The sequence below is a fragment of the Oncorhynchus kisutch genome, linkage group LG16 (assembly GCF_002021735.2).
Source record: "Oncorhynchus kisutch isolate 150728-3 linkage group LG16, Okis_V2, whole genome shotgun sequence".
Lineage (NCBI taxonomy): Eukaryota > Metazoa > Chordata > Actinopteri > Salmoniformes > Salmonidae > Oncorhynchus > Oncorhynchus kisutch.
The window spans coordinates 20,909,554-21,053,732 of record NC_034189.2 but is presented as its reverse complement, the minus strand read 5'-3'; the positions used below and the strand labels follow the sequence as shown (position 1 = coordinate 21,053,732).

At 41.9% G+C, this 144,179-nt stretch overlaps 6 protein-coding genes, 2 long non-coding RNA genes and 3 pseudogenes across 9 annotated transcripts; all 11 read right to left on the bottom strand.

Annotated features, from left to right (window-relative positions):
- Positions 1–19,259: 19,259 nt before the first annotated feature.
- Positions 19,260–24,682, bottom strand: LOC109906472 (uncharacterized). The gene is made up of 3 exons (XR_002257406.2): positions 24,586–24,682; positions 23,610–23,668; positions 19,260–23,488 (listed from the first exon to the last, which is right to left on the bottom strand). It is a non-coding gene; the product is annotated as an uncharacterized LOC109906472 (long non-coding RNA).
- Positions 24,683–28,456: 3,774 nt separating this feature from the next.
- Positions 28,457–30,879, bottom strand: LOC109906242 (uncharacterized; annotated as a pseudogene).
- A 13,732-nt stretch (positions 30,880–44,611) lies between these two features.
- Positions 44,612–47,107, bottom strand: LOC109906468 (uncharacterized). The gene is made up of 6 exons (XM_031791976.1): positions 46,983–47,107; positions 46,468–46,821; positions 45,936–46,286; positions 45,717–45,848; positions 45,564–45,613; positions 44,612–45,436 (listed from the first exon to the last, which is right to left on the bottom strand). Exons 1-6 carry the CDS (start codon positions 47,023–47,025, stop codon positions 45,311–45,313), a joined length of 1,056 nt encoding a protein of 351 aa, XP_031647836.1. The 5' UTR covers positions 47,026–47,107; the 3' UTR covers positions 44,612–45,310.
- Positions 47,108–48,085: 978 nt separating this feature from the next.
- On the bottom strand, positions 48,086–50,038 carry LOC116353968 (uncharacterized). 2 transcript variants are annotated; one of them, XM_031791977.1, is made up of 6 exons: positions 49,914–50,038; positions 49,399–49,752; positions 48,867–49,217; positions 48,653–48,779; positions 48,500–48,549; positions 48,086–48,372 (listed from the first exon to the last, which is right to left on the bottom strand). In XM_031791977.1, coding segments are annotated over exons 1-5 (876 nt in total). In that variant the 5' UTR covers positions 49,957–50,038; the 3' UTR covers positions 48,086–48,372; positions 48,500–48,548. The 2 variants fall into 2 exon arrangements, with proteins under 2 accessions (XP_031647837.1, XP_031647838.1); XM_031791978.1 differs by having other exon boundaries at positions 48,092–48,372; positions 48,653–48,776.
- A 12,893-nt stretch (positions 50,039–62,931) lies between these two features.
- On the bottom strand, positions 62,932–65,392 carry LOC109906469 (uncharacterized). The gene is made up of 6 exons (XM_031791974.1): positions 65,147–65,392; positions 64,624–64,986; positions 64,162–64,512; positions 63,866–64,006; positions 63,600–63,661; positions 62,932–63,489 (listed from the first exon to the last, which is right to left on the bottom strand). The coding sequence occupies exons 1-6, from the start codon at positions 65,187–65,189 to the stop codon at positions 63,358–63,360; spliced, it is 1,092 nt and encodes a 363-aa protein (XP_031647834.1). The 5' UTR covers positions 65,190–65,392; the 3' UTR covers positions 62,932–63,357.
- Positions 65,393–67,814: 2,422 nt separating this feature from the next.
- On the bottom strand, positions 67,815–102,465 carry LOC116354069 (uncharacterized). The gene is given in 8 exon segments (XM_031793097.1): positions 67,815–67,930; positions 70,743–71,061; positions 82,478–82,523; positions 92,137–92,233; positions 92,236–92,443; positions 100,181–100,282; positions 100,419–100,480; positions 102,372–102,465. Coding segments are annotated over 8 exon segments (1,044 nt in total).
- A 2,309-nt stretch (positions 102,466–104,774) lies between these two features.
- LOC109906471 (uncharacterized) lies at positions 104,775–105,374 on the bottom strand. Its single transcript, XR_004203377.1, has 3 exons — positions 105,256–105,374; positions 105,104–105,153; positions 104,775–104,990 (listed from the first exon to the last, which is right to left on the bottom strand). It is a non-coding gene; the product is annotated as an uncharacterized LOC109906471 (long non-coding RNA).
- Positions 105,375–105,415: 41 nt separating this feature from the next.
- Positions 105,416–106,511, bottom strand: LOC116352947 (uncharacterized). The gene is made up of 3 exons (XM_031793096.1): positions 106,438–106,511; positions 105,929–106,285; positions 105,416–105,819 (listed from the first exon to the last, which is right to left on the bottom strand). Exons 1-3 carry the CDS (start codon positions 106,478–106,480, stop codon positions 105,416–105,418), a joined length of 804 nt encoding a protein of 267 aa, XP_031648956.1. The 5' UTR covers positions 106,481–106,511.
- Positions 106,512–110,479: 3,968 nt separating this feature from the next.
- Positions 110,480–112,796, bottom strand: LOC109906467 (uncharacterized). The gene is made up of 6 exons (XM_020504171.2): positions 112,722–112,796; positions 112,213–112,569; positions 111,744–112,109; positions 111,432–111,572; positions 111,163–111,224; positions 110,480–111,050 (listed from the first exon to the last, which is right to left on the bottom strand). Exons 1-6 carry the CDS (start codon positions 112,762–112,764, stop codon positions 110,919–110,921), a joined length of 1,101 nt encoding a protein of 366 aa, XP_020359760.1. The 5' UTR covers positions 112,765–112,796; the 3' UTR covers positions 110,480–110,918.
- A 1,270-nt stretch (positions 112,797–114,066) lies between these two features.
- On the bottom strand, positions 114,067–127,371 carry LOC109906241 (uncharacterized; annotated as a pseudogene).
- Positions 127,372–139,644: 12,273 nt separating this feature from the next.
- On the bottom strand, positions 139,645–141,506 carry LOC109906466 (uncharacterized; annotated as a pseudogene).
- Between the last annotated feature and the right edge of the window lie 2,673 nt (positions 141,507–144,179).

The window sequence follows — 144,179 nt, the reverse complement described above, 5'->3', positions numbered from 1 at the left end:
TGGTCACATACACATGGTTAGCAGATGTTATTGTGAGTGTAGCAAAATTCTTATGCTTCTAGATCTGACAATGCAACAGTACCTAACAGGTAATATCTAACAATTCCACAACAAAACCTAATACACAAAATCTAGTAAAGGAATGGGATGAGAATATATACATTTGAAGTCTGAAGTTTACAACCACCTTAGCCAAATACATTTAAACTCAGTTTTTCACAATTCCTGACATTTAATCCTAGTAAAAATTCCCTGTCTTAGGTCAGTTAGCATCACCACTTTATTTTAAGAATGTGAAATGTCAGAATAATAGTAGAGAGAATGATTTGTTTCAGCTTGTATTTCTTTCATCACATTCCCAGTGGGTCAGACGTTTACATACACTCAATCCGTATTTGGTAACATTGCATTGAAATTGTTTAACTTGGATCAAACATTTCGGGTAGCCTTCCACAAGGTTCCCACAATAAGTTGGGTGAATTTTGGCCCATTCCTCCTGACAGAGCTGGTGTAACTGAGTCAGGTGTGTAGGCCTCCTTGCTTACACATGCTTTTTCAGTTCTGCCCACACATTTTGTATGGTATTGTGGTCAGGGCTTTGTGATGGCCACTCCAATACCTTGACTATGTTGTCCATTTTGCCACAACTTTGGAAGTATGCTTGGGGTCATTGTCCATTTGGAAGACCCATTTGCGACCAAGCTTTAACTTTCTGACTGATGTCTTGAGATGTTGCTTCAATATATCCACATCATTTTCCCATCCTCATGATGCCACCTATTTTGTGAAGTGCACCAGTCCCTCCTGCAAAAAGCACCCCCACAACATGATGCTGCCACCCCGTGCTTCACGGTTAGGATGGTGTTCTTCGGCTTGCAAGCACCCCCCTTTTTTCCTCCAAACATAACGATGGTCATTATGGCCAAACAGTTTCATCATTCATTTTTGTTTCATCAGACCAGAGGACATTTCTCCAAAAAGTATGATCTTTGTCCCCATGTGCAGTTGCAAAGTGTAGTCTGGCTTTTTTATGGCGGTATTGGAGCAGTGGCTTCTTCCTTGCTGAGTGGTCTTTCAGGTTATGTCGATATAGGACTCGTTTTACTGTGGATATAGATACTTTTGTACCTGTTTCCTCCAGCATCTTCACAAGGTCCTTTTGAGGACCTGAGTTTGAAGGTAGACCTTGAAATACATCCACAGGTACACCTCCAATTGACTCAAATTACTTAAATTAGCCTATCAGAAGCTTCTTGTTACGGTTTTCTTCCATCGAAGGAGAGTCGGACCAAAATGCAGCGTGGTTAATTAGATACATTTTTAATACCAAAAAAACAAACGGAACGTGAAAACCTATACAGCCTATCTGGTGACACAAACACAGAGACAGGAACAATCACCCACGAAACACTCAAAGAATATGGCTGCCTAAATATGGTTCCCAATCAGAGACAACGAGAATCACCTGCCTCTGATTGAGAACCGCCTCAGGCAACCATAGACTTTGCTAGAACACCCCACTAAGCCACAATCCCAAAACCTATGAAAAACCCCCATACATAAACACAACACAAAATAAACCCATGTCACCCCCTGGCCTGACCAAATAAAGAAAGAAAACACAAAATACTAAGACCAGGGCATGACACTTCTAAAGCCATAACATCCTTTCTGGAATTTTCCAAGCAGTTAAAGGCTCAGTCAACTTAGTATATGTAAACTTCGGACCCACTGGAATTGTGATAGAGTGAATTATAAGTGAAATAATCTGTCTTTAAACAATTGTTGGAAAAATTACCACTCCACAAAGTAGATGTCCTAACCGACTTGCCAAAACTATAGTTTGTTAACAAGAAATTTGTGGAGTGGTTGAAAGATAAGTTTTAATGACGTATCACTTACCTTCAAGTATCATAGTAGCATTTTTCATACATCATGTTCAATTATCTATAAGTGACTTTGCTGAGCTTCACAATCAATTTTAGATATTTTCAAATGATTTGCGAAAAATGCGAAAAATGCTAATATCGGTCCCATAACTTGAATGCCACAAATGATAAAATATTAGCATTTGGAAACAATTCCAGGAAAACTGAACCAAAGCATGGATTGCTGTCACACCTTGTCCATATACTGCTTATAGGGAAAGGAAACCAAAATGTGATTTTGTAATTTGGGTGAACTATTCCTTTAAAGTGGGCCAATGCTTACTGTGTGCGATATGTTGTGCAGGGTGTGTGAAGCATAGAGACTGTTTGGTGTCTAGATGATCAGTTAAATGAACCATTGTATAATTTTCTAGCACCGGTTGGATACAGAACGTACAATACTGAGGTTGCAGTGTGAAAACAGATGCATTTTCTTCAGTAAACAAGATATGAAATGAAGAAATTGTTATCTGGCAAGCATACGATACATTTTCAAACAGAGTACAAACAGTAAAGAGCTACAGTTACAGTACAAGGACCTGCACAGGCTCTTGGTCTGACACCCAGTTATCTTCCTTAGACTTGGCCCAATCCCATGTAACAGTTACAGTACAAGGACCTGCACAGGCTCTTGGTCTGACACCCAGTTATCTTCCTTAGACTTGGCCCAACCCCATGTAACAGTTACAGTACAAGGACCTGCACAGGCTCTTGGTCTGACACCCAGTTATCTTCCTTAGACTTGGCCCAACCCCATGTAACAGTTACAGTACAAGGACCTGCACAGGCTCTTGGTCTGACACCCAGTTATCTTCCTTAGACTTGGCCCAACCCCATGTAACAGTTACAGTACAAGGACCTGCACAGGCTCTTGGTCTGACACCCAGTTATCTTCCTTAGACTTGGCCCAACCCCATGTAACAGTTACAGTACAAGGACCTGCACAGGCTCTTGGTCTGACACCCAGTTATCTTCCTTAGACTTGGCCCAACCCCATGTAACAGTTACAGTACAAGGACCTGCACAGGCTCTTGGTCTGACACCCAGTTATCTTCCTTAGACTTGGCCCAACCCCATGTAACAGTTACAGTACAAGGACCTGCACAGGCTCTTGGTCTGACACCCAGTTATCTTCCTTACACTTGGCCCAACCCAATGTAACAGTTACAGTACAAGGACCTGCACAGGCTCTTGGTCTGACACCCAGTTATCTTCCTTAGACTTGGCCCAACCCCATGTAACAGTTACAGTACAAGGACCTGCACAGGCTCTTGGTCTGACACCCAGTTATCTTCCTTAGACTTGGCCCAACCCCATGTAACAGTTACAGTACAAGGACCTGCACAGGCTCTTGGTCTGACACCCAGTTATCTTCCTTAGACTTGGCCCAACCCCATGTAACAGTTACAGTACAAGAACCTGCACAGGATCTTGGTCTGACACCCAGTTATCTTCCTTAGACTTGGCCCAACCCCATGTAACAGTTACAGTACAAGGACCTGCACAGGCTCTTGGTCTGACACCCAGTTATCTTCCTTAGACTTGGCCCAACCCCATGTAACAGTTACAGTACAAGGACCTGCACAGGCTCTTGGTCTGACACCCAGTTATCTTCCTTAGACTTGGCCCAACCCCATGTAACAGTTACAGTACAAGGACCTGCACAGGCTCTTGGTCTGACACCCAGTTATCTTCCTTAGACTTGGCCCAACCCCATGTAACAGTTACAGTACAAGGACCTGCACAGGCTCTTGGTCTGACACCCAGTTATCTTCCTTAGACTTGGCCCAACCCCATGTAACAGTTACAGTTCTCCTGATGACCAATAGGAGGTCTATTTTGTTGACAACAGGTCTTGATATGTACCAGGGGGAACAGTGATGGAGCACCATGAGTGTATATGGGGGAATAACATACACTACAGAATGAAACAAGTCTATTTTTATGTCAGTCTCATTACCTATCATTCACAGAATCATGCTCTAACGAGTTTTGGTGATAATATACTGTGTGGGTCTTACCTGTCAGTGGACTGTGTTTCTAATTGTCATTGTTGTCAACAACAATGAGAGAAAACAGTGACACCACACAGACATCCTGCTGAAAACCACATAGAGAGAGGGTGTGTAGAAGGCTATCACGCCTGTCCAAAGCATAGTAGTGGCCTCGTTTTGTGCTTACAGGAGACCGGCTTTATATACTATATATATATATATATATATATATATATATATATATATATTACCCTCTGTGGATAGGGTTCTACCTGGAACCAAATATTGTTCTTAAGAGGGTTATAATATGGGGACAGCGGAAGAACCCTTTAAGGTTCTAGATAGCACCCTTTTTTCTCAGAGTGTACAGTGTACTTTTTACCAAGGCCCATAGGGCTCTGCTCAACATTGCATCCTGGTCAAATGTAGTGCCCAATATTTGGAAGCACACTTGTCATTTGGTTGATGTTGTAGGTAGATGACGGTTTTAGAAAAAGTTGTCCTCCTAAACAATGAGAAATGGGCTGTAAGTGTCACGTTCTGACCTTAGTTCTTTTATTATGTCTTTGTTTTAGTATGGTCAGGGCGTGAGTTGGGTGGGTTGTCTATGTTCTTTTTTCTATGATTTGGGATTTTCTGTGTTCGGCCTGGTATGGTTCTCAATCAGAGGCAGCTGTCAATCGTTGTCCCTGATTGAGAATCATACTTAGGGAGCCTGGTTTCACTTTTGAGTTGTGGGTGTTTATTTTCCGTGTTAGTGTTTGTGCCACACGGGACTGTTTCGGTTTGATTACTTCACGTTTATTGTTTTGTTCAGTGTTCATTACTTTATTTAAAAAAACATGAACACTTACCTCGCTGCGCTTTGGTCCTCACCTTCTTCCACCACAGACGATCGTTACAATAAGTGTAAGAGGTCAAATTAAAGCTGTGACATTTGGTTTTCAACTTCTTCTGAATCCCTCTGTTCAGAACAAATATAGAAATTGAAAAAGTGCATGATGACCAAAGACATCACAAGGCTTATCACAAGCCTTAGAAACACAATGAGACAAATGATCTGCATTGGTATCAAACCATAACAAACCGTTAATGTCACACTAATAGCTGAGGTGTGAACTCAAAAGTACCTAAGAAAAGTTGATACCAAATGTGTGAAGGCATAATGTTTGTTTGTTTAGTTGTTGAGTGGAAACTTCTGACCACAGAGATCTTTGTATGAGGTGTGTGTTGTTTTCCATCCCTGTTCCTACCAGCGAGGTGACACTGACCACAGGCCGGGGATGTAGCGTCTGCAGCGAATGCATCAGATGAGAGTCTGCAGAGAGGGTTGACACCTGCCTCTGTACACTCAACATTAGAGCAGTAGGTCTATTGTTTGTGGATGCATTCACTCTGCATGCAAATACATAATGGATGCACTATGACTGAAGCAGTCCTACAAGAGCTCCAAAGTGTTGAAGATCTTGCATTAAACACATTTATGGTCTTTTTAAAGATAGCCCACTAAAGCACAGTTATTGTACTCAACAGCAGTTGGCATTGTGCAGGTGTCCCAAACCCCAGGTGTCCAGCATACAGTATCATTGTACATCGTGCATTCAATGAAATTCATCTGTATTATGGTTTAGATCCGGCAAAGAGAGAGAGAGGTGTGATGAGAACAGAAAGTTAGAGAGATACAACCTATGTATTATTATTACTTCATTCCCATTTTGTAATTGAACTATTTGCACATCATTACAACACTGTATATAGTCATAATATGACAATTGTCTTTATTCTTTTGGAAGTTTTTTTAAGTGTATTGTTTACTGTAAATTTGTATTGTTTATTTCACTTTTGTTTATTATACAGTGCCTTGCGAAAGTATTCGGCCCCCTTGAACTTTGCGACCTTTTGCCACATTTCAGGCTTCAAACATAAAGATATAAAACTATATATTTCAAACTTTTTTAACAAATCAAAAACTGAAAAATTGGGCGTGCAAAATTATTCAGCCCCTTTACTTTCAGTGCAGCAAACTCTCTCCAGAAGTTCAGTGAGGATCTCTGAATGATCCAATGTTGACCTAAATGACTAATGATGATAAATACAATCCACCTGTGTGTAATCAAGTCTCCGTATAAATGCACCTGCACTGTGATAGTCTCAGAGGTCTGTTAAAAGCGCTGAGAGCATCATGAAGAACAAGGAACACACCAGGCAGGTCCGTGATACTGTTGTGAAGAAGTTTAAAGCCGGATTTGGATACAAAAAGATTGCCCAAGCTTTAAACATCCCAAGGAGCACTGTGCAAGCGATAATATTGAAATGGAAGGAGTATCAGACCACTGCAAATCTACCAAGACCTGGCCGTCCCTCTAAACTTTCAGCTCATACAAGGAGAAGACTGATCAGAGATGCAGCCAAGAGGCCCATGATCACTCTGGATGAACTGCAGAGATCTACAGCTGAGGTGGGAGACTCTGTCCATAGGACAACAATCAGTCGTATATCTGGCCTTTATGGAAGAGTGGCAAGAAGAAAGCCATTTCTTAAAGATATCCATAAAAAGTGTTGTTTAAAGTTTGCCACAACCCACCTGGGAGACACACCAAACATGTGGAAGAAGGTGCTCTGGTCAGATGAAACCAAAATTGAACTTTTTGGCAACAATGCAAAACGTTATGTTTGGCGTAAAAGCAACACAGCTCATCACCCTGAACACACTATCCCCACTGTCAAACATGGTGGTGGCAGCATCATGTTTTGGGCCTGCTTTTCTTCAGCAGGGACAGGGAAGATGGTTAAAATTGATGGGAAGATGGAGCTGAGCTGAACAGCTCGAGCTGTTTTGCAAGGAGGAATGGGAAAAAATGTCAGTCTCTCGATGTGCAAAACTGATAGAGACATACCCCAAGCGACTTACAGCTGTAATCGCAGCAAAAGGTGGCGCTACAAAGTATTAACTTAAGGGGGCTGAATAATTTTGCACGCCCAATTTTTCAGTTTTTGATTTGTTAAAAAAGTTTGAAATATCCAATAAATGTCGTTCCACTTCCTGATTGTGTCCCACTTGTTGTTGATTCTTCACAAAAAAATACAGTTTTATATCTTTATGTTTGAAGCCTGAAATGTGGCAAAAGGTCGCAAAGTTCAAGGGGCCGAATACTTTCGCAAGGCACTGTATATTTCACTTGCTTCAGCAAGGCAAACATGTGTTTCCATTGCCAAGAAAGCCCCTTAAGTTAAATTGAAATGAGAGAAAGAGTGGTGTGAAGAGAACAGAGAGAGCGCAAGAGATAGAGTGTCAGAGAGGGAGAGAGAGAGCGTGAGAGAGAGAGCGCGAAAGTGTGAGAGAGAGATTTCAGTGTTGTGAGAGCTGATAGCTCCAGGTCAGTCTTCCTGTGGTTCAGGTTGCTCGTCTTCAGCAGAGAGAGAGAATGAAATGAGTTTACCACAGTGGAAAATAACTAGGCCTATCAGTGTCACCATTATACATACACATTCAATTAACTTCAGCAAAACAATTATGATAACAACAGTAAATAAATATAATAGTGTTTGTCTTTGTTTGTACTCCTCTTACGTTGAACACAACTTTCTAGTCTAGAACCTGGTGTAGTTTGGTTATCAAATCAAATCAAATCACATTTTATTGGTCACATACACATGGTTAGCAGATGTTCATGTGAGTGTAGTCGAAATGCTTGTGCTTCTAGTTCTGACTACGCAGTAATATCTAGCAAGTAATCAAACAAATTCATAACAACTACCTGATACACCCAAATACACACAAATGTAAAGGGATGAATAGAATATTTACATGAAAATATATGGATGAGCAATGGCGTGTGGCTTAGGCAAGATGCAATAGATGGTGTAGAATACAGTTTATACATATGAGATGAGTAATGTAGAATATGTAAACATTATTAAAGTGGTGTTATTTAAAGTGACTGGTGTTACCTTTCTTAAGTTCATTTATTTAAGTGGCCAGAGATTTGAGTCTGTATGTTGGCAGCAGCCTCTCTATGTTAGCGATGGCTGTTTAACAGTTTGATGGCCTTGAGATAGAAGCTGTTTTTCAGTCTCTGCAGAGAGAGAGAGAGAGAGAGAGAGAGGTGGAGAGGTGTGAAGAGAACTGAGAGAGGGGGGGGGTTTAAACAGAACAACAGATTAGTGTGGTGAGAGATAAGAGCTCCAGGTCAGTCTTCCTGTGGTTCAGGTTGCTCGTATTCATCAGAGAGAGAGAAAGAATGAGATGAGTTTACCACAGCGGAATATAACTAGGCCTATCAGTGACGCTATTATAAACAGTACCCAAAAATGTATTTGCAGAAAATGTATTTATGCATGTGTTATTTCCACTTTAATATAAAGTACAGTATACAACCACAAGTATTATGAGTTTAGTTAAAAGTTCCTTACCTCTCAAAGTGCTGTACAGAAACCCAGCCTAACACCCCAAACAGCAAGCAATGCAGGTGTAGAAGCACAGTGGCTAGGAAAATCTCCCTAGAAAGGTCAGATCCTAGGAAGAAACCTAGAGAGGAACCAGGCTATGAGGGGTGGCCAGTCCTCTTCTGGCTGTGCCGGGTGGAGATTATAACAGAACATGGCCAAGATGTTCAAATGTTCATAGATGACCAGCAGGGTCAAGTAATAATAATCACAGTGGTTGTTGAGGGTGCCACAGGTCCGCACCTCATGAGTAAATGTCAGTTGGCTTTTCATAGCCGATCATTCAGAGTATCTCTACTGCTCCTGTTGTCTCTAGAGAGTTGAAAACAGCAGGTCTGGTACAGGTAGCATGTCCGGTGAACAGGCCAGGGTTCCATAGCCGCAGGCATAACAGTTGAAACTGGAGCAGCAGCACAGCCAGGTAGACTGGGGGCAGCAAGGAGTCATCAGACCAGGTAGACCTGAGGCATGGTCCTAGGGCTCAGGTCCTCTGAGAGAAAGAAAGAAAGAAGTATTATACTTAAATTCACACAGGACACTGGATGAGACAGGAGAAATACTCCAAATATAGTAGACTGAACCTAGACCCCCGACACATAAACTATTGCAGAATGAATACTGGAGGCTGGGACAGGAGCGGTATCATCCTGCTCCTTACAAGCAAAAACTCAAACAGGAAGTACCAGCTACACCCTCAATGCGGAAGTGTTCCAATGAAGCGGATGTTAAGCTACACGACTGTTTCACTAGCACCGACTGGACCAAGATAGAATCCTACTACACCGGTTCTGATGCTCGTAGAATGTGGCAGGACTTGCAAACTATCACAGATTACAAGGGAAACGCAGCTGTTAGCTGTCCGGTGACGCAAGCCTACCAGACGATCTAAATACCTTCTATGCTCAAGTGTGATGTTAGGCCACTAGAACAATGTACCACCTCAATAACACTATCATGGGAGGGCATTCTATCCATCTTTTCATTTGAGTGTAAATAATGAATGAGAGATCACAAAAAAAAAGACTACGTTGCTGTGTTTGTGTAGCCCCCCGACACCTAAACTACTGCAGCATAAATCCTGGAGGCTGAGACAGGAGGGGTCGGGAGACACTGTGGCCCCATCCGACGATACCCCCGGACAGGGCCAAACAGGCGGGATATAACCCCACCCAATTTGCCAAAGCACAGCCCCCACACCACTAGAGGGATATCTTCAACCACCAACTTACCATCCTGAGACAAAGCCGAGTATAGCTCACAAAGATCTCCGCCACGGCACAACCCGGCACAACCCAAGGGGAATTCCAATACACAATACAATTCCAATACATAACCCAATCCACAGAATTCAATATATTACCCAAGGGCTATGTCATCTTTAATTTCAAAAGATGGTAACATACAGGGAATCGATTCTAAATAGTTGTTATTTAAAAAATATTCCACTGTCTCCCCGACAAATGTTATGTCATGAGGCCAGTCTTGTTCACCTCAGCAGTGGTGAATCTCAATTGCAAACTCCTCACGTCCTCTCGCCTCTCTTCTCGCCTCCTTCTCTAAACTCATTGGATGAGAAAGCCAGAGGTCCCTCTCCTCTAAATTTTTCATGCAATGGGATTTGAGAAGGTGGTGATACGTTGCTCACTGGTCCCTCCTACTCTACCTCAGACCCTGACCATGAAGGCTGCCAGAAGGGTATTTTTGACTACTGCTTGGAATAGGGGGACAGAGCACATCAACAACAGTCAATTATAAAACAACCATTCAATATCCACTGCGTGTACAAATCATTAAGATCAACTTCCTGATATTGAGTTGAAATGATCAACAACCAATTTGACAGAGCTTGATGAATTTGAAAAATAATATTGGCAAATGTTGCACAAACCAGCTGTGGCAAGCGCTTAGCGACTTACTCAGAAATAGTCACAGCTTTAATCGCTGGCAAAGGTGATTCCAACATGTATTGACTCAGGGGGTTGAATACTTAGTGAATCAAGATACGTTAGTTAGGGTTTCATTTTACATTAACTTTTTACAAATGTAAAAAATGTTCTTCCACTTTAACATAGCAGAGTATTTTGTGTTTAAAAAAAAGACAATTAAATCCATTTCTATCCAACACAACAACATTTGGAAAAAGTCTAGGGGTGTGAATGCTTTCTGAAAGAACTGTACAACCCTCAGTGCATCAAAACAACACACATTCTATACACACTTCTCTTCATCTGTTTATCTGGATGATAAACACCAGACAAGACCTTTGCTGCTCAACAAGATGTTCAAACTATATGTATGTAAAAAATACAAACAATGAGCTAAAAACCTTTAAATTCCCAAAAGCATTCAACAAGTGGAAAATATGCAGATACTTTGTAACCTTACAAAAATGTTAACTTTATTAATACATTTGTCAACTCTTTTCCTTCATGAAAACCTCTGACCCGTGCACTCAAAACATATCGACTTCAGTCAGTATCAATTTTCAAAGTGCTATTTACTAATTCTTACATACAACAGGTGCATATACAGTGCTTGGCGAAAGCAAGATTCATACTGCATATACTCTATTGATATTGGCCATAGCTTTATCTATTTCCTGGCGGTGTAGATGATGATGAAGATGGTCAGACAGCAGAGGAGAACTCCAGTTCTTGTGATGGAGAGAAGGACCAGGATTCTCATCTGTGGATCAGCAACTGAAATGATACGAATTTTCAGGCTAAGAAACAAAACAGTTCTGTCACGTGAATACACCAAACAGAATAAAACTACCCACAAATCATAGTGGGAACACAGGCTACCTATGTATGGTTCTCAATCAGAGACAACGATTGACAGCTGCCTCTGATTGGGAACCATACCAGGCCAAAAGCAGAAATACAAAACATAGAACAAAAACATAGAATGCCCACCCCAACTCACGCCCTGACCAACCTAAAACAGAGACATAAAAAAGGAACTAAGGTCAGGACGTGACAGTACCCACCCCCCAAAGGTACGGACTCCGGCCACAAAACCTAACCCCATAGGGGAGGGTGTGGGTGGGCATCTGTCTGCGGTGGCGGCTCCGGCGTGGGACGTGGACCCCACTCCACCATAGTCTTGGCCCACTTAAGTGGTGCCTTTGGAGCGGTGACCCTCGCCGCCGACCTCGGACTGGGGACCCTTGCAGCGGGCTCCGAATAGACGCGAGATTCCGGCAGCGCCGGACAGGCGGGAGCTTCTGGCAGCGCCGGCGTAAAGGGTGACTCCGGCTGCGACGGAGTGAAGGACGGCTCCAGCGGCACCTGACTGATGGGCGGCTCTGGCGGCTCCTGACTGACGGGCGGCTCTGGCGGCTCCTGACTGACGGGCGGCTCTGGCGGCTCCTGAGTGACGGGCGGCTCTGGCGGCGCCAGACAGAAGGGAGACTCTGGAGCACCGGACAGGAGGGAGACTCTGGAGGCCCCGGACAGGAGGGAGACTCTGGAGGCCCCGGACAGGAGCGAGAACCTGGAGGGAGGAGACAGAGAGACAGCCTGGTGCGTGGGGCTGCCACAGGAAGCCTGGTGCGTGGAGGAGGCACCGGATACACAGGGCCGTGGAGGCGCCCTTGGAGGTCTCGAGTACCGAGCCTGCACAACCCGCCCTGGCTGGATACTCCCTGTAGCCGGGCAAGTACGGCGGGGTGGAACAGTCCGCACTGAGCTGTGCTGGCGAACCGGCGACAACGTGTGTAGGGCTGGTGCCATATTACCCGGGCCGAAGAGACGCACTGGAGACCTGATGCGCTGAGCCGGCTTCATTACTCCTGGCTCGATGCACACTCTAGCCCGGCCGATACGAGGAGCTGCAATGTAGCGCACCAGGCTATACGTGCGCACTGGGGACACCGTGCGCCTCACTGCATAACACGTTGCCTGCCCAGTCACTCTCTCTCCACGGTAAGCATGGGGAGTTGGCTCAGGTCTCCTACCTGACTTTGCCAATCTCTCCGTGTGCTCCCCCCAATAATTATTTGGGGCTGCCTCTCGGGCTTCCTTGCCAGCCGTGTTCCCTCAAAGTGCTGGCTCCCTTTACCTGCTGCCTCCGCTCTCCTGGCTGCCTCCACCTGTTCCCATGGGAGGCAATCCCTTCCAGCCAGGATCTCCTCCCAGGAGTAGCAACCCTTGACGTCCAGAATGTCCTCCCATGTCCATTCCTCCTTATAGCGTTGCTCCTCCTTACCATGCTGCTTAGGTCCTTTGGTGGTGGGTAGTTCTGTAACGGTTGTCGTTGGTGGAAGGAGAAGAGGACCAAAGTGCAGCATAGTACATATCCATAATACTTTTAATAAAGAATGAATACACGAACAAAAACAACAAAATGATAAACTAACAGTTTTGTCAGGTGAATACACAAAACAGAAAACAACTACCCACAAATCATAGTGGGAACACAGGCTACCTAAGTATGGTTTTCAATCAGAGACAACGATTGACAGTTGCCTCTGATTGGGAACCATACCAGGCCAAAAGCAGAAATACAAAACATAGAACAAAATCATAGACTGCCCACCCCAACTCACGCCCTGACCAACCTAAAACAGAGACATAAAAAAAGGAACTAAGGTCAGGACGTGATAAACAGAACAGTTGGTCAAACATATTTAGTCCATTTTAAAGTAATAACCTTTGAAAAGGGTGTGGTTGACAGTAAACATTCAAAATGTAAATCTGCTCTCACTGTGAGATTCCCCTCACTGTTGTGTTTATTTATTTTAGTGGGCTTTAGGACCTCCTGGAGTGGGTATCTATTGGCTGGAATTGTTGATGGTTGGTGTAGGAGCAAAACTCATTAAAATGATTACATTTCCAGTATCCGCAGTATCCGGACTGTCCACTTTGAAATACTGAGACAGAATAACATGTATAAGGAATAAAACAAATGTGAGCTGAACTTAGGTAAAGGGACAGAGCTAGATAAACAAAGAGTTCAGCATTTGTCTACAGAAAAGCATAATGTCAGCAGAAAACAGAACTAATACTGGAAACATATGTATGCAATAAATGTATTCTTTTTTTTGTATTATAACCAGGGCCCCGCCAACATTATAATCTAGAACGGAGCAGATGTGGGCGTTAACAGGCAATAACTGAGACGGAAGATAATGATGGCGAAAGGCCAAGGGGAGTTATCATCCATATAGAGGGACGTGACTCTATGTGTTATATAAAGAAGAACAACTATAAAGACAGAGCTCTGTGATAAGAAAGTTGGTCATTCAATGGAATCACTCGGCTCTGTTACTTTGTAATGAAGTCTAACTGAATCTACAAGTTCCGGTATCGGTGCAAATATTTGACTCAACATTGGCCAATAGGGGGAACTCTTACACCTACAGACCAATGAATTTAGGAACTCCTGCGATTGCCAGGAGCAGTGGCTTGTACTTCACCCACAGTATACCTTAAAGCCAGTGGCGTACCCTGGCTTTTGGACCTAGGCCTTCGGGGGGGGGGGGGGGGGGGGGAATCTTCCAAAACATTGTACCAAACTCAAAATCAAGATAAACAGAGACAGAACTGGCACTAACATAATAAGCAACAACAACCATATTGCTTACACAACCTATGGTACCCTAACACCATTACCATCACACGATCACCAAAACAGACAATTGTGACACATCAAAGGATGTGAGTTTGACAGGCTCGTGATGCTGAAAGGACAGCAACCGTAATACCTACCAGCTCACTCCATGTAGGAGAGTGCACTTTCTGTAAAACACTTAGACTGATAGAAAGACAGCAGTCATACACAGGATGATGTTAAAGGTATAAGCAGTCCATTTACTAGGAAATAATGGGCCAATAGCTCCCAATCGTAAGATCACAAAGACACAACCATTAGGCTAAACATTTACCAATAGAAATGTACAATTATTACTTCCCATTGCAAACGTGGTTATGACACACACTAACCATTGATCTAAAGTTTCACACGCATAACACATTATTTTCAAAGGGATAGCTAACAACAGCAAGTGAGCTGCAATTTAAAAAAAACTGTTCCACGCACCAGATGATGATCATTTGAAACAACTTCTTGTTGAAAGTTAATTTCAAAAATCATGAGGCTAACAATATAGCATCAACATCTTCTTAATTTTCACCAACAAGAGCAGCCGCCGCACACTAGCCTACAACAAAAACTAGCTAGCTTAGACAGTGGGAAATCTACTGCTTGCAATTTTGCGGGGACCTATCGGGCCTTAACTTCTTTGGAGTAGGGGGCAGTATTGGGTAGCTTGGATGAAAAATGTGCCCAAATTAAGCTGCCTGCTCCTCAGTCGTAAAAGCTAGAATATGCATATAATTTGTACATTCGGATAGAAAACACTCTGAAGTTTCTAAAACTGTTTGAATGATGTCTGTGAGTATAACAGAACTCATATGGCAGGCAAATCTGAGGTTTGTAATTTTTCAACTCAGCCCCCATTGACGATACAGGGTGATATTAGTTATGCTTCACTTCCCAAAGGCTTCCACTAGATGTCAACAGTATTTAGAACCTGTTGTGAGGATTCTACTCTAAAGGAGGGGCTCATAAGGGCTCTTTAAGTGAGTGGTCTGGCAGAGTGCCACAGCCTCGGTCTGGCAAACTCACGTTCCACTTAATTTGTACAGACAAAGGATTTGTCCTGTTGGAACATTAATTAAGTTTTATGTTAAAAACATCCTAAAGATTGATTCCATACTTAGGTTGGCATGTTTCTACGGGCTGTAACAGAACTTTTTGAACTTTTTGTCCGACGTTTGGCGCGACCTGAAAGCGCTTTTGGATTTGTTTACCAAACGCCCTAAAAAAAGAAGATATATGGACATAACTGATGGACATTATCGATCAAATCAAACATTTATGGTGGAACTGGGATTCCTGGGAGTGCATTCTGATGAAGATCATCAAAGGGAAGTGAATATTTCAAATGCTATTTATGAGTAATATTGACTACTATCTTTTTGGCTGCTTTGTTGTCTAAAGGCTGTACTCAGATTATTGCATGGTGTGCTTTCTCCATAATGTTTTTTTTTAAATCTGACACAGCGGTTGCATTAAGGAGAAGTTTATCTAAAGTTTCATGTATAGTAGTCATATCTTTATCAATGTTTATTATGAGTATTTCTGTAAATTGATGTGGCTCTCTGCAATATCACCGCATGTTTTAGAACTACTGAACCTAACGCGCCAATGTAAACTCAGATTTTTCAATATAAATGTGAACTTTATCAAACAAAACATACATGTATTGTGTAACATGAAGTTCTATGAGTTAGTGATTCATTGTATCTCTATTTCTGCTTTTTGTGACTCCTCTCTTTGGCTGGAAAAATGGCTGTGTTTTTCTGTGGCTTGGTGGTGACCTAACATAATCGTTTGTCGTGCTTTCGCTGTAAATCCTTTATGAAATCAGACACTGTGGCTGGATTAACGAGAATTTTATCTTTAAAATGGTGTAAAATACCTGTATGTTTGAGGAACTTTAATTATGACATTTTTGTTGTTTTGAATTTGGCGCCCTGCACTTTCACTGGTTGTTGTTGTGGCCAGTCCTAGACAGGTTAAAGAATGGTGGAAGTTTCCATAAGTTTCCACTCATTACATGTCAAAATATGATTGGTTGATTCTACTGTCACTTCAAAATTCTGCTCTAATATGGTTGAATAGCAGGTGCCTTCTATCGAGCTTCTGATGGCATAGCCAATGTTGAGCTATCTTGCTACATTTCTCCCCAGAGACAACCAAAGAGAAATCTTGAATGGATATTTTTTCTCCTCAGTTTGAACCTTTTCGTTTTAAACGCAAACTGAAAAAATTATATCAGAATGTCATTGAAAAAATTATATAATCAGAATACTTTATGTGCCTTCTGTGAAGACTTAGAAGGCCTTGAGCAATCCCCACTCCTTAAAGGGGAGTGAGTTGTTAAGGGGAGTGGGTTGTGAAGATGATACAGTGCCTTGCGAAAGTATTCGGCCCACTTGAACTTTGCGACCTTTTGCCACATTTCAGGCTTCAAACATAAAGATATAAAACTGTATTTTTTGTGAAGAATCAACAACAAGTGGGACACAATCATGAAGTGGAACGACATTTATTGGATATTTCAAACTTTTTTAACAAATCAAAAACTGAAAAATTGGGCGTGCAAAATTATTCAGCCCCCTTAAGTTTATACTTTGTAGCGCCACCTTTTGCTGCGATTACAGCTGTAAGTCGCTTGGGGTATGTCCCTATCAGTTTTGCACATCGAGAGACTGACATTTTTTCCCATTCCTCCTTGCGAAACAGCCCGAGCTCGGTGAGGTTGGATGGAGAGCATTTGTGAACAGCAGTTTTCAGTTCTTTCCACAGATTCTCGATTGGATTCAGGTCTGGACTTTGACTTGGCCATTCTAACACCTGGATATGTTTATTTTTGAACCATTCCATTGTAGATTTTGCTTTATGTTGGAAGACAAATCTCCGTCCCAGTCTCAGGTCTTTTGCAGACTCCATCAGGTTTTCTTCCAGAATGGTCCTGTATTTGGCTCCATCCATCTTCCCATCAATTTTAACCATCTTCTCTGTCCCTGCTGAAGAAAAGAAGGCTTAAACCATGATGCTGCCACCACCATGTTTGACAGTGAGGATGGTGTGTTCAGGGTGATGAGCTGTGTTGCTTTTACGCCAAACATAACATTTTGCATTGTTGCCAAAAAGTTCCATTTTGGTTTCATCTGACCAGAGCACCTTCTTCCACATGTTTGGTGTGTCTCCCAGGTGGCTTGTGGCAAACTTTAAACAACACTTTTTATGGATATCTTTACGAAATGGCTTTCTTCTTGCCACTCTTCCATAAAGGCCAGATTTGTGCAAGATATAACTGAGTCTCCCACCTCAGCTGTAGATCTCTGCAGTTCATCCAGAGTGATCATGGGCCTCTTGGCTGCATCTCTGATCAGTCTTCTCCTTGTATGAGCTGAAAGTTTAGAGGGACGGCCAGGTCTTGGTAGATTTGCAGTGGTCTGATACTCCTTCCATTTCAATATTATCGCTTGCACAGTGCTCCTTGGGATGTTTAAAGCTTGGGAAATCTTTTTGTATCCAAATCCGGCTATAAACTTCTTCACAACAGTATCTCGGACCTGCCTGGTGTGTTCCTTGTTCTTCATGATGCTCTCTGCGCTTTTAACGGACCTCTGAGACTATCACAGTGCAGGTGCATTTATACGGAGACTTGATTACACACAGGTGGATTGTATTTATCATCATTAGTCATTTAGGTCAACATTGGATCATTCAGAGATCCTCACTGAACTTCTGGAGAGAGTTTGCTGCAGTGAAAGTAAAGGGGCTGAATAATTTTGCACGCCCAATTTTTCAGTTTTTGATATGTTAAAAAAGTTTGAAATATCCAATAAATTTCGTTCCACTTCATGATTGTGTCCCACTTGTTGATTCTTCACAAAAAAAGACAGTTTTATATCTTTATGTTTGAAGCCTGAAATGTGGCAAAAGGTCGCAAAGTTCAAGGGGGCCGAATACTTTCGCAAGGCACTGTAATTTCTGTCCCATAAAAAGGCCAGGCTTTTGTTAAACTTCATCCAAAAAGTGAAATTCTGACCTTTCATTACATTTGAAAACATAGAACTACATTTGAAAACAGAAAACTAAATAACCTCATTTGAGAACTGTTGTTCTATAGAGGTAAACATTTCCACTCAAGACACAGGTTTTGAAGAAGATGACAGCTATTAGGATGTTTGCACAATTATAAGCATTTTTGCTTCTTGGAGAGATAGGTATGTTTTATTTACTTATATTTTGATGGTATTTTTACTCAGCCATGTTTAAACATAGCCTTCACCAGCGAGTACAATTATACATTTAAAAAATAAATCCATCTTTATTGAAATAACATTTAAAAAAATGTTCAATTCTGGCAAAATTACACATTACATACATTATGGAATGTTAATATATTCAAACAACACTATTTCACAGCTGTTGCTGTATTGGAGCATAAACAAACATCTCCACGCTGCCCTCTCCCTCTTCCACACTTAGATCTGTTTACTGAGAAGCTCAGCAGCATAGTTCTCACTGTCCACATTCAGATTCTAAAATAAAGAGAGAGATACATACTTCATCCACAATTACTAAATTACTCCAGCTACCTACAAGAAGCATGAGAATGTGAAGCAATTTAACATCATGCAAAATATGTAATAGGTGAAATGTCCTTGGTCACCCCTAGATTAAATTACAAAACATATACTTTTTTGTGTATTATTGTTTGCCATTAATACATTATATAATATACATTTATTCATCATATATTTTGTATAAGGCATGACAAAGATACACTTTAACACACTATTTAAATTCTTGCAGAACTCTCCTCCACAAGATTGTCAGGAGAATGTTTGTTACTATCAGGATGATAGAAACAATGTAATGTAGTTCAGCAATTCTGTTTTTTTCTCTTGAGAAGGTGAACAATATATACATATAATAAGGGATTTCTTAATGTTGCTGACCAGAAAAACACAAACACATAATTTATAACACTGTACCTACATTTGGTTCCCCGTGTGAGGATAAGATAACATGTACAGACATTTTTCAGAGATCAGCTCTTCAAATGTCTTATCTTTATTGTCAGACTTGGTTCCTTTCACTTGAGTAGATTCATTGGCTAAAAAGATCCATGCAACATTTAAAAATTCTTAGTGGGATAAAAAATCGGAATATTTATACTCAATGTTTTTACTGTCTTGCAATCTCTTCCCATTTCTATACTGACCTTGAATCATGAGATATGCACCATTTCCAAAATAGCATTCATTATACCAGAATATTCCACAATGATACAATCCAACATCAGTGAGGGCAAAGTTTCAGATGAAAGTTTATTTAATCCTTTGCAACATGAAATTGCACTTTTTAATAGTAGGTTGTTACAATGGGTAAAAGACCATGTCCTTGGGTGTGTTTCAGCCATTACCAGGATAACACTGAGTCTAATGTGGAGAAACATTCAAGGTTCACAGAACCCCCCCAGGGTCACTGGTTCTGTCCTCACAGGCTGAGATACATTCAGATGCATGGACATGTCTGGAACTAACAGGACAGAGAACATAGTTGGAGAGGGAAATATCTGCCCACAGTGTAAACCGTTTAGAGATAAAGGGCTCACTTTTTGCTAAGATTTAGACATAAAATAATCAATTTGCATTCTTATTTGCATAGGCGTTACAGTATGGGAGTTGTGCTAATGTAGAGGACAATTTCAGTTACCTTACAGTCAAGGGTGGGGTCAATTCCATTTCAATTCCAGTCAATTCAGGAAGGATACTTTGCAATAAAATACAAATGAATTACTTAAAAATCATACAATGTGATTTTCTGGATTTTTGATTTTTAGATTCCGTCTCTCACAGTTGAAGTGTACCTATGATAAAAAATTACAGACCTCTACATGCTTTGTAAGTAGGAAAACCTGCAAAATGGGCAGTGTATCAAATACTTGTTCTCCCCACTGTATGTATGTATGTATATATATATATATTATATATTATCTATGAGCTAGCACATTGTGGACCACACCTTCCACGTCATTCATTATTTTCCACTGAACGCATAGCCCCTCGTTCATTATCCCTTAAATAAACGGTACCAGTCAAAGGTTTTGACACACCTACTCATTCAAGGGTTTTTCTTTCTTTTTTATTATTTTCTACATTTTCTACATCAAAACTATGAAATAACATATATGTATTCATGTAGTAACCAAAACAGTGTTAAATAAATCTAAATATATCTTATATTTTAGATTCTTAAAAGTAGCCACCCTTTGATTGATGACAGCTTTGCACACTCTTGGCATTCTCTCAACCAGCTTCATGAGGTAGTCACCTGGAATGCATTTCAATTAACAGGTGTGCCTTGAGAAAAGTTTTCAAACAGTATCACTGTATAACATGAGGCCACAGCACAGTAGTAAGTCCCTGCATCAGAGAGTCTGAAGTTCCTCTTGGGTAGGTTGTAGACACAGCTCTGTGTAGCAAACTTTATTATTCATTTCCCAGAGCTGTTTGCTTTTCTAGTTAGAGACTAAAGTTAGGCCGTGTTTGCACTTTGTTCATTGTTGTTTAACTAGCTAACGTTAGCTGGCTGTCTCGTTAGCTAACGTTACGTGAAGTGTCTACGACACCCGTTGTATATGGCCGGTGTCAGTAAACATCTGCAAAAAAGCGTAATGAAATTGTTGCCAGCAGAGCTGGTTAGGCTGTTTTCATGTCATCCAAAACTAAACAAATCATCGGCCAGAGTGTCAAGTGTGCGCTCCAAGAGCAAAACGAATGGGTGGGACTAAAGCTTAAGAGAGTGTGAACGATGCTGAATGGGTGTAGACAAAAAAGAGCTTCACTAGATATCAAAACATTCAAAGGCGATTTTCTCAAAAGTGAATTTACAAGTTTATCAACTTTCAAAGAATAATTACTTTCCCATTGTTCCTCAAATGCAGTGTATGATATACAATTTTGTAGCTCTGAGTATCTACTCTTATCCAATGTAAAAAACAACATTTCACATTTTGCTACCTAAAACCGAATCCTAAAACCGAATCCAGGTGGTGAGTCACATTTGGAACATGTATGATATGACACTGTCATCCACTAGGGCTTCTATTACCATACAGTCACTTCACCTCACCAAAAACGTACAATATATGGAAAAAACACAGCAAACACAATACAGTAGTCTTTAGTGATCTCTCATTCAGGATTTCCATTCTCCTGGACAGGTCTCAGTGTGTATTGTACAGTTCATATTCACAGAGTCTCCTCACTGGACTGACTCAGACACAGACTGCTGTCAAATAGACTTGCTGGATCCTGACTGCAAAAATAGTAAATGCAGTTGTGAACTAACATAACATCAGAATAAGTAACAACGTACTGTAATGACCCGGGTAGATCATAAATTAACAATTGTCCAGACAGAGCGTTGTGTTCACCAATTCCTGGTGTATTAACCCAACTCACCACAGGCAACTGTTTGGCCGTAGCCCACGCCAACTAAATCAAGGATACCTGTATAAAACAACCATGAACATCTAAGACCAGAGGTAAGAGAGAGAACAATGGTTAAACATGGTCTTAAACTTCCAATGCTAGGAATCCAGCCAGATAACGTTAGCTAGCTAGCTAACAGTACACAACTAAATCAAGGATACCTGTATAAAACAACCGTGACCATCTCTTGTTAAGACAATCTTGGTTTCATCAGACCAGAGAATCTTGTTTCTCATGGTGAGAGTCCTTTCGGTGTCTCTTGGCAAACCAAGCGGGCTGTCGTGCATTTTACTGGGGAGTGGCTTCTGTCTGGCCACTCTATGATAAAGGCCTAATGGGTAGACTGCTGCAGAGATGGTTGTCCTTCTGGAAGCTTCTCCCATCTCCACAGAGGAATTCTGGAGCTCTGTCAAAGTGACCATCGGGTTGAGTGACAACCTCCCTGACCAAGGCCCTTCTCCCCAGATTGCTCAGCTCTAGGAAGAGTCTTGGGGGTTCTAAACATTTTCCATTTAAGACTGATGGAGGCCACTGTGTTCTTGGGGACCTTCAATGCTGCAGAAATATTTTGGTACCATTCCCCAGATCTGTTCCTCGACACAATCCTGTCTCGTAGCTCTACGGACAATTCCTTCGACCTCATGGCTAGATTTTTGCTCTGCACTGTCAACTGTGGGACCTTTTTATAGACAGGTGTGTGCCTTTCCAAATCATGCCCAATCAATTGCATTTACCACAGGTGGACTCCAATCAATTTCTAGAAACATCTCAATGAAACAGGATGGACCTGAGCTCAATTTCAAGTCTCATGGCAAAGGGTCTGAATAATTATGTAAATAATGTATCACAGCTTTTTATTTGTAAGATTTCTTTATTTTCTTCCAAAAACCGGTTTTCACTTTGTCATTATGGGGTATTGTGTTTAGATTGATGAGGAAAAAACATATTAAAATACATTTTTAATAAGAATGTAATGTAACAAAATGTGGAAAAAGTCAAGGGGTCTGAATACTTCCCGAATGCACTGTATGTCTTAAAATACTATAAAGTCAGAGTTAATGGTTTGTATTTTTTCATCATTTGGGTCGGTGGCTGAGACTACTGGTACATATGTCCTGTTTGACCCTGTCCGGGGGTATCGTCGGACGGGGCCACAGTGTCTCCCAACCCCTCCTGTCTCAGCCTCCAGTATTTATGCTGCAATAGTTTATGTATCAGGTGGCTAGGGTCAGTCTGTAATATTTGGAGTATTTCTCCCTGTCTTATCTTGTGTCCTGTGTGAATTTAAGCATGCTCTCTCTAATTCTCTCTCTCTTTTTCTCTCTCTTTCTCTCTTTCTTCCTCTCTTTCTTTCTTTCTTTCTTTCTTTCTTTTCTCTCTGTAGCAGGACTAACTGGCCTGATGATTCCTTGCTGTCCCCAGTCCACCTGGTCTTGCTGCTGCTCCAGTTTCAACTGCTCTGCCCGTGGCTATGGGATCCTGACCTGTTCACTGAACGTGCTACCTGTCCCAGACCTGCTGTTTTCAACTCTCTAGAGACAGCAGCGGTAGATACTGGGTGGCTACTTTGAAGAATCTCAAATATAAAATATATTTTTATTTGTTTAACATTCTTTTGGTTAGAGCTGGTTTTGATGTCTTCACTATTATTCTACAATGTAGAAAAGAGTAAAAATAAAGAAAAACCATTGAATGAGTAGTTGTGTCCAAACGTTTGACTGGTACTGTATATATTCAGCAAAATTAGGCCCCTGCAATGACATCCTACGGTAAATCAGAAGTGTACAAAATAGCGAGGTCACAAGGACAATGTCAAGATCAAATTGGAGTTCAGAGGAGGGATGGGGCTTAACTTAGAATGATGCTGATTGGATGACCCAACTCTGTTACACCCTGTCTTGATGACTCACACCCGAGTAGATGGTTTCTTCCTCTCTCTGTTCTCTCCATTCTCTCCTCTGTCTCCTGGCCTGGTACTATTCTTGTCAGTGAACTTCAGGGCAGCATAGTTTATGGCATCATTCCCATCCTGTAGCTACAGTATGAGGATGAAACACAGACTCACTCAATTCAGACTCTGGGTCAAATGTAATGCTGTAATATTTAGCTTTAATACTCTTATCCAGTCTCACTCTTGATACAGCAATTCTGCTAACCTGTTGGTCTGATGTGTTGGCATGAGGATTCCCATAATTTCTCTGCTGAGGCGTCTCCGCTAAAAGATTAATTATAAAACATTGAAAACACTTGAAACATACTACGTATGTCATTTTATTCTTAAAGTCAAATGTCTGCCCTGCTAAAGCTGCCCTGGTCAACTGCTCAAAGTGCTGTTATTGTGAAGTGGAAACTTCTAGCAGCAACAACGGCTCAGCCGCAAAGTGGTAGGCCACACAAGCTCACAGAACAGGACCGCCGAGTGCTGAAATGCGTTGCACGTAAAAATAGGATGTCTTCTATTGCAAGTACAGAGTTCCAAACAGCCTCTGGAATCAGCATCAGCACAACATCTGTTCGTCTGGAGCCTCCCACTCTGTCTGCCGTATTCTCTCTTTGTTCTTGTTTCCTTATTAGGATGCCGGTGGGCGGAGTTGGGAGGGTCGTCAGCTACATGGGGAACACCTGGGCTCGGTGTGTCCCAGGATAAATACACCACTTCGCCATTCATGGAGGAGACTCTCTCCATGCAGATACCTTTACAGATTTTGTTGTGTATCTTGGTGGCCTTTTGGTTGTTTGCTTTGGCACCTTTCAACACCCTGCATTATCACATTCATGCATGCAAAACACTCACTTACACTACTGATTACTGATTACACACACCATTGTATATTGTACTTAGTGTACTTTTTTCAATAAATATATATTTTGTTACTCCTTATCTCTACGTTGTCTCCCTTTTGTTACGGGCTTTGCGGCTTTGCGGCCGGTTTGCGGCTCAAAGCCCAGGGTTGAATAATGTCCTTAGACAATGCACAAACTGTAAAAACTCAAAAATAATTTCTACCCATTATGGAGACAGTACATCTCATTATACTTTTCATATGCATACTAGTAGTCATTTAAATTGATTCATAAGACTATGGCATGACATTTTTTGAAAAAGCATCCACATTCAAAATTTGTACTTACTGAAGTTGGTGTAAAACAAAAACATTGACCAATGTCTGATCTTCATTGTAATGTCAAACCTTTCTGCATTGTATCGTGTGAAGGTTTGACAACAGGAAACCTCTTTTATGATGACACTTTACATGTAGCCGTCATACAGTAGGAGGGAACACTGAACGGAGAGACTTTATTGGCTGTCTGAACAGGAATAAAAGCTACTGTTTAGCAAGTGTATTTATCATAGTTTGAGAAGCCCAGACAGACTTTTAAAGAAGACAATCAAGTCAGAGTTATTAGATCAAGCCGATAAAATCGTGGCTTGATAATCTGCTTATTTATCTGGGAAATTACATTTATTAAGAGCAGTTTTCTTTTGATGGCTTGGACAAACAGTAAAGGATCCTATTCCCCTCTCTAGTGCCTGGTACTGAGCCCATCCCAACCCAACCTAGCCCAAGCCCAAGTTAAGTTTCTCCCCCCACAGCATATACAATCTCCAATTTTGTCTCATGCTTTTCATCTTAGGCCTCCAACATGACATAATATTACCAGATGTGGAATTATAGCATGGTCTATTAATTTCAGACCTTTGTTGGTTGTCAATGCCCTTTTAAATATGGAATGGCTACATTTTTTGCCCTTTTTTATGTGTTAGCCCATATCCTTTAATTAACCTCAGTAGTGCCACTCAACTGTGTCCCTTATAAGTGTACAGTATTTTGTAACTAAAGATTTTGAAAGAAAATAAATATTTTTTGGTCCAGCTGGTCAATTTATTAAGACAGTTATAGTACTCCAGATGACCCATAGAAGGTCTGTTGTGTCTAGAACATGTCTTGCCATGTACAGTATAAAGGTGAAGGGGGTAGCAGAGTACATATGGGAAAACACCAACAGAATGAAACAAGTCTATTGTATGTCAGTCTCATTCCCTCTATATCCTTCACAGAAACATGCACTGACTGAAGTGTAACACCCGAGAGTGCATGTCTGATTGGACACCACTCAACCAGTCAACCAGTCAACCAGCCAACCCTTACATGACACACTTCATCTAGTCTGTTTCACTCTCTGTTTAGTGTTTTAAAATTTGATTCTCATACATCTATCAGAATGAGGATCCTCCTCTATTGGTCTCCTTCTGACAGAGCATCCTGCAGTAGTCTTATAATGATTGTCTGATTGAGAATATACTGAAAGTTCTCAGATAATGTCATCATAAACTGTCCCCTCCCCTTTGTCCATAGACCTAGAATAGATGGTATCACACATGAGACTGTTAACTCAGAGAGTTCAAATAGGGTTAATCAGCAGTTCTGTGTGGTTTGTAAATGATATAAGATAACTAAATAGTGTAAATATATATCAGGGTCAGTTTATAAAGAGTTAATTTGCTATGGCTGCAAGCGATCTTTGGCAAAGATTGTGTAAAAATTGTGAGAAGTGAAGCGGAGGAGATTATGAGAACAACAGTGACACCACAAAGACATCCTGCTGAAAACCACATAGAGAATCAGAGACACAGAGAGCAGGTAGTAGGGCCCTGTGTGCACAAAGCCAGCAGGCCCACCTGACCAAAGCATAGATACAACCTTTTTTTGTGCTAAAAGAAGACCGCAGAGTGCCTCTGAACTTGTTCACTGTGTTGGGGTGGTTGTAAAGTGACAAGCAATCAACACTACTAAAAGAGGACAACACATTACAGAGGAGAGATGCCGTGATTAAATAGATTGTCTCCAATTCTTATTCAACTACTCCCTGGAACTCAATACAAATGTACACGTCAACACAAGTCATTATCTTTGTCATATACAGATCATTCTGCTACCAATTGTATTTTGAGTATTTGTGACTCCTAGTTACTAAACTTGTAATGAATTAGCTGATGTTAGTAGTAATAATCTAGTGATGATGACACCCTATGCTGTTTGATGCATATGACTTTATGATGCTGAAATGGGTTTATAACATGTTATAGATGTGTAATAAGAATGTAATAACTATATCACCCATGTTATAGAGTCTAACATACATCTTTGTTGGTCATTTGCATTTGTTTGACAGCTATTTCGACTATGTACATGAACCATCACAGGAAAGCAAGTTTTCAAAGATACTTCATCAAATTAGTGAACAATTTGAACCTTTTGACAACTTCTTAAAGTTGATGCGAATCTACTGGTAAAACAGTGACAGGAACTTGTATATACACTGCTGCCCCCTATTGAAAGATATTTGAATTGCAGTCCTGCAAGGTGGACTTATATATTCACATTTTGTCAATAGTTAACATTTTACATTTGAGTAATTTAGCAGACGCTAGTATTCAGAACGACTTACAGGAGCAATATGGGCTTCAAGGGCACATCAACAGATGTTTTCAAATAGTTGGCTTGGTTGCTGGCCCAACGCTCAACACATTTAACCGCAAGGTTACGTGCAAGTTTTGTTAAAACTGCTCAGTCACAATGTGCACATTGTCATATTTGAAACCAGTCTCTCAACAATACAAAATATGTTGAAAATGTACTCAGATAAGAAGTTTGTTTTTATTTCAGTCTTTTCTCAGTAAAAGAGAGTTGTGATCTTAGGGGCCGATTCCGACCCAACCTAAAATCATGTGAATGGAACATCATTTCCTTTTATGCACCTTTCTCTCTAAGCGTATTCTGACATGAGAAAAGCATGCTATTAATGCTATTAACTATCCGTTTTGGGTGGAGTTCAAAGAAATGAAGGTGTGTCTACAGACACGCCATATTCTGACCTCATAATATCACCAACTTTATGCACAATGAAAAGTTTTATAAAGGTCCAGCAACCTCAGTTCCAAGTGGAACAACAACTACTTTCTTTTTTCTGATAGAAATACAGTTTTCCATATACTGTAATTTACGAATTGATAAAGGCTGTTGATAAATTAGTAATATTTTGGGATGAAGGGATTGTAAATATACATTACAATTATAATTTTAACTTATGATCGCTTGAGAAAAATATGAAACCAGTCACATAGCAGGAAACTGAAGCATATCAACATATCACCTTTTCCACAGTGAAATTCTGGCCTTACAACTATAATTCTATAATGTTTTAATTATATGCCCAAATTGTTCACTGTATCTTTTACAATTTGTATCGTGTTACACCCTAATATTATGAACAGTTCCCTCTATATATTCTAGTGAGACTGGCGAGAAATTCAAATTAAAGGTACACCAAATGTAGGGATAGTTTTAAACAAATGTACTTAATGCCTGATTGAATGAAAACTCCATTAGAAAATCAGCTGGTCAGTAAGTGGGAGGGTTTTCAGCGGTTGAAATTAATTTATTCAGCGCACGCAAGGGAACCACGCCTGCAAAGCCCGTTACACACCTGCATAAAGTAAGTCTGAATAGCAACTACTGAGAAGTGTGTAGGAAAGGAGTGCGTAGGAAGGGCGTGTAATTGCCTAAGTCTGAAATGGGCCCTCAGTGGGCCCTAGGTGATATGGGTGTGTTGTGGTTACAATGCACTGAGTTGTGTGTAGAGAGCGTGTGATGAGGCCTGACAGTCATTGCTGGAGGTTAGAGATGAGTTTACATGAGTGGAAAATCTATTTAGGGGCATTCAGAACACCACAGAGAGATGTGATACAGGATACAGCTTACAAAGGAGAGATGACTGAAAGAGTTAGTCAATAGAATGGACTCCATGCATGCATATATGCACATCTTGTCATCAGGATGAGCTAATGTTACATTGAGCATAAACCTCAATCTACTCTGATGTTGTTGCCCAAAATCAGTTGTGGTGTTATTGTTCTTCCCTGCAAACCTACAAGTGAAACTGTTGTAGCAATTTAAGAGCAAGGGAATAATCTGAGAGAAAATCACACAATACCTCTGTATGACAGCAGTTCAGTATTTTATTTAATCTGCACAACATTACCAATGTAAAAAGGAATTTGACAGAATACAAGGCATTGAAAGACACTTCACTAATATATAAAGCTTTATACAGTGAGAAACACATACAAGCAATTCAAGTTAATAAAGAGGCAACGCTGACGTTTCAGTCCATGTTTTCTTTTAAGACAATGAAATGAAAATGACAACTTCCCTGATATATTAAGCTATATAAGGTGGGAAACACATAACATCAATGCAAGTTATTAAAGAGCAAAAGTCTATATTTCAGTCCATGTTTTGGCGTCTCACCCCAGAGTAAACAGTGTCTCTCTCCATGGCGCTCCTCTGTCTCCCGGCCTTCAATTTCTTGTGGACAACGATCAGAGCGGCGTAATGGATTGTGTCAACATCTTGATCCTGAGAGGAATAACAACAATAAAATCAAAATATTTGGTATTCGACTAAAACATTAATGGCGAAGCAAAAATTGAAAGTGTAAATTTTCATATTTTGATTGAATGAAAAAATAAATGTATTCAGCGACAGCTCAACAAATGCAAGGTCTGTGTACCTGGTTATGACTGGGGACCTCCGGAGTACTTGGCTGAGTGGGCGCCCCTTTTAATCAAACATTATCATCATCATCAACAACAACAATAACAACAACATCATCATCATCATCAACAACAACAACATCATCATCATCATCATCATCAACAACAACAATAACAACAACATCATCATCATCAACAACAACATCATTATCATCAACATCAATAACAATATCATCATCATCAACAACAACAATAACAACAACAACATCATCATCAACAACAACAACAACATCATCATCATCAACATCAATAACAATATCATCATCATCAACAACAACAATAACAACAACATCATCATCATCAACAACAACAACAACATCATCATCAACATCATAATTATAATCAAACAATTAATTAGTCAAGTTTTATGATCAAAAACATGTCATGTTCCCTGTACCAACAGTTTCAGCATATTGTTGCACATTGATAAGACTTACCTCTGCACTGTTCACATTCTCCCCTGCTGATCTTATACAAAACACAACCAAGGACAATGATGATGATGAAACACAGACCCAACGCTGCACCCAGACAGTACACCAAGAGAATACGGTCGTCCTTACAACCATCTGTAAAAATTCAGACAGTGATAGAGGAGATTCAGGACATTTTGCTCCACCAGGCATTGAGTTTCTTCACAGCACCATGAAAGAATATCAGAAGTAACACTTACGGACAACATCCAGCTTGGTCCCGTTCCCAAACAGTATCTTCCCACATGAAGCCACAGCACAGTAGTAAGTCCCAGCATCAGAAAGGCTGAGGTTCCTCTTGGGGAGGTTGTAGACACAACTCTGTGTAGGAGACCCAGCCTCAGGGCTCTTCTCACACTGATCACTCCTGTCTCCATGGGTGTAAATGATTCCTGGATGGGATTCTCCTGAGCCATGTCTGAACCAATAGACACTGTGTTCTCCTGCACAGGTCTCCGTGTGTATTGTACAGTTCAGAGTCACAGAATCTCCTGGCTGGACTGACTCAGACACAGACTGATGTATAACAGGCATATTTCTGGACCCGGAACCTGACAAGAAGGTCAATAAACACATTTAATCTCTCTAGCGTATCCCTATGGCAAGTGTTATGAATCAATATTGATTCAATGAAGAGCGCATCTTATTCAGTGAATGCATCATATTTACACTGTATACAAGTAAATTCAGATTTACAAAAAAAATCATCATAATAATAACTTTCTCTTTACCTTTTATGATGAGAATAACTCCTTGTCCAAACTCCACATTATTTCCAAAAGCACTTCCACAATAGTATGTGCCTGTATCAGAGAGTTCCACATCTGCTATCATTAGGTGATTTTTTTCCTTGGCCACCTTCTACTGAGAAGCGAGGGTTATTCTTAAACTCATGGTAAAATGTTGCATTCCTGGCATACTTATAGATGGTCGAGATGAGCTGAGGAATATTTCCAAAACATTGCTTGTACCAGGAGAACATTATTCCCACGTCGCCTTTGTTGAAGCAGAGCAAAACCACTGTGTCTCCAACGTTGGCTGACATGAGACCATTCTTCTGACTGATGGATGAGGACTCAGTCCGAGCTAGTCCATGAACTAGAGAACATTATTATATATTAACTGTTACATATCTCAATTACAACTTTGGATTGTCAAAATGTCTGTAGAACATTAATTGTATACCTTGTGTCTCCAAATCAAGTTTGGACATCACATAAGCAGAGAAATGTAAAATATTGACTTACCCATCTCTACGAGAAGTGGAAATATCAGACACAGTGTGATCATCTTTAAAGTTGTCAGCTCTTCACAACTTGGGTCTTGAGTGGAAAGAGTCCACCCATGTAGACAAAACTTCAACAATGAAGTTACAGGTGATTGGTCGAATTGGACCGCATAATATTTGTTTACGCCTCACTCAGGCATGACTGTGGTCTTTACGTGTATCTTGTACAGTTCAGAGTTTCAGATTGTCCTACAGGTAGAATCTCATCGTTTAGATTTGTACAAATTGAGGACACATTTTTGAAGCACGGTTTCACTTATTATTTATCACTTCAGCTACAGTTGTCTAAGAGACTCAAATGTGTGACCATTTTGGAATTTGCATGCTATAACATTGTCAAATCAAATCAAAATCAAATCAAATGTATTTATATAGCCCTTCGTACATCAGCTGATATCTCAAAGTGCTGTTCAGAAACCCAGCCTAAAACCCCAAACAGCAAGCAATGCAGGTGTCAACCATTCGGGCTTCTGTCACAACACAGTATCTTCACCACTAAAAACATCTATGAAAAACATATAACAAACACATCAACGTAGTCTTTTTTTAGTGATCTCTCATTCATTATTTACACTCAAATGAAAAGATGGATAGAATGCCCTCCCATGATAGTGTTATTGAGGTGGTGCATTGTTCTAGTGGCCTAACATCACACTCGAGCATAGAAGGTATTTAGATCGTCTGGTAGGCTTGCGTCACCGGACAGCTAACAGCTGGGTTTCCCTTTGTAATCTGTGATAGTTTGCAAGTCCTGCCACATTCGACGAGCATCAGAACAGGTGTAGTAGGATACTGTCTTGGTCCAGTCGGTGCTAGTGAAACAGTCGTGTAGCTTAACATCTGTTTCATTGGACCACTTCTGCATTGAGGGTGTAGCTGGTACTTCCTGTTTGAGTTTTTGCTTGTAAGGAGGAATCAGGATGATACCGCTCCTGTCTCAGCCTCCAGTATTTATGCTGCAATAGTTTCGGGGGGCTAGGGTCAGTCTGCTATATCTGGAGTATTTCTCCTGTCTCACCCAGTGTCCTGTGTGAATTTAAGTAAGCTCTCTCTAATTCTTTCTTTCTTTCTTTCTCTCTCTCTCTCTCTCTCTCTCTCTCTCTCTCTCTCTCTCTCTCTCTCTCTCTCTCTCTCTCTCTCTCTCTCTTTCTCTCTCTCTCTCTCTCGGAGGACATGAGCCCTAGGACCATACCTCAAGACTACCTGGCCTGATGCATCTTTGCTGTCCCCATTCCTCCTGGTCATGCTGCTGCTTCAGTTTCTACTGTTCTGCCTGTGGCTATGGAACCCTGACCTGTTCACTGGATGTGCTACCTTGTCCCGGACCTGCTGTTTTGGACTCTCTCGCTTCCGCACCCGCTATCTCTAACTCTGAATGATCAGCTATGAAAAGCCAACTGACATTTACTCCTGAGGTGCTGTCATGTTGCACCCTCTACAACCACTGTGATTATTATTATCTGACCCTGCTTGTCATCTATGAACGTTTGAACATCTTGGCCATATTCTGTTATAATCTTCACCCAGTACAGCCAGAAGAGGACTGGCCACCCCCCAGAGCCTGGTTCCTCTCTAGGTTTCTTCCTAGGGTCTGGCATTTCTAGGAAGTTTTTCCTAGTCACTGTGCTTCTACATCTGCATTGCTTGCTGTTTGGGGTTTTAGGCTGGGTTTCTGTACAGCCCTATGTGACAGCGGCTGATGTAAAAAGGGCTTTATAAATACATTTAATTGATACAGTTATGGTCATATTTAAATGGTGTGCCAGGGAGAGCTATGTATGCGTCTCTGTGTGTGGAGTAAAGGTGATCTAGAGTGTTTTCGCATCTAGTTACGCAGGTGACATGCTAACAGATGTGAGGTAAAACAGATTTTACTTTTCCTGCATTAAAGGCTCTGGCCACTAGGAGCTCCGCCTCTGGGTGAGCATTTGGTTTGTATTGGTAAATAGTATGGTCTACACCTTATCATGGGGTATTCTAACTTAGGCGAGCAGAGCCTTGAGAATTCCTTAATATTAGATATTGTGCACCAGCTGACATTAACACAGAGACACCCCCTCTCCTCAGTTTCCCCAAAATCACTTATTACAAATTCAATGCCGGTGACTGTTATCAGCACCTCGCAACCCTGAGCTGCACACTCCACTCCTGTTCCTGCCTCTCAAACTCGCCCTGATAGGTTTCTAGGGAGGTTACTATGGGGCCGGACACTTGCCCACCCTCTTAACTATACAGGTCACACTGGCAGCGGCAGAGGCCCTGCCGTCCTCTGACTCTCTACCTGTCCCTGCATTAGGAGACCCTTCAGCAGCACTGAACCCACCTGCTGCTAACTCTGATGACTAGTCCAGCCCTAACCTGGGCCCATTGGGGGCCCCAGCCACACCACTGTCACCAGCTGTAGACAGTACAGCCTCAACTGACCCAGCCACAGCCCTGGTCCCATTCGGGGTGTCCAGGATGCCTAGCTCCAGTCCTGGTCCTGCTACCACTGAGCTCAACCTCCCAACCTGATTATGCCTTATTAAAAAACTTGTATGCCAAATTGTTAAATTAGGAGCACCTCTTGGTGCACCTATCCCTTTAGCGGGATAATTGTCATCAACTTCCGCTGAATTGCAGAGCACCAAATTCAAATTCAATTACTAAAACTATTTAATTTGCAATATAGCAAAACACAGCTTAGCTTGTTAATCCACCTGGTGTGTCAGATTTCAATAAAGCTTTTTGGCGAAAGCATAAACAAGCGTTTATGTAAGAACATCTCTCTCAGTAGACAAAATATCACAAACAGCTAGCAGCCAAGTAGATTGGTCACGAAAGTCAGAAAAGCAATAAATTAAATCGCTTACCTTTCATAATCTTCGGATGTTTGCACTCACGAGACTCCCAGTTACATAATAAATGTTCCTTTTGTTCCATAGAGATGATTTTTATATCCAAAATACCTCCATTTGTTTGGCGCGTTATATTCAGAAATTCACAAGCTCGAGCGGTCACGACATCGCAGACGAAAATTCCAAATAGTATCCTTAAAGTGCGTAGAAAGATGTCAAATGTTTTTTTATAATCAAACCTCAGGTTGTATTTACAATATATAATCGATAATATGTCAACCGGAATGTAGCTTCTTCCATAGGCGAGAGAAAGAAAATGGCTGTTGCGCATGAAAAACTCTGCTGGCACCCAGCCATCCACTGACGCGATGGGTTCTTTCTCACTCATTTTTCAAAATAAAAGCCTGAAACTATGTCTAAAGACTGTTCACAGCTTGAGGAAGCCATAGGAAAAGGAATCTGGTTGATATCCCTTTAAATGGAGCAAAGGCAGGCTATGGAACATGGAGTTTTCAAAATAGAAGCCACTTCCTGGTTTGATTTTCCTCAGGGTTTCGCCTGCAATATCAGTTCTGTTATACTCACAGACAATATTTTGACAGTTTTGGAAACTTTAGAGTGTTTTCTATCATAATCTGTCAATTATATACATGTTCTAGCATCTGATCCTGAGAAATAGGCTGTTTACTTTGGGAAAGTTATTTTTCCAAACATAAAAATAGTGCCACCTAGCTTCAAGAGGTTATCTAACCTCCAGACGAGCTTCAATGCCATACAAGTCTCCTTCCGTGGCCTCCAATTGCTCTCACATACAAGTAAAACTAAATGCATGCTATTCAACCGACCGCTGCCCGCACCTGTCCGCAGCATCACTACTCTGGATGGTTCTGACTTCTACAAATACCTAGCTGTCTCGTTAGACTGTAAACTCTCCTTCCAGACTCACATTAAGCATCTCCAATCCAAAATTAAGTCTAGAATCGGCATCCTATATCGCAACAAAGCATCCTTCACTCATGCTCCCAAGCATACCCTCGTAAAACTGACCATCCTACCGATCCTCGACTTTGGCGATGTAATTTACAAAATTGCCTCCAACACTCTACTCAACAAATTGGATGCAGTCTATCACCAGTTTGTCACCAAAGCCCCATATACTACCCACCACTGGGACCAGTACGCTCTCGTTGGCTGGCCCTCGCTTCATACTTGCCGCCAAACCCACTAGCTCCAGGTCATCTACAAGTCTCTGCTAGGTAAAGCCCCGCCTAATTTCAGCTGACTGGTCACCATATCAGCACCCACCCGTAGCACACGCTCCAGCAGGTATATCTCACTGGTCACCCCCAAAGCCAATTCTTCCTTTGGCTGCCTTTCCTTCCATTTCTCTGCTGCCAATGACTGGAACGAACTGAAAAAATCACTGAAGCTGGAGACTCTCATCTCCCTCACTAACTTAAGCACCAGCTGTCAGAGCAGCTCACAGATCACTGCACCTGTACATAGCCCATCTGTAAATAGCCCATCTGTAAATAGCCCATTCAACTACCACATCCCCATACTGTATTTATTTATTTATCTTGCTCCTTTGCAGACCAGTATCTCTACTTGCACATTCAGCTTCTGCACATCTACCATTCCAGTGTTTAATTCCTATATTGTAATTACTTCGCCACCATTGCCTATTTCATGTGTAACTTCCATAGGCGAGAGAATGTTGTTCTATGTGTCAAACTGCTTTGCTCTATCTTGGCCAGGTCGCAGTTGTAAATGAGAACTTGTTCTCAACTAGCCTACCTGGTTAAATAAAGGTTAAAATAAAATATGTGGGGGAAACACTTAAAGAATGAAACACGTACTTTTAGTCAGTCATACATTCCCTGTATATAATTTACAGAAACATGCACTAACTGATGTGTAACACCCGAGAGTACATGGCTGACATGACACCCCAGCTTATTAACTAATGCATGTGACACATTTTATGTAGTCTGTTTCATTCTCTGGTTAGTGCTGTTCTCATAGGAAGCAATCTATCAGAGGGAGGATCCTCCTCTATTGCTCTCCTTCTGACAGAGCATCCTGCAGTAGTCTTCTAAGACTTGTCTGATTGAGAATGTACTGAAAGTTCGCCCATGACATCATCATAAACTGGCCCCTCCCCCTGAGCTGATGAATCTAGAACTAATGTATCACACATGAGTCGGTTCACTCAGAGAGTTCAAATACGGTTCATCAGCAGTTCTCTGTGGCGTGTAACTGATTTCAGGTAACTAAATATATTTTAGAGTCAGTTTAATAAATAACTGTTTTGCTGTGGCTGTAAACTGTCAGGGGCAACATGAATCACAAGTAAAGATAGGGAGAACAACAGTGACACCACAAAGACATCCTGCTGAAAACCACATAGAGACAGAGAAACAGAGAGCAGGTAGGAGGGTCCTGTGTGCACAAAGCCAGCAGGGCCACCTGACCAAAGCATAGATACGACCTTGTCTTGGGCTTACAGTAGACTGCAGAGTACCTGTTAACTTGTTCACTGTGTGGGGGTGGGTGTGAATGACATGCTATCAACACAACTAAAAGAGGACAACACATTACAGAGGAGAGATGACGTGAATAAATAGGTTTTCTCCCATCCTTATTCAAATACTCTGGAACTCGATACAAAATTACACACAAACACATGAGTCATTGTCTTTGTCATATAGAGAGCACTCTACTACCCATTTTTATTTTGAATGATTGTGTGGCTCCTCCTGGTAACTAAGCTACACTTTATAATAACTTATTTGATGTTAGTAGCAATGATCCAGTGATGATGACTACCTAGCCTGATGGATGCAAGTAACTCTATGATGCTGAAATATAGGTGTGTTTTTCCCATGTACTAAAGGTGTATATTACATTTTTATAGATTGTTAACAGCAACACAATGTATTTGTTGGGCCTTTGTTGACAGATATTATGACTATACAGATGATCTATCACAGGAAAGTACATTTTCAATGATTCTTAGTGAACAATTTGAACATTTTGACAATTCTAAAAGTTGCTGACAACTCTACTGTTCAGGCAGTTATGGGGACTTCCTTGTACACTGCTGCACCCTATTGAAATATAATTGAAGTGCAGTACTTCAAGCTGCACATATGCATATTCACATTTTGTATTGTTTGTGAAAACGTCTCAGTTACAATGTTTACATTGCAAAGCAAAGGTAACTGAACTAAATTAATTTCACCCCGTAGCACCCACTTCTGTCATCATTAAGTGCTTTGAGTGTCTAGTTAAGGATCAGATCACCCCTACCTTACCTGACACCCTAGACCCACAGCAAATTGCTTACCGCCCCAATAGATCCACAGGCAATGCAATCACCATCGCACTGCATACTGCCCTATCCCATCTAGACAAGAGGAATGCCTTCGTCAGAATGCTGTTCATTGACTATATCTCAGCCTTCAACACCATAGTACCCTTTAAGCTCATCATTAAGCTTGGGGCCCTGGGTCTGAATCCCGCCCTGTGCAATTGGGTCCTGGACTTCCTGACAGGCTGACCCCAGGTGGTGAAGGTAGGAAAAAAGACCTCCACATCGCTGATCCTCAACACAGGTGCCTCACTAGGGTGCATGTCAGCCCCCTGTACTCCCTATTCACCTATGACTGTGTGGCCACACACACCTCCAACTCAATCATCATGTTTGCAGATGACACAACAGTAGTAGGCTTGATTACCAACAATGACAAGACAGTCTACAAGGAGGATGTGAGGGCTCTGACGGAGTGGTGCCAGGAAAATAACCTCTGCCTCAATGTAAACAAAACGAAGGAGCTGATCATGGACCTCAGGAAAAAGCAGAGGGAGCATGCCCCTATCCACATTGCCGGGATCGCACAACTGAGAGCATCCTGTCGGGCTATATCAGTGACTAGTATGGCAACTGCACTGCACACAACCACAGGGTTCTCCTTAGGGTGGTGCGGTCTTCCCAGCCCATCACCGGGGCCACACTGCCTGCCCTCCAGGACACCTACAGCACCCGATGTCACAGGAAGGGCAAAAAGATCATCAAGGACATCAACCACCCGAGCCACGGCCTTTTCACCCCGCTATCTTCCAGACGGCGAGGTCAGTACAGGTGCATCAAAGCTGTGACCGAGAGACTGAAAAACAGCTTCTATCTCAAGGCCATCAGACTTTTAAATAGCCATCACTAGCCAGCTGCCACCCGGTTAGTCAACGCTGCACCTTAGAGGCTGCTTCCCTATATACATAGACATGGAATCACTAGTCACTTAAATAATGTTTACATACTGCTTTACTCATCTCATATGTATTTACTGTATTCTATCCTTCTGTATTTTATTCAATGCCACTCCGACATTGCTCATCCTAAAATTAATTAATTAATTATTTTACGTTTAGATTTGCGTATTGTTATGAATTGTTAGATACTACTGCACTGTTGGAGCTAGGAACACAAGCATATCGCTACACCCGCAATAACATATGCTAAATATGTGCATGTGACCAATACAATTTGATTTGGTATGATTTGATATTTAGATGATCTTTTCAACAATATCAGCTCTCTTCAAAATATACTCAGGTAAAAAGTCTATTTTTAGTTCAGGCTTTTCTTAAGAAGAGAGGGAGTTGTGCTCTTAGTGACATGGATGTTTGTGGTTTTGATTCACTGAGGTGTGTGAAGACCGTGTGTGGTGAGGACTGATGGTCATTACTGGGGGTTAGAGATAAGTTAAACTGAGTGGAAAATCTAATTAGGGCCGGAGAGATGTGATGCAGGAAACAGCTTAAAAAATAGTTTAAGACAACTAAAGTGTTAGTCAATAGAATGTACTCTATGCATGATACTATGTGCATTATGTAATCAGGATGCAATGTCCCTGCAAACTTCAAAATCACATGCACCGAATACAACCTTACGGTAAAGTGCTTCCTTACAAGCCCTCAGTTTAAAGAAAATTATAAAAAGGAAGAAATAAAAGTAACAAATAATTAAAGAGCAACAGTAAAATAACAGTAGTGAGGTTGTATACAGAGGGTACCGGTACAGAGTCAATGTGCAGGGGCACCGGTTAGTCGAGGTAATATGTACATGTAGGTAGAGTTATTAAAGTGAATATGCATAGATTTACTAGGCAAAGCAGTTAAGAACAAATTCTTATTCACAATTAAGGTCTAGGAACAGTGGGTTAACTGCCTTGTTCAGGGGAGAACAACAGATTTTTACCTTGTCAGCTCGAGGATTTGATCTAGGAACTCTTCGGCAACAAGCCCAACACTAACCACTAGGCTACCTGCCGCCCCATAGATAACAACAGAGTAGCAGCAGCGTAAAAAAGGGGGAGGCAATGCAAACAGTCTGGGTAGCCATTTGATTAGATGTTCAGGAGTCTTTTGACTTGGGGGTATAAGCTGTTTAGAAGCATTTTGGACATAGACTTGGTGCTCCAGTAATGCTTGCCACACGCTAGCGAAGAGAACAGTCTATGTCTAGGGAGGCTGGAGACTTTGACCATTTTAGGGCCTTCCTCTGACACCGCCTGGTATAGAGGTCCTGGATGGCAGGAAGTTGGCCCCAGTGATGTACTGGGCTGTATGCACTAGCCCATGTAGGGCCTTGCCATACCAGGCAGTGATGCAACCCATCAGGATGCTCTCGATGGTGCAGCTGTAGAACCTTTTGATGATCTGAGGACCCATGCCAAATCTTTTCAGTCTCTTGAGGGGAAATAGGTTTGTCGTGCCCTCATCATGACGGTCTTGGTGTGCTTGGACCATGTTAGTTTGTTGGTGATGTGGATGCCAAGGAACATGAAGCGCTCATCTTGCTCCATCAATGAGAATGGGGGCGTTTTCCTGTAGTCCACAATCATCTCTTTTGTCTTGATCACGTTGAGGGAGAGGTTTGTGTCCTTGCACCACACGGTCTGTTCTCTGACCTCCTCCTTGTAGACTGTCTCATCATTGTTGGTCGATCAGGCCTAGCACTGTTGTGTCATCAGCATACTTAATGATGCTGTTGGTGTCGTGCCTGGTCATGCAGTCATGATTGAACAGGGAGTACAGGATGGGACTGAGCACACACCCCTGAGGGGCCCCTGTGTTGAGGATCAGCGTGGTGGATGTGTTGTTACCTACCTTTACCACCTGGGGGCGGCCCATCAGGAAGTCCAGGATCCAGTTGCAGAGGGAGGTTTTCAGTCCCATGGTTCTTAGCTTAGTGATGAGCTTTGAGGGCACTATGGTGTTGAACACTGAGATGTCATCAATGAATAGCATTCTCACATAGATGTTCCTTTTTGTCCAGATGTGAAAGGGCAGTGTGGAGTGCAATAGAGATAGCATAATCTGTGGATCTGTTGGGGCAGTATGCAAATTGGAGTGGGTCTAAGGTTTCTGGGATAATACTGTTGATGTGAGCCATGGCCATCCTTTCAAAGCACTTCATGACTAAAGACGTGAGTGCTATGGGACGGTAGTCATTTAGGCAGGTTACCTTAGTGTTCTTGGGCAGAGGGGCACCCGAATGTCGGAAGACCTGCTTTCCCTTCCCTGTGGTTCCACGTCACTTGAGAGTCCTAGGGTTGCCCTTCAGCCAACATCCCGGGGGTATACCAGGATCTTTAGGAGGTTTTTTTCCAAGACCCGCGCCACCTGTCTCCTTCCTTATTGCCCCTGGGACAGTGCTATGGACATGCTTGCAGGCTCTGCGTCTCCGCATCTACCCTCTGTTGGTGGCTGAAACTAAGACTGTGTAGGAGTACATCGAGGAGGCTCTCGAGCAGGGTTTAATTCACACATCCACCTCCCCTGCCTTGGCACTCTCCTTCTTCGTGACCAAGAAAGACGGAGGGTTGCGGGGCCCGTATTTTTTTGGCCAAGTTGGACCTGCGGAGTGTCTACAATTTGATCTGCTTTCAGTACGATGTCTGGTCACTACGAGTACTTAGTGATGCCTTTTGGATTAGCCAATGCTCCGTCAGTGTTCCAGGCATTCGTCAATGAGGTTTTCTGGGACATGCTTGGACTCCAGGTGATCGTGTATATTGATGACATCCTTGCCTACACATCTACCTTGGAGAATCACAACACTCATGAACAAGTAGTCCTGGAATGCCTCCTGGCCAACCACCTGTACGTCAGAGCGGAGAAGTGCCAATTCCATCAGGAGGATGTCTTCTTTTTGGGTTACCAGATCGGCCCACAAGGAGTCATGATGGATTAAAAGAAGATGGGATGCTGTTACAATAGTTACAATATTTTGGGGGATTTGCAACTTCTACAGCTGATTTCAATTGTTTTATTTAACCTTTATTTAACTGGGCAAGTCAGTTAAGAACAAATTCTTATTTATAATGACAGCCTACCAAAAAGCAAAAGGCCTCCTGCGATTAAAAAGGGTCTGGGATTAAAAAGGAAAAATAAATCAAATATAAAAATAGGACAAAACGCACATCACGACAAGAGAGACAGCACTACATAAAGAGAGACCTAAGACAACAATATAGCAATGCATCAACACATGACAACACAGCATGGTAGCAACACAACATGACAACATGGTAGGATCACAACATGGTAGCAGCACAAACATGGTACAAACATTATTGGGCACAGACAACAACACAAAGGGCAAGAAGGTGGAGACAACAATACATCACACGAATCAGCCACAACTGTCAGTAAGAGTGTCCCTGATTGAGTCTTTGAATGAAGAGATTGAGATAAAACAGTCCAGTTTGAGTGTTTGTTGCAGCTCGTTCCAGTCGCTAGCTGCAGCGAACTGAAAAGATGAGCGACCCAGGTATGTGTGTGCTTTGGGTCCTTTAACAGAATGAGACTGGCAGAAAAGGGTGTTGTATGTGGAGGGTGAGGGCTGCAGTAGATATCTCAGATAGGGGGGAGTGAGCCCGAAGAGGGTTTTATAAATTAGCATCAACCAGTGGGTCTTTCGACGGATATACAGAGATGACCAGTTTACAGAGGAGTATAGAGTGCAGTGATGTGTCCTATAAGGAGCATTGGTGGCAAATCTGATGGCTGAATGGTAAAGAACATCTAGCGGTTCTGTCACGCCTTGGTCTTAGTATTTTGTGTTTTCTTTAATTATTTGTTCAGGCCAGGGTGTGACATGGGTTTATTGTGTTGTCGTATTGGGGTTTTTGTAGGCATTGGGATTGTGGCTGATTAGGGGTGTGTCTAGCATAGGCTTGGCTGCCTGAGGTGGTTCTCAATCAGAGTCAGGTGATTCCCGTTGTCTCTGATTGGGAACCATATTTAGGTAGCCTGGGTTTCACTGTGTGTTTGTGGGTGATTGTTCCTGTCTCTGTGTAGTTTCACGAGATAGGCTGTAATAGGTTTTCGCGTTCCGTTTGTTGTTTTGTTTATATATAGTTATTTCATGTATCGCTATTCTTCATTAAAAGACATGAGTAACCACCATGCTGCATTTCGGTCCGACTCTCCTTCAACAGACGAACGCCGTTACAGGTTCGAGTGCACCCTTACCTGCCGATCTATAAATTATGTCTCCGTAATCTAGCATGGGTAAAATGGTCATCTGAATCAGCGTTAGTTTGGCAGCAGGGGTGAAAAAGGAATGATTACTATAGAGGAAACCAAGTCTAGATTTAACTTTAGCCTGCCTGAGAGAAGAATAGTGTACCGTCTAGCCATACTCCCAAGTACTTGTATGAGGTGACTACCTCAAGCTTTAAACCCTGAGAGGTAGTAATCACACCTTACCAAACCACATGACCTTTGTTTTGGAGGTGTTCAGACAAGGTTAAGGACAGAGAAAGCTTGTTGAACACGAAGAAATCTTTTTGTTGAGCATTTAGCACAATATCCGGAGAGGGTCCAGCTGAGTATAATACTGTATCATCTGCATATACATGGATGAGAGAGCTTCCTACTGCATGAGCTATGTTGTTGATGTAAATTGAGAAGAGTGTGGGGCCTAGGATCGAGCCTTGGAGTACGCCCTTGGTGACAGGCAGTGGCATGTTCGTTATCATTAAACTCACTAACTGCACCTGCTTCCTGACTCCTTGTGTCTATGTTACAGTAGGTCCCAATGTCCTCTTGCTTTGTGGCCGAAATATTGAGGTGAAATGTATTTTTGCCAGCCATCACAGTGAATCACCCATCATCAAATTTATTGTAGAATAGCACATCCCTCAGGTACTTAGAAGATTTAGCAATGTACTGAAGCACTGATGTTGTACCATACCATGTAGTTTATGTTCTCACTTGTCATGTGTCGTTCAATAGTCACATTGTCGCCCAGCTTTGCTTTCTGAGAAGACGTGGGATAAACAATAACTGGTGTTTGAGATGCTACTGAAAAACAACTATTTACTGCATTTAAAACATTTACCAAATGCCTATGGTAAACACTTTAATTGTATAGTAAGCATGTATAACATTAGTCAATTGAGCTAATGTTACTTCCATGCTTTCCAGAAAGGTGAGGAGCTTATTAATCTTTTATGCTCCTTCAAGGGATGAGACTGACCTGTGTAAAATGCAGTCTCTCTTCAGAAAATAATGGAAACTTGCATTTGCGATCATTGGTTCATCTCAGGTACCGTCTGTTTTTGATGGTCAAATTTGATTGGCTGAACACTCGATAGAACGCTCAGTAGGCCACGAATGGAACAAACACTGTCCTCTTATTTTGTTGTACAGCTTGATTCTGTGTTGCACAACTTTATCACATAGCAAATGTGAATATGTCGATGTTCAGGTTTATTTTTTCAACAATGTCACTACTGTTGATATGTCCTTTATTAGGTCTAACTACAGTTCATACTGTCTGCAATACTATGTACTGCAGCTGGCCAACAGAAGGCTTGTCCACTCAAAGTAAGAGACACAACACAAGAAGAGTCAGTGGATCCCTTTACTTAATGTTTTTCTTGCCATTGTGGTCCATGGGAGTCATACAGTAGTTGAGACCTGGTTGGCCACATGTTATGACACTGTCATCCTCTAGGGACACTATGACTTCCACACAGTCACTTAGTAACACAGAGAAACAATTTATTTTCTATTGTATTGACGGATAAAATCCCTTGGGTTATATAATTAGGAGGCTCTTTCTTCTTGGCCCGATGATGATGATACTTTACATCACACTTCAAACCACGGTTTGTGTTTAACTACGGACTTCAGATCTCCATGTCTAATTCCCTAATAAATAGTTAATTTAGTTTTTTCACAGATTTCAGTTGACTATATATAGAGAACTAGCTACCTCATAAAAATAGTATTATATTGTTGATCAAAAGGACAACATGAAGAGCAAAAGAGTATGTGATACAACTGACTGACTCCACTGAGACATCCTGCTGAAACCACACAGAGAGACAGAGAGAGAAAGACACAGAGAGAGAGAGACATAGAGGGTCCTGTGTAGAAGGCCAACAGGCCTTAAAGTGTAGATGGCCTCAGCCGTGGGTATTTTTCACAGCAGACTGCAGAAAACCTGTAAATATTTTGCTGTGTATGTGAAGGTTTGTGTGGCATGCAATCTGTAGGCCTATGTCTTAAAGAGAAAACAAAGAAGAAAACCTCCTACACTTTCACTATGAGTAATTATGTTGAAAGAGGCCTATGTTATTTAATGTAACATGATGCAAGGGACTACCTGACTTCACATAAATGAGAAGACATTGACCTTTACATTGTGAGCACTGTGTGAAGAGACCATTGGTGCACTAAGGGGCATGAACAGTACTCTGGCCCTGAGAGGAAAAGTAGTGTGTTGCTGCAGGTCAGTCTTCCTGTGTTAAAGGTCTATGAAAGGTTAGTTTCCAATATTGGAAAGTCACTGTAACACCCTCCACTATGACCACAGAGGTGTGTGAACAGAATGCATGAGTTCAAATTATTAAAATATATTTGGTTTAACAGTTGAAAATGATTTATTTATTTTTCTTGACAAATGCAAATCAAATGTAAAATAAGTTTGACAGAGAAGCAATGCATGAAATTATGCATACTTTGTATTACATTAACAAAAGCGTTAACAACTGATTTCATAACCTTTTTCTGCATATCCATTCATAGAATTAGCTAATGAAGCTAGAGCTAGTTAAAGAGCTAACTAGTATGAAGGGGAAAGTATTTAATTAATCCAGTACTACTTGTCAATCCCTGATCTGTTTTACCTGTATTTGTGCTTGTCGCCACCCCCCTCCAGATGTCGCCCATCTTCCCCATTATCCCCTGTGTATTTATACCTGTGTTCTCTGTTTTTCTGTTGCCAGTTCATTTTGTTTATGAAACCTACCAGCATTTGTTCCCCTGCTCCTGTCTATTTATTGCTCCTTATACCTAGTCCTTCCCGGTTTTGACCTTTCTGCCTGCCCTGACCCTGAGCCTGCCTGCCATTCTATACCTTGCCCTACCTCACTGGATTATTGACCCCTGCCTGCCCTGACCCTGAGACGGCATTGACCCCTGCCATTCTGAACCTGTTCCACCTTCTCTGGATTACTGACCCCTGTCTGCCTTTGACCTGTCGTTTGCCTGCCACTCTATTAGAAATAAACTTTTGTTTCTTCGACACTGTCTGCATCTGGGTCATACCTGAAAAGTGATACTACTGTCTAATTCCAGAGTACATGACCACTGTCTCTTCCTCCATGTTTCCTCTCTGTCTTCTAGACCTGTTCTTCTTGTTGCTCAGAGGCAGAGCTACGTAATGGAGACTGTCTGCATCTTGGCTCTGTGAAGAACACAATTGTTTTGTTGATATTAAGTGTATTACATTTTGCACAATTTGGTAAAGCAAGCCAAGTCTAATAATGTGTATTTGTATAAGACATGCAACGTAAAAAAATATTTCCTCTTACCCCTGCATCTGACCGGGAAATTGTAGGACCTCTTGTCTGAGAGACCAGTTCTGAGAAAAAAAGACACAAAACACTATAGATACGGCCACATCTTCCAGTTTTTCTACATATAGAGATGGTGACATCAACGAAAAGCAACTTTTAATCACTTACCACTGCACTGCAGACATGTTGTCTTCTTCATCTTGTAAATCATACAGGCAAGGAGAATGATCAAGATAAACGCAAAGGCCAATGCTATGGCCAGGCAGTATACAAAGAGAAGAGGGTCTACACTCCCGCCTGCTGAAATTTTTGAAAAAATAGAAGACACTCAGAATAGCAACCATATGTATAGGAGATATGAACAACAATGAAAGCTGTTTAACCTACCCTCAATATCCAGCTTGGTCCCATTCCCAAACAGTATCTCCCCACATGAGGCCACAGCACAATAGTAAGTCCCAGAATCAGAGAGGCTGAGGTTCCTCTTGGGGAGGTTGTAGACACAGCTCTGTGTCGGAGACCCAGCTTCAAGGCTCTTTTCACACTGATCACTCCTTTCTCCATGGGTGTAAATGATTCCTGGATGGGATTCTCCTGAGCCATGTCTGAACCAATAGACACTGTGTTCTCCTGCACAGATCTCAGTGTGGATTGTACAGTTCAGAGTCACAGAGTCTCCTGGCTGGACTGACTCAGACACAGGCTGATGTATAACAGGCATATTTCTGGAACCTGAATCTGACAAGAAGGCCAATAAACCAATTTCATCTCTCTGGAACATCTCTGTAGCAAGTGTTGTAAATTTAAATCTAGATTTAGTTTAATTAAGAGAATACATAATATTTACACTATTTACACTATATATCTGTAAATTCAGATTTATCGTAATATCGTATCGTAATAATAACTTTCTCTTTACCTTTTATGATGAGAATGAATCCTTGTCCAAACTCCACCATGTATCCATAAGCACTTCCACAGTAGTATGTGCCTGAATCAGAGAGTTCCACGTCTGTGATCATTAGATTATTTTTTCCTTGGCCACCTTCCACTGAGAAGCGAGGGTTACCCTTAAACTCATGGTAAAATGTTGCATTCCTGGCATACTTATAGATGGTTGAGATGAGCTGAGGAACATTTCCAAAAGGTTGCTTGTAAAAGGAGAACATTATTCCCATGTCGCCTGCATTGAAGCAACGCAAAACCACTGTGTCTCCAACGTTGCCTGAAATGAGACCAATCTCCTGACTGATGGATGAGGATTCAGTCCCAGCTACCCCATGAATTAGAGAACATGAAAATATATTAGCTGTTACATACCTTAAATACAACTTTGGATTCTCAAAGTGTCTGTAGAACAATAATGGGATACATTGTGTCTTCAAATCAAGTTTGGACATCACATTAGCAGAGAAATATAAAATATTGACTTACCCATCTCTACAAGAAGTGGAAATATCAGACACAGTGCGATCATCTTTAAAGTTGTCAGCTCTTCACAACTTGGGTCTTGAGTGGAAAGAGTCCACCCATGTAGACAACACTTCAACAATGGAGTTACAGGTGATTGGTCGAACTGGACCGCATCATATTTGTTGACGCCTCATTCAGGCAACATTGTTGTCTTTACATGTATCTTGTACAGTTCAGAGTCACAGAATTGTCCAAAAGGTAGAATCTCAAAGTTTTGTACAAATTGAGCACACATTTTTTAAGTATGGTTTCCCTTATTCTTTATCACTGCATCTGCTGCTGTCTATGAGACTCAAATGTGACCTTTTTGGATCATGCATGCTATGACACTGTCATCCACTAGGGCTTCTATCACCACACAGTCAATTCACTTCACCTCACAAAAACATCTACGAAAAACATATAACAAACATAGCAAATACGATACAGTATTCTTTTAGTGATCTCTCATCAAGATGTACACTTAGTAGAATAGATGGATAGTATGCCCTCCCATGATATTGTTATTGAGTAAGTCCATGGTTCTAGTGGCCTAACATCACACTTAAAATCAGGGATTGTGTTTGAATGAGAATACTGTACTGATCACTACATCAAATAATCCAACATAATACATAGCTCACAGTTGACTTGGTATAGATAAACTGCCTCGTCAAAATAGTTGGTTTATTGTTGCAAAAATGGTCCATTTGAATTTGAAGTAGTAAGACCTACAGTATGAGAGAACTAAGAGTTCTGAGAAATCTGGCTGAAAACCACAGAAATAGAGAAACAGAGGGAGATAGAGAGTGAGAGAGAGACATAGAGAGACACGTAGTGAGAAAGAGCGAGGGAGAGAGAGTGAAAAGAGCATAGAGACAAAGGAATTGTTTGCCTGAGGCCAGCAGGCCCTAACATATAGCATAGAGACATCCTCATCTTGTGTTCATCACAGACCACAGAGTAACTGTAAATCAGTTGCTTGGTGTGTGAGGGTGTATAAGTGGCATGAGAGGGGAAAACAATTTTCAACACGACAACATCAAGATGCCTGAGTATGGCCCAAAGAAATACATTCAACTTCCTTTGTCTTGATTATTGTTGAAAGCTTTATTCATCTTATCACAAGCAAGTCGATATGAAATGGCAGAGAAGCAACACATTTCTTGTATTAGTTGCTACAGTTAAAATAACAAAGCTAATACAGTTAATTAAGAGCTCATGAATTTTAATTGACATCTGTTTTATTGTTCTACTGTCTGATCCCAGAGTACACCGTCTCTTCCTCCATGTTGCTTCTCTGTCTTCTAGACCTGTTCTTCTTGTTGCTCAGAGGCAGAGCTACGTAATGGAGACTGTCTGCATCTTGGCTCTGTGAAGAACACAATTGTTTTGTTGATATTAAGTGTATTACATTTTGCACAATTTGGTAAAGCAAGCCAAGTCTAATAATGTGTATTTGTATAAGACACGCAACGTAAAAAAATATTTCCTCTTACCCCTGCATCTGACCGGGAAATTGTAGGACCTCTTGTCTGAGAGACCAGTTCTGAGAAAAAAAGACACAAAACACTATAGATACGGCCACATCTTCCAGTTTTTCTACATATAGAGATGGTGACATCAACGAAAAGCAACTTTTAATCACTTACCACTGCACTGCAGACATGTTCTTCATCTTGTAAATCATACAGGCAAGGAGAATGATCAAGATAAACGCAAAGGCCAATGCTATGGCCAGGCAGTATACAAAGAGAAGAAGGTCTACACTCCCGCCTGCTGAAAAAAATAAATAAATAGAAGACACTCAGAATAGCAACCACATGTATAGGAGATATGAACAACAATGAAAGCTGTTTAACCTACCCTCAATATCCAGCTTGGTCCCATTCCCAAACAGTATCTCCCCACATGAGGCCACAGCACAATAGTAAGTCCCAGAATCAGAGAGGCTGAGGTTCCTCTTGGGGAGGTTGTAGACACAGCTCTGTGTCGGAGACCCAGCTTCAAGGCTCTTTTCACACTGATCACTCCTTTCTCCATGGGTGTAAATGATTCCTGGATGGGATTCTCCTGAGCCATGTCTGAACCAATAGACACTGTGTTCTCCTGCACAGGTCTCAGTGTGGATTGTACAGTTCAGAGTCACAGAGTCTCCTGGCTGGACTGACTCAGACACAGGCTGATGTATAACAGGCATATTTCTGGAACCTGAATCTGACAAGAAGGCCAATAAACCAATTTCATCTCTCTGGAACATCTCTGTAGCAAGTGTTGTAAATTTAAATCTAGATTTAGTTTAATTAAGAGAATACATAATATTTACACTATTTACACTATATATCTGTAAATTCAGATTTATCGTAATATCGTATCGTAATAATAACTTTCTCTTTACCTTTTATGATGAGAATGAATCCTTGTCCAAACTCCACCATGTATCCATAAGCACTTCCACAGTAGTATGTGCCTGAATCAGAGAGTTCCACGTCTGTGATCATTAGATTATTTTTTCCTTGGCCACCTTCCACTGAGAAGCGAGGGTTACCCTTAAACTCATGGTAAAATGTTGCATTCCTGGCATACTTATAGATGGTTGAGATGAGCTGAGGAACATTTCCAAAAGGTTGCTTGTAAAAGGAGAACATTATTCCCATGTCGCCTGCATTGAAGCAACGCAAAACCACTGTGTCTCCAACGTTGCCTGAAATGAGACCAATCTCCTGACTGATGGATGAGGATTCAGTCCCAGCTACCCCATGAATTAGAGAACATGAAAATATATTAGCTGTTACATACCTTAAATACAACTTTGGATTCTCAAAGTGTCTGTAGAACAATAATGGGATACATTGTGTCTTCAAATCAAGTTTGGACATCACATTAGCAGAGAAATATAAAATATTGACTTACCCATCTCTACAAGAAGTGGAAATATCAGACACAGTGCGATCATCTTTAAAGTTGTCAGCTCTTCACAACTTGGGTCTTGAGTGGAAAGAGTCCACCCATGTAGACAACACTTCAACAATGGAGTTACAGGTGATTGGTCGAACTGGACCGCATCATATTTGTTGACGCCTCATTCAGGCAACATTGTTGTCTTTACATGTATCTTGTACAGTTCAGAGTCACAGAATTGTCCAAAAGGTAGAATCTCAAAGTTTTGTACAAATTGAGCACACATTTTTTAAGTATGGTTTCCCTTATTCTTTATCACTGCATCTGCTGCTGTCTATGAGACTCAAATGTGACCTTTTTGGATCATGCATGCTATGACACTGTCATCCACTAGGGCTTCTATCACCACACAGTCAATTCACTTCACCTCACAAAAACATCTACGAAAAACATATAACAAACATAGCAAATACGATACAGTATTCTTTTAGTGATCTCTCATCAAGATGTACACTTAGTAGAATAGATGGATAGTATGCCCTCCCATGATATTGTTATTGAGTAAGTCCATGGTTCTAGTGGCCTAACATCACACTTAAAATCAGGGATTGTGTTTGAATGAGAATACTGTACTGATCACTACATCAAATAATCCAACATAATACATAGCTCACAGTTGACTTGGTATAGATAAACTGCCTCGTCAAAATAGTTGGTTTATTGTTGCAAAAATGGTCCATTTGAATTTGAAGTAGTAAGACCTACAGTATGAGAGAACTAAGAGTTCTGAGAAATCTGGCTGAAAACCACAGAAATAGAGAAACAGAGGGAGATAGAGAGTGAGAGAGAGACATAGAGAGACACGTAGTGAGAAAGAGCGAGGGAGAGAGAGTGAAAAGAGCATAGAGACAAAGGAATTGTTTGCCTGAGGCCAGCAGGCCCTAACATATAGCATAGAGACATCCTCATCTTGTGTTCATCACAGACCACAGAGTAACTGTAAATCAGTTGCTTGGTGTGTGAGGGTGTATAAGTGGCATGAGAGGGGAAAACAATTTTCAACACGACAACATCAAGATGCCTGAGTATGGCCCAAAGAAATACATTCAACTTCCTTTGTCTTGATTATTGTTGAAAGCTTTATTCATCTTATCACAAGCAAGTCGATATGAAATGGCAGAGAAGCAACACATTTCTTGTATTAGTTGCTACAGTTAAAATAACAAAGCTAATACAGTTAATTAAGAGCTCATGAATTTTAATTGACATCTGTTTTATTGTTCTACTGTCTGATCCCAGAGTACACCGTCTCTTCCTCCATGTTGCTTCTCTGTCTTCTAGACCTGTTCTTCTTGTTGCTCAGATTCAGAGCTACATAATGGAGACTGTCTGCATCGTGGGCCTGTGAATAACAATGATAAAATGGAGGAGAATATTACTAACTATATGTTATTATTAATTTTAACTGAAACAATTTTTAAGCAATTCTACTTACCCGAGCATCCAAAGACGAGACTGGCTGGACCTCTTGTTTGAGAGATACAACCCCTCACTAATGATACAACCTTAAATGGTGATATCAAAGAAGAGCAACTTCAAATAATAAGTCACTTACCTCTGCACTGCAGACATGCTCTCTTGTTCATATTGTAAATTAAGCAAGTCAGGAAAATGATCAGGATTAGAGAGAGAGCCAATGCTACTCCTATGCAGTACACCAACAGTGGAGAGTCTGCTCCATTGTCTGTGAAAATAAATATGGGGATATAAGTATAGTAACTATATAGATGACTGCATGTTTTCTTATGTGATTTAAAGAAGTAGTACTGTGTACAGTTTTACACAGTTGATTATTCAATAGATATAAACAAAACTGTAAGATGTATTACCTACCCTTGATCTCCAGCGTGTTCCAGTTTCCAGACAGCATCTCCCCATGAGGCCACAGCATAGTAGTAAGTCCCAGCATCAGAGAGGCTGAGGTTCCTCTTGGGGAGGTTGTAGACACAGCTCTGTGTAGGAGACCCAGCCTCAGGGCTCCTCTCACATTGATCACACTGATGGGTGTAGTTGATTACTGGTTGGGATTCTCTTGAGCCATGTCTGACCCAATAATCTCTGACAAGAGAATGAGTAAGATCATTTCCCTATTTTCCTGCTAGATTAATTAATTTAGCATTTTATGAACACTCGCATGTGCCAAAATGAAAGAAGCAATTTAAGTTTCCTTTGACAGCTAAAAGAGTTCCTTCTCCAAATGCTTTGTCAGTCACGAATAAAGCACACTACAATAGTATGTAGCTGTGTCCCCTGACTCTGTCTTGGAGATGGTCAGGTCACAGCTGTCAACTCCTCTCTTCACACTCAGATGTTTAGTTTCCAGGGAAGATAAAGTTGTTGTATAAAAACTATCTTGATTGGTTTGAAGTGATGATGCCATGAGTAAAGGCATTTCTCCAACAGCCTGATTGAACCAATCAACATAGGTCATCAACCTAGATGGACAAAAGCAAGGGAGAGTCACACTACCTCCCAGATGAGTTACTATCAGTTACTATCAGATGAGTTACTATCATCATATATGGTTGTCCATAGTAAATGCACAAACTGTAAAATACAAAAAAAGAAAATGGATCAGAGATATAGATTCAAAAACATATATACCCATCACAGGCAGTTGAAGTTGACACAATGCAAAGTTGTTGTGCTTCCAACTTTGACAGATACTATAGACAAAGGGCTGACTGGGACTGTGTCACAGATATAAACTTGATCTAGTCACAAAAAAAACATTACTTATTCAAATATATTAGCCATTATACAAAATACAACCATTCCAGTGTTGGATATAGATACCTCAAAGTGTCTGTGAATAATACAAAAATACCTCTTGTATTTTTTAGGAAGCACATAAACAGAAATATTAAGGTTTAACTCACCCATTTGTTTGAGAAATATGGAGTAATTGAGTAAATGGAGTAAAAGGTGATTTGATCTACTGGTAGGCATAGGGTGTTTCTCAATATGCATACTCCGTGCTCCACACTCATGCTCCAAGTGGATTCTCCTAGGACGTTCTCTTGAGTATGTTCTTGTGAGGACGAGAGTGGGGAGAATGCATAAAACATTACATTTGAGAAGCAATCGCACTCCACCTACTGTATTACCACACGCTGCACCTCTCCATTCACTGGACCTTCTTCCAGCCATGATAACGGCAACAATAGATGAAACAAGACCTGCACAAAGCAAACGTTTTCCTTAATGATTATAAGCTACATGTGTGAATCGTAATAATCTATCTTGCCAGATAGTTAAACAGGCAAAAATCACCTAAAACTAATATTATACAAGGTAGATGTACATTTTTCATGGGTAGCTACCAATTCTTTGTGGCTAGCTAGCTATCCAGTTAGCCCTATTGATTACTATGGACTTGGGACTTACCCATTCACTAAACCATCTTCCAGCCAGGACAATGGCAGTAGAGAGGAAACAAGATGTACACAAAGCAAACATTTTACTTTATAACTATCAGTTACTGTACCTATTTGTAAATCGTAATAATGTAGCTAACCAGATATTTTAACAGGCAAAAATGACCTTAAACTAGTATTATGCAAGATAGATGTCAATTACAGTTGAAGTCGGGAGTTTACATACACTTAGGTAGTAGTCATTAAAACTCTTTCTTCAACCACTCCACAAATTTCTTGTTAACAAACTGTAGTTTTGGCAAGTCGGTTAGGACATTACTTTGTGCATGACACAAGTAATTTTGACAACAATTGTTTACAGACAGATTATTTCACTTATAATTAACTGTATCACAATTCCAGTGGGTCAGACGTTTACATACACTAAGTTGATTGTGCCTTTAAACAGCTTGGAAAATTCCAGAAAATGATGTCATGGCTTTAGAAGCTTCTGATAGGCTAATTGAAGTCATTTTAGTCAATTGGAGGTGTACCTGTGGACATATTTCAAGGTCACCTTCAAACTCAGTGCCTCTTTGCTTGACATCATGGGAAAATCTAAAATATATCAGCCAAGACCTCCACAAGTCTGGTTCATCCTTGGGAGCAATTTCCAAATGCCGAAGGTACCAGGCTCATCTATACAAACAATAGTACGCAAGTATAAACACCATGGGATCACGCAGCCGTCATACCGCTCAGGAAGGAGACGCATTCTGTCTCCTAGAGATGAACATACTTTGGTGTGTTGAAGCAACATCTCAAGACATCAGTCAGGAAGTTAAAGCTTGGTTGCAAATGAGTCTTCCAAATGGACAATGCCCCTAACCATGCTTCCAAAAGTGTGGCAAAATGGCTTAAGGACAACAAAGTTAAGGTATTGGAGGGGCCATCACAAAGCCCTGACCTCAATCCCATAGAAAATGTGTGGGCAGACCTGAAAAAGCATGTGCGAGCAAGGAGGCCTACAAACCTGATTCAGTTACACAAGCTCTGTCATGAGGAGTTCCACAAGCCTCCCACTTATTGCGGGAAGCTTGTGGAAGGCTACCCGAAATGTTTGACCCAAGTTAAACAATAGGCAATACTACCAAATTCTAATTGAGTGTAAATAAACTTCTGACCCACTGGGAATGCGATGAAAGAAATAAAAGCTGAAACAAATCACTCTCTCTACTAATATTCTGACATTTCACATTCTTAAAATAAAGTGGTGATCCTAACTGACTTAAAACAGTGAATTTTTACAAGGATTATACGTCAGGAATTGTGAAAAACTGAGTTTAAATGTGTTTGGCTAAGCTGTATGTAAACCTCAGACTTCAACTCTATATCTGTGTAGCTAGCTAACAGCTCCTCTTGGCTATCTGGCCAGCTAACAGTAGTAGCTAGTCAGTTCACCATATTGATGTATTATTGACTTGAAATCTACGATACGTAGGCAGGTAAACGTGCCAAAACTAACACAGCAGGTATTTATTTACATAAAATATTGTACTGAGAAAAGATATGAGATGTGAATAGGCTAAATTTCTTTCCAAAGTCGTAAAATTCTTCAGAATATGTACAAGCAGAGTACGCAAGTGCCCTCCTTGCTCCATTTCACATACTTTTATTTTGATACTCCAACCCTATGAGCTCCAATTTGCATGCTCGGAACACGGTAGTGCGCATTTTGAGAAACAACCATAGGTTTTGTTGATGCTTCAATCAGCTGAAACAGTTTGGAATAGTTTGTGCATATATTATGTCAACATTTTGTGATGTTTTTGTTAATTTTGTTCTTCGACAAGGGTTTTTCGGTTGTTCGTGCACACAATACATTTCTTGAAGCAAACCGAAGTCGGTAGCCAAGTTGGTAGCTAAAATGTAAAATTGCACGACTAAGATCTCCTTGGCTAAAACTTTCAAATGAATGAGTTATCATGAGGGAGTGTATACTAGCTTCAGCGTCTCAAAATGGAGAAACAGTACTATTGCTGTTTTTTCTAGTTTTTCAAGCTAATGTCTTTTATATCTTAACTCACACCCTGACCATACTAAAACAAAGACAAAACAAAAGAACTAAGGTCAGAACGTGACAGGTGGTCTATTCCTTTGCCATTTTGCACTGAGAAGCGAGGGTTATCCTTAAACTCATGGTAAAACGTTGCATCACTGTTATACTTATAAAAGGTTGCTAAGAATTGTGTAAATTCTCACAATGTTTGCTTGCACCCCAATAATTGAATTCCCATGTTTTCATCTTTGAACCAATGCAAAGTTAATGTAACTCCAACGTTGGCTGACACAAGGTGTATCGGTGAGGATTGTGCCGCAGTTAGAACATAATCTAGAATACACATTTAAATATTGCTTATACAAATGTATTAGAGGTTGCAGTGCATTCGGAAAGTTTCAGACCGCTTGACTTTTGATGTTTGTGCATTGTATTTGGGCAGAGGTAATGAACAAAGGCTGAGTGCAAGAATTATTACATTAGGAACAAAGATGCATGTGTCGGGGGTGGGTGCTGATAGATCGTAATTTATTTTCTATTACATTGTCTTATACATTTGCTGTTTCATATCATTATATTCTCTTTTTGTGAATATACAGAGATTGAAAGTAGTGTTAGGTTTAAGCTCTTTGTGTATGAAAAGTGTAATTATCAATTAGACTGCAGTAAACTTGGGGCGGCAGGGGGCATAGTGGTTAGAGTGTTGGACTCGTAACTGAAAGGTTGCAAGGACAGATCCCCGAGCTGACAAGGTAAAAATATGTAATTCTGCCCCTGAACAAGGCCCCAGCCTGTTCCTAGGCTGTCATTGAAAATAAGAATTTGTTCTTAACTGAGTTGTCCAGTTAATGATAGGTTAAATAAATGAAAAGACTCTAGGAACGTGCACTCCCAATAACTCAAGGCCTCTCCTGAATCACAGCCCTTCAACCTGCACATATGCATATTTAGCATAGTTTGTGAAATATTGTTAATGACAATGTGTATGTTGTCATATTTGGATTATATTTTCAACAATATCAACAATAACAATATCATCTCTTTTCAGAATTTACTCAGCTATGACGTTTATTTTTAGTTCAGGCTTTTCTCACGAAGAGAGTGAGTTGTGCTCTTAGTGACATGAACGTTTGTGGTTTTGATTCACTGAGGTGTGTGAAGACAGTGTGTGGTGAGGACTGATGGTCATTACTGGGGGTTAGAGATGAGTTAAGCTGATTGGAAAATCTATTTAGGGCTGTCAGAATACCACAGAGATGTGATTTAGAATACAGTTTTAAAAGAGAGTTTGAGACAACTGAAAGTGTTAGTCAGTAGAATGTACTCCATGCATGCTATTATGCACATTTTGTAATCAGGATGTAATGTCCCTGCAAACCTACCTGTCACACTCTGACCTTAGTATTCGTTGTTTTCCTTGTTATTTTGGTTAGATTAGTGTGTGACATGGGTGATGTATGGTTTTTGTCTCATCTAGGGTGTTTGTACTGTCTAGGGTTTTTTGTAGATTTATGGGGTTGTGTTCATTCTAGGTGTTTATGTAAGTCTATGGTTGCCTAGATTGGTTCTCAATCAGAGGCAGGTGTTTATCGCTGTCTCTGATTGGGAACCATATTTAGGCAGCCATGTTCTTTGGGTATTTTGTGGGTGATTGTTTCCTGTGTCAGTGTTTGTGCCACACGGGACTGTTTCGTTGCCAATTCACTTTATTATTTTTTATTTGTGTTCATGTTTAGTTTTTCTTATTAACCTGTAGTGACGCCCATCCCGTGAACAGGACCGTTATCATCATCTGGCACTAATTAGCATAACGCAACGGACATAAATCTTCCTAGAAAAAACTCCTATTCATGAAAATCACAAGTGAAATATATTGGAACACAGCTTAGCCTTTTGTTAATCACCCTGTCATCTCAGATTTTCAAAACGCTAGACAAGCATTTGGGTAAGTTTATCATGGCATAAAGCTATGCTAGGCTCTGCTGGCAGCAGGCAACATTTTCACGAAAATAAGAAAAGCAATCAAATTAAATAATTTACCTTTGAAGAACTTCAGATGTTTTCACTCAGGAGACTCCCAGTTAGATAGCAAATGTTCCTTTTTTCCCAAAATATTATTTTTCTAGGCGAAATAGCTCCCGTTCGTCACGTTTGGCTTAGAAATCGACCGGAAAATGCGGTCACTACAACTACAATTCTTTTCTCCAAAATTAGCTCCATAATATTGACAGAAACATGGCAAACGTTGTTTAGAATCAATCCTCAAGGTGTTTTTCACATAACAATTCGATAATATATCCGTCGGGGCTATTATTTTTTCATAAGAAGCGATTGGAAAAATGGCTACTTGTGTACTTTACGCAAGATTTTATGCGGGAGCCATCATGTGACCACTTGCTAAATGTGGTCCCTTACGGCTATTCTTCAACATAAATGCGTAAAATGACGTCACAATGCTGTAGACACCTTGGGGAATACGTAGAAAATGTAAGCTCATTCATAGCTCATTCACAGCCACATAAGGAGTCATTGGCATGAGGCGGATAAAAAAAATGCGGCACTTCCTGATTGGATTTGTAAAAATACAACATTTGCACGGGAGAACGACAAACAACGTCTGCACTGCTACGCCACCTTGGTGAAGTGTAATATCGGTCCTATGACTTGAATATGATTTGAAACAGTGCCAAGTAAGTTAAATCAAAGCATGGATTGCTGTCATACCTTCTCCATAGACTGCTTATGGGGTAAGGAAACACATTTGTAATTTCAGGGGCGCAACTTTCACAGAGGAAAGATTCTCCTGGCTGGACTGACTCAGACACAGAATGTTGTACAACAGTTTTGCTTGATCCTGAAATAAAAAGTTAGATCAGAACTTTAAATGATGGATTAGCACATTTAAACAATTAACATAATTAGCCATATTTTACAATATTACTGTTAATAAAACAATAGCCCATCTTTCAGAATGAGAAATATCCCATTTTTGAATTTCATCACATTAACATTCATCGCCCCATAGAAATATGTAGTGGAGACAGATGGCTGAGTGTTGGAGATATGTAGATGATAAAATCCATTTCCACTTTGCACTGTGAACTGAGGGTTATCCATAAATTCATTGTGAAATGTTGATCTACCATCATATCTGTTAATTGTTATTAATACAAATTGAGGATTCTTTCCTACAGTTATCCTGTTCCATCAGATAAGACTTTCTGTCCGGATAGATGCGTTGCAGAGTCACATAGTCTCCAAGATGAATGTGCAGAAGAGGATAACTCAGACAACATGAACATTTACTTACTTTAATTACATTAATCCTAAATCCTGGTTGGGTGTTGTGTACAGTGTTTGATTTCCTTGAGTGTGTGAATCAAACAAAGTTAAACATTGATTCAGGAGTATGAAATATTAGAATCATTGGTTTACCAATAGTACTTTAAATTGTTAAACTGGAATGATAACAAGGACTAGACACAACATGAACATCCTTCAACTTCTTCTCTCTGGTCTGGTGTAACAGAGATGAGGGTCAAGAGACAAAGTGAAGTGACAGCATCAGCAGAAATGTGTTTCTACATGCACCACAGGAGGTACAACATTTAGGTTGGTTGTTTGAAGAGGAAGTGAGGTTGAAAAAATGTCCCACCTTACATACAGATACAGTATGTGGCTGATTATGCAACTAAGGGCACTTCCATGTCCTCGGGTCAATTTTGGGGATTTTATACAAATAAATCAAATACAAATATTTGTATGTTAAGTTCACACTGGACACCCGATACTTTTTTAAACACCTCTCTATCAACTATTTTAGTTATTTTAAATGCATTTTATACCTCAATTTCACTATTCTGCCCTTGTCCCTGACCCAGACTTTTAAGCTTCTTCTATGTTTTTCTATGAGAAAACATTAATAATTATGCATTATATAATGTTATGTACTACAGAAAGAATAAATTAAATATATATCAATATTTATTGTGCGTATGCCCTTTATATTGTTTTTTACACAAAATATACCTGTCCTGGTGTCATTTCCACCACTGAGGACAAATTCCTCATTAATAAAGTTTTTTCAAGAGAATGTTAATCTAGTTACCATGGCCACATATTGTGACACTGAAGCACATGGCTGCAGTGGACAGTTGTTCCAGATGTGATGTCCTGAAGTTTAAGAAGAGTCAAGGTAAATATTGCTTGTGTAGAGAACTTTCTAATTTATTTTTACTTTAGGCTTATTTAATCATATTTAAAATGAATTGAATCTAGAAAATGCTCCAAGGTGTGCACACAAATTAAAAAACTAAGTAGTATTTGTCTTTATTTTTAGAAGATGTGTCACGACTTCCGCCGAAGTTGGCTCCCCTGCCTGTTCGGGCGGTGCTCGGCGGTCGTCGTCACCGTCCTACTAGCCACTACAGATCCCTTTTTCGTTTGTCTGTTGGTTTTGTCTTATTAGTTTCACATGTGTGTATTTTAGTTTAATTAGCGTCCTTATATATAGTAGGTTGTCCCGCCCTTGTTTTGTGCGGGATTGTTTTTGTTATCCTGTTATATGGTGGTTTTTCGTGTGTTTTATTCTCTGGACTATTTTGGTCCTGTGTTAGGGCTGGGTATTTTATTCGCCCTGTGTGTTGGCGTGACCGTCGTTTGTGCACCGGAGAATAAACTGACAAGTAACTGAAACCTGCTCTCTGCGCCTGATTCCACCCACCTTAGTAATTCGTGACAAGATGCCACATAAAACAACACAGAGGTCACAGACACATAGAAACAACATTTAAAAAAAAATCATATATGATACCAGGAACATCTGCAAAAAGACAGGGAGAGATACTGGAATAAAAAAATAGAAGGAAGAAGTGAAAGAACAAAGAAACAAGAGATGGTAATATAACCAACGGAATAGAAGACAGACTTTAAAGAGAACAGTTGCTACGGAGACCTATCAGCCAACACACCACCTCAGTCACCAGATGACTTGCAGCCAGAACATGAGGCTAACATACCTGCCCCTAACATACCTACTACCCCTGATGCACACCCTGGTACCCCTTCCTCATCATCTGCAACATGAATGAGATGTTGAATACTTACTGGAAGGAAAAAGGTTGGAAGAGGTCGCTCAAAAACATACAGAGATCTTAGTATGACAAATGTCAAACTTGATAATGCTTTAAGGAAAGTGAAAAATACAACAGGCAACACCCTGAGAAAGTATGGCCTGTTCAAAGCGCAAACAGAGAATTCGGATTTTCAGCAAAAGCAATGAGGGCAAATGAAAACAGGCCATCAAGTCTTCAATACTCCAGGAAGAATTAGTGTAACAGAATTAGCACAGCCACAGAAGAGAACATCACCAGATTCTATGAACAAGAAGAAAACGCAGAAGCACTTCTTGAACGGCACAATTCAGAACCTTTATCAGAAGTTTAAGAGGGAATATTCAGAAATTCAAATGTTCTACTGTGAATTCTGCAAAATACGTCCTTTTTGGGTTGTCAAGCCAACAGTCCAGGATAGGGACACATGTCTCTGCAAAACGCCAACCTCCAGTTCATGGCAGACAAACTTCAGCATCACAAAGTGATCAACTGCAGCAACGTTGAGAACCTTAATGAGTCTTTGTGCTGTGAGAACCTTTCTTATGTCTTTGTGCTGTGAGAACCTGAAGAAAGAGTGCATGTATAGAGAGTGCTCCCTTTGCCAAGCAAAATAGCTTAAAACATCTGACTTTGATGCTGGTGAGCAGACATCGTGGTTTGAGTGGAAAAACAAAGCTGAAGAGAGAGAAGATAAACAAAGAGGGAAACATGGAGAAGTTCCCTGTACATTTGACAGTAAAAGAAAATGTATGTGGCACACTGCAAATTCTGTTGGAGGACTTCTCCAAAAGTTTGAAAAAGAAGTTGGGGGAACACGTGTACAACATTCGACACCAATACTCAACTGGGAGAATTAAGAGAATCTGGGGAAAAAGGAGATCATTGTGCATATTGACTTTGCATAGAACTACCTGTGTAATCTGTTTCACACCAGTGAAATTCAGGCAGTATACTTTGGTGATTCTCACAAGCAGGTGACCCTCCACACCTGTGTTTGATATACCACAAATTAAACAGTTTCTCTTTGCTCACTGAGCTCTTCTATGCGGCTTGACCCCTCTGTTATCTGGGCCCATTTCTCAAAAACACTGGCCTACTTCCTTGAGCTCTGCTCATCAGCTACTGCTGTACACTTTGTGAGTGATGGGCCTACAACCCAGTATAGGTCTGAAATTTTTAATTAACAATGGTTGTTGTTCAAAATGTTTGCAATAAAATATTATTTTCATACAATTTTTCTTATGCATAGATGTCATTTCCACCACAACTTGTCATTTCCATCACAACCCATATTTTGAGGTAAATGAGTATATTATGTATAATTTACAAACATTTATATGTTTTAGATATAGAAATCATATGGTTGTTAATCTCATAAAAAGTTTGTATGGAAATATATTATTTTTCATGATAAATAAATGTTTTCAGCTTTTATACATTCAGGCGTCGTGTGGAATTATTCATATTATGAAAACCTTAAATCACTTTAAATAATATTCAATACAAGTTCACGTAAAAATGTATAAGAAATCCGTTATAAATCAATTGTATGATATTTCATTTTCAACTAAAATGTATGTTTAATGACTTGATGGAAATTACATTTGTGTATGTGTCACGTTCGCCGTAATGAGCGGCAATCGTGGCGCAGCGTGATTGAAGTTCCACATCTTTATTTCGGTGGAACTTTAAACATAAACAATAAACCAACAACGAAACGTGAAGAAGTGGTGCACATCCTCAAACACAAAACAATATCCCACAAACACAGGTGGGAAAAATGGCTACCTATATATGATCCCCAATTAGAGGCAACGATTACCAGCTGCCTCTAATTGGGTACCATAAGAAAAACACCAACATAGAAAATTTGAACTAGAACACCCCTTTGTCACGCCCTGACCTACTACATCATAGAGAAACAAGGGCTCTATATGGTCAGGGCGGGACAGTATGGCTGTCTGGGAAAATTGACAAAAATATATAAATTCCTAAATAGTACAATCACAGCTATTATCAGATATAGTTTCTAGACAAAAACAAGTACAATACTGGTAAAATGGTGTTTGAATAAGTTTTAATTTCTGAAACTTTGCACGGCCAAAGTGCCCGAAGTTGCATAATCACCCGTGTATTCATCGATGAATCACTGATGCGTCTCTCTAAAAATGCATACTCTATCAAGAAGGTGTATCTTCAAATGGTATGAAGTCAGAGTTACTGGTATGTATTTTTTCATCATTTGAGTTGTTTTCTGAGACTAGTAGCACATACAGTGCCTATAGAAAGTCCACACTAACATTGGGTTTCTTCACATTTCACTGTGACACAAAGTGGGATTCAAATGCCATTTTGTCAACGATGTACACAAAACACTCATGTCAAATTGGAAGAAATTCAAACATAAGAATAATGGTAAGAATTGGGCAAGTCATTAAACATATGAAATAAAATCATGTTTATTGAACCATCACACACATATAGGCAGGTTACAGAGTTCCGTGTTACAACTATTATCATCAAAGTGAGGAGTTCAGACATTTGCAAAATCATTATATACATTTTGTTGTACACTTCTACGAAAACAAATGTGTCCAGTCAGTCAACCTCAGCCACTGTTGTAGAGTTTTTGAAACTTCTGAAACCATCCTAGTATCAGCTTTCACACTTGCTGGACACTTATGCTCTGCATCTGAGCGATTCTATGTCATTATTATGAGAATATGCCAATGCAGTGACTGTCTCTACAGCTATTACATTTTATAGCAAATGAGGAATGTACAAAACAGCAAAGTCACACAGACACAGTCAAGCTCAAAGTGGAGGTCAGTAGGGCTCAACTTAAAATTATGCTGATTGGAGGACTGTCACATCCTGACTTGATGACTCACACCAGAATAGATGGTTTCTTCCTCTCTCTGTTCTCTCCTCTGTCTCCTGGGCTTCTTGTCAGTGAACTTTAGACCAGCATAGTTCAGGCCATCATCATCACCGTGGAGCTGTGGGGATGAAACAGACTCACTCAGTTCAGACTCTGTTTCAAATCTAATGATGTACTCTTATGCTTATCCAGACGCACTTTTGATACAGTGGAACTGATCCAGCTAACCTGTTGGTCTGTGGTGTTGGAATGAGGATTCCCATAGTGGCTTTGCTGAAAAGGGGTCCCCGCTAAAAGACAAATGTCAAAATATTCAACATATTCTAAACCTTTTCTTGTTTACTAATAAAAATACATACTGCTGTGAATGTCATATTTTCTGCTTCAAAATGAAGTAGGCCAGAGAGGGATGTGGTAAAAGAAGGGCGAGCCTTCACCCTAATGATCTATAACTATTATTACTATTGCTATTAGAATGAAAACATTTACTGTACCTGCACAGTGTTCACATTGTGACCTCTTCATTCTCACACAGAGGATAATGTTGACAATCACACTCAGAATCACAGTAGTTGTCAGGCAAGATATAATGATGAGGAAAAGAAGATTACTCTGATCGCCCAACAGGTCTGAAACTTAAAAAACAAGGCTTGATTATTTTCTATATTCATTTATTCCTCAATGCATTTGACATAAAAGTTAGCTATTAAAGTTATATCATTTGAAATCTACTATATTTCAAACCATTTGAGAGAAAAGTAGTGCTGTATTTTGGTTATGCACAACTTACCTTCAACATCCAGCTTGGTACCGTTCCCAAACAGTATCTCCCCACATGAGGCCACAGCACAGTAGTAAGTCCCAGCATCAGAGAGGCTGAGGTTCCTCTTGGGGAGGTTGTAGACACAGCTCTGTGTAGGAGACCCAGCCTCAGGGCTCCTCTCACACTGATCACTCCTGTCTCCATTGTTGTAAATTATTCCTGGATGGGATTTTCCTGAGCCATGTCTGAACCAAAATACATTGTGTTCTCCTGCACAGGTCTCAGTGTGTATTGTACAGTTCAGAGTCACAGAGTCTCCTGGCTGAACTGACTCAGACACAGGCTGCTGGAGCACAGACATGTGGTTGGACCATGAGTCTAAAGAGAGTGAGTAAGATCATAGTTTGTACATTCTTTCGTGCTAGATTAATTATTTTAGCATTATATGAATGCACTTCAGTACCAACTTTAAAAAAAAACATAAGTTACCTTTGAAAATTAAAACAGTTCCTTCTCCAAATGTGGCATCCCTCGCTAACAAATTAACACAGTAGTATGTAGCTGAGTCCCCTGACTCTGTCTTGGCGATGGTCAGGTTACAGCTGTCAAATCCTCTCTTCACACTCAAACGTTTAGTCTCAGTAAAGTCTTTGTTAAAGTTGTTGGAATAGAAACTATTTTGAGTGTGATAAAATGATGATGCCATGAGAAGAGGCTTCTGTCCAACAGTTTGCTTGAACCAAGAGACTCTGATCAAATGAGATTGACAAAAGCAATTGAGTGATACACTTTGTCCCAGTTGTGTAACTATCACGGGGTCTGGTTGGATTACATCGTTGTTAAGTACACAACCTGTGAAGCAAACAAGCTAAATAAATCATACAAAGCTATAGTACAGAATTATACATTATCATTATTCAGACTACATAGTCATTCAAATGGATGAAAAAAGACTGATAAGTAAAACGATACAAAAATATCTAAAGAAACCGTATTAAAAAGGCTTACTTACCCAAATTGGCGTAAAACAAAAAGATTGTCCAATATACAATCATAATTTCCTTTCTGAACTGTATAGTGAGAGGGGTCTGACAACAGGGCACCTTTTATATGATGATACTCATTGGGTAATCATTATGAAGTAGGAGGAAACACTGAACTAAGTGATTTTATTGGCTGTCTGAACAGGCATTAAACATGTAATAAAATCTACAATGTAACCTGTGTCATACCATAGTTAGAACAGCTGTTCAAATTATGTAATGTCAGAGTTACTGGTCTTTATTTTTTCATAATTTGGGTCAGTGGCTGAGACTACAGGTACATACAGTGGGGAGAACAAGTATTTGAAACAGGTTTTCCTACTTACAAAGCATGTAGAGGTCTGTAATTTTTTATCATAGGTACACCTTAACTGTGAGAGACTGTCACGTTTCTTCAAAATCGAACCCAGAAGCAGACCATGACAAGGAGAGTAGGAAGAAGGTGAGTATTTATTTACAAGTGAATGTGAGTGGGTAGATATATCCAGGTGGCGTAGCGGGCAGCGGTGGTGAGTTGATGGGAGTAAATAGGTGGATCCAATGGAGAAGCAGAATCCTCCGACGACCAGGCGGGAATGGGGTAAATGATCCGGGTGAGTAACTGAAGACGGAACAAATGGAGGTAAGTTTAAGGCAAGCAAGACGTACAAAACAACAAAACAAATTCTATCCAACTTGAGGCTGATACTATGGCACAACATACTGTTCATGGCTAACGATCCGGCAGGGAATGGTTGTCAGGTCCGGGCTTATGAAGAGGAGAGATGATGATCAGGACCAGGTGTGCAGATAGCTGATGGGATACAGGTGCGGGTAATCAGAACTCCCAACTGGCTACATTGCCCGGCAACCAGACAGGGTGCGTTCCAGGACGCCGGAAAAAAACACTCCAGGACAGAACACTGGCAAAAAACAGACTCAGGAAACGGGATTCGTGACAGAGACAGAATCTTTAAAAAAACTCCAGAAAATCACATTGTATAATTTTTAAGTAATTAATTTGCATTTTATTGCATGACATAAGTATTTGATCACCTACCAACCAGTAAGAATTCTGGCTCTCACAGACCTGCTAGTTTTTCTTTAAGAATCCCTCCTGTTCTCCACTCATTGCCTGTATTAACTGCACCTGTTTGAACTCGTTACCTGTATAAAAGACACCTGTCCACAGACTCAATCAAACAGACTCCACCCTCTCCACAATGGCCAAGACCAGAGAGCTGTGTAAGGACATCAGGGGTAAAATTGCAAACCTGCAGAAGGCTGGGAAGGGCTACAGGACAATAGGCAAGCAGCTTGGTGAGAAGGCAACAACTGTTGGCGCAATTATTAGAAAATGGAAGAAGTTCAAGATGACGGTCAATCACCCTCAGTCTGGGGCTCCATGCAAGATCTCACCTTGTGGGGCATCAATGATCACGAGGAAGGTGAGGGATCAGCCCAGAACTACATCGCAGGACCTGGTCAATGACCTGAAGAGAGCTGGGACCACAGTCTCAAAGAAAACCATTAGTAACACACTACGCCGTCATAGATTAAAATGCTGCAAGGTCCCCCTGCTCAAGCCAGCGCATGTCCAGGCCCGTCTGAAGTTTGCCAATGACCATCTGGATGATCCAGAGGAGGAATGGGAGAAGGTCATGTGGTCTGATGAGACAAAAATAGAGCTTTTGGTCTAAACTCCACTCACCGTGTTTGGAGGAAGAAGAAGGATGAGTACAACCCCAAGAACAACATCCCAACCGTGAAGCATGGAGATGGAAACATCATTCTTTGGGGATGCTTTTCTGCAAAGGGGACAGGACGACTGCACCGTATTGAGGGGAGGATGGATGGGGCCATGTATCACGAGATCTTGGCCAACAACCTCCTTCCCTCAGTAAGAGCATTGAAGATGGGTTGTGGCTGGGTCTTCCAGTATGACAACGACCCGAAACACACAGCCAGTGTAACTAAGGAGTGGCTCCGTAAGAAGCATCTCAAGGTCCTGGAGTGGCCTAGCCAGTCTCCAGAACTGAACCCAATAGAAAATCTTTGGAGGGAGCTGAAAGTCCGTATTGCCCAGCGACAGCCCCGAAACCTGAAGGATCTGGAGAAGGTCTGTATGGAGGAGTGGGACAAAATCCCTGCTGTAGTGTGTGCAAACCTGGTCAAGAACTACAGGAAACGTATGATCTCTGTAATTGCAAACAGAGGTTTCTGTACCAAATATTAAGTTCTGCTTTTCTGATGTATCAAATACTTATGTCATGCAATAAAATGCTAATTAAGTACTTAAAAATCATAATTTTATTTTCTGGCTTCTAGTTAAATAAAGGTTAAATAAAATAAAAGTGTTGACTATGTGTTTCATGTCTAAACGTTACTTGTGCTTGTTATATTGTTCTATGTTCCGCTTATTATTAAACTCACCAGCTGCACTTGTTTTCCCACTGCCAGCGTATACATTACAGAATACTGCCTAAAGAAATGGAAGCAGCAGGTAATCAAGACATCTCCCAGACGGTTGAAGAGAGTGAACCAGCACCAAGTGAGCCAGCACACCAGTCCACTCAGCAGTAAACCCAAGTTAACGATGACCATCTGTCCCTCCCCGATAAATATGATGGAACCCCATATAAATTCTGTGGAATCCTACTACAGTGCTCCCTCTATTTTGCGCCCCAGATGGGAGCTCCCACCACTGCGAGGTCCAAGCTTGCCACGGTTATTTCTCTGCTGACTGGGAGAGTGTTGGAGTGGGCTACAGCCTTCTGGGAGAGAGGAGATTAGGAGATGATTCATATAATTCATATGGCTCTATTCAGAGGTATCTTCGATCATCCCCCGGAGGGGGGTGAGCGCCTATTCCAACTATGGCTGGATGACCAGACCACTGCTGAGTAGGCGCTCACCTTCCGGACAGTAGCAGCATCCAGCTGATGGAATGATCCGGCACTATGATCCATTTCTTATTAAACTCACCGACTGCACTAGCTTTCCGACTCCCAGCATGTACATACACCTTTGTCTTGATTATTGTTAAATGCTTCATTTATCTTTTTACAAGAAAGTCATTTTCAAATGAGTTAGGCAGAGAAGCAATGCACTTAATTCATTACAGTTACAGCCAATAAAGTTAACAATTAAGGCTGTGTCATTCATCCAGTTCTACTGTCTGTTCTCAGAGTATACCATCACTTCATCCATGTTGCTTCTCTGTCTCCTAGACCTGTTCTTCTTGTTGCTTGGATTCAGAGCTACATAATGGAAACTGCATCTCAGGTATTCTGCTTACCCCTGCATCTGAAGAAGAGACTGCTGGACCTCTTGTCTGAGAGACGGGTCCTGAAAAAAATATACAACTGCTTATTCCATTACAGATACATCTGGTGATATCAAGAAGAGCAACTTCTAAAAAGGAATTTACTTGCTACATGCAATATTCATTTGTTTTTTATGGACTTCACTTACCTCAAGGTTTTCCTACTTACAAAGCATGTAGAGGTCTGTAATTTTTATCACAGGTACACTTCAGCTGTGAGAGACGGAATTTTGGCCCACTCCTCCATACAGAACTGTGAGAGACAGAATCTAAAACAAAAATCCATAAAATCTCTTTGTATGATTTTAAAGTAATTAATCCCTTTACTTTGTTTTTCTTCCATTGTGGTCCATGGGAGTCATACGGTAGTTGGGACCTGGTTGGCCACATGTTATAACACTGTCATACTCTATGACTTCCATACAGTCACTTTATAATAAGTAGAAACAGAAAACAGTCTTTACTTAACCAACAATATCTCATATACTATTTATTCTTATAAGGGCACAAGGCGAGACCCAGATGCAGACACAGGATGCAGATGGTTAAAGTCCAAGATGTTTATTGACAATCCAAAAGGGGTAGGCAAGAGAGTGGTCGTGGACAGGCAAAAGGTCAAAACCAGTTCAAAGATCCAGAAGAATGGCAGGCAGGCTCGAGGTCAGGGCAGGCAGAATGGTCAGGCAGGCGGGAATGGAGTCCAGAAAACAGGAAAAGGTCAAAACTGGGAGGACTAGTAGAAGAGAATAGAAAGTAGGCGCACGGGGAAAACATGCTGGTTGACTTGAACATACAAGACGAACTGGCACAGAGAGACAGGAAACACCGTGATAAATACACCAGGGATAATAAGCTACACCTGGAGGGTGTGGAGACAATCACAAGTACAGGTGAAACAGATCAGGGTGTGATAATTCTTTAATGTATTGATGGAATAAAGCCCTCCCGTTATTTAGTTTGAAGGAGGCTCTTTCTTCTTGGCCCAGATGATTTTGATACTTTACATCACTTTTCAAACCATGGTTTTGACTTCAGATGTCAAGGTCAAATTACTTAATAAATAGTTGGGTTTTTACACAGATTTCAGTCTACTATGTATAGTTTACTACATGCCTTGTAAAAATAGAGTTCTATTGTTGATAAAAAGGGCAACATGAAGAGTAAAAGAGTATGTCATACATCTAACTGACTGACACCACTGAGATCCTGCTGAAACCACATGAAGCGAGACATGTAGAGACAGAGACAGAGAGGATCCTGTGCAAAAGGTCAACAGGCCTTACCAAAGTGTAGATAGGTACAGCCTCATATTTTGTTGATAGCAGACCGCAGAGTACATGTATATATGTTGCTGTGTTTGTGAGGGGGTGTGTGGCATGCAATCAGTAGGCATACTGTATGTCTTAAAGAGAAAACAACTACAACTGGCCTGTCCTCCTTCTGTGGTGGGGGCTGTTGTGCCACTTTCACTGTGAGTAATTATGTTTAAAGGGGCCTACATTATATACTGTAACGTGATGCAAGGGACTACCTGACTACACATAAATAAGAAGACATTGACCTTTACATTGTAAGGACTGTGTTTAGAGACCATTTGTGCACTCAGGGGTAGGAACAGTAGAGTACAGTGTGTTGCTGCAGGTCAGTCTTCCTGTGTTAAAGGTCTATGAAAGGTTAGTTTCCAATGGTGGAAAGTCACTGTAACACCCTCCACTATGACCCCAGAGGTGTGTGAACAGAATGCATTGAGTTCAACTTATTCAAATTAATTTGGTTTAACAGATGGAAATGCTTTATTTTTCTATTTGCACTTTATATTACACTTGAAAAACTATGACCACTGATTACAACACATTCTACTGAAGCATTCATATAAAGCTAATAATGTTAGGGCAAGTTAAAGAGCTATCTGGTCTAAAAGGATGAAATCTGGTGAAACCAAGAAGAACAACTTCTATGAAGGAATTTACCTGCTACATACATCATTCATTTATTGAATTTGGATGTTTCTTACCTCAACACTGCAGACACTTTCTCTTGTTCATCTTGTACATAATGTAACCAAGGAAAATGATCAGGATAAGAGACACCCAATGCTGAGCTCAGGCAGTACAATAAGAGAAGAGGGTCTCCGCCAGTGTCTGGGAAAATAATTGTAAAATAATTTTCTTACATGATATAAATAACTACAACTGTGCACGGTTGGACACAGTAGATTATACAATAGATATAAAGAAAAACTGTAAAGATTTTTCACTTACCTTTGATCTCCAGTTTGGTCCCGTTTCCAAACAGTATCTCCCCACATGAGGCCACAGCACAATAGTAAGTCCCAGCATCAGAGAGGCTGAGGTTCCTCTTGGGGAGGTTGTAGACACAACTCTGTGTAGGAGACCCAGCCTCAGGGCTCTTCTCACACTGATCACTCCTGTCTCCATGGGTGTAAATGATTCCTGGATGGGATTCTCCTGAGCCATGTCTAACCCAATACACACTGTGTTCTCCTGCACAGGTCTCATTGTGTATTGTACAGTTCAGAGTCACAGAATCTCCTGGCTGGACTGACTCAGACACAGACTGCTAAGTAAGATGCTGGTTTCTGGACTCTGCACCTATTACTCAATATAACGAAGGTCCTAATGTTGTCCTTGATGATCTTTTTGGCCTTCCTGTGACATCGGGTGGTGTAGGTGTCCTGGAGGGCAGGTAGTTTGCCCCCGGTGATGTGTTGTGCAGACCTCACTACCCTCTGGAGAGCCTTACGGTTGTGGGCGGAGCAGTAGCCGTACCAGGCGGTGATACAGCCCGATAGGATGCTCTCGATTGTGCACCTGTAAAGGTTTGTGTGTTTTTGGTTACAAGTCGACTTTCTTCAGCCTCCTGAGGTTGAAGAGGCGCTGTTACGCCTTATTCACCACGCTGTCTGTGTGGGTGGGCCATTTCAGTTTGTCCGTCATGTGTATGCTGAGGAACTTAAAAATGTCCACCATCTCCAGTACTGTCCCGTCGATGTGGATAGGGGGCTGCTCCCTCTGCTGTAGCCTGAAGTCCATGACATGCTCCTTTGTTTTGTTGAAAGTACTGGACCTAGTTGCACAGGGTGGGGTCGAGACCCAGGGTCTCGAGCTTAATGACGAGTTTGGAGGCTACTGTGGTGTTAAATGCTGAGCTGTAGTCGATGAAAAGCAATCTTACATAGGTATTCCTCCTGTCCAGATGGTTTATGGCAGTGTGATTGCAATTGCGTCGTCTGTTGACCTATTGGGGCGGTAAGCAAATTGGAGTGGGTCTAGGATGTCAGGTAGGGAGGAGGTGATATGATCCTTGACAAGTCTCTCAAAACACATCATGATGACAGAAGTGAGTGCTACAGGGCAATGGTCGTTTAGCTCAGTTACCTTAACTTTCTTGGGAACAGGAACAATGGTGGCCCTCTTCAAGCATGTGGGAACAGCAGACTGGGATAGGGATTGATTGAATATATCTGTAAACACAGCTGGTCTGCGCATGCTCTGACGATGCTGCTAGGGATGCCGTCTGGGCCGGCAACCTTGCAAGGGTTAACACGTTAAAATCATTTACTCACTTTGGCTGCGGTGAAGGAGAGGCTGCAGATTTTGGTAGTGGGCTGTGCCGGAGGCACTGTATTGTCCTCAAAGCGAGCAAAGAAGTTGTTTAGTTTGTCTGGGAGCAAGACATCGGGGTCCACGACGGGGCTGGTTTTCTTTTTGTAGTCCGTGATTGACTGTAGACCCTGCCACATACCTCTCGTGTCTGAGCCGTTGAATTGTGACTCTACTTTGTCTCTATACTGACTCTTAGCTTGTTTGATTGCCTTGCGGACGGAATAGCTACACTTTTTGTATTTGGTCATGTTTCCGGTCACCTTGCCCTGATTAAAAGCAATGGTTCGCACTTTCAATTTTGTGCTATTGCTGCCATCAATCCATGGTTTCTGGTTGGGGAAGGTTTTAATAGTTGCCGTGGGTACAAAATCACCGATGCACTTACAAATAAACTCGCTCACCGAATCAGCTTATACATCAATGTTGTTGTTCGACGCTGTCCAGAACATATCCCAGTCCACGTATTTGAAGCAATCTTGAAGCTTGGAATCAGATTGGTCGGACCAGCGTTGAACAGACCTGAGCACGGGCGTTTCCTGTTTTAGTTTCTGTCAATAGGCTGGGACCAACAATATGGAGTCATGGTACGATTTGCCAAAAGTAAGGCGAGGGAGGGCTTTGTATTCAACGCAGAAGTTAGAGTAACAATGATCCAGAATTTTGCCAGCCTGGGTCGCGCATTCAATATGCTGATAAAACTTAGGGAGCCTTGTTTTCAGATTAGCCTTGTTAAAATACAATAAATGCAGCCTCGGGATATGTGGTTTCCAGTTCTTTCAAGGCCATCGAGGTGTCTGCTTGGGGGGGATATACATGCCTGACGGAAGCCACTCCTCAGTAAAAGGCACATGACAGCCCCCTTGGAGTTTGCCAAAAGGCACCTAAAGCCTCTCAGACCATGAGAAACAAGATTCTCTGGTCTGATGAAAGCAAGATTTAAATATTTGGCCCGAATGCCAAGCGTTATATCTAGAGGAAACATGTCACCATCCCTACGGTGAAGCATGGTGGTGGCAGCATCATGCTTTGGGGATGTTTTTCATCTTCAGGGACTGGGAGACTAGTCAAGATCGAGGCAAAGACAAACAGTGCAAAGTACAGAGAGATCCTTGATGAAAACCTGCTCCAGGGTGCTCAGGACCTCAGACTTGGTTGAAGGTTCACTTTCTAACAGAACAACGACCTTAAGTACACGGCCAAGAAAACGAAGGAGTGGCTTCGGGACAAGTTTCCGAATCTCCTTGAGTGGCCCAACCGGAGCCCGGATTTGAACCCGATCGAACACCTCTCGAGAGACCTGAAAATAGCCTCGCAGCAACACTCCCCATTCAACCTGATAGAGCTTGAGAGGATCTGCAAAGAAGAATGGGAGAAACTCCCAAAATACTTGTGTGTCAAGCTTGTAGTGTCACACCCAAGAAGACTTGTTGCTGTAATCCCTGCCAAAGGTGATTCAACAAAGTACTGAGTAAAGGGTCCGAATACTTATATAATTGTGATATTTAGTCTGTTCCCGGTTCCAACCAACATTTTTGCTTAAAAATTGATCTGTGGACACCGTAGATCAACATTTCTTGCATTGAGCAATAGCGCTGGTTCCCACGGACACAGTAGTATATTTTTGTGTGACATAGGATGTGAAATATGAAACCACTTAAAGATGGGATGTCCCTCCCACCATTTAATTCGCTCATCCGACTGTCAATCAACTCGTGGCTGAACCCTACATCACAGCGCAGCAGGAGAGAGTGGTTTCATCACTATAGCACATTAAGAGATCGATTTATGGTCATTCATCTAAAATAATTAATAGATTTTAAACAAAATACACTTTCTGTTTGTCATAGATGGACAAGATTAGTATGAGATGAAAGACAAGTTCCTAAAAAGTTCACTAAACATACAAATATGCATTTTATAGTTATAAGGAGGTTTAAATCTGTAGTTAGGGGTTTTATCATTTAATTTTACTATATTTAAAAAGTGTTTTCAAGCCTCACTCATGCAGTTTTTTCACATTTGTACTGTGTACTTGAGCTTTGTCCTCAAAAGTGACTAAGCAATTTATAACTATTTTTTTACCAGAAAGGTGCAATTTGAGTATGCAGCATTACTACTTATTCTTTATGTCCGTCTCATGATAAATTATTACTTTTGGGGATTTCATAGTTTATATTTTAGATTACATTTTAAGTTACATTTAAGAGGTTAAAGTATTTTGTTAACATTGTCAGATGAATATCATGACAACAACAGGTTGTGGTCTGCATATAAATGTAATGTGTGTATGATTCAGACAGAGGGTTTGGTGCAGAGGGTGAGTACGGAGACTTTGGTTGCATCCAAAATGGCACCTTGTTCCCTATATAGTGGGACCATAGGGTGCCATTTCAGAAGCACACTTTTCATTTGGTTGATAACTGTTTTTCAGCTATAAGTAAACAGAGTGCAAGGCCCTACCTCCCTGAAAAGTGTGAAAACTATGGTCTGAAAGTGTTGGACCTGAGGGTTGGTTATCAACCTCCTCAGAATTACTCTGTCCAGCAGAAATAGTGACATTGAAAAAGTGACAAGGCTTATCACAGGCCTTAGAAACACAGTGAGAAAGTATCTGCATGCAAATCAAACTGCATTGGTAGCAAACCATAACAAACCCTTCATGTTACAGTAACAGAGGAGGTTTTGAACTTAAAAGTACCTAAGAAAAAAAAGTCCAAGACATGATGTCAGTTTGTTTAGTTGTTGAGTGGAAACGTTGGACCACAGAGATCTTTGTATGAGGTGTGTTTTTTCCATCCGTGTTCACGCCAGCGAGGTGACACTGACTACAGGTCGAGGATGTTGCGTCTGCAGTGAATGTATCAGATGAGAGTCTGCAGAGAGGGTTGACACCTGCCTCTGTACACTCAACATTAGAGCAGTAAGTCTATTGTTTATGGTGAATTCACTCTGCATGCAAATAAATCAAGGATGCACTATGACTGAAGCAGTCCTACAAGTGCTCAAAGTGTTCAAGATGTTGCATAGAACACATTCTTTTGAACATAGCCCACTAAAGTATGGTTATTGTACTAAAAAGCAGATGGCGGTGTGCAGGTGTCCCAAACCCAAGGTGTCCAACATACAGTATCATTGTATATCATGCATTCAATTAAACTCAACTCTATTATGATAACAACAGTAGATAAGTGTTTGTCTTTATTTGTACTCCACCCACGTTGTGCACACATCTAGTCTAGAGCCTGGTGTAGTTTGGTTTTGGTTTTGGTCAGGTATTCATAGTCTGGCAGTATGGATGGAAAGAGATGTAGGGCCTGATTGGTGAGAAGAGAGTGTGTGGTTAACATGTGCAGAGAGAGAGAGCGAGAGACTGAGTGAGAGAGTGAGTGAGAGAGAGCGAGAGACTGAGTGAGAGAGAGAGAGACTGAGTGAGAGAGAGAGAGAGTGAGAGAGAGAGAGAGAACTACTGTGAGTGTAATATTTACTGTTCATTTTTATTGTTTAGTTCACTTTTGTTTATTATCTTCTTCACTTGCTTTGGCAATGTTAACATATGCCAGTAATGCCCTTGAATTTAATTTAATTGAGAGGGAGAGAGAGTGGTGAGAAGAGAGAGAGCGAGAGAGAGAAAGAGAGAGCGAGAGAAAGAGAGAGCGAGAGAAAGAGAGAGCGAGAGAAAGAGTGGTGTGAAGAGAGAGAGAGACCAAACCTGATAATATACATTAAAGGGGGAATCAGCAGTCGCTACATCCATTTTCGGACTTATAAATTCATGATATGTACCCATTGATTCTGTCGTACTGTCGTACTCCACCGAAAATATAAGTTTGTTTAACTCCAACATTTGTAAACAAAGAAAGTGTAAACAAACACTTTACAGGCTCAAAACATGGTTAAAACTATCATTTTGATATCATGGATCGTCAGTCCTTAGAAGTTAGCCGTAGTTATGTCGATTAATTTGAGAGTGTTTACAATTATCTTGTTTCTACTGCTGATAAATTTGCTAAATGAAATGTATATTTTGCAAATTAGCTAAGATACTGTGTTTACCATTCTGTTGGCATATAGTCTGTCCTCATATTAGATTATAGGATGGATGATGCAGTCAATCTTATTTTCTATGTTAGGTTTAACAGTAGCCTACTTACTCAATACATAGACCAGTAGAGCTGGTATAAAGTAGAGCTGGTTCTCACCATTATGTGTGTAGATCTGATCTCCCTCGTCTAGCTGTGAATCAGAGAATATCTCTTAATTCACTCTGAGATCTGACTGGGTCAAAGGGCATTTCATTGGCAGGAGGAGCTGTTGTTGGTTTTGGACCACAATGTCAATTTACAGAAAGCAGAATATACACTCTTACAGAGGTTTTATGTGGAATGCGTATATCAAAATAGACATCGGTGTCTTACAGTAAAAAAGCCCATAGCATTTGACATGTTTGGGGAAGCGTTTGTGTTCGGTTGACTTCATAGGTGACCACAAGGCCATTCTCAGGGTTACTGCTGCTGGTGATGCTTTATTTGGAGAAGTGGTTTATAGATGTTCAACTAATTATGCGTTAACCCCAGCCCGATCCATAACCCTAGCCCTAGCCCTACCCCTAGCCTAAATCTAGCCCTAGCCATAACCCTAGTCCTATAGCCCTAGTCCTAACCCTAAAGGTAACCCTATAGCCCTAGTCCTAACCCTAAAGGTAACCCTATAGCCCTAGTCCTAACCATAAAGGTAACCCTATAGCCCTAGTCCTAACCATAAAGGTAACCCTACAGCCCTAGTGCTAATGATAAAGATAACCCTATAGCCCTAGTCCTAACCCTAAAGCTAACCCTATAGCCCTAGTCCTGACCCTAAAGCTAACCCTATAGCCCTAGTCCTAACCCTAGTCCTAACCCTGTAGCCCTAGTCCTAACCCTAAAGCTAACCCTATAGCCCTAGTCCTAACCATAAAGCTAACCCTATAGCCCTAGTCCTAACCCTAGCCCTAACCCTATAGCCCTAGTCCTAACCCTAAAGCTAACCCTATAGCCCTAGTCCTAACCCTAAAGGTAAACCTAGTCCCAACCCTAAAGCTAACCCTAGTCCTAACCCTAAAGATAACCCTATAGCCCTAGTCCTAACCCTAAAGATAACCCTATAGCCCTAGGCCTAACCCTAAAGCTAACCCTATAGCCCTAGCTCTAAAGCTAGCCCTATAGACCTAACCCTAAAGCTAACCCTATAGCCCTAACCCTAAAGATAACCCTATAACCCCAGTCCTAACCCTAAAGCTTACCCTATAGCCCTAGTCCTAACCCGAAAGCTAACCCTATAGCCCTAGTCCTAACCCTAAAGCTAACCCTAGTCTTAACCCTAAAGATAACCTTATATCCCTAGTCCTAACCCTAAAGCTAACCCTAGTCCTAACCCTAAAGCTAACCCTAGTCCTAACCCTAAAGATAACCCTAAAGCTAACCCTATAGCCCTAGTCCTAACCCTAAAACTAGCCCTATAGCCCTAGTCCTAACCCTAAAGCTAACCCTATAGCCCTAACCCTAAAGATTGCCCTAGTCCTAACCCTAACCCGGCTGTAGCTACAGCTACAAAGGCAGACAGGTCTTTCAGAGACAGGTCTTATAGCTCATCATCAAAGCCTACAGTTCTGTCTGAGAGTCAGATCTACTAACCAATAATATCAGGTCATCTCTGGCTCCTGACTTGTAGTTCCTGTCACCTCACACTGTGGTTGATGCTCTTTCTAATGTCAGCTAGACCTTGGAGAACAAACCACAGGACCTTTTATTCACATGAGTTTCAGTCAAACTCTAATACTACAACATATTAAAGTTGAAGATCACATATAGGTCTATTCATAACGGACTTCATGGACGTCATGGAGAAATGGAAAAGTAAATATTACAATTCTATTTCATTTAACTTGATTAAATGGCAGGTAGCCTAGTGGTGGAGCAGTAACCAAAAGGTTGCTGGCTCAAATCCCCGAGCTGACAAGGTAAAAACCTGTCGTTCTGACCCTGAACAAGCCAGTTAACCCACTTTTCCTCGGCCCGCCGTGGACATCGATTAACAACAACGAAGAGTGGAACCAGTTTTGTGCTGGCTTATTCAAATGCTAGACCATCAGATATGGGGATGTATTACTGTGCTGCACGTGATTATGATGCCATGATCTTCAGGTGTGTTTCTGATGCATGGGGGTAAGTAAAATATATACACTGAGTGTACAAAACATTAGGAACGTCTTCCTAATAGGTGATGGTATCCTCCTGATTTTGCATTCAGAAAAGTGATGCAGTGGTCTAAGGCACTGCATCTCAGTGCTTGAGGTGTCACTACAAATACCCTGGTTCGATATCAGGCTGTATCACAACTGGCCATGATTGGGAGTCCCATAGGGCGGTGCAATTCGGAGGGCATGGACTACAAGGTGTCAAAAGCATTCCACAGGGATGCTGGCCCATGTTGACTCCAATGCTTCCCACAGTTGTGTCAAGTTGGCTGGATGTCCTTTGGGTGGTGGACCATTCTTGATACACACAGGAAACTGATGAGCATGAAAAACCCATGCAACATTGCCGTTCTTGACACACTCAAACAGATGTGCCTGGCACCAACTACCATACCCCATTCAATGGCACTTGCATCTTTTGTCTTGTCCATTCACCCTCTGAATGGCACACATACACATTCCATGTCCCAAGGCTCAAAAATAATTTTTTTACCTGTCTCCTCCCCTTCATTTACACAGATTGAAGTGGATTTAACAGGTAAAATCAATAAGGGATCATAGCTTCACCTGGATTCACCTGGTCAGTCTATGTCATGGAAAAAGCAGTGTTCTTAATATTTTATACACTCACTGTATATTTATTAACATGTGACTATCAGGATCTCCTAGTGGTTATATTGTAATTTAACAAACAGGTTTGAGGGTGGGTCTCCTACACAGAGCTGTGTTTACAACCTCCCCAAGAGGAACCTCAGCCTCTCTGATGCTGGGACTTACTACTGTGCTGTGGCCTGAAGTGGGGAGATACTATTTTGGAAAGGGACCAAGCTGGACATTGAACATAAGTCATATTTCTGACATTTCTGAACATTTTGAACATTCTTTCACATTGCTGTGAATACAACGTATGCCTGGTTGAACAAAATGTTCTGAATTTCCTTTATCACTGTCTATATTTCCACAGATGGTTGTAAGGAGGACCCTGTTCTCTTGGTGTACTGTCTGGGTGTAACGTTGGCTCTTTGTGTCATCATCATCATTGTCCTTGGTTGTGTTAAGTATAAGATGACCAAGAAAACCTCTCTGCTGTGAAGAGGTAAGCATTATCATTGCCCATAATATATATAGAATGTGCCAGAGAGGATGGCTGATGTTTTACGTGCTCCTGACCAACTGTGTGATTTTGTTAGTTTTTTTGCAATGTTTATAACTTATTTTTTTACTTATTTTGTTCAATAATATTGCTGCTACTGTCTCTTCTGACCGAAAATAACTTCTGGACATCAGAACAGCGATTGCTCACCACGAACTGGTAGAAGCTTTATTCCTTTAACGTGTCCGATGAGACTAACATGAAGGATATACGGCTTTTCTGGGAACATGCCCAAATCCACGTCATTTGCTTGAGTAGAAGATGGAGAAAAAGTGAGCTGCAGTTGGGCTGCCTTCTGAGAATATTCAGGCGAGTGAGTAAAACCCCACTACCATCCATTCTATTAGCAAACATGCAAATAAAATCTATGACCTACAAGCAAAACTACCAACGGGACATTAAAAACTGTAGGATCTTATGTTTCACTGAGTCGTGGCTGAACGATGGCTGAACAGCTGACGGGTTGAACAGCTGGCGGGTTTTACACTGTCTCAGCAGGAGAGAAAAGCAGCCTATGGTAAGGCAAGGGGGGACAGTCTATGTATATTTGTAAACAACAGCTGGTGCACAATATCTAAGGAAGTCTCAAGGTTTTACTCGCCGAGGAAGATCATCTCATGATTCATCTGTATTTTTCGTAGCTGTCTACATACCACCACAGACCAATGCTGGCGCTAAGACCGCAGTCAATGAGCTGGATACTGCCATAAGCAAACAAGAAAACGCTCATCCGGAGGTGGCGCTCCTAGAGGCCGGGGACTTTAATGTAAGGAAACATTATTCCATTCTACCAAATTTCCACCAGCATGTTAAATGTACACCCAGAGGGAAAAAAACTCTAGACCACCTTTACTCCACACACAGAGACGCGGACAAAGCTCCCCCTTGCCCTTAATTTGGAAAATCGGACCATAATTCTATCCTCCTGATTCCTGCTTACAATAAAAAATTCAAGCATGAGGCACCAGTGACTGGGTCAATAAAAAAAAGTCTCCTTTCTCATCCTCCTGGTTTTGACCCTTGCCTGTCCTGACTCTAAGCCCCCCTGCCTGACCACTCTGCCTGCTCCTGACCCTGAGCATGCCTGCCGAGCTGTACCTTTCACCCACCTCTGGTTTACTGACCCTTGGCCATGACTAACCCAGCATACCAGGGCCAGCTGCGCAACGTCATCTCCACCGAGGGAACCACAATCAGTAGGCACGAGGAATTGCTTCATGGCCTTGTAGATGGGGTCCAAACTTTGGCTGAACACCATGACCGGTGTTGGACAGTTTTCTGGAGCAATTCCACGGGTTGTCTGGGAGGCCGCCTACCATGGTGGTAACCACACAGCTACTTAGCGACTCAACTGCTAGCAACGCCATCTCATCGGTCACTCCACCTTCTCGGGAGCCCTGCTTACCTTCTCCGGAATGCTTCTATGGAGAGGAGAGCACCTGTCGGGCATTCCTAGCTCAGTGTGCCCTTGTCTTTGAGCTTCAGCCCTCCACCTTTCCCTCAAATTGCTCCAAGATAGCCTACCTCATCATGCTGATGTCCGGGAGGGCTCTCGTCTGTGAACAACAGCCGGCCACATGCGCTAGTCTGGAGGGGTTTGTGGTAGAAGTGACGGCACTCAACCGCGGTATAGGGAAACAGGTCCGGGAAGGTGCAGCGGTCCAAGCTGAACCCGGGGGGAGGGGCTGATAATCGGATGTTTGTCCCTGAAGCTTTCCGCTCTGCAGTCCTGGAGTGGCCCCTTTCCTCCAGGCTTTCCATCCACCGGGATCACGTTGAACACATGCAATCATGCAATAACGCTTTTGGTGGCCTACAATGTTTCCGGATGTTGCCGCATTTGTCTCCGCCTGCATGGTCTGTGCTCAGAATAAAAATCTTCTGCAAGTTCTGGTCTTCTTCAACCACTGCCTGTCCCTCATCGTCCCTGGTCCCACATATCCCTGGATTGCGTCACGAGTCTCCCCCATCTGAGGGAAACACTGAAATCCTGACTGTGGCCGTCCGGTTCATTCTTCTCCACTAAACTACCCTCGGCCAAGGAGACGGCCCAGCTCATGGTCCACCACATCTTCCAGATACATGGTCTGCCATGGACATGTTCTCCGACCGGGGGCCTTAGTTCTCGTCCTGGAAAGTGTTATGCGCCCTCATTGGTTCGTCGGCCAGCCTGTCTTCTGGGTTCCACCCCCAGTCCAATGACCAGTCGGAGCGAGCCAACCAGTATCTTGAGACTACTCTGCGCTTCCTGGTCTTTGCCAACCCCTCCTCCTGGAGCCAGCACATGGTGTGGGTTGAGTACGCCTGCAACAACCTTCCGTGCTCTGCCACAGGCCTTTCTCCGTTTGAGAGTTCCCTGGGGTCTTAGCCCTCGATCTTCCTCGAGCAGGAGGAAGACGTCGGGGTACCTTCTGCCGAGATGCTTGTCCGCCTCTGTTGTCATACCTGGAGAGCCCGGTCGGCTCTCCTCAAGACCACCTCCAGGTATTGACGACAAGCGGATCGCCATCGGACACGGGCTGCCCGATATCGTCTCGGGCAGAAGGTATTGCTAACCACCCGGGATCTGCCCCTCTGGGTGGAATTTCGACCTCAGGGCAGGGGGTTCCAGTACCTGGTTGACTGGGAGCGTTATGGCCTGTACGAGAGGTGCTGGGTCCCCGCCAGGGACATCCTGAACCCAGGCCTTATCGTGGATTCTCAACGCCGACACCACGGTCAACCATGTATTCGCCCAGGTAGGACGCCAGGTGGTGCCCCTAGGGGGGGTACTGTCACACACTGATCTGTTTCACCTGTCTGTGTGCTTGTCTCCACCCCCTCCAGGTGTCACCCATCTTCCCCCTTATCCCCTGTGTATTTATACCTGAGTTCTCTGTTTGTCTGTTGCCAGTTCGTCTTCTTTGTCAAGTCAGCCAGCGTTTTTTGTATCAGCTCCTATCTCTCTTTTCTCATCCACCTGGTTTGACCCTTGCTTGTCCTGACTCTGAGCACACCTGCCTGACCACTCTGTCTGCCCCTGACCCTGAGCCTGCCTGACGACCTGTACCTTTGCCACCAACTCTGGTTTACTGATCCATGCCTGCCTTGACCTGTCTATTGCCTGCCCCTGTTGGAATATCAAACCATTGTCAATTCGACATGTCTGCATCTGGGTCTAACCTTGATCTCTGACAGGAAGCTCATAAGAAATCCTGCTATGCCCTCCGACGAACCATCAAACAAACAAAGCGTCAGCGCAGGACTAAGATCGAATCATACTACACAGGCTCGCAAACTATTACAGACTACAAAGGGAAGCACAGCCGAGAGCTGCCAAGTGACATGAGCCTACCATATTACTTCTATGCTCACTTCTAGTCAAGTAACACTGAACCATGCATGAGAGCATCAGATGTTCCGGATGACTGTGTGATTATGTTCTCCGCAGACGAAGTGAGCAAGACTTTTCAAAAGGTCAACATTCACAAGGCAGCAGGGCCAGACAGATTACCAGGAAATGTACTCCAAGCATGCGCGGTTCAACTGTCAAGTGTCTTCACTGACATTTTCAACCTCTCCCTGTCTGAGTCTGTAATACCAACATATTTCAAGCAGACCGCCAAAGTCCCTGTGCCCAAGAACACTAAGGTAACCTGCCTAAATTACTACCGACCCGTAGTGCTCACGTCTGTAGCCATGAAGTGCTTTGAAAGGCTGGTCATGGCTAACATCAACACCAGTATCCCAGAAACCAAAAACCAGGGCTGCCCAACCCTCTTCCTGGAGATCTACAGTCCTGTTGGTTTTCAGTCCAACCCTATTTTAACACACCTGATTCTACTTATTAGCTGCTCAACAAGACCTTAGCTAGCTGAATCAGATATGCTAAATTAGGGTTGTACTGAAACCTACAGGACAGCAGATCTCCAGGAAGATGGCTGAGCAGCCCTGCCCTAGACCCACTCCAATTTGCATATCGCCCTAACAGAGCCGCAGATGATGCAATCTCTATTCAACTCCACACTGCCCTTTCCCTCCTGGACTAAAGGAACCCCAATGTGAGAATGCTATTCATTGACTACAGCTCAGCGTTCAACACCATAGTGCCGTCAAAGCTCATCACTAAGCTTAGGACCCTGGGACTAAACACCTCCCTCTACAACGGGATCCTGGACTTCCTGACGGACCGCCTGCAGGTGTTAAGGTTATGTAACAACACATCCGCCATGCTGATCCTCAACATAGGTGCGTTGTCAGTCCCCTCCTGTACTCCCTGTTAACTCATGACCGCACGGCCAGGCACGACTCCAACACCATCATTAAGTTTGCCGATGATCACCGACAACGACGAGACTATTGGTAGGAGGTCAGAGTCCTGGCCATGTGGTGCCAACAACAACATTTCCATCAATGTGATCAAGACAAAGGAGATGATTGTGGACTACAGGAAAAGGAGGACCGAGCACGCCCCCATTCTCATCGACGGGGCTGTAGTGGAGCAGGTTGAGAGCTTCAAGTTCCTTGATGTCCACATCACCAACAAACTAACATTGTCCAAGCACACCAAGACAGTCCGGAAGAGGGCACGACATTACTTATTCCCCCTCAGGAGATTGAAAAGATTTGGCATTGGTCCTCAGATCTTCAAAATGTTCTACAGCTGCACCATCGAGAGCATCGTGACTGGTTGCATCACTGCCTGGTATGGCACTGCCTGGTATGGCAACTGCCAAGCTTCCTGCAATCCAGGACCTCTATACCAGGCGGTGTCAGAGGAAGGCCCTAAAAATTGTCAGACTCCAGCCACCCTACACATAGACTGCTCTCTCTGCTATCGCATGTCAACTGGTACCGGAGCGCCAAGTCAAGGTCCATGAGGTTTCTAAACAGTTTCTACCCCCAAGCCATAAGACTCCTGAACATCTAATCAAATGGCTACCCAGACAATGATACTCTCTGTTATTATCAATACATAGTCACTTTAATAACTCTACCTACAGGTACATATTACCTCAATTACCTCGACTAACCGGTGCAGCCGCACATTGACTCTGTGCTGGTCGTTACCCCTTGTATATTGCCTCGTTAGTTATTTTACTGCTGCTCTTTATTAATTTGTTACTGTTCTTATAGGTATTTTTTTTAATTATTATTTAAACTGCACTGTTGGTTACATTCCTTGTAAGTAAGCATTTCACTGTTTGTTATTCCTCTCAGGATGAAGATGCTGAAAACTCCATGACGCTGCTCTGAACGTCATCTACAAGAAAGTAAACGCCGGGAGACAGAGGGGTGCCATGGAGAGAGACACTGTTTACTCTGGGTGAGATGACAAAATATGGACAGAAATGTAGACCTTTGCTCTTCAATAACTTTCATTGATTATCTTTTCTACACTATATGTATAACTATGGCTTTTTCATTGTGTGTTCCAGTTACTTCTTTCTGTCATGCTCCTTTTTAATATAGATACTGTTGTGCATTATAATTCAAATAAAGCATTCAAATGCTTTCATATAGAGATATTGTTTGATTTGATATTTTTCGCTGTCCTTAAATTTCATCCACAGATTCAGTTTGCAAGAACCATATTAGGCTGATGCTCAATGTAACAAAGCTATCTTAGGTTGCATAATGCACTGTGAGTATGCATCTATTGACTGGTGTTTTAGTTTGTCTCAAACTCTTTTTTAGCTGTATCCTAAAAACATCTCTGTGGTGTTCTGAATACCCTAAACAGATTTAACACTCTAAACTCATCTCTAACCCCCAGCAATGACTGTCAGTCCACACCATGTGCTCTCTACACACACATCTGCGGCTCTAAACCACACACAATGTCACCAAGTGTACAACTCACTCTCTTCATGAGAAAAGCCTGAACTAAAAATACAAATACTATAATTTGAACAGTGCATTGTTGAGAGACTGGTTTTAAATATGATGTACACATTGTGATTTGGCCGTTTTCAGAAACTACTGACAAAATCTTAACGTATAATTCCAAATTTCAGGATTGCAATTAATTTATCTTTCAATAGGGAGCAGCAGTTTTTACAGAAGTCCCTGTGACTGCTTAACCAGTAGAGTTGGCTGCAACTTTTAGAAGATGAAAATGTTCAAATTGTTCACAAATTTTATGAAGAATCGTTGACAACATACTATCCTGTGATAGTTGATGTGTGTAGTCATAATATCTCTCAACAAAGGCACAACAAAGACAGTGTGGCTGTTAAGGATCTATAACAAGGTAATATATACATTTATTACATACATATTACACATCTGTATCATGTTATAAATCAATTTCAGAATCATAGAGTCACATGCATCAAACAGTCTAGGTAGTCATCACTGGATGGATCATTACTACTAACATAAACTTAGTTATTATAAAGTGTAGCTTAGTTACCATAAGGAGCAACACAATCACTCAAAATGAAATGGGCAACAAAGTGATCTCTATATGACGATGACAATGACTCTTGTTGACATGTAGTTTGTATTGACTGCCAGGGAGTCAACCAATTTATTCAAGTCATCTCTCCTCTGTAATGTGTTGTCCTCTTTTAGTTGAGTTGATAGCATTTCAATCACCCCCACCCCCACACAGTGAACAAGTTCCCAGGTACTCTGCACTCTTCTGTAAGCCCCAGACGAGGCCATATCTACTCTTTGGTCAGGTGGGCCTGCTGGCTTTGTGCACACAGGACCCTCCTACCTGCTCTCTGTGTCTCTATGTGGTTTTCAGCAGGATGTCTATGTGGTGTCACTGTTGTTCTCACCATCTTTACATGTTGTTCATGTTTCCCCTGACAGCTTACATCCAAAATAAAACAGTTATTTATTAAACTAAGTGTAATATATATTTAATTATCCGAAATCAGTTATAAACCACAAATAACTACTAAATAACCCTTTTTTAACCATCCGAGTTAAGCACCTCATGTGTGGTACAGCACCATCTATTCTCACTTGTGGTCCATGGGGAGGGGACATTTTGTGAAGATGTCATGGGAGAACTTTCAGTACATTCTCAAACAGGCATGTCTTGTGAAGCACAAAGTCAACTGCAGGTTCCTCTTCCAGAATGAAACTTAAAAAAGGAGGATCCTCCTTCTGATAGATTGCTTCCTTTCAGAACCACACTAACCACAGACTTAAACAGACTAGATGAAGTGTGTCACATTAGCTGAGTGGCTGGGGTATCCATGCACGCTCAGGTGTTACACTTAGTGAATGTTTCCGTGAATGCTATACTAGGAATGGAGGAATGACGTGCACTTGTTTCATTGGGTAGGTGTTTACACTACTCATATTTACTCTTGTACATATATACAAAAGTATGTGGACAGCCCTTCAAATAAATGGATTTGGCTAATTCAATCACTAAGCCTTACTGAAGAGCTAAGTGACTTCCAATGTGGCACCGGCATTGGATGCCACCTAACCAACAAGTCAGTTAGTCAAATTTCTCTCCTGTTAGAGATGCCCCTGGTCAACTGTAAGTGCTGTTGTTGTGAAGTGGAAATGTCTAGGAGCAACAATGCTCAGCTGCGAAGTGGTAGGCCACAGAAGCTCACAGAACGGGATCGCCAGGTGCTGATGCATAAAGCGTGTAAAAATCGTCTGTCCTCGGTTGCAATACTCACTCCGAGTTCCAAACTGCCTCTGGAAGTTGTCAGCACCCGACGTCAGCACAAGAACTGTTCATTGGAAGCTTTATGAAATGAATGTCAAAGAATGAGCAGCCCTATACGCCGCTCTGAACGTTGTCCACAAGTAAGTAAACGCCGGAAGACAGGGGAGCGCCATGGGAGAGAGACACTGTGTACTCTGGGGTGAGACACCAAAACATGGACTGAAATGTTAACTTTTGCTCTTTAATAACTTGCATTAAGATTGTGTTTTCTACACTATATGTATTACTATGGCTTTTCATTGGGTGTTACAATTACTTGTATTCTGTCAAGCTCCTTTTAACATTGATACTGTTGTGCAATTTAGATCAAATAAAACATTTCATACAGATGTATTGTTTGGTTTGCATTCATATTTTTCTCTGTCTTTAAATTTCACCCACCAATTTAAAATGCAACAACCATATTAGGCTTATGCTCAATGTAACAAAGTTATTTTTGGTTGCATAACGCACTGTGAATATGCATCTATTGAATGGTGTTTTTTAACTGTATCCTGAAAACATCTCTGTGGTGTTCTGACGGCCCTAAATAGATTTTCCACTCTGCTAAATTCATCTCTAAGCCCAAGCAATGACCTTCAGTCCTCACCACGTGCTCTCTACACACACCTCAGTGCATCTAAACCACAAACAACCATGTCACTAAGAGCACAACTCACTCTCTTCATGAGAATAGTCTTGAAGTAAAAATAAACATCTTAGGTGAATATACTTTGAGCAGAATTTATATTGTTGAGACTGATTTCAGATATGACAATGTACACATTGTGACTGAGCAGTTTCCACAAACTATTGACAAAACGTGAACGTATAAGTGCACCTTACAGGATTGCAATTCGTGTATCTTTCAATAGGGAGCAGCAGTGTATATGAAGGTCCCTGTGAATCAAATTGAATCAAGTGGATGGCTGCTGTTTTACGGGCTCCTAACCAATCGTGTTATTTTAAATTGTTTGTAACTTATTTTGTACAAAATGTTGCTGCCACCTTCTCTTATGCCCGAAAAGAGCTTCTGGATATCAGAACAGCGATTACTCACCTCGAACGGGACATAGATTTTTTATTTAATGAGTCTGACACTTAGGATATAATGTTGCTCCCGGACAAGGCCCAAATCCCCATTATTCACATGAAGAAAATAAGGAAATACAGGGGGAGCAGATCAGGGTGCCTTGTGTGAATTCGTCAGCGAGTGGGTAACCCGCCTCTACCATACATTATATTGGCCAACGTGCAATCACTAGAAAAAAAATTCTATGAGCATAGTGACTTTACAAATGACCTTGACTAACCTGTACCCCTGCACATTGACTCGGTACCTGTACCCCATGAATATATCCTCGTTACTGTTATGTCATTTTGTTGTGTTTTTTTATTTTAAAAAATGTTCTTTCGTTTTTGTAATAAATATTTATCTATTTCTTGAACTGCTTTGTTGATGTCATCCACAAAGTAGATAACCGACTTGCCAAAACTATAGCTTGCTAACAAGAAATTAGTGGAGTGGTTGAAAAACAAGTTTTAATGACTCCAACCTAAGTGTATGTAAACTTCCGACTTCAACTGTATATCGACTATGAAACAAATAGGACATGGCCTGCTTATGAGTTGCCATGAAAGAAAGCTAGATTAATTAAACTGAAAATGGCAAGAACAGGTGTTCGTAGCTAAATGCTTTTGGTTAGCTTGAGAATAATAATTGAATGATTTATCATTCTATGGTATGTAATATAGTAGAATGTTATGAACTGACACTGAATCATAGGAGCTAACTACTAGCTATGTAAAAGTTGAACAGAAGAATGCCCAGTGCTGCTTACCGGAGATGCCATCATCACACAGTCCTTCTTCGAAGGTGTCCGCTATGACTTCCTTTTTGTCCGAAAAAAGTTGCTTTCAGAACAATTACTTTTGATAGAAAATAAAAAAGTTTTGCTCTCGACAAAAAGACACAAATGTACCTCCATTGCATTTAACAATTTTCCTGTGAACAACCACACCTTCATACAAACGTGCTACTGTATGCAGAATTCTTGACACACAACCGAAGTTGCTGCCGTATCCTGACAGCACCTCCACTAGCGAGCCACTCAGGCGCAGAATAATGACACTTGGAAGAGGGAGATGAACGAGATGGGAGTAATAATTTGTTGCAAGTTGGGGAGTGGGGCTAATAGCTGAACAACAGACTAAACCCCCCCCCCCCCTCCTATCACAGACCAGATTTTCCCTAACGACCAAGGGGTAGCTTGCTGCTCAATGTAATAAAGTACTTACTTTTCAAATAAGTTATCTTACACGTTATGTTGGCTGACAATTTGTTAGCTACGCCGTCCTTACGGACCACATAGCATATCATTACAGCAGTATGTACCAGTATGTTAGCTAGCTATCTAACGTTAGTGGTTATACATCAAACTTGCCAGTATATTAACAAAATCTAACTACGCAACGTTTATTGACTTGATTATTCCCGTCATTCTTAGTTTAGCTAAATGGTATAGTCATTGTGAGTTCTCAATGGACATTTGGGTGCTTTCGTAAATTCGCTCCGGCTATCTACACATTTCAGAGCAATCTTGTCTGAGTGTACCAGCGCGCAGAATAAGGAATTTAGTGTACTGCCAACTCTACTGTTAAGGCGGTAATAGTGATTTCCATATACACTGCTGCATCCTATTCAAAAAGAAATTAAGTGCAGTACTTCGATCTGCACGTATGCATTTTCACATTTTGTATTGTTTGTGAAAACGTCTCAGTTACAATGTATACATTGTCATATTTTGATTATATTTTCAACAATATCAGCTCTCTTCAAAATCTACTTAGCTAAGAAGACTTTTTATTAGTACAGGCTTTTCTCATGAAGAGTTGTGATCTTAGTGACATGGATGTTTGTGGTTTTGATTCCCTGAGGTGTGTGAAGACTGGGTGATGAGGACTGATGGTCATTGCTGGGAGTTTGAGATGAGTTAAACTGAGTGTTCAATCTATTTAGGGCCGTCAGAACACCACAGAGATGTGATGCAGGATACAGCCTTAAAAATAGAGTTTTGAGACAACTGAAAGTGATAGTCAATGGAATGTACTCTATGCATGCTTTTATAAACATCATGTATTCAGGATGCAATGTCCCTGCAAACCTACCAGTTTAACTCGAAGAATATAAGAGAAAATCTACATTTCAATGAATTAAAGTTTTATTTGATCTAAAATGCACAACAGTAACGTAGAAAGGAGTTTGACAGAATACAAGAAATTGTAACACAATTATAATGATACAAACACAATTATAATGATAAAAACACGGTGTGTAACAGAAAAAGCAACGTAAAAAATCTGAAATGTCACGTTTACATAAATTTTCAGACCCTTTACTCAGTACTTTGAAGCATCTTTGGCTATGATTACAACCTCGAGTCTTCTTGGGTATGACACTACAAGCTTAGCACACCTGTATTTGAGGAGTTTCTCCCACTCTTCTCTGCAAGTCCTCTCAAAATCTGTCAGGTTAGATGGGGTGCATTGCTGCCCAGATATTTTCATGTCTCTCCAGAGGTTTTCGATCAGATTTAAGTCTGGGTTCTGGCTGGGCCACTCAAGGACATTCTGAGACATGCCCTGAAGCCACTCCTGCGTTGTCTCGGATGTGTGCTTAGGGTCATTGCCCTGTTGGAAGGTGAATCTTTGCCCAAGTCTGAGGTCCTGAGCGTTCTGGAGCAGGTTCTCATCAAGGAACTCTTTGTACTTTGCTCCGTTCATCTTTCCCTCGATCCTGACAAGTTTCCCTGTCCCTGCCGCTGAAAACCGCCCCCATCCCTTAGTAAAAGGAAGATACCCATGATGGTGCTACCACCATGGTTCACCGTAGGGATGGTGCCAGGTTTCCTCCAGATGTGACACTTGACATTCAGGCCAAAGAGTTCAATCTTGGTATCATAAGACCAGAGAATCTTGTATCTCATGGTCTGAGAGTCTTTAGGTGGCTTTTGGCAAACTCCAGGCAGGCATTCATGTGCCTTTTACTAAAGTGTGACTTCCGTCTGGCCACTCTACTATAAAGGCCTGATTGGTGGAGTGCTGCAGAGATGGTTGTCCTTCTGGAGGTTTATCCCATCTCCACAGAGGAACTCTGGAGCTCTGTCAGAGTGACCACTGGGTTCTTGGTCAGCTCCCTGACCATGGCCCTTCTCCCCTGATTGCTCAGTTTGGCCAGGTGGCTAGCTCTAGTAACGAGTCTTGGTGGTTCCAAACTCATTCCATTTAAGAATGATGGAGGCCACTGTGCTCTTGGGGACCTTCAATGCTGCAGAAATGTTTTTGTACCCTTCTCCAGATCTGTGCCTTGACGCAATTCTGTCCTGGAACGCTGCGGACAATTCCTTTAACACAGATGGACTCCAATTAAGTTGTGACAACATCTCAAGGATGATCAATGGAAAGAGGATGCACCTGAGCTCAATTTCGAGTCAAATAGCAAAGGGTCTGAATACTTAAGCAAGTAAGGTATTTATGTTTTAAATTATTTATACATTTGCAAACATTTCTAAAAACGTTTTTTTGATGTTGTCATTATGGGAATCTTAGAATAAGGATGTAACATAACAAAATGTTGAAAAAGTCAAGGGGTGTGAAAACTTTCCAAAAGCACTTTTTACTGCACCAACAGTTTATTCATATATTGTGGGCAATGATACCGCTCACCTCTGGACAGCAGAGAGGTTTTCTTGGTCATATTATACATAATACAACCAAGGACAATGATGTTGTTGACACAAAGAGCCAAAGCTACACACAGACAGTACACCAAGAGAACCTGGTCCTCCTTACAACCATTTGTGGAAATATAGACAGTGATAGAGGAGATTCAGGACATTTTGCTCCACCGGGCGTACAATGTTAGAAACATTTTAGAAATGTCAGAAATATCACTAACAGTCCATTTCCTGCTTGTTCCTGCATTTCCTGGTTCCCAAATAGTATCTCCCCACATGAGGCCATAGCACAGTAGTAAGTCCCAGCATCAGAGAGGCTGAGGTTCCTCTTAGGGAGGTTGCAGACCCAAATCCTCTCTTCATTCTTCACTCTTCTCTCTTTTCATTCCCATAATATGATGATGCCATGAGAAGAGGCTTCTGTTCAACAGTTTGCTTGTACCAAGAGACTCTGAACAACTGAGATCGACAAAAGCAATTGAGAGATACACTTTGTCCCAGTTGTGTAACTATCACAGGGTCTGGTTGGATTACCTCCTTGTTATTGGCTGTCTGAACAGGCGTAAAACATCTGATAAAAACTACAATCGAACATGTGTCCTGTGGCATACCACAGTTAGAGCAGCCCTTCAATGATGTAAAGTCAGAGTTACTGGTTTGTATTTTTTCATCATTTGGGTCGGTGGCTGAGACTACTGGTAAATATGTCCTATTTGACGTCCACAGGGGGTTTACATTGTATTTCTTACTTCATGTCTGTAGAAGGTAATTCAAAGCTTTCAGGAGGAAGTGAACTCTGGTGAGGTTGGCACATTTTTGACAAAATAAAGATGTGATCCTTTGATACCTGGTGCAAATAAGTGATAAGAAGTAAGAAGTCATTAAACTAGGGAAAAACTGAAACTTTACTTAAATATCACACAATCATAAAGGCAGGTTACAGAGATCCTGGCTGTTACGGCTTTCTTCCGTCGAAGGACAGTCGTTCCAAAATGCAGCGTGGTTAGTTCGATACATGTTTAATGTAATGAATAAACACGATAAATATAAAAATAAGAAACTGAACGTGAAAACCTAAACAGTCTATCTAGTGCTAACACACACAGAGACATGAACAATCACCCACAAAACACACAGTGAAACCCAGGCTACCTAAATATGGTTCCCAATCAGAGACAACGAGAATCACCTGACTCAGATTGAGAACCGCCTCAGGCAGCCATAGACTATGCTAGACACCCCTACTCAGCCACAATCCCAATACCTACTAAAACCCCAATACCAAAACACAACACAAAAATAAACCCATGTCACACCCTGGCCTGACCAAATAAATATATAAACACAAAATACTAAGACCAGGGCGTGACAGAACCCCCCCCCCCCCCAAGGTGCGGACTCCCGGCCTCACACTAAAACCCATAGGGGAGGGTCCGGGTGGGCATCTGTCCACGGTGGTGGCTCCGGCTCGGGACGTGGACCCCACTCCAACCAAGTCTTAGTCCCCCTGTAACGCGTCCTTTGATTGGCGACCCTCGCCGCCGACCTATGCCTAATAACCCTCACCAAGGACCCCACTGGACTGAGGGGCAGCTCGGGACTGAGGTAGAAGCTCGGGACTGAGGGGAAGCTCGGGACTGAGGGGTAGCTCGGGACTGAGGGGTAGCTCGGGACTGAGGGGTAGCTCAGCACTGAGGGGAAGCTCAGCACTGAGGGGAAGCTCAGCACTGAGGGGAAGCTCAGCACTGAGGGGAAGCTCAGCACTGAGGGGATGCCTAGTACCGAGAGGAAACTCAGGCAGGTAGTAGGCTCTGGCAGATCCTGGTTAGCTGGTGGTTCTGGCAGATCCTGGCTGACTGGCGGATCCTGGCTAGCTGGTGGTTCTGGCAGATCCTGGCTGACTGGCGGATCCTGGCTGACTGGCGGGTCTGGAAGATCATGGCTGACTGGCGGATCCTGGCTTCCAACACTCTACTCAGCAAACTGGATGCAGTCTATCACAGTGCCATCCGTTTTGTCACTAAAGCACCTTATACTACCCACCACTGCGACTTGTATGCTCTAGTCGGCTGGCCCTCGCTACATATTCGTCGCCAGACCCACTGGCTCCAGGTCATCTACAAGTCTATGCTAGGTAAAGCTCCGCCTTATCTCAGCTCACTGGTCACGATGGCAACACCCATCCGTAGCACGCGCTCCAGCAGGTGTATCTCACTGATCATCCCTAAAGCCAACACCTCATTTGGCCGCCTTTCGTTCCAGTACTCTGCTGCCTGTGACTGGAACGAATTGCAAAAATCGCTGAAGTTGGAGACTTTTATCTCCCTCACCAACTTCAAACATCAGCTATCTGAGCAGCTAACCGATCGCTGCAGCTGTACATAGTCTATTGGTAAATAGCCCACCCTTTTCACCTACCTCATCCCCGTACTGTTTCTATTTATTTACTTTTCTGCTCTTCTGCACACCAATATCTCTACCTGTACATGACCATCTGATCTTTTATCACTCCAGTGTTAATCTGCAAAATTGTAATTATTTGCCTACCTCCTCATGCCTTTTGCACACATTGTATATAGACCCCCCCTTCGTTTTCTACTGTGTTATTGACTTGTTAATTGTTTACTCCATGTGTAACTCTTTGTTGTATGCTCACACTGCTATGCTTTATCTTGGCCAGGTCGCAGTTGCAAATGAGAACTTGTTCTCAACTAGCCTACCTGGTTAAATAAAGGTGAAATAAAAAAAAAAAAAAAATAAAAAAAAAATCTGGAAGATCCTGGCTGACTGGTGGATCCTGGCTGACTGGCGGATCTGGCTGCTCCATGCAGACTGGCAGCTCTGGCTGCTCCATGCAGACTGGCAGCTCTGGCTGCTCCATGCAGACTGGCAGCTCCATGCAGACTGACAGCTCTGGCTGCTCCATGCAGACTGACAGCTCTGGCTGCTCCATGCCGGCTGGCAGCTCTGGCTGCTCCATGCAGACTGGCAGCTCTGGCTGCTCCATGCAGGCTGGCAGCTCTGGCTGCTCCATGCAGGCTGGCAGCTCTGGCTGCTCCATGCAGGCTGGCAGCTCTGGCTGCTCCATGTAGGCTGGCAGCTCTGGCTGCTCCATGCAGGCTGGCAGCTCTGGCTGCTCCATGCAGGCTGGCAGCTCTGGCTGCTCCATGCAGGCTGGCAGCTCAGGCTGCTCCATGCAGGCTGGCAGCTCAGGCTGCTCCATGCAGGCTGGCAGCTCTGGCTGCGCTGAACAGACAGGAGACTCCAGCAGCGCTGTAGAGGAGGAAGGCTCTGGCAGCGCTGAACAGGCGGGAGACTCCGGCAGCGCAGGAGAGGAGGAAAGCTCTGGCTGCGCTGAACAGGCGGGAGACTCCGGCAGCGCTAAACAGGTGAGGCGCACTGAAAGCCTGGTGCGTGGTGCTGGCACTGGGTAGAGGACATGCACAGGAAGCCTGGTGCGGGGAGCTGCCACCGGAGGACTGGTGTGTGGAGGTGGCACTGGATAGACCGGACCGTGCAGGCGCACTGGAGCTCTTGAGCACCGAGCCTGCCCAACCTTACCTGGCTCGATGCCCACTCTAGCCCTGCCAATACGAAGAGACACCGTGCGCTCCACAGCATAACACGGTGCCTGCCCGGTCTCTTTAGCCCCCCGGTAAGCACAGGAAGTTAGCGCAGGTCTCCTACCTGGCGTAGCCATACTCCCTGTGAGCCCCCCCCAATACATTTTTGGGGCTGACTCTCGGGCTTCCATCCGCGTCGCCGTGCTGCCTCTTCTTACCAGCGTCTCGCCGCTTTCATCGCCTCCAGTTCTTCTTTGGGGCATTGATATTCACCAGGCTGTGCCCAGGGTCCTTTTCCGTCCAATATTTCCTCCCAAGTCCAGAAGTCCTTTGATCGCTGCTCCTCACGATAAACAGGGGGAGTTGGCTCAGGTCTGAACCCTGACTCTGCCACACTCTCCCTGAGCCCCCCCCCCAAGAAATTTTTGGGGCTGACTTTCGGGTTTCCTTGCCAACCGTGTTCCCTCGTATCGTTGGCTCCTATCTCCGGCTGCCTCTGCTCTCCTAAGTGCCTCCACCTGTTCCCATGGGAGGCGATCTCTTCCAGCCAGTATCTCCTCCCAAGTGTAACAACCTTTGCCATCCAAAACGTCTTCCCATGTCCATTCCTCCTTTCGCTGCTTCTGCTGTCGCTGCCTGTCACCACGCTGCTTGGTCCAGTTGTGGTGGGTGATTCTGTTACGGCTTTCTTCCGTCGAAGGAGAGTCGGACCAAAATGCAGCGTGGTTAGTTCGATACATGTTTAATGAAATGAATAAACACGATAAATACAAAAACAAGAAACGGAAAGTGAAAACCTAAACAGTCTATTTTTTTTATTTTTATAAAAAATAATTTATTACCTTCAATACCATTCATTCTTTACAACTCATAATTTTCATACATACTTCAACAATGGTATTTTAATTTAACTAAACAAAACAAAAACCCCAAACAAAACCTCAGGGGAGCATCTTCCCTCCCCGTCACCCTACAAACTACCTTTCCCTATCTCCCCGTCCCTAATCTATCCCCTTACAAATCTAAATGACACCCAGCCGTAAACCCCCCTTCCACCTCTCCCGAGCAGCATGCTGCCCCCACTTCCTCTCCTCCCTCTTCATCCTCCCCCTCAAATCTCCTTCCACCCTCCTCACTATCCCTTCCACCCCCCAGTCTCTCCCTGTCTTCACCATGTTCTGCCTTGCTTCCCACAGCCCCCGTTTAAAGAGACTTATGAGAAGCCAGAGCAGAAACCTGTCCCTATCCGTCCCTCTCGCTCTCCCTACACCTCTCTCTAACCTGACCCACGTCAATACAAAATCCCCCCCTTACCAAACCTAACAACACCCGTGCCCTAGCCCATACTACTCCGGCAAAGGCACAGTCCCAAAAGACATGGCGCACAGTCTCCTCCCTGCCACAAGAGGATCTTGGACAGGTGGGGGATTGCACCAAACTATACCGGTACAACGTACCGGCAAGCACTTATGGAGGCTAAACCAATTCAGGTCCTTGAGCCTGTTGTCCAGACCCCGCGCCTGCACTCCCTCCCAGACCACTTCCGAGATGCCCACTACAGGTGCCGGACTCCCTGCCTTTCTGACCTCCTCGTACAGGTGCCTGTGATCTAAACCTATTCGGGCAACCTCAACCTCAGGGTGTGCACGCAGCCACTTGGCCGCATGACCAAAGTGCCACGGCAGCTGTTCCGCCCGAGGACCCGTGTTAGACCACACCATTACGCTTCTCGCCTGATACGAGAAGAACACCCGCAGGAGGTAACCGGACGGGTGTATCACTGGATGAGCAAGCTCCGTTAACAAGAAAGAAACAAAAATTGCGTCCAGCTTGAGGGGGAAATGTGGTACCCCCCTACCTCCCTCCCCGATGGGACAGAGCATGCGTGCCCTGGCGACCCACTCGCACCTGCCACTCCACATGAACTGAAACACAAGCCTCACTAGAGGCCTCCTCAGACAAGCCGGCAATGGGTAGATGTACGCCAAATACAAAAGAGACGGCAACACATCCACCTTTAGGACCAGGACTTTGCCCATAAAAGACAAATACCTAGCCTTCCACATTGCTAGCTTCCTCTGTACCACTGCGATACGCATGTTCCAGTTTAGCGTCGCTGAGCCGGAGGTCTCAAAATGGACCCCGAGAATCCTCAGGGCCCCCTCACAGAGAGATAACCCCCCGGGCACATCCGTTCTACCGCGCCATCTACCGAAAAACTTGACGGAAGACTTTGCATGGTTAAGAACCGCTCCCGACGCTCGGGTGAAATCCCCAAAGATGGCAAGGGACCTTGTCAGGCACGAGTCCTTGCACAGCAGCAAGGAAGTGTCGTCGGCGTACTGCGTCATCTTAACACGCAGCCCACCACTTCCAGGGATCAACAAGCCTTCCACCCCTGTGTCTGCCCTAATGGCCGCCCCCAGAGGCTCCATGTACAGAACGAAGAGGAGAGCCGAGAGTGGGCACCCCTGCCTGACCCCAGACGAGAGGTCAAAAACGTCTTCCAAGTGACTATTTACACTAACTCGGCACCCCACTCCGACATATAATGTACGAATCCATCCTATGAACTTCTCCCCAAATCCTAATCGACCTAACACTCTGAATAAAAAGGATCTATTCACGCGATCAAAGGCTTTCGCCTGATCTAGCACTGCTACCATTAAAGGCAGTCCTCTATCTTCAACCCAAGCGATGGAGTCCCTGATTAACTGAAGGTTACATCTAATAGAGCGGCCCTCTACCCCGCACGTCTGATCCTCATGAACGATGTAGGGAAGGGCTGTGCGCATCCGGTCTGCTAAAACCTTTGCAAGTAGCTTGTAATCTACGCACAGCATGGTCAATGGCCGCCAGTTGCCAAGGTCTGTTACTTCCCCCTTCTTATATAAAAGTGACAGCACACCAACAGCCATTGATCCCCCCGGGACCCCCGTCTCAAGGATGGCCTTCAAGACTTCGAGGACCACTGGTCCAAGTATACCCCAAAACTTGAGATAAAACTCAGCCGGCAGCCCATCCATCCCAGGCACCTTCCATTTTCCCATCCTTCCACCGCTTTTCCTGGTTCTCCCACTCCCGTGCCTTCCGTTTCCTTCTCTCTTCCATCCGCCTCTTCTTGCTCCTCCTCCTTCCTTGCGGCCTTCCCCTCTGGACCTGTACTCTGGTCATGAGGCGTGCTTCCTTCCCCTCCTCTTCTTCCGCCATCCCCCGCTCCTGCTCCCCCCCCAGCCGCAGACGCATATGACCTCTGACACAGGTGTGCTGACGATCCACACCCGTGGCACGACTTAGGCTTGTCACAATCCCTCGCCTCGTGTTCCTCAGATCCACAAAATCTGCATTTTCTTGTGCTGCACGAGGCGAAAATGTGGCCGTAGGCCATACAGCGCCTGCAAAATGGGGGCTGACGTGCATAAAACAACGTCCCCCTGTCAGCCCCTAGGGAGAACATAGCAGGAGGATGGAGGTAGCCACCATGTCCCTTTGGGTCCTCCCTGAGGAGGGCCTGGAAGCCTCTCCTCCCATTCCAAAACCCAAGGGAGTCTTTGAGGTGCCTTGCTGAGGAGACGTTATCCATGTATCTCCCCAGAAAGGCCCTCACCTCTTCGTCCTTAACGTATGGGTTGTAAATGTTGACAGTTACAACCCTAAAGTTGTTCTTCGCCAGGCTTGTTATTTCATAGTGGCTCATCGGCCTCTCACCTCCCACTGCTCTTGCCCTTCTCAGGATATCATCGTGTTTCTCCTCTGTATATAGTGCCACGTCGTATGCTCCCTCCAACGAGTTGCCTTGGAAACAAAACACGTCCTTCACCGTCAGCTTTAGAATCCCCATCAATATTATCCTTCCAAAAGTTTCCCGTCCTAAAGGCTCCAACTCCTTTTCCTTCCAAGCAAACCGAATCGTGTTGGCCAGCCCAATCCCAGGGACCGACCGTGTTGATGTATTTAGCACCATCTCTGCAAGGAGAATGGCGCTCGTTCTCTTCTCTTCCAAAACAATGAAAAAAGAAAATCCAAAGTGACTGAGCCTATTCTGGTGCAAACAAACACAGAGACAGGAACAATCACCCACAAAACACACAGTGAAACCCAGGCTACCTAAATATGGTTCCCAATCAGAGACAACGAGAATCACCTGACTCTGATTGAGAACCGCCTCAGGCAGCCATAGACTATGCTAGACACCCCTACTCAGCCACAATCCCAATACCTACTAAAACCCCAATACCAAAACACAACACAAAAATAAACCCATGTCACACCCTGGCCTGACCAAATAAATATATAAACACAAAATACTAAGACCAGGGCGTGACAGTTCCATGTTACAACTAGTATCATCAAAAGGAAGAATTCAGACATTTGCAAAATCATTATGTACATTTTGTTGTACAATTCTACAAAAATAAATGTATGCTGTCAGTCAACCTCAGCCGCTATTGCTAAAGATGTGAGACTTCTTAAACCATCCTAGTATCAGCTTTCACACTTGACATGCTGGACATTTATGCTCTGCACCTGAGAGTTTTTACATTAATATTAGGTGAAGCTAGGACCCTGCAATAGCATCCTACAATAAATGAGAAATGTATTTAATAGTCAGTTCACACTGGCACTTGTCAGGATCAAAGTGGAGTTCAGAGGAGGGGTGGGGCTTAACATAGAATAATGCTGATTGAATGACCCTCATATGTCACATCCTGTCTTGATTACTTACACCAGAGTAGATGGTTTCTTCCTCTCTCTGTTCTCTCCTCCATCTCCTGGGCTTGTTCCTCTTCTTGTCACTGATCTTCAGGGCATCATAATCACCGTTTAGCTATGTGGATAAAACAAGGACTCAGTAAATTCAGAGTATGGGTGAAATCTAATGCTGTAGTATATTGCTTTAATACTATTTCCCAGTCTCATCCTGCTAACCTGTTAATATTCTTTCCCAGTCCCATTCTACTAACCTGTTGGTCTGACGTGTTGGCATGAAGCTTCCCATACTGGCTTTGCTGAGAAGGGGTCCCCGCTAAAAAAAAGACAAAACATTTTTAACATTTGAAACCTCTTTCTTTTTTACTAATTAAAAGGCATACTACAATGTCTTAACCTGACAAAGATGTTGGTTCCCAATTGGGGACCAGCCCCCCCACCGTCAGCTGGAACGGTGGCGCACGGAATGCAAAAATATTCTTAGAAATATTTAACCTCCACACATTAACAAGTCCAATAGCTCAAATGAAAGATAAACAACTGGTTTATCTAGGCAGCAAGTCAGATTTCTAAAATGTTTTACGGCGAAAACATAGCACATATTTATGTCAAACCACCACCGAATACACACAAAATATGCAATCACCAAACGCAGGATTAAAAGAAAAATAATTTCACTAACCTTTTGAAATCTTCATCAGATGACAGTAATATAACATGTTACACAGTACATTTATGTTTTTTTCAATAATATGCTATAAATATCCATAAATCTCTGTTTACAAAATGCTACTCAAATGTCCGGAGAAATGACGATGGCTTCTGCACACGCCGTCAGCTAACATGGAATACACAACATAAACTTTGACTAAATATGCATGTTCTACATATATATAGAAAGATACACTTCTTCTAAATGCAATCGCTGTGTTACATTTATTTTTAACTTTACAGATTTCGTTCACTAGGCTATAATGTGAGTCGGCGCTCAGGAATTAGCATTTTGGCTCCTCTATCTCGGAGTCCACAGAAACCCAAATTTAACACATAAATGTTCCCTTACCTTTGCTGTTCTTCCATCAGAAGACCTGGAATGGTTTATACTTACCAAAAACAGCTTTAGTTTTGAAGTCTGTGTCTTTCGGTTATCAAACACGACATATTTCGGTTGAAATGCAGCCAAAAAGTAAAGTTAGTGCGCACCAAAACGTCGAAATTACATATTATATGTCGACTAAACTTGTCAAACTTGGTTCAGAACACAGCGTTAGCATGTTATATAGCTTCACAGCAATTCTCAGGACGAAGAGAAACACAGGCATCGTTTAATCAATCTTGGAAGAAAGACACCACAGGAGCAGAATGCCACGGTTATTTCTCTGCTGACTGGGAGAGTGTTAGAGTGAGCTACGGTCGCCTGGGAGAGAGGAGAGGAGGAGATGGATTCATATGAGAGGTTCATGGCTCTATTCAGAGGTATCTTCGCTCATCCACCGGAGGGAGTGCAGAGAGGGGGGTGAGCGCCTAATCCAACTGGGGCAGGATGACCAGACCGCTGCTGAGTACCCGCTCACCTTCTGGACTGTATCAGCATCCAGCTGATGGAATGAGCCAGCGGTTCCTATGCTATTCAAAAGAGGAATGCGCGAGGGGGTCCAGACGGAACTGGCATGTCGCGATGACAACCTCTCCTTGGACACACCCATCGTGATGGCCCTCCGTCTGGATAACCTACTTTGGGAGCATCAGTACCCTCATCGCTTTTCTCCCTCACTCGGTGACCATTCTGTATCAGAGCCTTAGCGCATGGAGGTAGTGGTCACACACTTCCCCGTGGCTGAACGACGTATACGGAAACAGCTGGGGCTCTGTCCCTATTGTGGTTAAGGAAGGATCCAGCTTCAGCAGTATGTGGTACGTCCTCCACAAGAGCAGAAGGACAGTCATCTTCCACCCCCTGGGGCAGGTGTGATCACCCCAACCTCATCATTTTCTACCAGACCCTTTTTAGTGTCGATCACACTAGCTGGCTGTCCCTCAGGAATCGTTTCTACAGCGCTAGCGGATTCCGGTGCCATGGGGAGCTTTATTGACCAGACCTTTGCCACCTCTCTAATATCACCTCATACACATTCTCTTCTCCGTTTCGGGTCCAATCCCTTGAAACTCGACCACTAGGATCACATCACCACACCACTCACCCTCACCTTGGAGTCCATTCATCAGCAGAATACTCCCTTCCTCATCAAGAGTGCACCAGATCACAAGATCATCCTCAGCCTCCCATGGCTCCAACGCCATTACCCCACCATCTCATGGTCGAGGATGAAAATCACGGACTGGTCAGCCGAATGCCAGAGGACCTGCTTTCCCGTTCCATCTCGCATCGTATTCCCTGTGGTCTGGGAAATAGATGTAGATTTTCGCCAGGCTCTGGAGCGGGAACCCACACCCACTAATTGTCCTCCTTAGCGCATATACGATACGGGATGGCTGTTGACTTGGGCACACACAGCTGTCATCTCTGGATATCCTGGGATCACCCGTACTATTAAATCTATCTCCGATAAGTATTGGTGGTCCAACTTGGCGCAGGATGTTATTCGGTACATCAACTCCTGTTCTGTGTGTGCTCAAACTAAGTCCCCCCGGCACACTGAAGCAGGGAAGCTCCTTCCCGTTCACGTGCCTCAGCATCCCTGGTCTCATCTGTCCATTGACTTTGTTACTTTGTTATCTCCCCTCCTCTGATGGTTTCACCACTATTCTGGTGGTTGTAGACAGATTTTCAATATCATGCCAAAAGGGGGAGTGGGCTAGTTTCCTTCCCTGGGCTTAGTCACTTCCAATGTGTCCTGTGTTATCAACCGGCCCTGGCTCCGTGGACTCCGAGCCAGACCAATGCCCCAGCAGGGGACAACTGGTTCCGGTGTGCAGAGGGTGTTTGGAGTGATGCTCATGTGATGGTCCAGCTTGCCGTCGTCGCAAGAAGGAGCAGGAGGATCGCCACCGCAGTAAGGATTATTGTAAGGTGCCCATGTTCCATCCTGGTGATTGCGTCTGAGTTTCCACCAGGACCTTCCCACTCCACATGCCCTGCAAGATGCAGAGCCCCCGGTTTGTGGGGCCGTTCAAGGATCTCCGGAAGTTCAACAAGGTGACATATAGGTTACAGCTTCCCAGTGACTACCGTATCTCACCTTCGTTTCATGTCTTCCTTTTCAGGCCGGTGTTTCCTGGTCCTTTTGCTGATGCTGTCCCCCCACGACACCCCTCCGCCAATAACTGGTGTTTGAGATGTACATGAAAAAAACACTATATTTTCTGCATTTTATTACATATACCAAATGCCTATAGTAAGCACTTTAAATGCATAAAGAACATGTATAACATTAGTAAATTGAGCTAGATGTTACTGACATGCTTTCCAGATCAAAGAAAGGTGAGGAGTTTAATCATTTTGGTTGCTCCTTCACTGGACGAGACTGACCTGTGTAAAATACACAGAAAAGAATGGAAACTCGTGTTTGCGTTCATTGGTTGATTTCAGGTAACGTCTGATTTTGATGGTCAAATTTGATTAGCTGAACACTCGATAGGCCGCCTAGTAGACCATGAATAGAACAAACACTATCCTTTCATGTTGTTCTACAGCTTGATTCTGTAATGCACTACTTTATCACATAGCAAGTTTGAATATGTCGATGTTCAGTTTTTTTGTTGATTTTTTAAACGTCACTACTGTGGATTTATCCTTTATTAGGCCTAACTATGCTCACACTGTCTACAATACTATGTACTGCAGCTGGCCAACAGAGGGCTTGTCCACCCAAAGTAACAACAGCAACATCTGACTGACACCGCGGAGACATCCTGCTGAAACCACATAGAGAGAGACAGAGAGAGAAAGACATAGAGGGTCCTGTGCAGAAGGCCAACAGGCCTTAACAAAGTGTAGATAGCTACAGCCTTGTGTATTCTTCATAGCAGACCACAGAAAACCTGTACATATGTTGCTGTGTATGTAAGGGGGTGTGTGGCATGCAATCTGTAGGCCTATGTCTTAAAGAGAAAACAAGGAAGAAAACCTACACTAACTGGCCTGTCCTCCTTCTGTGGTGGTGGCTGTTATGCCACTTTTACTATGAGTAATTATGTTTAAAGGGGCCTACGTTATTCACTGTAACATGATGCAAGGGACTACCTGACTTCACATAAATGTGAAGACATTGACCTTTACACTGTAAGCACTAAGACCATTGTTGCACTAAGGGGTGTGAATAGTACGGTGGCCCTGAGAGGAAAAGTAGAGTGCAGTGTGTTGCTGCAGGTCAGTCTTCCTGTGTTAAAGGTCTATGAAAGGTTCATTTCCAAAAGTGTAAAGTCACTGTAACACCCTCCACTATGACCACAGAGGTGTGTGAACAAAATGCATTGAGTTCAACTTATTCAAATTAATTAGGTTTAACTACTGGAAATGCTTTATTTTTCTTGACAAATGCAAATAAACCGTAAAAAAAAAGTTTGACAGAGAAGTTAAACATGAAATTATTTATACTTTTAATTACATTTAAAAAAAGATTTAACAACTGTTTTCATCACATTTCTTCAGCATATCCATTCAAAGAAATAGCTAACGAAGCTAGAGCTAGTTAAAGAGTTATCTAGTATGAAGGGGAAATGGTTTCATTCATCCAGTTCTACTGTCTAATTCCAGAGTACATGACCACCGTCTCTTCCTCCATGTTTCCTCTCTGTCTTCTAGACCTGTTCTTCTTGTTGCTCAGAGGCAGAGCTACGTAATGGAGACTGTCTGCATCTTGGCTCTGTGAAGAACAAAATAGTTTTTTGACATTAAATGTATTACTTTTTGCACAATTTGGTTTTGCAAGCCAAGTGTGAAAGTTTGTATTTGCAACATAAAAGTTTTTCAGCTTACACTTGCATCTGACCGGGAAACTGAAGGACCTCTTGTCTGAGAGACCAGTTCTGAAAAAAAAGACACAAAACACTATAGATACGGCCACGTCTTCCAGTTGATCTACATCTAGAGATGGTGTTATCAATGAAAAGCAACTTTTAATCACTTACCACTGCACTGCAGACATGTTGTCTTCTTCATCTTGTAAATGATGCAGGCAAGGAGAATGATCAAGATAAACGCAAAGGCCAATGCTACGGCCAGGCAGTATACAAAGAGAAGAGGGTCTACACTCCCGCCTGCTGAAATTTTAGAATAATTAGAAGACACTCAGAATAGCAAGCGTATGTATAGGAGATATGAACAACAATGAAAGCTATTTAACCTACCCTCAATGTCCAACTGGGTACCGTTCCCAAATAGTATCTCCCCACATGAGGCCACAGCACAGTAGTAAGTCCCAGCATCAGAGAGGCTGAGGTTCCTCTTGGGGAGGTTGTAGACACAGCTCAGTGTAGGAGACCCAGCCTCAGGGCTCTTCTCACACCAATCACTCTTGTCTCTAAGGGTGTAAATGATTCCTGGATGGGATTCCCCTGAGCCTTCTCTAAACCAATAGACACTGTATTCTCCTGCACAGGTCTCAGTGTGTATTGTACAGTTCAGAGTCACAGATTCTCCTAGTTGAACTGACTCAGACAAAGGCTGCTGAAGCACAGACATGCTGTTGGACCCTGAATTTGAAGAGAGTGAGTAAGATCATGGTGTGTACATTCCATTTTTTTTGCTAGATTCATTAATTTAGCATTATATGAACACACATTAGGAAGCAATTGAAGTTACCTTTGACAATTAAAAATGTTCCTTCTCCAAATGTGACTTGGCCCACTTCCATAGCACCACAGTAGTATATAGCTGAGTCCCCTGACTCTGTCTTTGAGATGGTCAGGTTAAAGCTGTCAATTCCTCTCTTCACACTCAAACGTTTAGTCTCATTAAAGTCCTTGGTAAAATGAAAACTATTTTTAGAGCGATAATATGATGATGCCATGAGAAGAGGCTTCTGTCCAACAGATTGCTTGAACCAAGAGACTCTGAACATCAAATCAAGTGGACAAAAGCATGTGAGAGATACACTTTGTCCCAGGCGTGTAACTATCACAGGGTCTGGTTGGATTACATCCTTGTTAAGTGCACCACCTGTGAAGCAAACAAATTAAATACATCAGACAAAGGTATAGTACAGAATTATACATTATTATCATTATTCAGACTACATAGTCATTCAAATGGATTCAAAAAGACTATGATGTAAAAAAGTAAAAGGATCCACATTTATATTTCTTGCTTACCAAAATTGCCATAAAACAAAAAGATTGTCCAATATATAATCATAATTTGAATGTCCTTTCTGCACTATACAGTGTGTGGGTCTGACAACTGGGCACCATTTATATGATGACACTCATTGGGTAATCATTATGAAGTAGGCGGAAACTCTGAACTGAGTGATATTATTGGCTGTCTGAAAAGGAATAAAACATGTGATAAAAACTACAATCTAACATGTGTCCTGTGGCATTCCATAGTTAGAGCAGCCCTTCAAATGATGTACAGTCAGAGTTACTTGTCTGTATTTTTTCATCAGTTGGGTCGCTGGCTGAGACTACCGGTACATATGTCCTCTTTGACATACACTCTTTGAAATACATTGTATTTCTCACTTCATGTCTGTAGAAAGCAATTCAAAGCTTTCAGGAGGAAGTGAACTCTGGTGTTTTTGGCACCTTTTAGACAAAATAAAGATTTGGAAAATCTATACATTTTGTTGCACACTTCTACTAAAACAAGTCAACCTCAGCCACTACTGCTGAGGATTTGAGACTTATGAAACCATCCAAGTATCAGCTTTCACACTTGGAGGACAATTATGTTTTGGAAATGAGTTATTTTACATTTATATCAGGCAAAACTAGGCCCATACCAAAGGCATCCTACAGCAAATGATAAATGTATATAATAGCCAGTTCACACTGGAACAGTCAAGATCAAAGTTGAGTTCAGTGGAAGAGTGGAACATAACTTATAATGATGCTGATTGGATGACCCTTACATGTCACATCCAGTCTTGATGAGTCAACCAGAGTAGATGGTTTCTTCCTCTCTCTGTTCTCTCCTCTGTCTCCTGGGCTTGGTACTCTTCATTTCAGTGAACATCAGGGTAGTATAGTTCAGGGCATCATCGTCACTGTGGAGCTATGGAGATGAAACACAGACTCACTCAATTCAGACTCTGGGTCAAATCTAATGCTGTATTATTTATAGTGGGGCAAAAAAGTATTTAGTCAGTCACCAATGGTGCAAGTTCTCCCACTAAAAAAGATGAGAGAGGCCTGTAATTTTCATCATAGGTACACTTCAACTATGACAGACAAAATGAGAAGAATAAAATCCAGAAAATCACATTGTAGGATTTTTAATGAATTTATTTGCAAATTATGGTGGAAAATAAGTATTTGGTCAATAACAAAAGTTTATCTCAATACTTTGTTATATACCCTTTGTTGGCAATGACAGAGGTCAAACGTTTTCTGTAAGTCTTCACAAGGTTTACATACACTGTTGCTGGTATTTTGGCCAATTCCTCCATGCATATCTCCTCTAGAGCAGTGATGTTTTGGGGCTGTTGCTGGGAAACACGGACTTTCAACTCCCTCCAAAGATTTTCTATGGGGTTGAGATCTGGAGACTGGCTAGGCCACTCCAGGACCTTGAAATGCTTCTTACGAAGCCACTCCTTCGTTGCCCAGGCGTTGTGTTTGGGATCATTGTCATGCTGAAAGACCCAGCCACGTTTCATCTTCAATGCCCTTGCTGGTGGAAGGAGGTTTTCACTCAAAATCTCACGATACATGGCCCCATTCATTCTTTCCTTTACACGGATCAGTCGTCCTGGTCCCTTTGCATAAAAACAGCCCCAAAGCATGAAGTTTCCACCCCCGTGCTTCACAGTAGGTATGGTGTTCTTTGGATACAACTCAGCATTCTTTGTCCTCCAAACACGACAAGTTGAGTTTTTCCCCAAAAGTTATATTTTGGTTTCATCTGACCATATGACATTCTCCCAATCTTCTTCTGGATCATCCAAATGCTCTCTAGCAAACTTCAGACAGGCCTGGACATGTACTGGCTTAAGCAGGGGGACACGTCTGGCACTGCAGGATTTGAGTCCCTGGCGGCGTAGTGTGTTACTGATGGTAGACTTTGTTACTTTGGTCCCAGCTCTCTGCAGGTCATTCACTAGGTGGACCCGTGTGGTTCTGGGATTTTTGCTCACTGTTTTTGTGATCATTTTGACCCCACGGGGTGAGACCTTGCGTGGAGCCCCAGATCGAGGGAGATTATCAGTGGTCTTGTATGTCTTCCATTTCCTAATAATTACTCCCACAGTTGATTTCTTCAAACCAAGCTGCTTACCTATAGCAGATTCAGTCTTCCCAGCCTGGTGCTGGTCTACAATTTTGTTTCTGGTGTCCTTTGACAGCTCTTTGGTCTTGGCCATAGTGGAGTTTGGAGTGTGACTGTTTGAGGGTGTGGACAGGTGTCTTTTATACTGATAACAAGTTCAAACAGGTGCCATTAATACAGGTAACGAGTGGAGGACAGAGGAGCCTCTTAAAGAAGAAGTTACAGGTCTATGAGAGCCAGAAATCTTGCTTGTTTGTAGGTGGTCATTAAAAATCCTACAATGTGATTTTCTGGATTTTTTTTCTCATTTTGTCTGTCATAGTTGAAGTGTACCTATGATGAAAATTACAGGCCTCTCTTATCTTTTTAAGTGGGAGAACTTGCACAATTGGTGGCTGACTAAATACTTTTTTGCCCCACTGTATATTAACAAAATGTATCACTTACCTTTGATGTCAAGCTTGGTCCCGTTTCCAACCTGACAAGAAAGTCTACATGTCAGTAAATCTGTTTCCTATTGTGATCTGATTATGTGAATAATTACCTCATGTTCAAGACCTAGTATCCAAAAAAGTGCAAAAAGTTGCAGAAGTTACTGATTTGAGCATTTATTTGTGCATCATGTTCTATCATCTATAAGTGACTCTGTTGAGCTTCAGAATTAATTTGAGATACCTTCAAATGATTTGGACTTTATGTGTGAAAAAGGCTAATATTGGACCCATGACTTGAACGGGATATGTGCCACAAATGCTCAAATATTAGCATTTAGAAACAGTGCCATGTAAACTAAACCAAAGCAAGGATTGCTGTCATATCTTGTCCATAGACTGCTTATAGGGTAAGGAAACCAATATGTAATTTCAGGGGCACAACTTCCACTGGGGACAGTGTCTCCTGGCTGGACTGACTCAGACACAGGCTGCTGTACAACAATTAACATAATTAGCCATATTTTACAACATCACTCTTAATAAAACAGTACCCCACCTTTCAGAATGAGAATTTATTTGAATTCCTTTCCCCTATAGAAAATGGTGGCTGAGTGTTGGCGATATGTCGATGATAAAAATCAATTTCCACTTTGCATTGTGAACTGAGGGTAATCCATAAACACATTGTGAAATATTGCACCACCATCATACTTGTGAATTGGAAATACAAGTTGAGGATTCTTTCCTACAGTTATCTTGTCGCATCAGATAAGATGTTCTGTTCAGATAGAAGCATTGCAGAATCACATTGTCTCCAAGATGAGCGTGCAGAAGAGGACTTGGATGGCTAATGTCCTCCGTGTAAATATCTATAAATAAAATACAGAGAAGATTACTCGAACATTTACTTACTTTAAATACATTAATCCTAAATCCTGGTTGGGTGTGGTGTACAGTGTTTGGTTTCCCTGAGTGTGTGAATCAAACATGGTTAAACATTGATTCAGGAGTAAGAAATATTAGAATCCTTGGATTACAAATAGTATTTTAAGTTGTTAAACTGGAATGATAACCAGGACTAGACACAACCTGAACATCTTTCAACTTCTTCTCTCTGGTCTGGTGTAACAGAACAACTGAGATGAGGGTCAAGAGACAAAGTGAGGTGACAGCATCAGCAGAAATTTGTATCTACATGCAGCACAGGAGGCACAACTTTTAGGTTGGCTCCATTGGTTGTTTGAAAAGGAAGTGAGGTCAAAATAATGCCCCACTTTACATACAGATACCGTATGTATTCATAGATGAATCAATGATGCTATTCTCTCTAAAATGTTTACGCTATCACAAAGGGAGGAGTGGTATGAAGTCAGAGTTACTGGTTTCTATTTTTTCATAATTTTTTGTCAACGATCTACACAAAACACTCATGTCAAATTGGAAGAAAATCAAAGACAAGATAAGTGGTAAGAATTGGGCAAGTGAATAAACATAGGAAACAAAAGAAAGTGTTTATTGAACTGTCACACACACATATAGGCAGGTTACAGAGTTCCATGTTACAACTAATATCATCAAAGGGAAGAGTTCAGACATTTGTAAATCATTATATACATTTTGTTGTACACTTCTACAAAAACAAATGGATCCAGTCAGTCAACCTCAGCCACTATTGGTGAGGATTTGAGACTTCTGAAACGATCCTAGAATCATCTTTCACACTTGCCGGACACTTATGCTCTGCATCTGAGGGATTCTATGTCGTTATTAGGAGAATTTTCCAATGCAGTGACTGTCTCTACAGCTAGACCCGACTATTACATTGTACAGCAAATGAGCAATGTACAAAACAGCCAAGTCACACAGACACAGTCTAGCTCAGAGTGGAGGTCAGTAGGGCTCAACTTAAAATTATGCTGATTGGAGGACTGTCACATCCTGACTTGATGACTCACACCAGAGTAAATGGTTTCTTCCTCTCTCTGTTCTCTCCTCTGTCTCCTGGGCTTCTTGTCAGTGAACTTTAGACCAGCATAGTTCAGGCCATCATCGTCACCGTGGAGCTGTGGGGATGAAACACAGACTCACTCAGTTCAGACTCTGTTTCAAATCTAATGCTGTACTCTTATGCTTATCCAGACACACTTTTGATACAGTGGAACTGATCCAGCTAACCTGTTGGTCTGTGGTGTTGGAATGAGGATTCCCATAGTGGCTTTGCTGAAAAGGGGTTCCCGCTAAAAGACAAATGTCAAAACATTCAACATATTCTAAACCTTTTCTTGTTTACTAATAAAAATACATACTACTGTGAATGTCATATTTTCTGCTTCAAAATGAAGTAGGCCAGAGAGGGATGTGGTAAAAGAAGGGCGAGCCTTCACCATTCTTTTGATCTGTAACTAATATTAATGTTACTATTATTATGAAGACTTTTACTGTACCTGCACAGTGTTCACATCGTGACCTCTTCATTATCACACAGAGGATAATGTTGACAATCACACTCAGGATCACAGCAGTTGTCAGGCCAGATATAAATACGAAGAAAAGAAGATTACTCTTATCACCCAACAGGTCTGAAACTTAAAAAGCAAGGCTTAATTATTTTCTATTCTTTCTTTTTTCTCAATGCATTTGGCATAAACGTTAGCTATTAAAGTTAAATCATTTGAAATCTACTATCAACTAAAGGTGAAAGATTTACATATCGATATTGATGTAGTAGTGCCGTATTTTGGTTATGCACAACTTACCTTCAACATCCAGCTTGGTCCCGTTCCCAAACAGTATCTCCCCACATGAGGCCACAGCACAGTAGTAAGTCCCAGCATCAGAGAGGCTGAGGTTCCTCTTGGGGAGGTTGTAGACACAGCTCTGTGTAGGAGACCCAGCCTCAGGAGGACAAGCCTCTGGACTTTTCTCACACCAATCATTCTTGTCTCTAAGGGTGTAAATGATTCCTGGACGGGATTCTCCTGAGCCTTGTCTAAACCAATAGACACTGTATTCTCCTGCACAGGTCTCAGTGTGTATTGTACAGTTCAGAGTCACAGAGTCTCCTGGCTGAACTGACTCAGACAAAGGCTGCTGAAGCACAGACATGCTGTTGGACCCTGAATCTGAAGAGAGTGAGTAAGATCATGGTGTGTACATTCCATTTTTTTTGCTAGATTCATTAATTTAGCATTATATGAACACACATTAGGAAGCAATTGAAGTTACCTTTGACAATTAAAAATGTTCCTTCTCCAAATGTGACTTGGCCCACTTCCATAGCACCACAGTAGTATATAGCTGAGTCCCCTGACTCTGTCTTTGAGATGGTCAGGTTAAAGCTGTCAATTCCTCTCTTCACACTCAAACGTTTAGTCTCATTAAAGTCCTTGGTAAAATGAAAACTATTTTTAGAGAGATAATATGATGATGCCATGAGAAGAGGCTTCTGTCCAACAGATTGCTTGAACCAAGAGACTCTGAACATCAAATCAAGTGGACAAAAGCATGTGAGAGATACACTTTGTCCCAGGCGTGTAACTATCACAGGGTCTGGTTGGATTACATCCTTGTTAAGTGCACCACCTGTGAAGCAAACAAATTAAATACATCAGACAAAGGTATAGTACAGAATTATACATTATTATCATTATTCAGACTACATAGTCATTCAAATGGATTCAAAAAGACTATGATGTAAAAAAGTAAAAGGATCCACATTTATATTTCTTGCTTACCAAAATTGCCATAAAACAAAAAGATTGTCCAATATATAATCATAATTTGAATGTCCTTTCTGCACTATACAGTGTGTGGGTCTGACAACTGGGCACCATTTATATGATGACACTCATTGGGTAATCATTATGAAGTAGGCGGAAACTCTGAACTGAGTGATATTATTGGCTGTCTGAAAAGGAATAAAACATGTGATAAAAACTACAATCTAACATGTGTCCTGTGGCATACCATAGTTAGAGCAGCCCTTCAAATGATGTACAGTCAGAGTTACTTGTCTGTATTTTTTCATCAGTTGGGTCGCTGGCTGAGACTACCGGTACATATGTCCCCTTTGACATACACTCTTTGAAATACATTGTATTTCTCACTTCATGTCTGTAGAAGGCAATTCAAAGCTTTCAGGAGGAAGTGAACTCTGGTGTTTTTGGCACCTTTTAGACAAAATAAAGATTTGGAAAATCTATACATTTTGTTGCACAATTCTACTAAAACAAGTCAAACTCAGCCATCTACTGCTGAGGATTTGATACTTATGAAACCATCCAAGTATCAGCTTTCACACTTGGAGGACAATTATGTTTTGGAAATGAGTTATTTTACATTTATATTAGGCTAAACTAGGCCCATGCAAAGGCATCCTACAGCAAATGAGAAATGTATATAATAGCCAGTTCACACTGGAACAGTCAAGATCAAAGTTGAGTTCAGAGGAAGAGTGGAACATAACTTAGAATGATGCTGATTGGATGACCCTTACATGTCACATCCTGTCTTGATGAGTCAACCAGAGTAGATGGTTTCTTCCTCTCTCTGTTCTCTCATCTGTCTCCTGGGCTTGGTACTCTTCATTTCAGTGAACATCAGGGCAGCGTAGTTCAGGCCATCCTCATCACTGTGGAACTATGGGGATGAAACACAGATTCACTCAATTCAGACTCTGGGTTAAATGTAATGCTGTAATATTTAGCTTTAATACTCTTATCCAGTCTCACTCTTGATACAGCAATTCTGCTAACCTGTTGGTCTGATGTGTTGGCATAAGGATTCCCATACTGGCTTTGCTGAGAAGCATTCCAATCTAAAAGACAAAATACAAAAGATTTAAAACCTCTTTGTTTACTAATTTAAAGCCGTACTACCGTGTCTTATTTTCTGAGTATGGCTGAGTATGGCCCAAATAAATACCTTCAACTTCGTTTGTCTTGATTATTGTTAAATGTTGTATTTATCTTATCACAAGGTAGTCATTGTCAAATGAGTTTTGCAGAGAAACAATGCACCTTATTCATTACAGTTACAGTGAATAAAGTTAACAAGTAAGGCTGTGTCATTCATCCAGTTCTACTGTCTGTTCCCAGAGTACACCGTCTCTTCCTACATGTTGCTTCTCTGTCTTATAGACCTGTTCTTCTTGTTGCTCAGTTTCAGAATACATCATGGAAACTGTCTGCATCTTGGGCCTGTGAAGAACAATTATAAAATTATTTTATTGTAACCCCTTTCACACTTATTTTTATGATAATACAACATCAGGAATTCTGCTTACCCCTGGATCTGAATAAGAGACTGCTGGACCTCTTGTCTGAGAGACGGGTCCTGAAATGAAACATAGATAAAAAAAAGATACAACTCCATCTTCCATAACAGATACATCTGGTGATATCAAAGAAGAGCAACTTCTATGAAGGTGTCAGCGATTGGGTGCAGAGATGTAGCGGAGTCAGGCACAGGACACAGGTTTGAGCAACACAACTGAGTTTACTCACAAAAGTCAAGCAAGATTCCAAATAGGAAAATACATACAAACTAGCACCTACAACAACCACTAAGACACCAACAATCATGGACAGAACAGAAATGTATGCCAGAGGGTTAAATAAGGAACATGATATGGGAATTGAAACCAGGTGTGATTAATACAGACAAAACAAAATGAAACTGAGACATGGATCGGTGGTACCCGAACAAGGAGAGGGACCGACTTCGGCGGAAGTCGTGACAGAAGGACTTTATCTGCTACATACATCATTCATTTATTTGGTATGGACTATACTTACCTCTACACTGCAGACACTTTCTCTTGCTCATCTTGTACATGATGCTACCAAGGACAATGATCAGGACAAATAAGAGACCCAATGCTGAGCTCAGACAGTACACCAAGAGAAGAGGGTCTGTCCTGGAAAATTATTAGACGTTTTCTAATGTGATGCAAATAACTACAACTGTGTACAGTTTGACACAGTAGATTAAACAATGGATATAAACAGAAATGTAAGACATTTCACCTACCCTTGATGTCCAGCTTGGTCCCGTTCTCAAACACTATCTCCCCACATGAGGCCACAGCACAGTAGTAACTCGGTTCCTCTTGGGGAGGTTGTAGACACAGCTCTGTGTAGGAGATCCAGCCTCAGGGCTCTTCTCACACTGATCACTCCTGTCTCCATGGGTGTAAATGATTCCTGGATGGGATTCTCCTGAGCCATGTCTGAACCAATTAACACTCTGTTCTCCTGAACAGGTCTCAGTGTGTATTGTACAGTTCAGAGTCACAGAGTCTCCTGGCTGGACTGACTCAGACATAAAGTGCTGAACAACAGTTGTGATTCAAAACGTAAAGTGCAAAAATGCTGAAGATTAATTTCAAGTTATTTTCTCTCTAAATTCAGATTTTGTACCTGCATGAATAAGAATGGATCCTTCCCCAAAATCCACCTTGTTGGAATAAGAACACCCACAGTAATATGTTGCTGAATCTGAGAGCTGCATGTCTGAGATCCTTAGGTGTTTATTCCTTTGCCACTTTGCACTGAGAAGTGAAGGTTGCCTTTAGAATCATTGTTGAATGTAGCATTAACGTCATACTTGAGGATTGTCACCCAAGGTTTTCTTGAACCACAAGTGCAGTGCTAAGTTGCCTTCATGGAAGCAGTGCAACATCACTGTGTCTCTTATGTTGGCTGACACAAGGTGCATGGCTGAGGATTGTACCGCAGCTAGAATACACACAAAGACAAATATGAATTGCATCAATAAAGTTCCTGGATGTAACCCCTATAAGCACTTAAAAATACAAGTTGTACCTACCCATCTCCCTGAGAAGTGGAAATATCAGGCAGAGTGTGATGATCCATCTAGACACCGTTGCCCTAGAGCACACAAAAAACTAAACATACCTTGGCCTAAACATCAGCGCCACAGGTAACTTCCACAAAGCTGTGAACGAACTGAGACACAAGGCAAGAAGGGCCTTCTATGCCATCAATAGGAGCATAACATTTGACATACCATTTAGGATCTGGCTAAAAACACTTGAATCAGTTATATAACCCATTTCCCTTTATGGTTGTGAGGTCTGGGGTCTGCTCACCAACCAAGAATAAACAAAATGGGACAAAATTCAAATTGAGACTCTGCACACAGAATTCTGCAAAAATATCCTCTGTGTACAATGTAAAACACCAAATAATGCATACAGAGCAGAATTAGGCCGATACCCGCTAACTATCAAAATCCAGACCAGAGAAGTTGAATTCTACAACCACCAAAAGGGAAGGAATTCCCAAACCTTCCATAACAAAGCCATCCCCTAGAGAGAAGAGCCCTCTAAGCAAGCTGGTCCTGGTTCCTAACACAAACAGACCCCACAGAGCCCCAGGACAGCAACACAATTAGACCAAAACAAATCATGAGAAAACACCTTGACTGACCCAAAATGAAGTAAATCTTTGACTATGTACAGAATCGGTGAGCATAGCCCGGCTATTGAGAAATTAAGGCAGACCTGGCCCTCAAGAGAAGACAGCCTATGTTCACACTGCCCACAAAATGAGGTGGACACTGAGCTGCACTTCCTATCCTCCTGCCAAATGTATGACCATATTAGAGAAACATATTTCCCTCAGATTACACACACCCACAATGATTTTGAAAACAAATCCAATTTTGATAAACTCCCATATATTTTGGGTGAAATACCACAGTGTGCCATCACAGCAGCAATATTTGTGACCTGTTGCCGCAAAAAAAGGGATGTTTTTATTGTTTATTTCACTTTTGTTTATTATCTATTTCACTTGCTTTGGCACTTACGTTGGCATTGACATTGAATTGATCATCTATTAGGTTGTCACCCTCTTTACTAACTGTGTCTTGAGTGGAAGCAGTCTACCCATGTAAACAACATTTCAACAGTGGGCATTTTGGTGATTAGTTTAACTGTACGCATCATTTTTGTTGATGCCTTATCCAGCCCACCATGGTCTTCACAGGTTAACTGAGAACCACTTACTGTATATAATCAATGCTAAAAGTGGACCAATTCTAGTCTTTTGCAACACATGGCTGGATGAAAGCTGTCTAATACTCTTATCTGGATAGTCTGAACAATTAAAATATCATCAAAAAAAAACATTTTTCTTTTTTGGCAATCATCGTTTTCTGTACAGCACTTTGTGATATCGGCTGATGTAAAAAGGGCTTTATAAATACATTTGATTAAGTGATTTAACACCTGATTTACCATCACAGGTTGTTGTTGTTTTTAAATAGTAATTTGCACTTTTGTACTTTTTAAGCATACATTTCATGTACCTGTATGCTCTTGGTATCAATATCAGTTGTGTGCCTTAGATATCTTTGGTTCCATCACACGCAGCAGTTGCAGTACTACTGATAACCTATAGGAGGACTGTTATTCATAGAACATGACTTGATACTGTACGTTCAGGATGAATAGGGGTGGAGCATCATGAGTGTATAAGGGGGAAACACTTACAGGATGAATAGGGGTGGAGCATCATGAGTGTATAAGGGGGAAACACATACAGGATGAATAGGGGTGGAGCATTATGAGTGTATAAGGGGGAAACACTTACAGGATGAATAGGGGTGGAGCATCATGAGTGTATAAGGGGGTAACACCTACAGGATGAATAGGGGTGGAGCATTATGAGTGTATAAGGGGGTAACACCTACAGGATGAATAGGGGTGGAGCATCATGAGTGTATAAGGGGGTAACACCTACAGGATGAATAGGGGTGGAGCATCATGAGTGTATAAGGGGGCAACACCTACAGGATGAATAGGGGTGGAGCATCATGAGTGTATAAGGGGGTAACACCTACAGGATGAATAGGGGTGGAGCATTATGAGTGTATAAGGGGGTAACACCTACAGGATTAATAGGGGTGGAGCATCATGAGTGTATAAGGGGGTAACACCTACAGGATGAATAGGGGTGGAGCATTATGAGTGTATAAGGGGGTAACACCTACAGGATGAATAGGGGTGGAGCATCATGAGTGTATAAGGGGGTAACACCTACAGGATGAATAGGGGTGGAGCATCATGAGTGTATAAGGGGGTAACACCTACAGGATGAATAGGGGTGGAGCATCATGAGTGTATAAGGGGGTAACACCTACAGGATGAATAGGGGTGGAGCATCATGAGTGTATAAGAGGGTAACACCTACAGGATGAATAGGGGTGGAGCATCATGAGTGTATAAGGGGGTAACACCTACAGGATGAATAGGGGTGGAGCATCATGAGTGTATAAGGGGGTAACACCTACAGGATGAATAGGGGTGGAGCATCATGAGTGTATAAGGGGGTAACACCTACAGGATGAATAGGGGTGGAGCATCATGAGTGTATAAGGGGGTAACACCTACAGCATGAATAGGGGTGGAGCATCATGAGTGTATAAGGGGGTAACACCTACAGGATGAATAGGGGTGGAGCATCATGAGTGTATAAGGGGGTAACACCTACAGGATGAATAGGGGTGGAGCATCATGAGTGTATAAGGGGGTAAAACCTACAGGATGAATAGGGGTGGAGCATCATGAGTGTATAAGGGGGCAACACCTACAGGATGAATAGGGGTGGAGCATCATGAGTGTATAAGGGGGTAACACCTACAGGATGAATAGGGGTGGAGCATCATGAGTGTATAAGGGGGTAACACCTACAGGATGAATAGGGGTGGAGCATCATGAGTGTATAAGGGGGTAACACCTACAGGATGAATAGGGGTGGAGCATCATGAGTGTATAAGGGGGTAACACCTACAGGATGAATAGGGGTGGAGCATCATGAGTGTATAAGGGGGTAACACCTACAGGATGAATAGGGGTGGAGCATCATGAGTGTATAAGGGGGCAACACCTACAGGATGAATAGGGGTGGAGCATCATGAGTGTATAAGGGGGTAACACCTACAGGATCAATAGGGGTGGAGCATCATGAGTGTATAATGGGGTAACACCTACAGGATGAATAGGGGTGGAGCATCATGAGTGTATAAGGGGGTAACACCTACAGGATGAATAGGGGTGGAGCATCATGAGTGTATAAGGGGGTAACACCTACAGGATGAAGCAAGTCTATTTTATGTCAGTCTTACTTTCACTATTTCACAGTAACATTAAGTGTAACACCTTAGAGTTTAGTAGGGGTCAGAGGTTACCTGGGTGGGTAGGGCTCTTGGCTGTAGCCTGGATACACCTTCTACTCTACACTCTGTAAACTAATGATTACAGTTCAAGATTTGATAAAACCTATGATCTTGTAAGTGATAAGATACTGTGTTAGTCTACATGTCATGCAGTATGTCAGTGGGTCTGTGTTTCTAATAGTGATGGGCATGAACAACAACTGAAGAGAGTAACTGACTGACACCACATAGACATCCTGCTGAAAACCACAGGATGTGTAGAAGCTCAGAAGGCCTGTCCAAAGTGTAGAGATTGCCTCGTCTTGAGCTCTCAGCAGACCAAAGTGTTCAGGTACCTGTGAACAGCTCACTGAGTGCATGATGTGTGGGTGGGTTCAACATGGTAACAGTAGGTTGTCTCTGCAGAAGCCCTCTGGGCAAACATTCATACAGACATACTGTATGTACAGAACACTTCTACAATGGGCTTATTGGTGATTGGTCGGACTGGACGTGTGCGTCATTTTTGTAAATGCCTTATTCAGCCCACCATGGTTTGCATATCTGAAAATCACTCATATAATCAATGTTTAAAGTGGACCAATGCTTACTTTACATAATATTTTGTGCAGGTTTGGTGAGTCACACGTATTGGTGTCTTGATGATGATGTCATTTTTTTTGTAAACATGGTGTCGTTTGAAAGCACTGTCTGGACAAAGATGTCCAATCCTGAGGTATCACTGTGGAATGAGAAATATAAATGTCCATCAGTAAAATGGGTTTAAAATAATAGCATGCAGTATGTCAGTGGACTGTGTTTCTAATTGTCATGGTCATGATCAACAATGCAAGCATGAGAGAAAACTCACAGACACCACATAGACATTCTGCTGAAACCACATAGTGAGTGAAAGGCCAACTAGGCCTATCGAAAGCAAAGAGCTCACAGCAGACCAAAGTGTGCAGGTACCTGTGAACAGCTCACTGAGTGCATGATGCATGGGTGACTTTTAGCATAGTAACAGTAGGTTGTCTCTGCAGCAGCCCTCTGCACAAACAAACATTTTTTTAAATATTTTTTTTATAGGCAAGTCAGTTAAGAACAAATTCATATTTTCAATGATGGCCTAGGAACAGTGGGTTAACTGCCTGTCAGCTTGGGGATTTGAACTTACAACCTTTCGGTTACTAGTCCAATGCTCTAACCACTAGGCTACACTGCCGTACATACAGACATACTTTATGTACAGAAACTAAGAGATGGAAGAAGTCTCTTTTAATCTGTATCTGTTGATTAAATAGATATTTATTAATGCAAAAAGAAGGCACATTCAGTACACAGGGATTTCGGTTCAATCAATTAACATATACAGCATAAGCAAGGATGATGATCGTCAATTGAATTAAAAGTCGCAGGCTAATATTTTTAAATGCAATACGAGCAACAAAGCAATCTCAATTAATCATAATTTGTAATGCATAGCGATGATACAATATCTCCAACTTTATTCCAAAACCCATCTCTAGTCTATTGACACTGGTCTTAGCTTTATCTATTTACTGTTGATGTAGATGATGATGAAGATGGTATGACAGAAGAAGAGAATTCCAGTTCCTATGATGGAGAGAAGGACCAGGATTCTCATCTGTGGATCAACATCACCATCTGAAACCATAAAATTGCTCTTTCCATAACATAGACTGACCAGGTGAAAGCGATGATTCCTTATTGATGTCACTTGTTAAATCCCCTTTAATCAGAGTAGATGAAGGGAAGGGGACAGGTTAAAGAAGGATTCTTACGCCTTGAAACAATTGAGACATGGAATGTGTGATTCAGAGGGTGAATGGGCAAGACAAAAGACTTCAGAGCCTTTGAACAGGGTATGGTAGTAGGTGCCAGGCACACCGGTTTGTGTCAACAACTGCAATGCTTCTGGGTTTTTCATGCTCAACAGTTTCCTGTGTGTATCAAGAATGGTCCACCACACAAAGGACATCCAGCCAATATGAGGAACGTGCCACAAGAGCATTCATGAGGTTGTTCACTGATGTTGGGCGATTACGCCAGCCTCACAGTCGGCGTTCCAATGAATCCCAAAGGTGACTGATGGGGTTGAGTTCAGTGGTCTGTGCAGGTCAGTCAAGTTCTTCCACACCGATCTCGACTAACCATTTCTGTATGGACCTCGCTTTGTGCACATGGGCCTTGTCATGCTACAACAGGAAAGGGCCTTCCCCAAACTGTTTCCAGGTTGGAAGGACAGAATCATCTAAAATATCATTGTTTGCTGTAGCATTAAGATTTCCCTTCACTGGAACTAAGGGGCCCCAGACCATTATTCCTCCTCCACCAAACTTTACAGTTGGCACTATGCATTGGGGCAGGTAGCGTTCTCCTGGCATCCGCCAAAACAAGATTCGTCCGTCGGACTGCCAGATAGTGAAAAGTAATTAATAACTCCAGAGAACGTGTTTCCACTGCTCCAGATTTCAATGGCGGCGAGCTTTACACCACCCCAGCGCTTGGGTGCGACTGCTCGGCCATGGAAACCCGTTTCATGAAGCTCCCAGTTATTGTGCTGACTTTGCTTCCAGAGGCAGTTTGGAGCTCGGTAGTGAGTGTTGCAACCGAGAACAGATCATTTTAACGCACTTTGCGCTTCAACACTTGGTGGTCAAGTTTTCTGAGCTTGTGTGGCCTACCACTTTGTGGCTGAGCCTTTGTTGCTCCTAGACATTTCCACTACACAATAACAGCACTTACAATTGACTCGGACAGCTCTAGGAGGGCATACATTTGACGGACTGATTTGTTGTAAAGGTGGCATACTATGAGTGCCACATTGAAAGTCACTGAGCTCTTCACTAAGGCCATTCCACTGCCAATGTTTGTCTATGGAAATTGAATTCCTGTGTGCTCGATTTTATACACCTGTCAGCAATGGGTGTTGCTGAAATAGCCGAATCCACAAATTTGAAGGGGTGTCTACATACTTCGGAAAAATATAGTGTATTTTTTAATTTTTTATATTTAACCTTTATTTAACGAGGCAAGTAGGTTAAAAACAAATACTGATTTACAATGATGGCCTACTCTGGCCAAATCCTTACGACACAAGGCCAATTGTGCGCCGCCCTACGGGACTCCCAATCACGGCCGGTTGTGATGCAGTGACGCCTCTTGCACTGAGGTGCAAAGCCTTAGAACGCTGCTCCGCTCGGGAGCCCTTGTATGTACAAGTGTGAACATGAGCGGGGTAAACACCTACACAATGAACCAATTACATTTCATGTCAGTCCTCCATTGCTTGTATATAATTCAAAGAAACATTCACTAAGTGTAACATTTGAGAGTGCCTATTCTGATTGGACAACCCCAGCCAAACAGCTAGTGACACACTTTATTTAGTCTTTTTAACTCTGTGGTTAGTGTGGTTCTAAAAGGAAGCAATCTACCAGAAGGAGGATCCTCCTCTATTGGTCTCATTCTGACAGGGGAACCTGCAGTAGTTTGTGTGCTTCATAAGACATGTCTATTTGAGAATTTACTGAAAGTTCTTCCATGACATCATCACAAAATGGCCTCTCAGCCCTGGACCACAAGTTAGAATAGATGGTGCTGTACCACACATGAGATGCTTAACTAAGAGGGTTCAAATATGGTTCATCAGCAGTTATTTGTGGTTTGTAACAGATTTCAGATAACTAAATATATATTAGTCAGTTTAATAAATAACTGTTTTGCTGACTGTAAACTGTCAGGGGCAACATGAACAACTAGTAAAGATAGTGAGAACAACAGTGACAACACATAGACATCCTGCTGAAAACCACATAGAGACACAGAGAGCAGGTAGGAGGGTCCTGTGGGTACAAAGTCAGCAGGCCCACCTGACCAAAGCATAGACACAGCCTCATCTTGGGCTTACAGAAGACTGCAGAGTACCTGGGAACTTGTCAACGTGAGGGGGTGGGTTTCAGTGACATGCTATCAACACAACTAAATGAGAACAACACATTACAGAGGAGAGATAACTTGAATAAATAGGTTTTCTCCGATACTTATTCAACTACTCCCTAGAAATCAATTTAAATAAACTACACGTAAACACACGCATCATTGTCTTCATCATATAGAGATCACTCTACTACCAGTTTTATTTTTAATGATTGTGTGGCTCCTGGTAACTTAGATACACTTTATAATAACTTAGTTGATGTTAGTAGTAATGATCCAGTGATGATGACTACCTGGACTGTTTGATACAAGACTGATTCTGAAATTGATTTATAACATGCTACAGATGTGCAATATGTATGTAATACATTTATATATTACCTTGTTACAGATTCTTAAAAGCCACACACTGTCTTTGTTGGGCCTTTGCTGACAGACATTATGAGTACACACATCAACTATCACAGGAAAGTGAACAATTGGATCATTTTCACAACTTCTAAAAGTTGCTGTGACTCTACTGGGGAAGCATTCACAGGGACTTCCATATACACTGCTGCTCCCTATTGAAATATAAATGAATTGCAGTACTGCAAGGTGTACTTATAAGTTCACATTTGTCAATAGTTTCTGAAAACTTCTAAATCCCAATGTGAACATTGTCATATTTGAAATCAGTCTCTCAATGATATACTGTTCAAATTATATTCAGCTAAGATTTATTTTTAGTTCATGCTTTTCTCATGAAGAGAGTGGCATGGTTGTTTATGGTTGTAACATCCGTTGTTGGAATGAGACCAAGGCGCAGCATGGTAAGCGTACATCTTTCTTTATTTTGATGAACACCAAAAAAACAACAAAAGATAAATGAACATAACGTTCTGCAGGCTACACAGTAACTGAGCAAAAACAAGATCCCACAAACTAAGGTGGGGAAAAGGCTGCCCAAGAATGATCCCCAATCAGAGACAACGATAGACAGCTGCCTCTGATTGGGAACCATACCCGGCCAACAAAGAAATAGACAAACTAGAATGCCCACCCAAACCACACCTAACCAAGTAGAGAAATAGAGAATGCCCACCAAACCTAACCTAACCAAATAGAGAAATAAAAAAGCTCTCTAAAGTCAGGGTGTGACAGTACCCCCCCCCCACCAAAGGTGCAGACTCCCGGCCGCAAAACCTAACTCTATAGGGGAGGGTCCGGGTGGGCATCTATCCTCGGTGGCGGCTCCGGTTCGGGACATAGCCCCCGCTCCGCACACTGATCCCTCCGCTTCCGTGGAACCGGGCCATGGATCGTCGCTGGAGGCTCTGGACTGGGAACCCCCACTGGAGGCTCTGGACTGCAGACCGTCACTGGAGACTCTGGAATGTAGACAGGAAGTTCAGGAAGTTCCATAGTTCCATAGTTCAGGAAGTTCCATACTGTTGACGGTCTCAGGAGGTTCTGGACTGTGGACCGTCTCAGGAGGTTCCGGACTGTGGACCGTCTCAGGAGGTTCTGGACTGTGGACCGTCTCAGGAGGTTCTGGACTGTGGACCGTCTCAGGAGGTTCCGGGCCATGGATCATCACTGCAGGCTTCGTGCCATGGATCATCACTGGAGGCTTCGGGCCATGGATCATCACTGGAGGCTTCGGGCCATGGATCATCACTGGAGGCTTCGTGCGTGGAGCAGGCACAGGACGTACTGGACCGTGGAGGCGCACTGGAGGTCTGGAGCGTAGAGCTGGCACAACCCGTCCTGGCTGAATGCTCACTTTAGCCAGGCAAGTGCGGGGCGCTGGCACAGGACGCACTGGGCTGTGAAGGCACACTGGCGACACAGTGCGTAGAGCCGGCGCAGGATATCCTGGACTGAGGAGGCGTACTGGAGACTAGGAGAGCTGAGCTGGCTGGATGCCTACCTTAGCCCGACAAGTGCGGAAAGCAGGCAAAGAATGCACCGGGCTAAGGGCGCCCACTGGAGGCACGGTTCGCAAACCGGAAAACATGGTATCTGAACCGTGACCAACTCCTCATTGTAATTACGGTTGTTTCTTGTTCCCACCTTTGCTCCGCTCGCCACCCCGTGTGCTCCACCCCGTGTGCCCCCCACCAAAACATTTTTTTGAGGCTGCCTCTCGGGCTTCCGTTGTTTCCTTGATTCCTGGTTTGGTCACTTACCTCTGCACAGCAGAGAACATTGTTTTCTTGGTCAACTTTTACAAAACACAAGCAAGGACAATGATGAGGATGACACAAATGTCATGATGTACGACTTTACGACAGGTCATAAATACCTGGTAGAAACTGTCATGCAGTATTTTGACGCCCCATGCGAGGAATCTAAAATAGAATGAGGTCTTCATGATTGAATTAGGTATATATATTAATTATGCAAACAGATTGCTGTACAAACAGACTGCGTTAGATACAAATAGAGCCATGTGGTGTGTTGCTCATATAAGTTGTACCAGTGTCATGTATCAGATGATGTCAGATTGTCTTATGAGTTGTAAAGTAGTGATTACATGTCTAGTACTTGGATAATGATCCATCTACTTATTGAAATTTGACAAATTGACGAGTTGAGCCAAACGTGCTATTTCTGTCTCTTGTGTTTCAGGACCGGGTAGACTCGGTCTACCCGAGTCTACCCGGTCAGCAAAGGAACAGCAGCCATTTTGTTTTTCCTGTGTCACTTGGAAATTTTCCGCCCTTTGTACTTCCGTACTTCAGCTTTCTGCAATCATTGACCCCCTGTGGGTAAAGAATCGCCAGTAAATGTATTTTCTAAATAATTATTTAGGTGACACCCAAACGTGGATGACTAACACGTGGTTACTTATGATATCCAGCCAGTCTCAACTGATTGGATATCGATGTCTCATTCATTTTAACTAAGAGGTCAAATTGCCAGATTTACCTTTTTCCAATGGACATTTTAAACAATATTTAAAGTGATTGGTTTCTAGAAATGAGACAATTTTAACTTTTCCACATTAACCTTGATACAGCAACACTCTCAAGTTAAATAAAATGCAATTCCCAAATAGCCTATAAAGGTTTGATTCATCATTAACACTGATTAATCAGTCAAATTTGCTTCCAATACTGAAGGAAGTCACGACTCCAGCGGGAATCCCATGTGGCTTCTGCCTAAGGGACGTGTACCTTGTGATGAATGTACCCGAACATTTAAACTACTGTTTACACTTATGATAATCCAGACAATCTCAATTGAATGGATATTATCGGTCTCATTGAATTTGAACTAAAGTTAAAATTGCCTTGCAAATCTTTTCAGGTGGATCTTTTAGATAATACCCAAAGTGATTGGTTTCTACAAATGAGACAATTAAACATTTTCCACATAAATCTTGATACAACTATGCTCTCAGGTAAATTAAAGTTTAATTCCCAAATAGGGAAACCAATGACAAAAGCAGAAAAGGGAAACAATTCTGGTAGCTATGGACCTGCGTTTGAAAACTGAACAATTTAATGTAATTGTAAAAACCTATGACAAAGAACGAGCGTCTTCTACAGGAACAAAATTGTCTTCTACAGGAACAACTTGATTTAGCCAAAACTAAATACGTAGATGTCCACGTCAAACTAGAAACAGGAGTGAGCAACTTGTTTTGTTGAACGTTACTCAAAGTAACAATGTTCTACTCAAAATGATGCAGACCAAAGACAGTTAATGAACACAATGGCTAAGTTGGATGACAGGTCAGCAAAACTTTGAAGTCGTTAACCAAATAAATGATGAAAGAACTCAGGTGATGAAGATGGAAATAGGGATTTCTAAGCAAGGTTTACATCACTGAATCTCTTGCTCTGTACTCAAGACCTCTATCTGCAAACAATGACAGATACGTTTGAGACCCGAAAGGAGCAAGTGCAACACGTGTTCAAAATCAGTACTCTAAGCGCTCAAATGGACTCTGCAATGCAGCAGAATACCACTCTTAGGTCAAATCTGGTGGAATTCCAGAACAGTCACGCATTACAGCGTGACTACAAAACCAAGCAACCGGAGCCCAGTACTCAAAGGAGTGAAGATGATAGAAGTTTTCAGACTTTGCCTCCCTCATGTGTCCCTCATTCTTCTCCTCTGAGTAATATGGCGCCTCTTTGCCAACAAAGCCAAATCTTGGCTTCTCCTCTTGGCCTTTCAGCCCCAATTTCCTCACAGGATGAAGCCATTCCTCTCCTCCCACTTGGCGTGGAACACCTTGACAAACATGTCAAGAATTTCCCCACCTTTGACCCCATTCCATGTCAGCCAAACAATACTGAGACGTCCCTAGCTGACAGAGGATGCATTGGATGCCAAACGAACACTACGGGATCTGACAGGCTTTACCTGTTAAAGTGAACATTGAATAGACACGTGATGAAGTTCATTCGTTTACAACAGCAACACATGCTAAATGACTACGCTAAACTTGCCACAGCTTTGAAATTAGAATTTAGTTGTTCTGCGTCTCTCAAACACGATAGCTCACTGGCAAACACTGTCAAACAAGCTCGGAATGAACACCTACAAGTTTACTATCATAGGCTTAGTTCAGCTTACTTTGGCCACCTCATTGAAACAGGAATGGAAGAGCTGCTACCATTCAAACAAATGTCTCTGTAGAACATATATCCCAGCTTCATTACCTACTTGGGCCTTACAGCCCACGTTGGCTTGCCTATCGTACAACTCAGAGTGCTTGCAAGCACAACTTTTGAGGCATCAAAAGCTTGCAATGCTAAGAGCCCTGACCACTCGGTTTTGAAGGTTGACCTGGGGCACTCACTCCAGTTACAGGGTGCATTATCAGGTATTGAAGCGTTGAGAGATGAAGCACAACAATGGTTTCTACCACGAAACCACGATTCCAATAACCACCGCGGTCGAAAAAACTGTTAAGTATGTCGCCATCGAAATGACTACCGCTGCAATCGACCTGTTCGCTAAGTTCTTGCACCTAACCACAAAAGTGTCAGAGCACAAGGGTAACAAAGGGTTAAAGGGCAATCAAAAAGTAGACCAATGTTCTCTAGAAGTTTGACTATGTGAAGAACTAAAGCAAGAACATTTTGAGGAAAAAGGTGAAAGATAAGACGGGGAAATGCCGGACACCAGGTCCACAGGATTTAACACCCTTTGCAAGGACGTTAAAAAACAAATCTCTCCCGCTCTCACTCGGGACCCTATCCAGGGTCCGCTCTATGAAGGAACAAGCCCACAGACTTTGTATATAGACTGTGATACAAACGCTGCGAGGAAAAAGGTCAAAAGCTTTGTTAAAGCCAAGCCCACTCAAAACCCGAAAACTCGATCTGCCTTCACCTCGAACAGAAATGGCGAATGAACACTTCACATTGTGGGGAATATGTCCACTAAATGCAACTTTAAACGGTAATACCTGGAAACATAACTTGTCATGCGCTAATTGATTCGGGTGCGACAATATCGCTCAACTCTCAAACATTGTTCAATGATCTCAAAAGGGCTTTGAAGCCAACCTAACATTGGTTAAAAGTGGAACAATGCATCACTACACTCCTGAGGTTTCACTCAGACTACCTCGCCTCTCACATTGAGAGTCATGCTGAAACTACACTTCGAGGACGTATCACTCGTTCACCCTGTGTACGTTACCAGCCTCGAATCTGAACCCCTGCTACTCGGATCAGACTTAATGGATCGGTTACTCCCACTGGTGGATTGGAAAACCAACCATGTACTGTCACAGGTCACAGTGCCTTCTCCACTGACCACACTGTCTTTCCCTAACGCTATCTGCAAAAGCACCCCTTGGGACAAAGACGTTTCGGAACCTCTTGTGCAGATTCCGATTCAAAGAAATATTACGATATCTCGACACATTCCATCAGCAAATCTGAATTAACATTTTTTGCATGATTTTGAGCCAGCAGTTTCTGTGAATGAGCAACTTCCCTCCTCCTTGAAGTCGTGCAATACTGTAGTTGAGATTAACTTCTCTAGCCCTTTGGACACTTCCGCAAGCACTGTGGCCGTCTCAGCAAGAAAAACAACGAGGCGCAGAGTGTACTCTGCTTCCGCTGATACATCTTCCACCTTGTGGGGGACTGTCACCCCTTAGAATGACACAAATAGCATCAGTCCTGCAACTCACCCAATGACTGCCACTGGTGAAATACTTTGGAATATAACAGACAGATATCCTCGTCTCAGTTTGCAGGTACTGACTACTGACTGCCAGGTACTGGCCGCTGACTACTCGTACGTAGGTTCTGACCATTTAGTTTGTGCCTCGGATACCAACACCAACTGCTGGTGGGGGGTCCCGAGCCACAGAGGGGGGAAATAGTAGCCCAGGCCCATGATGAGCCTCATCGAGGCCGGTGGGGGTGGGCAGACAGGCCCCTAGATGGGGGAAAATCTTAGAACACATACACATAGATATTACTGAGGTGTACCACACTGGTCGTAAAAGAAGTCCAGTGGACTTCCACCTTCTAAACAAATGGCAAAAATAGTCATGCCTTGCCACGTGTAGTTTCAACTGCAATACAACTAGTAAAGTGATCTAATCACGTGTCCCGGTAGGATAATATTTCAGAATAAATCGGTAGAATAACTGGTCCCCTTGAGTACCAGTATCAATGCTACCACAGACAGTCCAGCAACAATCATTAAGAGGATTAGAGACCTCACAAGTCAAATTGCTATTGATAATAGCGACAGAGGTGTTATTAGTCACTCAGATTGCAACTCGTGTAAGGGAATCTCCAGAACACTCTTCTGATAGTAAACACAAGTCACTAATAAATAGAACCCTCCAATCAGGAAGTCATGAACCATGATCACAACGAGTACGACTGGTTAAGTGCAGAGAATACTTCCGTTGCGAGGTTAGCTGCTCCGTGGATAACATAGCTATGAAATAGACTCCTTCATACCTACAGTTGGAGTCGGAAGTTTACATAGACTTGGGATGGAGTCATTAAAACTCATTTTTCAGCCACTCCACAAATTTCTTGTTAACAAACTACAGTTTTGGCAAGTCAGTTAGGACATCTACTTTGTGCATGACACAAGTAATTTTTCCAACAATTGTTTACAGACAGATTATTTCACTCTATCACAATTCCAGTTGGTCAGAAGTGTACATACATTAAGATGACTGTGCCTCTAAACAGCTTGGAAAATTCCAGAAAATTATGACATGGCTTTAGAAGCTTCTGATATGCTAATTGACATCATTTGAGTCAATTGGAGGTATTTCAAGACCTAACTTCAAACTCAGTGCCTATTTGCTTGACATCATGGGAAAATGAAAAGAAATCAGCCAAGACCTCAGAATTCTTTTTTTTACAATAGATAGTACTGCTAATTATGGCATACATTAAAACGTTCCTTGCAGACGGAACCAATATGAAAGGCTGGTTACACAAAGAAAGGGGGTTGGGTTTGAATGAAAGCAGAGGAAGACTGAGGAACAAAAGGATTGGGTCTCTATCGGACCTTATGAAGCTATGCTATCGTAAATACAGATTATTATGCAGTCTAAATAACCGCCCATTCGGAAAAGGAAAATGCAATAAATATTTACTCTGTGCTGCGCTTCGATAGATTGGTCGTAGATGGAAGGCTGGGTTGCCCAGCAGAGATCTCTTGTCCTTTGAAGAATACGTTGGTGGTAGAACGGATACGTTGTAGTACCATCGTCGTTGTGTTAGAACGTATACGTTGTAGTACCCTGTCTTTCTGAAGAGATTGTGCGTCCTTTCCTAGCCCACGTTTACAGCAGCTGCTGCTAACTCAACAGCTAGGATGTATCACTTCTTTAGTGAATAAGAGTTCAAAGTTCATACCAAGTTGCCAAACTATAAGCTAATGCTATATTCTGGCTGGTATAGTCATCCATATTCGTCCTTCCAGCGTGTCGATCGTCACCTCCAAGTTGAAATTCACCCTTTTTAACGTATGGGCTGCAGTCTTCACGTCACCGGGAATACAATGCTAATTTCATTAGGTTGTTGTCGTTCAATGATTCGCAACCAGAGCTCACGCTGAGGTTGGCTTAGTTCTGTAGTTGATATTAGCCCTTTTATCGTATGGAGAGCAGTCCTCACGTCCTCGGGAACACAAGTTGAATTTTGTCAAAGGGGCTTTTGTAGTAGTGGAGAGAAGGGTGTGTTTCATAGTTCACAACAAATGTCGGTTCACATGGGTGGGGGCACTGAGTTGACCATAGTTCACTTATGAAAACCAATTCTCTCATTTAGAAGCTAAAAATAAATTTCATCTTTTCAAAAATAGTTTAATTTTTAAACATTTAAATTGCAAAACAATTCCATGTGAATCTGATAACTAGAATGTGTAGACTTTCCAAGATACAGTTTATGTCGTCTTATCATCAGTAATAATGTCTCAGACAACAACTAATCTGACATCATATTCTTTAAGTACCAACAGATATTTTCAGCTGGTTGGATTACAGAAATACAGAATACAACAATATGGTTCCGTTCCCCACCCTTTTGATGTTACCAGACTCTCTCTATGTTAACAACAGGCTTTCCAAGAGTCAAATCTGTAGATTAGAGAGAGGAAAGGGGAAAGGTATTTATGGGGGTCATAAACCTCACCAACAGGGCAACGTCATGACACTGCATTTGTGTATAGCTGTATTGTCATTTGTAGGCAGCATATACATGTTCATGCAGTCATTCCCTTGTAAATAGCCGTGTTGCCCTATTTGTGCTATCATATAGTATTGTCTACAGTGGATTCATTACCTCCTGTTTCTCCTGTTTCAGAACCACTCCCCTTCCCACTTTTCATTCCCATACACATTCCTATATCCATCTCCATATTCATAATCTCCAGTGTGTGTAAATAAAGTCACTGTGTGTGCTAACTCTTAGACTGCCTTATTCCCCTCTAACTGGGCAGAGTCAGTGGGTCAAAAACAAGTAAAATACAAGTGAAATAATTTGCTCTCTTTTACCACCGTTCTGTCCTGCCTATGTATAGAAAAAACACCTAGATTTGTATTTATCATGTCCTTGTTCAGCCACAACTCTGAGAAATATAGGGCATTACATTTCTTCAGATGACTTTGATAGGTTAGTCTCGAACAGAGCTCATCCGGTGTATTCTCCAGTGATTGCACATTCATCACTAGAATGGAGGGTAGAGGTGGTTTATCAACTCTCTGACATAGTCTCGCCAGGAATCCTGCACACCAGACTCTATAGCGGTGTCTCCGCCTTCTTCAGGTGTCGGGATTTGGGCCTGGTCCTGGATAATCAATATGGTTTCCCCTCCGACTCATTGAAGTAGAAGTCCTCATCCAAATCGAGGTTAGGGATAGCTGTTCTAATGCCCAGAAGTTCTTTTCGTTAAACTGTAGGAAACGATGGCAGAAACATCATGTACAAAAAAAAGTTAAGGTCAGCTTAAAAAAATTCACTAAATAGCACAATTGGTCAGGAGCCCTTATAATATCTGCTATTCCCTCCAATGACATTCCACATCAACATCAGCATTATGCACTCAGCATTATGCACTCAGCATTATGAAGATAGATTGGGGATAAGGCCCTGTGATAGACTAGAGTCCTGTCCAGGGGTCGTACTTGTACATCAAGCTGCTTCACGCTACAGAAACAGGATATAGGCTGCTGCTCCAATGAGCTGTTCCAGCTCGCAAAAGCCAAGGCTCGTGTTCGGCTACCTCCTTTTGACAACTAACTAGTAAACCTCCTGACTTCAGAGTCTGGAGGCTGTTTTCATGTTGTCAGAACGATGTGTCGATAATGAAGGGTGCTGTGCTTTTTTACTGATAGGTTCTCCCATGTGTATTTCTCACTCAAGCACCCACATGGACAGCCACACACAACCCTCTGTGTCTTCTTTGATACAAGTGTACCCTACATCTTTGAAAGAAAACCAATAGAATTTTCACCAGGACATTCAACAGTTACTGAAAAAGAGCAACATAACTTTGTGTTTATTGGTCTGTGACCAACTGACATCGCTCCCGGTTAGAGGGGAATAAGGAAGCCCAAGAGTTGACACACACAGGAACTTTATTCACACACACCGGAGATCTACATGGGGATGGAAAGTGGGAAAGGTTGTGGTTCTGTAGAAGGACATGAAAGGTAACGGATATACTGTACATAAAATTTCACAAGAGCTGTAATAACAGTAATACAGGAATGTATAAATGGCATATAATCGCTGAACATGTTTACAGGTAACAAGCTGTACAGAGGCAGAAGTCATAATGCAACAATAGATAACTATTAAAGAACAATAAAAACATGTCCCACAACTCACTTTGTGCACGCACACAATCCCACATGTCCAAAGAAATATGAGTCCAGCTGTTGTTGTGAAGGACAGAGATGCACTTGCTGCTCTTTCTGTGACAGCTTGAAGGAATCTGAGACGGGAAGGCAGGAATTTGGGATCTGGGATCCAAGATGACTACCTGTGATTGGTTGATCCCACGGTGTAATAAGGCCCTTGGCAACCATGACCCCTAGCAACCAATCGGTTTGGCAAGGTCCAGTGGTGTGAGGGGCCAGTTTACGACCCATAGCCTAGTCTACTAGGCTTCAGAGGGGGAGGGTAGCCTACTGCAGGTGTTACAGAGTTTGTGTTCTTATTTTAATTGTGTTATTTTTTTGTTCACCTTTCTTTAACCAGGTAGGCCAGTTGAGAAAAAGTTCTCATTTACAACTGTGACCTGGCCAAGATAGAGCAAAGCAGTGCGACACAAACACAGAGTTACACATGGGATAAACAAACGTACAGTTTGAGAACAGTCTATGTACAGCGTGTGCAAGTGTAGTAAGATTAGAGAGGTAAGGCAATAAATAGGCTATAGTGGCGAAATAATTACAATTTAGCAATTAAACACTGGAGTGATAGATGTGCAGAAGATGAATGTGCAAGTAGAGATACTGGGGTGCAAAGGAACAAAGAAATACATAACAATATGGGGATGAGGTAGTTGGGTGGGCTATTTAAAGATGGTCTATGTACAGGTACGGTGATCGGTAAGCTGCTCTGACTGCTGATGCAGTCAGCAGGGGGGATATAAGTCTCCAGCAATTCTTTCCAGTCAATGGCAGCAGAGAACTGGAAGGAAAGGCGGCCAAAGAGGAGTTGGCTTTGGGGGTGACCAGTGAAATATACCTGCTGGAGCGTGTGCTACGGGTGGGTTCTGCTATGGTGACCAGTGAGCTGAGATAAGGCGGGGCTTTACCTAGCAAAGACTTATAGATGACTTGGAGCTAGTTGATTTGGCGACGAATATGAAGTGAGGGCCAGCCAATGAGAGCATACAGGTCGCAGTGGTGGGTAGTATATTGGGTTTGGTGACAAAACGGATGGCACTGTGATAGACTACATCCAATTTGCTGAGTAGAGTGTTGGAGGCTATTTTGTAAATGGCATTGCCAAAGTTAAGGATTGGTAGGATAGTCAGTTTTATGAGGGTATTTTTGGCAGCATGAGTGAAGGATGCTTTTTTGCGAAATAGGAAGCCAATTCTAGATTTATTTTTGGATTGGAGATGCTTAATGTGAGTCTGGAAGGAGAGTTTACAATCTAACCAGACACCTAGGTATTTGTAATTGTATACATATTCCAAGTCAGAACCGTCCAGAGTAGTGATGCTAGATTGTGGGCAGGTGCGGGCAGCGATCGGTTGAAGAGCATGCATTTAGATTTACTTGCATTTAAGAGCAGTTGGAGGCCACGGAAGGAGTGTTGTATGGCATAGAGGCTCATCTGGAGGTTTTAACACAGTGTCCAAAGAAGGGCCAGAAGTGTACAGAATGGTATCGTCTGCGTAGAGGTGGATCAGAGAATCACCAGCAGCAAGAGCGTCATTGATGTCATTGAGCAGAGCACTGTGTTGATACAGGAGAGACAGATGGACATCTGTGGATTAGATGAAGGACGGGTTGAGGTCAGGAGGTGAGGACAAGGGAGTAATAAGGGTTTGGGATCTTGTTACTCTCTTTCTGTTAAACCATAAGAAGGATTGGAGAGAAGAAGGAGTGTCTTAAGTGGGATAATAAATATCTGGATGGGACAAATGTTGGGTTGTCGGATTACAGCTCGTTAGTTTACGTTACGTGACGTGTGTACAACAACCTCTGAATATGGCCGGTGTCAGTAAACGTCTGCAAAAAAGCGTAATGAAATTGTTGCCAGCAGTGCTTGTTAGGCTGTTTTCATGTTATCCCGAGGTAAACAAATCATCGGCCAGAGTGTCGAGTGTGCATTTCGAGAGCGAAATGAGATGGGTGGGGCTAAAGCTTAGGGTGAGGGTGTGAACGATGCTGAATGGGTGTAGACAAAGCAGAACCCTTCACTAGATAACAAAACATTCAAAGGTTATTTTTCTCATAAGTGAGTTTACAAGTTGATCAACTTTCAAAGCAGAATTACTTTCCCATTGTTCCTCAAAGCAGTGTATGATATACCATTTTGTAGCTTTGAGTCTCTACTTTTATATAATGTAAAAATCACAATTTCAAATTTTGCTACATAAGTCTGAATCCAGGTGGTGAGTCACATGTACCTAACATCAGAATGTGGGGAATGGTCAGTGAGAACCTAAAGAATAATCATGTCATATTGTTTTTCATTTTGTGATGTTATTAAAAACTGTATGAACCAAATTCTGTAACATAGGAAGGTAACCCCCTTTAGCTGTCAAGTTTTCATCCAATCAGATGTGAATATAATATGAAGAATGATGAAACTATTTTTATGAATGTGTTTTTGGTTTGAGCACTTCTAATAATATCCTTTGCAAATTAAGTAGCCACCTCCCGAATGAGGTCAGAGAGCTTGTCAGCATGATAGAACTGTCCTTTTCGATCAGAGTGCTTAAAAGGACTGGCTAAGAATTAACATATCAGACCAAAACATTGCCGGGTTGCTACTGGCGGTAAAGTGGTCGGGAGCTAAACCCAAAATAATTCCTTTAGACCAGAGAAGTGTGGAGAGTTAGCTACATGTTGGAAATGCTTGAAACTCTCAACCTCAACATGAAATGGAGAAGATAACCTCACCTACCAGACCAGAAAGACCGCCAGTCTGCAGCTGTGCGTGTAAAGTGATTTGGAACTTTGACTATCTACCTGAGGAAGGAAGGAGAAAATCCCATCTCAAAAAATCGTATCTGAGTTTTCCCTTTGAAAACACTCCACTACAAGCCAGGACAACTAAGAAGAAGGACATTTTGACCTCTGGTGGCCAACCAGAGCCTTCCCCATAGAAGGATTGATTGGTTTCAACAGAGATAGACAACGAACAAAGACATCTACACGTTAATACATGCATTACTTCTTATCCCAAAATGGGTAGTGGTTCGTGTGCAAAGTATATGGTTAGTAGTTTCCAAACATACAATAAGTATTATCTTTGTCCCATTGTCTCTGTCTCTCTGTTTCCCCCTCTCCATCTAATGTTATGTTGTAACAAGCTGTCATTTCTTGTCAGTCCACTAGGGACTTTTGTCTGATGTAAGTGTGTATGTATATTCTGTGTTATTATTTAGTTAGTTAGTAAATAAATAATTAAACCAATTTGTGTATTGCTGAATAATCAGCAAAGGTTGGGGTTCTAGCGGACCCAAGAGGGTTACGATGTTCAGAATGAGACTGATATGACGTAATGATTAATAAGTGACTGTTCTCGATATATTGTTATATAAGTTATATCTTTTAGAGTTTAATTCAGGAGATGGTAACACGTTAAAGAACTTCTGCCCAAAATTCCTAATGAGATAATTGTTACATGATTAATTTAATTGGGTAACAATTAAACATAGTTAGTGGACTGAATAGTGGACAGATATCGCATTAATGAAAGTCACATCACGACAACAGCTACAATACTCCAGACGACCAATAGGAGGTCTGTTGTGCAAAGACCATGTCTTGTCTTGTCATGTACAGTATAGTATACTATGTACAGTATGTGGGGTGTCAGGGTAGCCTAGTGGTTAGAGCATTGGACTAGTAACCGAAAGGTTGCAAGTTCAAATCCCTGAGCTGACAAGGTACGAATCTGTCCTTCTGCCCCTGAACAGGCAGTTAAACCACTGTTCCTAGGCCGTCATTGAAAATAAGAATTTGTTCTTAACTGACTTGCCTAGTAAAATTTAAAAAATTAAATGTACAGTATAGTATGGAGCATCATGAGTTTATGTGGGGGAAACACCTACAGAATAAAACAAGTACATTTTAGTTAGTTTTACATTCCCTGTATATCTAACACAACAAGTAAAGATAGTGAGAACAACAGTGACTTTCACGCCCTGACCTTAGATATCTCTGTTTTTCTATATATTTTGGTTAGGTCAGGGTGTGACTAGGGTGGGTACTCTAGTTTTTGTATGTCTAGGGGGTTTTGTATGTCTATGTTGGCCTGATATGGTTCCCAATCAGAGACAGCTGTTTATCGTTGCCTCTGATTGGGGATCATATTTAGGTAGCCATTTTCCTCATTTGTGTTGTGGGATCTTGTCTATGTATAGTTGCCTTAGTGCACATCAGTAGCTTCACGATTCGTTTGGTTGTTTGGTTCAGTGATTTTCGATTTATTAAAATGATGTGGAACTCTACTCACGCTGCGCCTTGGTCCGATCCTTACAACGAACGTGACAGTGACACCACACAGACATCCTGCTGTAAACCACATAGAGGCAGAGACACAGAGAGCAGGTAGCAGGATCCTATGTGCACAAAGCCAGCAGGCCCACCTGACCAAAATGTATATACGGCCTCGTCTTGTGCTTACAGAAGACCGCAGAGTACCTGTGAACTTGTTGTGTAGGGGTGAGTGTGAGTGACATCCTATCAACACTACTAAAAGAGGTGTTGAGAACACATTACAGAGGAGGGATGACTTGAATAAATAGGTTTTCTCCCATAGTTATTCAACTACTCAGGAACTCAATACAAAACTAGACACAAACACATGAGTCATTGTCTTCGTCATTTAAATATCTCTCTGCTACCCATTTTATTTTGAGTGCCTGTGTGGCTCCTCCTGGTAACTAAGCTACACTTTATAATATCTTAGTTTATGTTAGTAGTAATGATCCATCCAGTGATGATGACTACCTAGCCTGTTTGATGCATGTGACTCTATGATTCTGAAATTGATTTATAACATGATACAGATGTGTAATATGTAAGTAATAAATGTATATATTACCTTGTTATTGATTCTTAACAGCACCACAGTTTCTGTTGGGCCTTTGTTAACAGATATTATGACTACACATCAGTGGTGTAAGGTGATTTAAGTAAAACTACTTTAAATTACTACTTGTGTTTTTTGGGGGGGTATCTGTACTTTACTTTACTATTTATATTATTGACAACCTTTACTTTTACTTCACTACATAAAAATAAAATAATATACTTTTTGCTCCATACATTTTCCCTGACACCCAAAAGTACATTTTACATGCTTAGCAGGACAGGAAAGTTCACGCAGGACAGGAAAGTTCACGCACTTATCAAGAGAACATCCCTGGTCAACCCACATGCTTCATTCGTAAATCATGTCTGAGTGTTGAAGTGTGCCCCTGGCTATCCGTAAATAAATAAAAATACAAGAAAATGGTGCCGTCTGGTTTGCTTAATATTAGGAATGTGAACAATTTTATATATTAACTTTTGATACTTACATATATTTAAAACCAAATACTTTTAGACTTTTACTCAAGTAGTATTTTACTGGGTGACTTTCACTTTTACTTAAGTCATAATCTAAATCAAATCAAATCAAATTTTATTTGTCACATACACATGGTTAGAAGATGTTAGTGCGAGTGTAGCGAAATGTTTGTGCTTCTAGTTCCGACAATGCAGTAATAACCAACAAGTAATCTAGCTACCTCTATTAAGGTATCTTGACTTTTACTCAAGTATGACAATTGGGTACTTTTTCCACCACTGTTACACATGTGAAATATCACAGGTAAGTACGTTTTCAACAATTCTTAGTGAACAATTTGAAAATGTTGACAATTCCAAAAGTTGCTGCCAACTCTACTGTTGAGGAAGTTATGGGCATTCCATGTACACTGCTGCACCCCATTGAAAGAGAAATGAAGTGCAGTACTTCAACCTGCACAAATGCATATTTTTTATTATATTTTCAACATTATCAGCGCTCTTCAAAATATACTCAGCTAAGAAGTACATTATTAGTTCAGGCTTTTATCATTAAAGAGTGAGTTGTGATCTTAGTGACATATTATTTTGTGGTTTTGATACACTGAGGTGTGAGAAGACAGTGCGTGGTGAGGATTACCTGTTATTGCTGGGGGTTAGAGATGAGTTAAGGCTGTCAGAAAACCACAGATATGTGATGCATTATATACCTTAAAAAATAGAGTTTTGAGACAACTTGAAGAATATGAGAGAAAATCAAACAAAACATCTAAATTACAGTGAATTCATGTTTTATTTTATCTAAAATGCACAACAGTAATGTAAAAAGGAGTTTGACAGAATATAAGCAATTGTAACACAATTATAATGATAAAAAGCCAGTGTATAAGAGAAAAAGCGATGCAAGTCTTTACGGAATAAAAGTCGACATTTCAAACCATGTTTTGGCACCTCAGCCCAGAGTACACAGTGTCTCTCTCCATGGTGCTCCTCTGTCTCTGGGTCTTTGGCTTCTTGTGGATGACATTCAGAGCAGCGTAATGGACCGATGTGAGTGTGTCATCGTCTTCTTGATCCTAAGAGGAAAAGCAAAACAAATTTCAAAGACATCAGGAAATAAACTGATTGATGGATCTGTTTACAGTTCATCAGAGTAATACTCAGAATAATTCACTATACGGTCTGCATACCTGGTTATGACAACTGGGGACTGCCGGACTACCTGACTGAGGATGCGTTCCTTTTAAACACATGAAGGAATCATCTTAATCATGATCATCATCATATATTGAATCAACCCAGTTTCATTACAAAAACATGTCATGTATACTGCACCAACAGATTAATCATATATTTTGGGCAATGATAACGCTTACCGCTGCACAGCAGAGAGGTTTTCTTTGTAATCTTATACAAAACACAACCAAGGACAATGATGAGGATGACACAAAGAGCCAACGCCATACCCAGGCAGTACACCAAGAGAACATGGTCCTCCTTACAACCATCTGTAGAAATACAGACAGTGATAGAGGAGATTCAGGACATTTTGTTTAAGCAGGCATAAAATGTTAGATCATTTAAAAAATGGCAGAAATATCACTAACAGTCAACGTCCAGCTTGGTACCATTCCCAAACAGTATCTCTCCAAATGATGCCACAGCGCAATAGTAAGTCCCAGCATCAGAGAGGCTGAGGTTCCTCTTGGGGAGATTATAGACAAATCTCTTTGTAGGAGACCCAGCCTCAGGGCTCTCCTCACACTGTTCACTACTGTCTCCATGGGTGTAAATGATTCCTGGATGGGATTCTCCTGAGCCATGTCTGAACCAATAGATACTGTGTTCTCCTGCACAGGTCTCAGTGTGTATTGTACAGTTCAGAGTCACAGAGTCTCCTGGCTGGACTGACTCAGACACAGGTTGCTGGAGTACATACATGCTGTTGGACTCTGAACCTGAAGAGAGTGACGGAGTAAGATCATAGTGTGTATATTGTATTAGCCTGGTATGTTCATTTAGTGCCAAAGTCTAAAGTATATTTCTATTTTAATGGTGCAAAATATAAAATCCAAAATTAGGGAAGGAATCTAAGTTACCTTTGACAATTCAAACAGTTCCTTTTCCAAATTTGACTTGGCCCGCTTTCATAGCACCACAATAGTATGTAGCTGAGTCACCTGACTCTGTCTTGGAGATGGTCAGGTTAGAGCTGCCAACTCCTCTCTTCACACTCAAACGTTTAGTCTCCTTGAAGTCCTTGGTAAAATTGTTGAAATAAAAGGTATTTTGAGTGCGATAATATGATGATGCCATGAGAAGAGGCTTCTGTCCAACAGTTTGCTTGAACCAAGAGACTCTGACTATCAAATTAGATTGACAAAAGCAAGTGAGAGATACATTTTGTCCCAGATTTTTAACTATCAAAGGGTCTGGTTGGATTACATAATTTTTAAGCGCACAACCTGTGAAGAAAACAAAGTAAATAAATCAGACAAAGGCATAGTACAGATTTATACATTATTAACATTATTCAGACTACATAGTCATTCAAATTGATTCAAAAAGACCATGACATAAAAAGTAAAAGGAACCGTATCAATATTTCTTACTTACCAAAGTTGCGGAAAAACAAAAAGATTGTCCAATATATAATCATCATTTCATGTCCTTTCTGAACTAGTGTATACTGTGTGGGTTTTGTGCGTGGGCACCTTTTATATGATGACACTCATCGGGTAATCATTATGAAGTAGGTGGTATCTCTGAACTAAGTGATTTTATTGGCTGTCTGAACAGGCATAAAACATCTGATTAAGACTACAAGCTAACATCTGTCCTGTGGCATACCATAGTTAGAGCTGCCCTTCAAATGATGTAAAATCAGAGTTACTGGTTTGTATTTTCTAGCATTTCGGTCGGTGGCTGAGACTACTGGTACATTTGTCCTCTTTGACATACACAGGGGGTTTACATTGTATTTCTCACTTCATGGTTGTAGAAGGCAGTTCAAGCTTTCAGGAGGAAGTGAACTCTGGTGAGGTTGGCACCTTTTTGACAAAGTAAAGATGTGATCGTTTGATACCTGGTGCAAATAATTGGTAAGAAAGTCATTAAACGTAGGAAATAACAACAAGTTTATTGAAATATCACACAAGCATAAAAGCAGGTAACAGAGTTCCATGTTACAACTATTATCATCATAAGGAAGAATTAAGACATTCGCTAAATCATTGTATACATTTTGTTGTACACTTCTACAGAAACAAATGTATTCAGTCAGTCAACCTCATGCACTATTTCTGAGGATTTGAGACTTCTGAAACCATCCCAATATCAGCTTTCACACAATGGACAATTATGCTCTGCATCTGAGTGATTTTACATTAATATTAGCTGAAGCTTGGCCCCTGCAATGGTGCCCTAAAGCAAATGAGAAATGTATAGCTAGAATGATGCTTATTGGATGACCCTCACATGTCACTTCCTGTCTTGTTGACTCACACCAGGGCAGATGGTTTCTTCCTCTCTCTGTTCTATGGGCTTGGTACTCTTCTTGTCAGTGAACTTCAGGGCAGAATAGTTCAGGGCATCATTGTCACTGGGGAGCTTTGGGGATTAAACAAAGACTCACTAAATTCAGACTCTGGATCCAATCTAATGATGTAATATTTTGCTGTAATATTCTTTCCCAGTCCCATTCTACTAACCTGTCAATATTCTTTCCCAGTCCCATTCTACTAACCTGTTGGTCTGATGTCTTGGCATGAAGCTTCCCATACTGGCTTTGCTGAGAAGGGGTCCCCGCAAAAAAAAAAAAAAAGAAAACATTTAAAACATGTGAAACCTCTTCTTGTTTACTCATAAAAAGGTGTACTACCATGTATGTATTGTGTTCTTCTTCATTAAAACATTTAAAACAGAGTATCTGTAAATAGGTTGCTGTGTATGTGAGGGAGTGTTCATGGCATGGCATGTGAAGATAAATAGATGTTCATTACTGCAACATAAAGTATGGCCTAAATAAATATATTCAACTTCCTTTGTCTTGATTCTTGTTAAATGATTAATTTATCTTATCACAAGTAAGTAATGGTCAAATGAGTTAGGCAGAGAAGAAATGCATTAATTCATTACAGTTACAGCTAATAAAGTGAACAACTATGGCTATGTCATTCATCCAGTTCTACAGTCTGATAACCCACCTACATGTACAGATTACCTCAACTAGCCTGTACCCCCACACACTGACTCGGTACCGGTGCCCCCTGTATACACCCTCGTTATTGTTCTTCTTATTGTGTTACCTTTGTCTTGTCTTTGGAATCATTAAACTGAAGACTGTTAGTTTATCAAATCAATTGTCTGTAATTATTATTACGCCCAATTTTTCAGTTTTTGATTTGTTAAAAAAGTTTGAAATAACCAATAAATGTCGTTCCACTTCATGATTGTGTCCCACTTGTTGTTGATTCTTCACAAAGAAATACAGTTTTATATCTTTATGTTTGAAGCCTGAAATGTGGCAAAGGTCGCAAAGTTCAAGGGGGCCGAATACTCTCGCAAGGCACTGTACATCAGAGTACATGTAAATAGGTTGCTGGGTATGTGAGGGGGTGTGTGGCATGCAATCAGTAGGCCTATGTCTTAAAGAGAAAACAAAGATGAAAAACACTCCTACACTACAGCTGCATGATATTTACTGTAACGTGATGCATGTGAAAATGGCGCAGACGGAGATGGCAGTATTGCGACTAGCTCTTGCGAACTTTGCAGTATTTCTTTTTTTTATGTGCAATTTTTTTACATTATTACCTCAGCAAATGTTTTGAGTCATGTTCTGTGTTTTTGGATATAGAAGTTGGTGAGCTAAGAGCAAGGATTTCTTTCCAGAGAGACATCGGGGCCTGTAACATACTTTTTCGTGGCAACATGGCTCTCTCTGGATACTCAGTTGGAGTCAGTAAAGCGAGCAGGATTCTCAGTACATCGCGCAGACAGGAATAAATATCTCTCCCTGCGGAAGGGTGTGTTTCATGATTAACGACTCATGGTGTAATTCTAGGAACATACAGGAACTCAAGTCCTTTCGTTCACCCGACCTAGAATAACTCACAATTCAATGCCGACCATATTATCTCCCAAGAGCATTCTCCTCTATCATCGCCATGGCCGTTTACATCCCACCTCAAGCCGAATCCTCGACAGCCCTCAAAGAACTTCACTAGACATTATGCAAACTGGAAACCACATATCCTGAGGGTGCATTTGTCGTAGCTGGGGATTTTAACAAAGCAAATCATAGTACTAGGCTGCCGAAGTTCTATCAACATATCGACTGTACCAATTG

Excerpts from the sequence above, each read along its gene's own strand:
- LOC109906468 (XM_031791976.1), bottom strand. The coding sequence starts at position 47,025 with ATGATCGCACTGTGTCTGATATTTCCACTTCTTGTAGAGATGG. Across the intron at positions 46,822-46,982 it reads TCCACTTCTTGTAGAGATGG|CTGGGACTGAATCCTCATCC; the intron begins GTAAGTCAATAT and ends TTCATGGGGTAG. Across the intron at positions 46,287-46,467 it reads ATTCATTCTCATCATAAAAG|ATTCAGGTTCCAGAAATATG; the intron begins GTAAAGAGAAAG and ends CCTTCTTGTCAG.
- LOC116353968 (XM_031791977.1), bottom strand. The coding sequence starts at position 49,956 with ATGATCGCACTGTGTCTGATATTTCCACTTCTTGTAGAGATGG. Across the intron at positions 49,753-49,913 it reads TCCACTTCTTGTAGAGATGG|CTGGGACTGAATCCTCATCC; the intron begins GTAAGTCAATAT and ends TTCATGGGGTAG. Across the intron at positions 49,218-49,398 it reads ATTCATTCTCATCATAAAAG|ATTCAGGTTCCAGAAATATG; the intron begins GTAAAGAGAAAG and ends CCTTCTTGTCAG.
- LOC109906469 (XM_031791974.1), bottom strand. The coding sequence starts at position 65,189 with ATGATTGTATATTGGACAATCTTTTTGTTTTACGCCAATTTGG. Across the intron at positions 64,513-64,623 it reads AACTGTTTTAATTTTCAAAG|ACTCATGGTCCAACCACATG; the intron begins GTAACTTATGTT and ends CACTCTCTTTAG. Across the intron at positions 64,007-64,161 it reads TACCAAGCTGGATGTTGAAG|TTTCAGACCTGTTGGGCGAT; the intron begins GTAAGTTGTGCA and ends TTGTTTTTTAAG.
- LOC116352947 (XM_031793096.1), bottom strand. The coding sequence starts at position 106,480 with ATGATTATATATTGGACAATCTTTTTGTTTTATGGCAATTTTG. Across the intron at positions 106,286-106,437 it reads TTTGTTTTATGGCAATTTTG|GTGGTGCACTTAACAAGGAT; the intron begins GTAAGCAAGAAA and ends TTTGCTTCACAG. Across the intron at positions 105,820-105,928 it reads AACATTTTTAATTGTCAAAG|GGTCCAACAGCATGTCTGTG; the intron begins GTAACTTCAATT and ends CTTCAAATTCAG.
- LOC109906467 (XM_020504171.2), bottom strand. The coding sequence starts at position 112,764 with ATGATTATATATTGGACAATCTTTTTGTTTTATGGCAATTTTG. Across the intron at positions 112,570-112,721 it reads TTTGTTTTATGGCAATTTTG|GTGGTGCACTTAACAAGGAT; the intron begins GTAAGCAAGAAA and ends TTTGCTTCACAG. Across the intron at positions 111,225-111,431 it reads ACGATGTGAACACTGTGCAG|CGGGAACCCCTTTTCAGCAA; the intron begins GTACAGTAAAAG and ends TTTGTCTTTTAG.